The sequence below is a fragment of the Rana temporaria genome, chromosome 8 (assembly GCF_905171775.1).
Source record: "Rana temporaria chromosome 8, aRanTem1.1, whole genome shotgun sequence".
Taxonomy (NCBI): Eukaryota; Metazoa; Chordata; class Amphibia; order Anura; family Ranidae; genus Rana; species Rana temporaria.
In genome coordinates this window covers 72030351-72174529 of record NC_053496.1, presented here as the reverse complement: position 1 = coordinate 72174529, position 144179 = coordinate 72030351, and the positions used below count along the sequence as shown (strand labels likewise).

At 42.2% G+C, this 144179-nt stretch overlaps 1 protein-coding gene across 1 annotated transcript; it reads right to left on the bottom strand.

The window, feature by feature from the left end:
- Positions 1-60604: 60604 nt before the first annotated feature.
- On the bottom strand, positions 60605-142187 carry TMEM26 (transmembrane protein 26). The gene is made up of 6 exons (XM_040362000.1): positions 141795-142187; positions 88313-88391; positions 82062-82127; positions 79444-79655; positions 63816-63892; positions 60605-61514 (listed from the first exon to the last, which is right to left on the bottom strand). Exons 1-6 carry the CDS (start codon positions 141983-141985, stop codon positions 61093-61095), a joined length of 1047 nt encoding a protein of 348 aa, XP_040217934.1. The 5' UTR covers positions 141986-142187; the 3' UTR covers positions 60605-61092.
- Positions 142188-144179: the final 1992 nt, after the last annotated feature.

Genomic DNA, 144179 nt, shown 5'->3' with positions numbered 1-144179 from the left:
TCTGTCTTTTGTGCTGTCTTCATTCGATATATGGAATAAAGGATTTAGCATCTCTACAGTGTGGTGAGCAACCTATCTTCATATTACTGTATGGCGGTGGCAAGCCGGAGTGAGCACCTACCATGGGGATTGATCTATGCAAGTGACACTCACACCTGGAGTGGTATAGCCTCTGTCTGAAGGTTATGGTAAAAGTTGTATGCAAATACACATTTTGCTTCAACTTCCCTTTGTAATATCTGACAATGCTTTACAAGTTCCTTTTCATTGCTGCACTGTGTCTGGATACTACTGAGCATTTTTCAACATGGCTATGCAGTGAGTTGTCTCATATATTACAATGCAAAAATATTGTGTACACTGGCAGATATTTTCATTATGTAATTAGAGAGCCAGTTTACTTTGCATCAAAAATGTAATTGTGTAGGTGTGGGTACTGGGTTGCATGATATTAGTACCTGTTTCACTTAAGGTAACTTTTTATATATTTATTGGTCCTCTAGATAACAACATGAATTATGTGAAAATTAAATATGTGTCACTTAAATGGAATTAGCCATTAATAGGCATTTCTAATGCATACCTCCCAACTTTTTGAGATGGGAATGAGGGACACCTATTAGCAAAAGTATGAAGGCATAGAACACCCCCCCCCCCCCCGGGACACCCCCTTAAAGGAGAATTATACAAAAAAAATTGTTGAACCTATAAGTGTTTTTTTTTACCACTACTTTTCCTTTATACTGTTTTTTTGAAATTTACAAATACACGTATTTAGAAATTAGATGAAAGGTTTAGCACTTTGAAATACTCTTTGAATGATAAATAGTGCATTTTATATACAACTGTATAGATTAGACCAAAATGAGGGACAAATGGGGAGGAAATAGGGACAGAAGGACTTTCTCCCATTGATCTCCCAGGATATCGCCCACCTTTCACATGCTGAGCTAGGGAATGTCTTCAGATATCCCCCCAGGAGCATAGCAGTTGGAGATAATGCCCTTGGTAGAACGGGACTGCTGCATAATTCCAAAGATCGGGGTCGTTGACAGGCCAACAGAGGGACTTTATTCATACAGACATTTCATAAAGTTCGCTGCTGCTTTGTGTTGAAAAAAAGTAATGCATGCGGTTATTTTTTCATCGCACTGTGCCTATACTAGGGCTGGGGAAAAAAACGATTTGATTTAAAAATCGAGTTGGTAGGTCAAATCGATTCATGTTTAAAAAAAAGTTTGATTTGATTTTTTTTTCCCCCAGGACCACCGCTTTTAGATAATAAGTACGGCTGCTTAGATTAGAGCTGTTTGTAGGAATGAATGAATGCATATACTGCCATTCAAAAATTAAGAATTTGTTTAGGGTCCTCAAGGGTCTCTTGAAGTGTTTTTAACGTTAGACAGGTGAATGCGGTTGGTTGCTGATTGGTTAGTAAGTTGAGCTTGGAAATTCTGTGTGTTTTTTTGACATGCGTTCGCCCTTCCAGTTGCTCCTTGCTGTGAAGACCAGTTATAGGTAGGGACAGTGACATTTAAATTTTTTTGTTTTCTTTTGAAATGCTGTTAGAATGACCACTTAACATCAAGGTACAGTCTGCCACTATCCATCTTTCGGGTCCATTGACGCCAGATGCAGTGGGCGATGGGTGGCTATTCCAGCGCAATCCCACTACATGACAAGGTAAAATGCCCTGTTTTTAGGCGAGGCCGCAACTTCAGCCTAGTCCGCAGCGTCCGGCCTCAAGGACTAGGCCGAAGCCATGGCCTCGCCTAAAAACTCCTGCCCACAGCTCCTCAGGACCGGGGCGGTGTCCATAAAAAACAAAACTTGATTGGAATCGTAAATCGAGTTTATGAAAAAATCGCCCAGCTCTAGCCTGTACATCACCAAAATGCAGTGGTGTGGACTGTGGAGGAGACAGGGCATTTTACCTTGTCATGTAGGATTGCGCTGGAATAGCCACTCATCGCCCACTGCATCTGGCGTCAATAGACCCGCAAGATGGATAGTGGCAGACTGTACCTTGATGTTAAGTGATCATTCTAACAGCATTTCAAAAGAAAACAAAGAAATGCAAAAAAATATCACTGCCCCTACCTATAACTGGTCTTCACAGCAAGGAGCAACTGAAAGGGCGAGCGCATGTCAAAAAACACACAGAATTTCCAAGCTCAACTTACCAACCAATCAGCAACCAACTGCATCCACCTGTCTAACGTTAAAAACACTTCAAGAGACCCTTGAGGTCCCTAAACAAATTCTTCATTTTTGAAAGGCAGTATATGCATTCATTAATTCCTACAAACAGCTCTAATCTAAGCAGCCGTACTTATTATCTAAAAGATGATATAAAATATCTAAGTGAAAGTGCAGTGCACTGTACACACTAATCTAATAATAAAAGCAACCCCCTAAACTAATCTAAAAATGTATATCAAATAACATATGCATAAAACATGTGCAAACATATATATCATATATCAAAATCAATCATGAATATTTCAATTTTCATAGCTGCATAAAACATGGGCAACAAATTAACAAGATGTGCAGAAATATATATCAAACTCAGTCACATATTGTAATTCCCACTCACTGTAATGGAAAACCAATAGTCCATGGAAGAGTTTTACCACTTCAATATGATGATCCAAAGTAGTGTCAGAAGAATAAATATTACAGATCCCACTTGTGATAATAACATGTTTAGATGTAATCTACGATGCAAGCCACTAAGCCGTGCTCTCTCACCTCTCTCACCTGCTATATAACATTGACCACCTTACTTGGAATGTTCAAACAACACTTTGGGTTACAGAAACCATCTACAACTCTCCCTCAAGCCTGGTACACATGATCAGATTTTCCTGCGGACAAATCGTTGGACTTTTGTCCGAAGGACGTTGGCCATGAACTTGTCTTGCATACAAACAGCAAAGAATTGTCGGCCAACAAATATGAAACAACGTGGTTTTTCAGCTCTTTAGTGCCACCCTTTAAAAAAAAAAAATAAAGCATGCTATTCAACATTTGTTTTTGCAAATTCCGACAACAATTGTCCGATGGAGCATACAAACGGTTGGATTATCCGACAACATCCTGCCATCACACAATTCCCGTCGTAAAATCCGATCGTGTGTACAGGCCTTTAGAGGTCAACAAATTCTACTATCATATCCCATAGGCATATGAATATTATTAATTCAAAAGGGGGTTTGAGAAACAGAAGAGGCTTTCATGTTGTGAATTTTGTTCATTTATTGGGAATGTTTTAGGCCAGACTTTCTCAACCTTTATTGGCAGAACTTCTGCTAAAACCCCTTCATTGGGCAGTGGAAAAAATGTACCTCAGATTGGTGGTCTGTGGAAGGAATGCCCTCATAGTGGTGGTTAGTGATGGCCCCGAACAAACCCGTTGTGCACCAGAACTTCCGAAATTTGAAAAAGTCTTCAAACTTTATTGAAGTCTATGGGACCCGAACTTGAAAAAAATCCCCATTTTGAAGACTTCTATGCAAGTTATTGGCCAAAAAAATGTATGGGGTACTGCCCTGGGGGACAGTACTTCCAAAAAATGTATGGGGTACTGTCCTGGGGGACAGTACTTCCAAAAAATGTGATGATGTCATAACAGACTCCACCCTATGCATTTTATCACAACTGACATCATCCAGGACATAGACCATGCCTCAGTTGATACCAGTTGTGATGAAGCCACAAAAGAATAACAATCTGTCTGCACCTAAAGGTGAACGCTGACTAAACCAATCTGGCTGCACCCATAGTAATGCCTAATACACACTATGGGCCAGATCCACGTACCTTGTCGCATCTATACGTCCGGCATAGCGTATCTCAGATACACTACGCCGCCGTAACTTACAGCGTATTTTCCGTATCCTGAAAGAATTTGTGCCGTAAGTTACGGCGGCGTAGTGTAACTGTGTCGGTGTAAGGGCGCGCAATTCAAATGGATGAGATGGGGGCGTGTTTTATGTTAATACGTCTTGACCCAACGTAAATGACGTTTTTTTTAACGGCGCATGCGCCGTCCGTGGGGGTATCCCAGTGCGCATGCTCCTAATTAACCTGCAACAAGCCTATGCTTTCGACGTGAACGTCATTCTACGCAAAGCCCTATTCGCGAACGACTTACGCAAAAAAACGTAAAATTTTCAAAATTCGAGGCGGGAACGACTTCCATACTTAACATTGAGTACGCCTCATATAGCAGGGGTAACTTTACACCGGAAAAAGCCTTACGGAAACAACGTAAAAAAATGCGGCGGCCGGACATACGTTTGTGGATTGGCGTATCTAGCTAATTTGCATACTCAACGCGGAAATCGACGGAAGCGCCACCTAGCGGCCAGCGTTAATATGCACCTTAGATCCGACGGCGTACTAAGACGTACGCCAGTCGGATCTAGCCCAGCTTCAGGCGTATCTTGTTTTGTGGATACAAAACAAAGATACGCCGGAGCAAACTAGAAGTTACGCGGCGTATCAATAGATACGCCGTCGTAACGTCTTCGTGGATCTGGCCCTATCAGTATTTTTTTTGTTCAACCTAGCGGGCTGAACGAAAAAAAAAACTGAGGAGCTCAGGAGCAGCATGCTGTACTAACTATCTGATGCTAGTACAGAGAGCTCAGTGCTGATGAACACTGGCGCTGATCGGATGCTGGTTTTCCAGCATGTCTGTTCAACAGGCATGTTGTCAGACAACCTGGTGTACACACGGGCCGAATGCCAGCTGGTTTTTGTTGAACCGGCTGATACCGGCCAATATCCAGCCATATGTACCAGGCTTAACCCAAAGAAAATAATCTGTCTGCACCATTAGGAAAGCACTAAATGTAGCAATTTGGCTGCATCTCTATGAGAGCACTGAGTTTGGCCACACCAGTTGGAATGCGCTGAATCTGTTTGAACCTAAAGACTTACTAAAGCCCTAATAATAACCAATGTATTGTTTTAAAATGATCTGCGGCTGCAATTACAGGAACAAAAAAGACTGTTAACTGTTCTCACACTTGAGAATCTGCCCCAGACAGAAATAGCTATTTTGGATGGACAAATCCTTTAATCCATTGTAACTTTGAATTAATTTAAGGATTCAAATTGTATTGATGTACTTGGAACTGATGCAATAAAATAATCGAGATATCTACTGTATGTCCTATTTAAAAAAAGAAAACCAAGCAGGGTTATATACTGCCATCTAGTGACTTTACATGATCAAGTTCAAGTTAAATTGAGCAATAGTAGCTAAACTTTTTTACATTAAAAGTTAAAGCACATAACTTTTGGCCCAGGAATATCTGATGACCCTTAATGATTATTTATTTTTTCTTTAATAGCACAAATTTCTTCAGATCTTCAGATTGAGAGTACCGAGCAGACCAAGTAAGCCTGTGCACAAACAGCGTGTGTCTCCTAGATGATATGTTATAAATCACACATTTAAATGTAAAAGACACGCTTGGTTTACCATCACTTCTAATTATTTTAAACTATATTTTGTTTAAAAGGGAATATTTTAAAATGAACTTACCAAGCCTTACCAAATATTTCAAAAAGGTTTACCAACTAGTTCCCCTTTCCCCATACAACCATTCGCCAACTACTGTAATTACAATAATAGAAAAAAAATAACTCATATACAGAGCTTTGAAAAAGTATTCATACCCCTTGACATTTTCCACATTCTGTCATGTTATAGCCAAAAACGTAAATGTATTTTATTGGGATTTTCTGTGATAGACCAACACAAAGTGGCACATAATTATGAAGTGGAAGGAAAATGATAAATGATTTTTAACCACTTGCCGCCCGCCAATGACAGATTGACGGCGGCAAAGTGGTTGTAGAATCCTGACCGGACGTCATATGACGTCCTCAGGATTCTAAGCCGCTGCGCGCCCCCGGGGGCGCGCATCGCGGCGATCGTTGTTGCGGGGTGTCAGTCTGACACCCCGCAACACTGATCTCGGTAAAGAGTCTCTCACGGAGACTCTTTACCACGTGATCAGCCGTGTCGAATCACGGCTGATCACGATGTAAACAGGAAGAGCCGTTGACGGCTCTTCCTCACTCGCGTCTGACAGACGCGAGTAGATGAGAGCCGAACGGCTGCTCTCCTGACAGGGGGGGTTCGCGCTGATTGTTTATCAGCGAAGCCCCCCCTCGGATCGCCACATGGACCACCAGGGAAGCCCACCCTGGACCACCAGGGAAGGACAGATCCAAAAAAAAAGGCTAAAAAAAAATAAAAAAAAAGGCTGTAAAAAAAAAAAAAAAAGGGCAGATCAAAAAAAAAAAAGGCTAGGAAAAAAAAAAGGCTGTAAAAAAAAAAGCATAAAAAAAAAAAATGATGCCAATCAGTGCCCACAAATGGGCACTGACTGGCAACATAGGTTAATCAGTGCCGCCCCAGTGTCCATCAGTGCCACCCTACAGTGTCCATCAGTGCCACCCCACAGTGCCCATCCATGCCCAGTGCCCACCTATTAGTGCCCATCTGTGCCACCCATAAGTAGCCACCAGTGCCACCCATAAGTGCCGCCCATGAGTGCCCATCTGTGCCGCCTATGAGTGCCCAGTGCCGCCTGTGTGTGCCCATCAGTGCCGCCTATCTGTGCCCATCAGTGCCGCCTATGTGTGCCCATCAGTGCCACCTATGTGTGCCCATCAGTGCCGCCTATGTGTGCCCATCAGTGCCGCATACAAGCGCCGCCAATCAGTGCCACCTCATCTGTGCCCGTCAGTACTACCTCATTGATGTCCATCAGTGCCATCTCATCGGTGCCCATCAGTGCCGCCATATCAGTGCCCGTAATTAAAAGAGAAAACTTACTTATTTACAAAAAATTTAACAGAAAAAAAAAACGTTTTTTTTTCAAAATTTTCAGTCTTTTTTTAGTTGTTGCGCAAAAAAAAAAAATCGCAGAGGTGATCAAATACCACCAAAAGAAAGCTCTATTTGTGGGAAAAAAAGGACGCCAATTTTGTTTGGGTACAGTGTAGCATGACCGCGCAATTGCCATTCAAAGTGCGACAGTGCTGAAAGCTGAAAATTGGCTTGGGCAGGAAGGTGTATACGTGCCCTGTATGGAAGTGGTTAATATACTTTCCAAATACATTTGTGAAAGGTATTCAGCTTCCCTGAGTCAATACTTTGTAGAATCACCTTTCACTGCAATTACAGCTGCAAGTCTTTTTGGGGATGTCTCTACCAGCTTTGCAGAACTAGAGAGTGACATGTATGCCCATTCTTCTTTGCAAAATAGCTCAAGTTCTGCCAGATTGAGTGGAGAGCGTCTGTGAACAGCAATTTTCAAGTCTTGCCACAGATTGTCAATTGGATTTAGGTCTGGACTTTGACTGGGCCATTCTAGCACATACATATGCTTTGATATAAACCGTTCCATTGTAGTTCTGACTGTATGTTAATGATCGTTGTCCTGCTGGAAGGTGAACATCTTCCCCAGTCTCTAGTCTTTTGCAGACTCTAAAGCCCTGTACACAAGATCAGTCCATCCGATGAGAACGGACTGAAGGACCGTTTCATCGGTTAACCGATGAAGCTGACTGATGGTCTGATGTGCCTACACACCATCAGTTAGAAAAACGATCGAGTCCAACGCGGTGACGAAAAACACAACGACGTGCTAAGAAAAATGAAGTTCAATGCTTCCAAGCATGCGTCGACTTGATTCTGAGCATGCACAGGTTTTTAACCGATGCTTTTGCATACTAAGAGCCGGTTCACACTGGGGCGATCCGACTTCCAGCGCGACTTCCAGAGGCGATTCCAACACGACTTGAATGTGAACCACAGGGCGATCTGGGGAGATTTACAACACGACTTGAAGTCGTCTCCAGGACAGGAGACATTCCAGTGGCCAATAAAACAACCATCAGCTCTGGGAGAGGGAGGGGGAGGGAGGGGTTTGCCTGAGAAATGTATGTTATCTTCCTAGAAAGTAGCTTCAGTTAAGACAGTGATCCGACTTCTGAGGCGACTTCCATTGAAATCAATGGGTACAAATCGCCTACAAGTCGGATTGAAGTAGTACAGGAACCTTTTCTGAAGTCGGATCGCCTTGAGTCGTGTGTATTAACACCGCTCCCATTCACTTCCATTGTTTTTCTCTACAGCGCGACTTGGGACAACTTGAGGCGACATGAAGTCGGATCGCAAGTCGCCCCAGTGTGAACCGGCTCTAACCGTCGGTTTTGACCCATCGGTTAGGCATCCATCGGTTCAATTTTGGAGCAAGTTCTATTTTTTTAGACCGAAGGATAACTGACCGATGGGGCCCACACACGGTTGGTTTGGACCAATGAAACGGTCCTTCAGTCCGTTTTCATCAGTTTAGACTGATCGTGTGTACAAGGTCTAACAGATTTTCTTCTAAGATTGCCCTGTATTTGGCCCAATCTCCCTTTCCATCAACCCTGACCAGCTTCCCTGTCCCTGCTGAAGAAAAAAATCCACACATCATGATGCTGTCACCACCATGTTTCACTGTGTGAGTGGTGTGTTCAGGGTGATGTGCAGTGTTAGTTTTTCGTCACACATAGTATTTTACTTTAATGACGAAAAGTTACATTTTGGTCTCATCTGACCAGAGCACCTTCTTCGCAAACTGAAAACAAAACTTCTTATGGTTATCTTTCAACAATAGCTTTCTTCTTGACACTTTTCCATAAAGACCAGATTTGTGGAGTGCTCAACTACTAGTTGTCCTGTGGACAGATTCCTCCACCTGAGCTGTGGATCTTTGCAGCTCCTCAAGAATTACCATGGGCCTCTTGACTGCTTCTCTGATTAATATAGGTTTATATAGTTTGTATAATAATAATAATAATAATAATAATAATAATAATATAGATTATAGGTTTGCAGTTGTGGCATACTCTTTCCATTTTTGAATGATGGATTGAACAGTGCTCCATGAGATGTTCAAAGCTTGGGATATTTTTTTTATAACCTAACCTGCTTTAAACTTCTCCACAACATTATCCCTGACCTGTCTGGTGTGTTCCTTGACCTTCATGATGCTGTTTGTTCACTAAGGTTCTCTAACAAACCTCTGAGGGCTTTACTGAATAGCTGTCATATAACTAAGGTTAAATTGCACACAGCTGGACTCTGTTAACTAATTAGGTGACTTCTGAAGGCAATTAGTTCCACTAGATTTTAGTTAGGGGTATCAGAGTAAAGGGGGCGGAATACAAACTTTTCACATATTTATTTGTAAAAAAAATTGAAAACCATTTATCATTTTCTTTCCACTTCACAATTATGCCACTTTGTATTGGTCTATAACAAAAAATCCCAATAAAATACATTTAAGTTTTTGCTTGTAACATGACATTTGAATGAATGTATGTATGAGTACTTGTATGAATACTTGTATGTATGAATACTTTTTCAAGGCACTGTAACAGAACTAGATCCCTGTCATGTTTTCTCATAATTTCTGGACTTAGTGACACAGCAGGAAGTATAGACTTCTTTTTAACAGGGAGGATAACACTAATCTGACAGAGGTACTCTCTGTTCTGCTAATAAAACATCTTCCTTAAAACTAAAAACTTAACCCTTTTGAATTGTTTCTTTTTTTATTTTGCTGTCCTGATGCCACAACAGGAAGTCAAAGGAAATCTATCAAAAAAAAAAAGAAAAAAAAAAAGCAATTGGCTTTATTAGGAAAAAACCTCCAGTCAAAAGGAATGTTCATGGCATCATCTACAAAAACAACAAGAACTCATAACCAAACAAAACAAAACAGCACAACTGGCACATTGGTCTGTTAACTGGTTATATGAAAAAATTGGTAAAGGGTGACAATGTCATATTTCGAAAGTCTAAAATACTACAAGCCAAAAAACAGAATCGTATGCTAACTGTGAAGCATGGTGGGAGGATCAGTGAGCTGCTATGCTTCCTTTGGGTTTAGAGAGCTTGTAGCCATTGAAGGGCCAAAGAAATCCATATTCAAGACAATTCTGCCACCAAAATACATGGTGTATATGTGTGTGATTTAAAACGTTGAATTATGTTATATGTAGATCAGGAGACAGATCAGGCTGAGCAGGCGGATCTGTGTGCGGAGTGCGCCAGTGTGAAAGACAATATTTAGGTAGGAGGAATTCTTCAAAACTGCCATTTAAACAGGTGTCACTGGTGGAAAACGTGCCCTTATCGCCTGATAAAGTGATAACTATGAAAATTTAGATCTCCCAACAGTTTTTGCCACAAAGATAACTAGAGATGCCAATTCTCTCCAGTGGGGTCACAGAAAGCATTAAAAACAGAAACAAAATTTTAGGCTTTAGATAAATATTTTACCTATTTTTTGTCACTGATATTATATATTTTTTTCAAATGTATTAATTGCCTTAATTTTCTGCCTAACCATTGCCCTAAAAAGGTACAATTGTAAAAATTGTCCTTGGAGTAGACTGTATACTGCGCATGCGCATCGCCGTTCGGCTCCTTTCGCCAATCGTGACGCGGCTTACACGACGGGGGGAGCTCGTTTTTGGGCAAAACGTCAATCACACACATGTGAGGAATGCCCACTCCCGTGGGACTCGCAACCCGGATGCACGGGTGAATATGCTGTACTAAGGTATGTACAGCATGAAAAAAATAATAAGAGCCTTAATCGTATTGTAATGTGGGGGGGCAGTGGAATAAGAAAAAGTCGTTTTTAGGGTGAACCACCCCTTTAAGAGGGGCCAGATTGTGGCAAGTGGGGGTAGAAAATGTCCTGGTCCCAGTATCAGTGAGAATAAACATTACCTTAAGGTTGGTGCTCTATAGGAGGATTAGTGCCCCATCATTGGTATTAGTGGAAAGAGTAGTGCCCCATTGTTGGTGTCGGTAGGAGGAATAGTGCCCCGTCATTAGTATCAGTGTGAATAATTATGTCTCACTGTTGGTGTCAGTGGGAGGAATAGTGCCCCAAGGGTCGGATAAAGGATAGCCAAGGGACACATCTGGCTCTTGGGCCAAAGTTTGGAGACCACTGATCACAATGCATCTTCATTCTGTTCTCATAGAAAAAAAAACACTGACACCAACAATGCTTGTAGATACGGAGATGAATTAGGCCTTCTTTTAAAGCTGAACTCTAAGATTAAGAATCCTGATTTGCAGTGAGGCTTCTTCTGCAATGAAAGTGTCCAATGCTAATTTATGCCTAGGGTGCCAGTAAGAAAGACATGTATCTACCTAATCCCTTGCTCCAAGATGCATAAAAAGCACTTAATGCTTGTAATGTTTGGGTAGCTCCACCGCAACAGAAGATTTTTATTTTCTTCAGAATGCAGCTTTAGAGTGCTTTTACTGATTGTTTGGAATACATAAATACTTCAGTGTGCATGGCCTGGGCACAGGTTCACTTTAATGGGAGCATTTGACAGATCTGCAGCACACCTGCTCTGCTAAATATTCTTCTCTAGGTCGGGTTCAGTGCAGGAAAAGCGCTAACCAGCTGCATAGGCAAATATAGGTATCAGGTACTAATGTATGGATCAATATGAAGCTGATCCGGCACTTAGGATCAAGTTATTTATGTGTACAATTTGGGGGTAAATTTACTGCTTCCATTGTTCTCATTGACAAAGATGTTCCTACTTGTTGGAAAATCCCTAAGCAACCTACTTAATTAAAGTAATGAACTACTTGCTCTTTGATTTCTTTAGCTGAATTGTTTGAGCACAATGACAGGTCCTCGTGAGACTGAGGATGTGCGAATGTCGCCTGTTGTTGTCAGGGAAACCTATTCCTCATCTACTGTGAGCTATACACATTAGTATGATTGGTCTTACAATCATGCATCTTTTGTGATTTGCAGAATTATGTTAACATTTGCAATATCAAATCTGGAAGGTGTTCTATTTTCTGCAGTAGAAGTGTGCCAAGATCATCCACTGCAGTCACCTGCAGACATAAAGACAGCCGTATTGTTGTTAAAGGCAGTTAAAAGAGAAGTATGGAATTATTTTTTATTTTAGAATCATACTTATCTAGATGGATGCAGCATTGGTCTCATGCTGCATCTGTCCCTCGCCGGCTCTAAGGCTGAGAACTGAGTAATCAAACACCACCGATTGCTTGGTTCTCACATATCCCTGAGCAGAGCCAGTGACTATCAGTCCCTGGCCCTCTGCTCAGCCCCCCACCCTCACAGGAGCGCTGGGCTGTGAATGGGGTAGGAGTGGCCAGCTCAGGCTCTCAGCGGCTCGCAGAGAGCCTGAGCCGGGTGCCGGTCCAGGCATGTGGGCTGGTTCCAACCATATTGTCGCAATCTTTCCTGAGCTGTGATGTCTGCCGACAGCGAGCTTCAGCCAGCTGTCGGCTGGAAATGTGTCTCACTCCCAGGTGTACAGAACAAACTGCACTCCTGTGATCCACAGGAAAAGTACAGCCAAATGAGCTTTGGCTGTACTTCTCCTTTAAAGTAGATGTAAACTCGAACTACACAACATTATGTGCTTCCCTGCATCCAATTCGCATGACAGGCAAGTGTGACCGGCTGTAAATGAAGCCAGTTCATACAGGTCCAGATTGCAGAAGGGTCCTGTTCGTCTTTGGGTCCAGTTCAGGTGCGAATTCAGGCAAAAATTCACACCTGAATCGCACCCGAACCAGTGAACAGGAACGCACCGGACCTCATGCTGTGAGCTGCGGCCGCACATATGCGAACCCGGCCTAAAGGGTAACTCCACTTTCATGAAAAAATATAACAAAAAAAAATGGATATAATATGGACAATGGCAAAACAATTTGTAATGTAATGCTATTAAAAATTACTTTTCTTTTTCAATCTGTTGTGCGGTAAAATTCAATGCAATAGGGCAACCTAGACGTGTTCTGTACACAGTTGGTGCATAGAACTTTCCCAGAAATATTATTTCCTGCTTGTGTGATTGGCTCACTGATTTTTTCCAGAAGTCTGCACCAAGATATACCGTATTTATCGGCGTATACCGCGCACTATTTTGCCCTGAAAATCAGGGCAAAATCGTGGGTGCGCGATATACGCCGATACCCGCTTTCCCGCCATGAGTTTGAATACTGCGCCCGCATATAGCGAGCGCAGTACACTCGTGAATCTTCGGCCAGTCTCGGCGCCTCTCGTACTGACGTCCTGACGTCATGAGCGTACAGGACGTCAGTGCGAGAGGCGCCCGAGCCTGCCCGAAAATTCACGAGTGTACTGCGCTCGCTATATGCGGGCGCAGTATTCAAAGTCGTGGCGGGAAACGAGCGGGAGGACGCCGCCGAAGGACGCCGGACCCGCCGAAGATGGACACCGGACCCGCCGAAGATGGACACCGGACCCGCCGAAGATGGACGCCCGACCCGCCGAAGACGGACGCCGGACCCGCCGAAGAGGACACCCGAAGCCACAGAAGGACGCCGGACCCGACGAGGCCGCAGATGGACGCCGCGCAAGACATCAAAACTGTACGTACAAAAAAACAAAAAATCTTTTTTTCCCACAGGATTGGGGGCCACTTTGGGGGTGCGCGGTATACGCCAGAGCGCGTTATACCGCGATAAATACGGTAAGTCACATTTTTGGCATCCTCTGCAATAGGAATTATATTTTGGGGGAGATACTCCCTAAGGGTTAATTATTATGTGAGACATACCATATCATCATAGGTGTGCGCAGCCTATTGCATTAGGGTGTGCACCCTTAAGCTCAAAAACACATGCGTGTGTATGTGTCTACATATACATGACCCTGGCACATCGATCTCCCTGCCGGCATAGTGAAAGAGAAGAGTATAAACACTTCTCTTATAGCAGAGCCAGTAAGAGGGAGATCTTTCCCATGTTCCTGCTGCTACACAGAGTGATAACACTAATGTGCATGGGGTGATTAGGGTGTGCCTGGGCACACTTGGCACACCCTGTGCGCACGCCTATGCATATCATGCATTTTATGAATGGCATAGAAATGCAGGCTACGGTGTGAAGTCAAGCCTATAGTGGTATCCACTCTCTGCTATAAATATTTTCCTTAGTCTCAATCCAGAGCAAAGCAGAGAGATCATACATCCTGCTTACATATTCATTATTCTGCATTAGGGTACTTTATACATGAAAGTGGAAAATATTTTTCTCCTTGCGATATCATTTTGCTGATTACGATGCATCTATGCATATTTTACTGTACTATAAGTATATACTAAGTTTTGTTTAAGGAGCAAAAAAGCTAAATTATGCATAAACAATGCACATCATGCTAATTTGATGTGTACATTAGCCTGTACTGGTAGTTCTATTCTCCATTGTTGCTTGTGCTGGATGTTTTCTTTAGTAATTGGTTTGATTCATTTAGAATGTCTTACTTGCAGGCTGTGACGATTTATCCTGGGAATTCAGAAACAATGAATGTAAATGTTCTTTTGATTGATTATCCCGACTGGTTATGCCAAGAACGCCATCCGCAATTTATCTATGTGAAGAGATATATTGCCTGAAACCACTTTTAAGATTTGAGCTGACATTCCCTGTTTTCAGCAGTTTCAGAAAATAAACCATGTCAAGCGAGTTCTTTTATGTCTCATAGCTGAGCATTTTGTCAAGGTCACAGAATTTGCATTTTGGCTAAATCTGTTTGTTTTAAGATAATCATCTGTTTTGAAGCTTGGAAATAAGCTTATTGAACAAGTATCACAGAGTTTAAAAATTGAATAAATATCTGGGAATTAAAAAAATATTAAATTTAGTGCACACAGCACATTATTTCTTTTAGGCAAAACAATAATATTTGGTGTACAAAAATATTAGCTTGATTTCCGCAACTCACTTTCACATATATTGCAAATGGACTTTCACTGGTCACTTAACACAGTGTGACCACTAGGTGGCACTCATTTATTGCTTTCTATGAATACTACAATTTTTTTTTAGGTTATACAGAAAATTGGAATGACACTTATTATTATTTCCTGTAGTTTTAGAAGTACACAAATCAAGCAACCTATTTTTTTATATTTTTTTTAGCTTTGCTGCAGGAAGTTACTGAAATTGTAAATTTTTCTTATGTTTATTCACTTTATTTATTATTTGAGCAACCTTCTCCCCTCCACTTTATGAATGTCTACTGCATACGTGTGGGGGTCTCCCAGTATCTTTATTTCATCACTTGGGGACTCTGTAATTATAGGAAATCTACCCTGAAAGAATTGCTGTCTCTGATTTTGATATTTTGAGTTACTTATCTGAAGCAACCATTCAATTAGAGAAGTCAGAATTAGTGATCTGCGTGTTTTCTGCAAGTCAGTAACTCAGTATGGCTGATTTAGTGAATGGTACAGCATGTTAAATTTTAAACAGAATTTTCACTTTGCAAGAGAATTTTCACTTCTTAGCTCACTGAATGAGCTAGAGTTGTACTGACTGCTATCATCCATTTATGTGCAAGCAAAATAAACGAAAAAATATATATATATACATATATATATATATATATATATATATATATATATATATATATATTTTTTTTTTTTTTTTTTTTTTTCCTTGCATGTAATTGGTTATTCCTTTCAAAGTATAGTTTTACTACATTAACTAAGGTAAGTGAAAATTACCTTGCAAAGTGAACTTTATTTTGAAAAGAGAGTATGCTACATGGTGACGCAGTCACACCGTCCTGAGGGCATAGGGTCAGTGTGACAGCCAGGCAGACAGCATTTTCAGAAGAGGGTCAGCATTGACTGCTTTCATGACAGGTTTCCTTTACTGTATGCCACTTCCAGACACACATTGCTAAAATTATTTTAAGGCCACCAGAGATATAGAAGAGCCCGATATCTGTAAAAGTCACACCAGCGTCTTAAAAGGGGGTCCTATTTATTGTTAAATGTTAAAAAAATGTTATAAAAACCATAAATTGTCTGGCAGATAGAAATCAGAGAAACAAAATTAATAAATTGCCAGTGAAGCGGATCTTTAAATATGTAATGCATACTTACATTGGTCCAGCTTATCATATCTCATACTGTATCTGACGGAAATGCTGAAAATCGAGGTAGTAGTCGCTGCTAGTTCAATGATAGCCACCATTTCTTTAGGTCTTGTGCACACTGACCACAAGGGTCACACATTCGTCACTGTCACTATTCAAAGAACGCCTTGTGTTTTTTTTTTTTTGTTTAGGTGAATACAAGGCATTTGATTGGATGAAGTGGAGATCATCCCTCCTCTTCTTTTCATTCAATCAGAGAATGCTTTGCATTCACTGAAAAAAAAGGTGCCCTAAATAGGTCTGCGCAGCTTACAGTATAGCATAAGGCCCTGTACACACGATAGAACATGTCCGATGAAAACGGTCCTCGGACTGTTTTCATCTGACATGTCCGTTGGGAGATTTTGGTCTGATGGCTGTACACACCATCAAACCGAAATCCCAGCGGACAGACAGCGAGGTGACATGGCAGTGACGTTGACGCCGCCACGTCACCAAACCAGGAACTAAAATACTTCCACGCATGCGTCGAATCCATTCGACGCATGCGGGAGATTTCTGTCAGCTGGTTAGGTGTACTAACCAGCAGACATGTCGGACGGACGGGTTTCCAGCAGACAAGTTTTAAAGCATGCTTTAAAACTTTTGTCTGCTGGAAACCTGTCTGCAGCCATCAGGAATTATGGGGCCCCTTACACAGCTTCAGGCATGGGCCCCGTGGAGCAGAGAACCGGGGGGGGGGTGCTGCCGCGAATTGAGAAGCGGGGGGGCCCTTTACAAGAAAAAGAAGAAATAAAGAAAAATATATATAAAAAAAGGGGGGTCGGGGCCTTTAATAATAAAAAAAAAAAGAAACCTCTGGGCCCTTTAATAAAAATAAAGAAAAAAAATATATAAAAGAAAAAAAATAAACATTTGGGCCCTTTATTAAAAAATAAATAAATAAATATATATAAACAAAAATAAATATTTATAAAAAATAAAAAAAGAGGCTTTGCCACATAGGGCCCTGGGGACCTCTGAGCCCTTTAATAAAAAATATATATATATATATATATATATATATATGGGGACCTCTGGGCCCTTTAATAATAATAATAAAAAAAAAAAAAAAATATATATATATATATATATATATATATATATATAAAATAAAATAAAAATTTATAAAAAAAAATAAAAATTTATAAAAAAAGGGGGGGGGGGTTGTAATCCAGGGCCCTGGGGATCTCCGGGCCCACCGTACCCCTAAAAAAAATGGCCCTTTAATAAAAAAATAAAATAAAAATATATTAGAATTTTTTTTTTTTTTTTATAAAAAAATAAATAACAAAAAGGGGAGTTGCCATCTGGGGCCCTGTGGGCCTCCGGGCCCCTTACAGGTGTACTGCTTGTACCCCCCTGATGGCGGCCCTGCTAGGCTGTACACACGGTCGGATCTGTCCGCTGAAACTGGTCTGCGGACCAGTTTCAGCAGACATGTTCGGTCGTGTATACAAGGCCTCAGGGTGTGCACCTTAAATTTCAAACACATACGCGTGCATGTGTGTGTGTGTGTGTGTCTACATACATATGACTCTTTGCCATCTCCCCGCTGGCTCACAGAGCAATAATGCTAATGCACATGGGGTAATTAGGGTGTGTCCAGGCACATTCAGCACACCCTGTGAACACACCTATGGTGCCTTATGAAAGGTGGCAGTGTTAAGTGAGCAACCCCCATGTTCTTAGTGCAGTGGGGCAGCCTCTTGCACAAAACAGCAGGACGTAGAGGATTGCGGCCATTACCATGGTTGGTGATTTTCAGCTTCCCCATTGGCCCATCAAATATATGATATACATATTTACATTGCGCAAAGCTGGACTAATGCAAATAATTCTAGGTGTTCAGCTTTAATATGTTTATTCAACTCTAGTTAATGGATGTACACTGTAGCATCACGTAAAAAAAAAAAATAGACTCAATCATCTCACCCGTTAACATACACAAGCAGTCAATTACCATAAACCAACATCCTTTGTAGTGACTCTTTGATGGTCTCTTTTTTTCTATACAAAATGGGACAATCACTCAAGAGTCAAAACAAACATATAAAAAATAATATCACAATAAATATTCACAACATGAACCATACTGTGGAGGTGTATAAGCTAATTTTTGGAAAAGAAAATTTTTCTTTCCTATTTTTATAATTTCTTCTCATTTTGTGTTTGTTTTTTCTATTTTTCTTTTTCTCTCTTCTTTTTTTTTTGTATATAATATTTTTTTCTCTTTTCCACAATTTCTCCCTAATTTCTCCCTAATTTTTCATTACATAAACACTAACCAATATTTACCAATACATGACCAATAAATTTACCAATAATGACCTTGTCACTTTCCATTTTTTATAAAACACATCCAAGCTTGCTTAAGACCTCTTTCACACGCTAAAAATAGCACCTGCAAAGCGTCCTGAAAGAGCGGCTCCATTCACTCCAGTGTGAAAGCCCGAGGGAATGGTGTGCTAGCAGGACGGTAAAAAAAGTCCTGTTAGCATCTTTGAGGCGCTGTAAGATCAATGGGCAGCACCGCCGAACCGCCGGCAAAGCTGCAGGGGTTAAAAGTGCCCCACTAGCCGTCGAATAGCACCACGAAAACGACGCCCCCACCACCCCAGTCTGAAAGAGACTTAAGTCTTGGTGTCACAAATGCTCCATACCTGGGACTGGTCCTTTTTTGCTTTTAGAGCCCATTCGTACTTACTGCTAAAACATGCATTACCACAATATCAACCCAATGCATTGTAAAGTAGACCTCCATGCACCGTAGCCAAACACAATGCATATACCATGCATTGTGGTACTTTTTTTTTCATCCCCTGCTGCATTCACATACATAATAAATGCACTGCCTTAATGCAATTCACATTAACATGAGTCATATTGTTAACACAAATGCATTAACACAGTTCAATGGAACACTTAGGTGCAAATGGGCTCCCACTTCTTTAATCCTGCTTTTGCTTTGTAATTTGACCTAGCATTCTGCTAACTGTCTCTATTTTACTTGCCATTTATAAATTAATAATCAAGATGGGCCTTACAGATAAATGTGTCTCATATAAAACTGTTTGTATGATCCCAGAGAAACCAATACAATCCAGGTCTCCACTGGAAAATAAACTTTGTAGGACAAACGTATAAATCAGATTGGCTGGTATAGGGCCATACAGGTATTTCGTATTTGAGATCTGTGGGTGGCTGAAGAGCACAGGGGGGGGGGGGCGGAGACCACAGAGGGGTCAGAGAGCACTGGGAGGTGCTGGAGAGCACGGGGGCCAGGAGAGTACAGGGGGAGCAATGAGCACAGGTAGGGCCTAAGAGTAGTGGGAGAACCTGGAGAGCATGGGGGCATAAGAGCACAGGGGAGTTGGGGATCACTTTGGGGAGTTGGAGATCACTTGGGGGGGCCCGGTGAGCACTGGGGGAGCCCAGAGAGCACAGGGGGGGCCTGAGAGCACAGGGGGGCCTGAGAGCATGGTAGGAGCCTGAGAGCACAGGGGGAGCCTGAGAGCATGAGTGGGCCTGAGAGCACAGGGGGCCTGAGAGCACAGGGGGAGCCTGAGAGCACAGCGGGGGCCTGAGAGCAGTGGGGGAGCCTGAGAGCACAGGGGGGCCTGAGAGCATGGTGGGAGCCTGAGAGCACAGGGGCGTGCCTGAGAGCATGAGTGGGCCTGAGAGCGCAGGGGGCCTGAGAGCACAGGGGGAGCCTGAGAGCACAGCGGGGGCCTGAGAGCATGGTGGGAGCCTGAGAGCACAGGGAGCCTGAGAGCAGGGGGGGCTGAGAGCATGGTGGGAGCCTTAGAGCACAGGTGGGAGACTGAGAGCACAGGGGGGGTGGTCTGAGAGCACAGGGGGGAGCCTGATAGCATGGGGGGAGCCTGAGAACATGGGGGCCTGAGAGCACTGGGAGAGGCAGGAGAGTATGGGGCTGGAGAGCATGGGGGGAGTTGGGGATCACTGGGGGGATCCGGAGAGCACTTGGGGAGCCTAAGAGTGGGGGGAGGGGGGCACCTGAGAGCATGGTGGGAGCCTGAGAGCACTAGGGGAACCCAAAGAGCACTTGGAGAGCCTGAGGGTGGGGGGAGGGGGCAGAAGCTAGATAGGAGGAGTGGCTGCATACACAGTAGAAGAATCCATCTCTTTATTTTTCTCCTACAGCCTCGGAATGCCTACGGGAGGGAGAGAAAGAGAAGCAGACATTCAGAGGCTGTAGGAGAAAAATAAAAAGATGGATTTGTCTACTGTGTATGCAGCCACTCCTCCTATCCAGCTTCTTTCTATTGCCTTGTCCTCACAAGGACATGCGGCCCGGTGGCGCGTGCCCAGTGTGCCCTATGGGTTGATGTCATATGAATATGATTTTGATATGAGACATTTTCTATAATATGTTTAAGCAGCTACGATTATGTTCTTAATACCAGAGGTTTTTCATATAATTAGGCAATCTGTTCTAAGCATCGCAAATACACATCTTTTTTCGAACATGTTCAATTTTTGTCATACAGATTGATCTACAGGAACACTGAGATTAATTTGAATACCAGCAGTTATTTACAGGCACCATGTTACTTTAGGCACTTCCTAACCAAGGTTATTTTCATTATAGGAAGGCCATTTGCAAAGTAAAATACAGTACATGCATTATAGTAAAAATGAAGGACTATACAAGGTGTACTGATAATGTGCAAAAAATATTTTAAAAACTTACCAAAGAACTGGTCTATACCCACAGGGGCTGCCCGGCCAAATATGAAAAGATATGGGACAAGTGGCTGAGCTCATCCCTAACCTGTTCCTAGAAACATAAGAATACTGATTACTGCATGCCATGCTCCTCCATACTGTATGGCCCACTTTATTTAATTTTTCCCTTTTTTTTTTTTTATTATTATTTTTTCTCTTTGCATTCTATTACCACCTGATGCTTACTGTACCCGAACGCTTTTTTGTATACCATGTAAATTGTTGTCTTGCTCAATAAAAACTTCTTTGATGTAAAAAAAAAAAACTTACCAAAGACACAGCAGCTATTGGCAGAAGTATTCAGCTGATCATGTGACCTATGCAGTATTATGGCTCATATCACTGAAGATGGAGGTGAATAGATAAAGATTTTTTTATTATAATTATTTCAATACCTTTTATGGCAGTACTGGTGACATTAGTGTATATAGAGCAAACATTATAAATGGAGCAAAGATTGGATACTTCGATAGTGTCAAAATGAAATGTTATGGCTCAATTTGATTTAAAAAAAAATGTTTAATAAGAAACATGTGCACTTACTATATAATATGACCTTTTACAGACAATAAAAATATCATCCATCCTACTGAAAGATAATATTGTAAACATATTTGGTGCCATGAATCAAACGTTTTTCATTTACTATGACCTTTTATTGTAAAATGTATATTCTTTGTTCACATAGATGATATGTTCTTTGATGGTGGAATAGTCATGGGTAACTGCTTTTTGAGTCCATTGTGATCTATGGAATAAAAATACTTTATTTCCAGCTATTGCATGCTGTCTTCCAAAATGTTAAGCATTAGTTTATCAACCAAATTAAGGGGCAAGGGGCAGACACAATAAGTTCTGGCTTTCTGCTATTACTTTTATTCCCACTAAAAACCTCTTCTGCGAACTTCTCAGATTCTGGTTTCACTTTTTTTTTACTAATTCCAGCCATACAATATTATAAATAACTGATCAAGTATTTGATTACTCCAAACGATCTTTGGAATACTATGGATTGTCATTACAAAGAAAAGGTTGATTTTTTTTCCCCCAAAAGAGGATATTTTTTTGTAAACATTATGTTTTTTTTGATTGAACTATATGTTTAGTCCAGTAGACTTCCAAGAAATACTTTTATTTCATTAAAATTAATGTTCTATTAAATCATAGTACCTGGGGTTAGAAGCTCATTGATTTCTTTGCAGAAGTGAGCCTGATTTTGTACTCTCCAGCGATAGTAAATAAACCCCATTGTGTACTTAAATGTGGGGTATGCCTGTAGAAATATGGTATGCTATTTACTGTGGTAGGAAAATAGGAGGGGATGTTCACATCCCTAATGTGATCAATTTACAAAGAAAAAATACTCTAGTGGGACTTTGAAGGGCATAGACTCCAAAAAGGGGGAAATAATAGTATATAAAAAATCAATATTTTTTATTTATAAATGTTAAGAATCAGAAAATACAAATGCAAACAAAAAAAAGAGTACATTGGAATGTGGCTATAATAGTACACAATGGTTACACAACCAACAATCACAGATCTCTGTCAATAGTATGTGTCAAGTAATATCCAATGTGCTTCGAGGGATTGCATTGCTCCTCTTCTTCAAGGGTGAGTGGTTATGGTTATAACATCCCATGGATATAGACTCATATTCTTAGCATCCACATCAATTAAAAACACTAGGGGATTTGCAGCCACATGTTCCCAAGAGTCGAAAAAGAAGTGAGGAGTAGGGAAGACCAATTTCACCCCCCCCCCCCACAGGGGGCACAAGGCCTAACCATAGAATGAACACCACACCATATGCCAGGGACTAGTGAATTTGGGCCTAGACTATAGTGGATAGATTAGCTACCTTCAGAACACCAGAAGATGGAAAATGTGGAAAATACTTTCATTCGAAAGCTTGAAGTATCTCGTTCAGGAGGCAGGAAGATAGATCAAATTATATTTTCCAACATACACTGTATTCTAGAGGTCAATGGAATCCTGCAGTAAACAGGAATAACCTTTTCCAGTCTGGTGTAGCATATCGATCTGGGTGCTCTGGAGGGTGCCAAGTAGTACATTTACATGTATGGTCTGCATAAAGGGGCCAGATTTGTCAAATTTGGGACATAGCCACCTATTGTTTCCCTGTTCTACAAGAGATGATCAGTGGCTAATAAGGGCCTCTCACTGGACAAATGTAAGCAGGTGCACATAGCTAGTCTGCCACTAGGTGGCTCTGTCCCAGAATAGTGTGTGGCGACAGAGAATAGTGTAATAAGTGCGCAAACCCTATTGTTATACATTCATAAGTGACATTATGTTTCAAACAATATCAGTGACAAAAACATAATGAGTCAAATTAAATAAAAACAATTAATTTCAATCGAAATTTGAATCGATTTAAATACGAATAAACAAAACTAATTCCAAAAAATAAGTAAATAGATTAACCACTTCAGCCCTGGAAGGATTTACCTTCTTAATGACCAGACCATTTTTTGTTATACGGCACTGTGTCGCTTTAAGACCCCTTTCACACTGAGGTGATTTTCCGTTTTATTTTTTGGCTAAAAATAGCACCTGTAAAGCGCCTTAAAATCTCCTTCCCTGCAGCCCCAGTGTGAGAGCCAGAGTGCTTTCACACTGGGGCGGTTTATTCATCAGTTTAGGCCAATTTGTATTATTCTACATATTTTTGGTAAAATCCCAATAAGCGAATATTGATTGGTTTGCGCAAAAGTTATCGCATCAACAAAATAGGGGATAGGTTTAGAAACCTTTAATTTTTCTTATTGTTTTTACTGGTAATGGCGGCGATCTGCGATTTTTAGTGGGACTGCACATTGCGGCTGACTGTCCCTAAGTGACACTTTTTGGGGACCAGTGACACCAATACGGTGATCAGTGCTAAAGAAACGCACTGATCAATGTGTAAATCACACTGGCAGGGAAGGTGTTAACACTAGGGGGTGATCAAGGGGTTAACTGTGTTCCCTGGGTGTGTTCTAACTGTGTGGGGGATGGGCTCACTGGAACAACACAAAGATTGTGGTTCCTGATCACTAGGAGCAGCAGATCTTCATGTTCTGCCTCTCTGGACCGCGATCACGCGCCCACAATATCTCATGCACGATACTACGTACAGGTACGTTGTTTCGCACAGCCGGGCCGCCTTTCCACAGTATATGTGCGGTGGGCGGTCCAGAAGTGGTTAAAGGAATTTAACTAAACAAATTTATTTAAATAACAAATCAAAATGAAACAAAACACATTTTTTCGTTATGCACATGTGTAGTATACTTTAACTTTATTATATGTTATTTCTTTCAGCAAGATTCACTTTTTTGCTGACTGCCTCTGAGCTGGTTTCAGCTTTGTAGTTAGTAATTCTAAGGTTGCAACTTCACTTATTGTTTGGCTGTGAGCTCTGTGGGCCGACTTGGCATTTATCGGAACCAAGGAACTGAAAATCACAGTCATTCGATTCAGAATACGAGCAACAACAAGCAGCTAAATGCTTTAGAAATCAAGGCAGTCAGGTGTATACATTAAACATTCTTGAAATAGAGCCATTCAGGTCCATGTTTCAGTATAAAATGTTCTTGAGTGACTGGAGCGCACATTTAACCTATGCCCAGGTCTCTCAAATACTTTTTGACTTAAAAGTTTGGGACCCAGGCCATTCGCTGAATTGCCTTTAGTCAACCAGTTCTGCTTAGTTAAAAATATCCCAAAGCAGATTTTTTTTCAAAGAAAGTAAAACGTTGGTTTCCAGAATAGAAAGACACTTTGGTGTCTTTGCAACATTATATTTTTTCAGCATGAACCAACAAAGGATAGAAAAGATGAATGGGACAATGGATCCCCCATTGATTTCAATCAAAACACAACTTTGATAAGGCAAAGAAATACATTGGTCTAAGTAATCAAGAGTCGCCATGGAACGCTAGCTCCGCAGCCCTATGCAATTTATTCTACAGGCACAGAAGCTTTATAATATCCCAAGACTATCTAGAGATTCATATGATTGATGCGTGAAAGCTTTCATTTTTTAAATAGGTCTGTTTGAGATATTTTTATAATAATTGGAACATGTTCTTTGTAGATTAGAGAATTATGTCTTAAGTAATGTCACCTATTGAAACATTGTAAAAATTGTCCCCAACTGCTTTCCTTTTGAGTATGTGGAGATTACTTTATTACATTTTTGTTGGCAGTGATCTGTGCATGAACTGTCTGACACGGTGGAGCCTAATCACTCTTTTTCATAAATATTCATAAATCTCATTCAATATTTTGTTAGCAATCCTTTGTGGAATATTTGCTGTAGATGGATGTGTTTATGTCTTTTTTATAAAAGGTTCTTTTGTTATTTGAACCTGTTAAAATTGGTAATAGCTCCTGCATTCCCTAAATAATGTCTGTTGTTTAGGGATTGCATTTCAATGGCAAAATGAAGAGCATTTTTGAAGAAGTATACCATTATTGTATATTGTGATATGTCAGCAATTTATTTATGTAGACCTGAAAGGTTACTAAAATAATCCTTATAAGAAAATCTATCAAATTGTCAGCTAGCAAAAAAAATTCTTTCAGATCTTGGTTTCACTTTGTTAATAAGGCCTTGACCAAAATTCAGGCTCCGAGCCAAGCTTTGCTCCCCTCCTTCCCATAGCCTTACTGGCCACTGAGATAATTTTGTTAACTGTAATGCCGCGTACACACGATCGGAAATTCCAACAAGAAAACTGTGGATTTTTTCTGGGGGAACGTTGGCTCAAACATGTCTTGCATACACAGTCACACAAATCTTGTCGGAAATTCCAACCATCAAGAACGCGGTGACGTACAAGACATACGACCAGCCGAGATCAATGAAGTTTAATAGGCAATTCGGCTCTTCTGCTTGATTCTGAGCATGCATGTTTTTTTGCGCGTCGGAATTGCATACAGACAAGTGGATTTTTTGTCTGTACAAATAGAAAACCTGCTCTCAATCTTGTGTTGGGGGAAATTCTGACAGCAAAAGTCCGATGGAGCATACACACGGTCGGAATTTCTGACCAAAAGTTCACATCGGACTTTTCTTGTCAGAATTTCCGATCGTGTGTACGCGGCATTAGGGATATTGCAAGTCTAAACTCAGTCCGAGAATTTAGATCATAGATACACAGTTAGTTGGTTGTGGTCGGTAAAATCAGAATAGGTATTGCATTGAGTAGGTTTCTCTGGCTAGAAAAGGTAATAGCAGACATCTTGTGGTCATGGTCAGGGCTTTAAAATGTTCTCTATAAAGGAAAAGTGGACTCATCGTTAAGGCATTGTGCACACTAGGGGCTAGATTAACGTAGATCAGCGCATTTTTACGGCGGTGTAGCGTATCGTATTTACGCTACGCCGCATTAAATGTCAGAGAGGCAAGTGCTGTATTCACAAAGCACTTGCCTCCTAACTTATGGCAGCGTAGCGTAAATGGAGCCGGCGTAAGCGCGCTAATTCAAATGAGGATGAGGGGGGCGTGTTTTATTTAAATGATTGGTGACCCAACGTGATTGACGGTTTTTACGAACGGCGCATGCGCCGTCCGTGTACATATCCCAGTGTGCATTGCTCCAAAGTACGCCACAAGGACGTATTGGTTTAGACATGAACGTAAATTACGTCCAGCCCCATTCACGGACGACTTACGCAAACGACATAAAATTTTTTAAATTTGGACGCGGGAACGACGGCCATACTTAACATTGACTACGCCACCTAGGGGGCAGCTTTATCTTTACGAGGCGTAACTCTTACGAAAATGGCGTATCTTTACTGCGACGGGCAAGCGTACGTTCGTGAATCGTGAATTTTGGGATTTGAAGAACAAGGACCAAACAGCCATTGTACATGTAGCCTATAGCAGATGCAAAGGCGTTCAACCAAACGGAGTACAGGTATTGTATTCACTAATGATGCTCTAACTATTTACATAAAAAAAATATGTAAAATGCCTGGAAAGTAAACGTTTCAAGACCGATTACATGCCCACTACCTCTTTCTGTTTTGTACTTTTGAAGACAAGGGCTGACAGCAAAGTGATACTGCAGCAGATCATCACTTTTGCTGTTGTAATGATGCAGCCTGATTGGTTGACAGCATGGTGTCCTAACAAAGCTGCTGATATTTAGGCAGAGGACATGCACTGGTCAGGTAGGAGTACAGGACATGGCAACCTTTCCCTCTATTAGTGTTGGGGGACTAGGGATGAGCTTTGAGTTCGAGTCAAACTCATGTTCGACTCAAACATTGCCTGTTCGCCTGTTCGGCGAACAACGAACAATTTGGGGTGTTTGCGGCAAATTCGAAAAGCCGCGGAACACCCTGTTAAAGTCTATGGGAGAAATCTAAAGTGCTAATTTTAAAGGCTAATATGCAAGTTATTGTCCTAAAAGGTGTTTGGGGACCTGAGTCCTGCCCCAGGGGACATGTATCAATGCAAAAAAAGTTTTAAAAACATCAGTTTTTTCCGGGAGAAGTGAATTTAATAATGCTTAATGTGAAACAATAAAAGTGAAATATTCCTTTAAATTTCATACCTGGGGGGGGGGGTGTAAAGTATGCCTGTGAAATAGCGCATGTTTCCCGTACTTAGAACTGTCTCTGCACAAAGTGTCATTTCTGAAGGAAAAAAAGTCATTTAAAACTGACTAGCGGCTATAATGAATTGTCGGCCCCCGGGAATTCAGAGAATTCATTCATAAAAAAAAAAGAATGGGGTCCCCCCAAATTCAATTACCAGGCCCTTCAGGTCTGGTATGGATATTAAGGGGAACCTCGCCGTCAATTAAAAAAAAAAGGCGTGGAGTTCCCCCAAAAATCCACACCAGACCCCTTATCCGAGCATGCAACCTGGCCGGCCGCAGAAAAGAGGGGGGAACAAGAGAGCGCCCCCCTCCAGAACCGTACCAGGCCACATGCCCTCAACATGGGGAGGATGTCCCCATGTTAATGGGGACAAGGGCCTCATCCCCGCAACCCTTGCCCGGTGTGATCAAGTGATCTTCTGATTTCCACTTCAGGCTACACAGCATATGCTTGCCTAGAATATGTCAATTGATAACAGGCTTTCATCTGAGATCTGATGTAGAGATTGGGATTTTTTTTCTTTTTTCTTTAAACGCTTTGGCCTGGAAGGCAATAAGGAAAAAAGAAGAAATACGTTAAATATTTAGGAAGCTTTCCTGCACTAGAGAGGAGGAGCAGCTTAAGCACTTATATCATGTACACCAGCAGGAATAGGAGAAAACCCGAAAATGTAAGTCATCCTCTGTGACCTAAATGAGGTGACACCAAGGGCTCAACATATAAACACTTGGACTCTATAACCCTCAGAGAGCTCACAGCTACTTCCAGTACTCCTTACAAGTCAATGGCAGGGGATCTACTCGGTAATACATGTTTACATAAGCTGCTCTCTTCCTGTCAGGAGCCCTTGGCAGCTTACTGATTTGTCTGCTGTAAATTAGGGTGCATATTTATTGCTGAAAAATCTTTTTGAACAAAATAAAGCAATTATTTTTATTTCAGGCAGAGAGAAAGTTGTGTTAATTTGAGCATGAAAATATTTTTCACAAAAAGTTAAAAGTAAATTTACAAAACTTTTTTTTTTTTCATTTTGGACAGAGTGGGGACGGTTAAAACTGCTGTCAGTTTTGTTTCCATCTGTCCTCCTTAACTCAACAGGAAGTGATAGGATATCTTTCAAATGGAAGGAAAATCCCCTTTTAGTTGTCACAGGGACAAGCATGTTTTTACAGGCACCCAGCTCCCACTTCCTCCCCTGGTGCTGCGGCGCCAGAAGGAAGATCACCTCTCCCCCTCCCTCCCTGCAATCTTCTAGGACACGTCACAGGTCCCAGAAGATTGCCAGGCCATTCACAGCGAGTAGCGCGGCTCGTGCATGTGCAGTGCGTGCCCGGATGTAAAGCCACTTCCAGGCACCCACAGTTAGAATGTCGGCATCTCTGAGAGGAGGGGGAGAGGAGCGAGGCTTCCTGCACCCGCATCGCTGGACCGTGGGACAGGTGAGTGTCTGATTATTAAAAGTCAGCAGCTACACTTTTTGTAGCTGCTGACTTTTAAATCAGTGGAACACCGCTTTAAGGTCTACCCTCCTTCTTCTTGGTCCAAGCATATACAGAGGTTTAGTCATATTTTGTACTGCTTGGGCCAAGAAGAAAGGGGGAAGACCTTGGAAACATGCCCTGAACTCTAAGGCCCCATACACACGAGAAAATGTATCCGCGGATACGGTCCAGCGGACCGTTTCCACGGATAAATCCTCTCCAAGATTTCCGCAGATTTCTATGCGATGGAGTGTACTCACCATCGCATTGAAATCCGCGCGGAAATCCTCTGGCGATGACGTGTCGTGCCGTCGCCGCGATTATGACGCGGCGACGGGCGCGACGCTGTCATATAAGGAATTCCACGCATGCGTCAAATCATTACGACGCGTGCGGGGAATCCCTTTGGACGGATGGATCCGGTGAGTCTGTACAGACGAGCGGATCACTCCGTTGGGATGGACTTCAGCAGATGGATTTGTTGTGCATGTCAGCAAATATCCGATCTGCTGGAATCCATCCCAGGGGAGATTTATCCGCGGAAAAAGATCCGCTGGCATGTACACACCATAGAATCTATCCGCTGAAACCCATTTGCTGGGATTTATCTGCGGATGGATTCTATGGTGTGTACGGGGCCTTAGTGAAAAAAAGTATCTCACGTACAGTACTCGACTATTTGGGAAAACATAAAGAGTTTCTTTGTGTGTCGGTCTGTGTCTAGCTTGATGAGCTCAGCCCATTCATGGTTGGGAGACAATTTCTGAGAAATGACATAGCACTGACATCAAGGAAATAGCTATTCAGAAATTCCCTACATCCCCCAACTCAAATGGACTTCAACCTTAAAGGCCAGCCCCAAAAATATTCAGATTTCTGAGATGGAATAAGGTTAACTGAGGGAAAAGCAAAACAGTAATTCATTTATTACAGGTATATAGTGCCATCAATTTACACAGCATTTTACATACTGTATATATTATACATTAACATCAGTCCCTGCACTCAAGGAGCTTACAATCTAAGGTCCCTAACTCACATTCATACATACACACACCAATTTAGACAGCAGCCAATTAACCTACCAGCATGTCTTTGGAGTGTGGGAGGAAACTGGAGTACCCATGCAAACTCCAGGCAGGTAGTACCATGGTTGGGATTTGAACAGATGACCCTAGTGCTGCTAGGTGGGAGTGCTAACCACTTTGCCACTGTGAAATTACAAACTGCATGTGAAATTTCATGCAATAAGCACTAATCAATATAGTCACATATTACAAAGAACAAAGGATAGATGTCACTAGGCCTTAATAAACTGTTTGGTGATAATGTGCTACATTACATTAACCACTTAAGGACCAGCCCATGTACATATACGTCCACAATATGGCACGTACAGGCACATGGGCGTATGGGTACGTCCTCGCCTATTAGCGGGTGGGGGGTCCGATCGGGACCCCCCCCGCTACATGCGGAGGTCGGGTCCGCTCGGGGAGCGATCCGGGACCACGGCGCGGCTATTTGTTTATAGCCGCTCCGTCGCGATCGCTCCCCGGAGCTGAAGAACGAGGAGAGCCGTGTGTAAACACGGCTTCCCCGTCCTTCACTATGGCGGCGCATCGATCGCGTCATTCCCTTTATAGGGAAGACACGATCGATGACGTCATTCCTACAGCCACACCCCCAAACAGTTGTAAACACATACTAGGTGCACCCTAACTCCTACAGCGCCCCCTGTGGTTAACTCCCAAACTGCAACTGTCATTTTCACAATAAAGAATGCAATTTAAATGCATTTTTTGCTGTGAAAATGACAATGGTCCCAAAAATGTGTCAAAATTGTCCGAAGTGTCCGCCATAATGTCGCAGTCACGAAAAAAATTGCTGATCGCCGCCATTAGTAGTAAAAAAAAATAAAAAAATAAAAATGCAATAAAACTATCCCCTATTTTGTAAACACTATAAATTTTGCGCAAACCAATCGATAAACGCTTATTGCGATTTTTTTTACTAAAAATAGGTAGAAGAATACGTATCGGCCTAAACTGAGGAAAAAAAATGTTTTTATATATGTTTTTGGGGGATATTTATTACAGCAAAAAGTAAAAAATATTGCTTTTTTTTCAAAATTGTCGCTCTATTTTTGTTTATAGCGCAAAAACTAAAAACCGCAGATGTGATCAAATACCACCAAAAGAAAGCTCTATTTGTGGGGAAAAAAGGACGCCAATTTTGTTTGGGAGCCACGTCGCACGACCGCGCAATTGTCTGTTAAAGCGACGCAGTCCCGAACTGTAAAAACCCCTTGGGTCTTTAGGCTGCATATTGGTCCGGGGCTTAAGTGGTTAACAGTATAATCCTACCACTGTCTAACTTTTTTGGGGGTTCTACTTTTGATAGGTACCCGCTCCCACTTCTGCTCTGAATGTCTTATGCCCCCTCCTGCCTGCAACCTTCTGGGACATGTCACAGATAAGTGTCTGTTTATTCAAAGACAGCAGCTACAGTTTTTGGAAACCTAGCTGAAGCTCCTCTTTAAATTTAGCCAGGGAAAGGCATGGTCCATATATTTATATTTTTTAAATAATTTTTCCAAATCAAATTAGTGTGTACATATATAATCAAGGTAGATTACGGTATGGTATGATAGAACAACAGCTACCTAAAGGGAAAAAGTCTTTCACATTTTTTGCTATGCTCTACATTGTTAGTTCTGTGCATTACATACATCCTTTTGGGATTTTGTGAAGCAATGTAATTTCCTGTACATAAACCAGTAAAGATTCTTTCTTACTTCATTTGGAGGTTAAAACCACAAAAACCCAAAAGCAGACTAAATTCATTTTAGGAATTAATTAACATCAAAGCATATTTATACTTAACTAAGGCTGTAATATACTCTTGTTTTATAAGAGCGTTGGATAAAGCCTTTCTCTTTTAATAGCTAATTTCAGCTGGTTATAAAACTGCCGGAAACATAAAGTAGCTTATATACTAAAGGAGTCATTTTCACCCTAACCCAAACATTCTGGTGGGAAATTTCTGTTTACTGAAATACCTTAGACCCTGATTGGGAATTGGATTTGAGCATAATTCCATAATCCATTTATGGTAGAATGCCTTACCTGATATGGTCACCCATTTTATGACTGCTAAATAGATAAATAAATAATAATAAAAAAAAAATAACAGGGTATACAGACGCTTTACGTAAACAATGGGGTTTATTTAATATCGCTGGAGAATGCAAAATCAGGCTCACTTCTGCAAAGAAACCAATGAGCTTCCAGGTTTTATTTCCAGGCTTAATTGAACAAACTGGTGTTAGAAGCTCATTGGTTTCTATGCAGAAGTGAGCCGATTTAGTTTACTAAATAAACCCCATTGTGTACTTAAAAGTGGGGTATGCCTGTACTCACCCTCTCCTCCTTATTGCTCCTACAAAAATATATATTTTATATCAAAAGAGCTGTTACCACTAAAATGTCACATCACAAACAAAATAGACTAGTGAAGTGCTTAAATTACTAAACAGAAAAACAATAACACATGTCAAAGACACGTGCATTTACATATACTATGCCTCCATCCGAAACATAAAAAAATAGCAAAAGATGAAGGGCCAGATTCACAGAAAAAGTACGCCGGAGTATCTGCTGATATTCCGGCGTACTTTCAAATTTGCCGCGCCTTATCTTTATTTGGAATTCTCAAACAAAGATACGATGGCATTTGGCTAAGATCCGACAGGCGTACGGCTTCGTATGCCTTCGGATCTTAGGATGCAATACTTCGGCGCCCGCTGGGTGGAGTTTGCGTCGTTTACCGTGTCGGGTATGCTAATTAGCTGTTTACGGCGATCCACGAAGGTTATCGCGTTCGTCGCATTCTCTTACGTCGTCGCTAGTCGGCTTTTCCCATCGTAAAGTTGCGATTGCTATTTAGGTGGTGTAAAATTAGACAGCCCATGTTAAAGTATGGCCATCGTTCCCGCGTCGAATTTAAATTTTTTTTTTGCGTAAGTCGTCCGGGAATACGAAAGTACGTAACGAACGTCACCGTTCAAAACGTTACGTCGGGGCGACGTCATTTCGCGCAAAGCATGGCGGGAAATTTCAAAACGGAGCATGTGCAGTATGTTCGGCGTGGGGACGCGCCTAATTTAAATGATACACGCCCCATTTGAATTAGGCGGGCTTGCGCCGGACGGTTTCACGCTACGCCGCCGCAAGTTTACAGGCAAGTGCTTTGTGAATCAAGCACGTACGCTGAAAACTTGTGGCGGTGTAAGGTAAACGGGATACGTTACGTTGCCGTAAAAGTACATGAATCTGGCCCGAAGTGTCCAAAATATCCAAAATATCCTCAACAATATTCACAACACATGAAGTCCAGAAAGTAGGTTATATGGTTTACAATGGCATAGTTCATACCAGTGCAGTCAGTTCCAGGGCATTCAAGTCCCAGAAAAAAAGGTAGAATGTGCTGCATTTTACTGCACTGGACTGTACTGGAACATGGCAAAAAACACACTAGAATGCACTGGAATGCATCAAAAACACACCGGACCCCAGTACAAAACACAAAAGAAGGAAAAAGAAGCAAAAAAGCATGTGGAATGCTTCCGGAAAAGCATCAAAAACGCACTGGAATGCATTAAAAAATATGCTTTAAATGTGCATGCAGACATGCATCCAGAACAGATCTGGAGTGCGTTTTTGTGGTGTGAACCAGCCCTAAAACAGTAACTTAATTTTGTGGGAAAAAAATGGCAAATAAAAAAATATTAATATAGGGCCAGATTCACAGTGAGAGTACGCCGGCGTATCTACTGTTACGCCGGCGTACTTTCAAATTTGCCACGTCGTATCTTTATTTTGAATTCTCAAACAAAGATATGTACGCCTTCGGTTCTTAGGATGCAATACTTCGGTGCCCGCTGGGTGGAGTTTGCGTCGTTTTCTGTGTCGGGTATGCTAATTAGCTGTTTACGGCGATCCACAAAGCTACGCGCGCTCGTCGCATTCTCTTACGTTGGTTTTTCCCGTCGTAAAGTTACGCATGCTATTTCAATGGCTTATATTTAGACTAGCCATGTTAAAGTATGGCCGTCGTTCCCGCGTTGAATTTTGAAATTTTTTTTTGCGTAAGTCGTACGGGAATAGGAAAGGACGTAACGCACGTCGCGGTTCAAAAAATTACGTCGGTGCGACGTCATTTCGCGCAAAGCACGGCCGGAAATTACAAAACGGAGCATGCGCAGTACGTTCGGAGCGGGAACGCGCCTAATTTAAATGATACACGCCCCATTTGAATTAGGCGGGCTTGTGAATCAAGCACTTGCGCTGAAAACTTGCGGCGGTGTAATGTAAATGGGATACGTTACGCCGCCGGAGTTCTACGTGAATCTGGCCCATGGTGTATACTATTACAACACAAGTCATATCGTATTGAACGTTGTTAAAAATTACCTTTCCTTTTCAAACTGTAGCCGCTGTCATTTTATGTAAAATGCAATATGGCAATATGGCAGAATGCCCCCAGAAATATAATTTCCTGCTTGATTGGCTCACTGATTTTCCCTGCACTAAAATATAAGTCACATTTCAGTCATCCCCTGTAACAAAAATTGAATTTTTGGTGAGATACTTCCAATAAGAAATCACGTCTAAAGCCGCATACACACGATCAGTCCATCCAATGAGAACGGTCTGATGGACCGTTTTCATCGGTTAACCGATGAAGCTAACTGATGGTCCGTCGTGCCTACACCCCATCGGTTAAAAAAAAAACGATCGTGTTAGAACGCGGTAACGTAAAACACAACGACGTGCTGAAAAAAACGAAGTTCAATGCTTCCAAGCATGCGTCGACTTGATTCTGAGCATGCGTGGATTTTTAACCGATGGTTGCGCCTACTAACGATCGGTTTTGACCTATTGGTTAGGAATCCATCGGTTAAATTTAAAGGAAGTTGGTTTAATAACCTATGGGGCCCACACACGATCGGTTTTGACTAGGGTTGTCCCGATACCACTTTTTTAAGACCGAGTACAAGTACCGATACTTTTTTTCAAGTACTCGCCGATACCGAATACCGATACTTTTTTTTAAATATGTCCCCCCACATATGCAGCCATGTCCCCCCACATATGCAGCCATGTCCCCCCACATATGCAGCCATGTCCCCCCACATATGCAGACATGTCCCCCACATATGCAGCCATGTCCCACACATATGCAGCCATGTCCCCCCTATATGCAGCCATGTCCCCCCATACCTAGATGCCGCCGCCGCATGGGTTAAACAGCGTGCGGGGAACATCACAGCTTTCATTTGAATAGCTGTAGTATTCCCCGCTGCGCCGCGTATAGACACTCCCCCTTGCTCGGGATTGGGGGAGTGTCTATACGCGGCGCGGCGGGAAATACTATAGCTATTCAAATGAAAGCTGTGATATTCCCCGCACGCTGTTTAACCCATGCGGCGGCGTTGCGGTATGCGACGGGGTCGGCGGCGGGGGGGTATTTGCGGGAGAACAAGTATCGGTCCCGATACCGATACTGGTATCGGTATCGGGACAGCCCTAGTTTTGACCGATGAAAACGGTCCATCAGACCATTGTCCTCTGTTTAAACTATCGTGTGTACGAGGCCTAAAGGGTTGCAAACTCTTTTTTCATTTTTCTCATCAGAGCCTTGCAAGTGCAGCAGCTGATTGATAACTATGAAACCTGTCTCATTAGATTAAGACCGGCCAGACACAATTCGAATGTCTCGGCCAGTTCAGCCAGAATCAACTAAGATTCGAATAGTTAATGGCCAGGCTGAATGTACCAAGTTGATCAATCAATTCATATGGGTACACCCAGCCTGCCAGATTCTCTTGCGCTTCCCCAGCCCATGGAAGCAGACAATTTCTAGGCAGGAGGGATTCCCATGACAGCACTGCCTGTGCTGATGAGGGAATCGTGCGAATTCCTTCGGGTTGCAGGAAAGAAATTTGCACCGTGTATGAACTTTTCACATGGACACAGACAAACAAATAGCTATTTCTTCAGAATATCAAAAGAGAGAAGTCTGCAACAAAGTTTGTAAAAATCCTTGTAATGTACAGAGGGAAAAAAAAATTTCTCAACAAAAGTGGAGTTACTCTTTAAACTATTGTGTGTCAACACAGTATTGCATAGAAAGCTCCTTAGTCTTTAATGTGCCTTGCAACATTTATTTCATTTATATGTCCTTCACCACTACCACCATGCTCTGATGAATGTGCCCTCACTTTGAATGTTGGACCTCACTATTCAAGAAACAGTAGGTCACACAGTGCTTGATTCCAATAAAAAACGCCCTCCGGGTACTTCTCTTATGGATGCTATAAACCAATATTCCCCTGACCAATGTCCTCTCCAGTGCATTCAAAGGTTAAAAAAAAGCTCCACAGTGTGAATTTATTTAATGACCTTTGTTAAAAGAATAAGAATGCACTAACAAGCTTAGATAAAACAAGCTGCAACAAAATGCAAAGGCAAAACCTTTGAGAAAGTCCGGTAGGGACACAATGAATCAGGTGGGTGGAACAGTGTGACATTGTCACATTGGCAGTCCTGAGGTTTCATCTTGGAATTCCTAGCTAGCTAGCTTTTACACATGGATTGAGATTGTGTTGCACTGATGTGGCATGGATGTGGTACAGATGTGCACTGATGTGTCATGGATGTGGCATGGATGAGTACTGATGCGCCGTGAATGTGGCACAGATGAGCACTGATGTGGCATGTATGTGGCATTGATGAGCACTGATGTGGCATGGATGAGCACTGATGTGGCATGGATGTGGCACAGATGAGCACTAATTTGGCATGGATGAGCATTGATGTGGCACGTATGAGCACTGATGTGGCATGGATGTGGCACAGATAAGCACTGATGTGGCATGAATGTGGCATAGATGAGCACCAACGTGGCATTGATGTTGCATGGATGAGCACTGATGTGGCATGGATGTGGCATGAATAAGTACTGATGTGGCATGAATGTGGCACGAATGAGCAGTGATGTGGCATTGATGTGGCTCAGATGAGCACTGATGTAGCATGGATGAGCACTGATGTGCCATGGATGAGGCACTGATGATCACTGATGTGGCACATATGAGCACTGATGTGGCACATATGAGGCACTAATGTAGCATGGATAAGGCACAATTGAGCACAGATGTGGCATGGATGAGCACTGATGTAGCATGGATAGGCACTGATGTAGCATGGATGGGCATGGATTAGCACTAATGTGGCATGGTGAGCATGAATAAGGCATGGGTGGGCACGGATGAGCCATGGATGAGCATGAATGAGCCATGGATGGGCATGAATGGACATGAATGAGCCATGGATGAGTGAGTAAGTGAATAACTTGTATAGCGCTGCAAATGCGAACTGAATTGCCTCAAGGCGCTTATTTCCATCCAGTGTTGTCCTTATCCTTCAGAAGAGATGAGTCTTAAGTTTTTTCCTGAATGCCGGATGGTTTTACTTCCATGCGGATGTTTGTGGGCAGAGCGTTGCATAGCCGTGGTCCTTGGACTGCAAATCTTCGTTCTCCCTTTGATTTGTAGTGGTACTTGGGGATGTGGAGGAGGTTTTGGTTAGTTGATCGGAGAATGCGATTAGGGGTGTAATGCTTTTTTTTCTCACACAAGTATTGAGAAGTGTTTCCTTGTGTGCACTTGTGGGTAAGACAGAGGGTCTTGAATGTGATCCTATCCTTTACGGTTAGCCAATAAAGAGTCCTCAGTGACGAGATGATGGATTCCCATGTTTTTTTCCCCCTTTCCAGTCTGGCTGCCGTGTTCTGGACGACTTGTAGACGCAAAATCTGATATTTAGGTAGGCCAATATAGAGGGAGTTTGCATAGTTGAGTCGGGAATTGATGATAGTTCCAACTACTGCTGCTATGTCTTCTTTTGGAATGAAGGGGATGAGTCTACGCAGCAGCCAGAGGAGATGGTGAGATCCGCTGACTACTGATCCTATTTGTGCATCCATCGACATTTCAGAGTCAAAGATGACTCTGAGACTTTTGATTTGGTGCTTGGGGTGATCATCTGTCCAAGGATGGTGGGTGGTGTCCATGAAATCTCAGCTTTTGTCTTTTGGTTTGCTTGGAGGAGAAGAAGTTCTGTCTTGGATCCATTGAGTTTGAGGGATCTCTCAGTCATCCAATCATCGATCAATGCGAGGCATTTTTCTAGACCGTTATATTGGTCTCTTTTCCCAGTGATGTGAAAGTAGAGTTGAGTGTCGTAGGCATATGAGTGGTAGCACAGGTCCTGTTTACTGATGATTTTGAAGAGTGGGCAGGGGTAGATGTTGAAGAGCATGGATGACAGGGGTGATCCTTGAGGGACTCCGCAAGAAATCGCATGAGTTTCAGAGGAGAAGGCTTCTAGTTTTACTGTCTAGGAAAGATTTTCTAGGAAGGATGTGAACCATGGTAGATCTTCATCTGTAACTCCTGCTACTTCTTTGAGGCGAATGAGTAGAGTTTTGTGGTCTACAGTGTCGAAAGCTCCACTGAGATCCAGCAGCACCAGGAGACATGATTCTTTGTTATCTGCTGCTTCGAGGGCATCATCCCATATTTTGAGAAGTGCTGTTTCAGTGCCATGGCCTGGGCGGAAACCTGATTGAAGTGGGTCCAAGAGTTTGTGTGTGTCCAAATAGAGTTGTAGCTGTTGTACTGCAGCTTTCTCCATAATCTTGGAGATGGTGTTCAGGCTTGTTATCGGTCTGCGGTGATTTGGGTCTTTAGGGTCGAGGTTAGGTTTCTTTAGAAGGGGGTTGATTATGCCTTGCTTGAGGGAGATTGGAACCATACCTTCTTTGAATGATTGGTTTACGAGATGTGTTATGTTGGGTGCCAAGATACCGGTACATTCTTTTAGGAGTTTTGTCGAAATGGTGTAATTTGGTGATGTACTGTCTCGAAGGCTTTTGATGATGTTTTTGGTAGTGTTGATGGTGATCGGGATCAGCACAAAATTAGTTGGTTGTATGATGTTTGTATTGACTTCCTCTTCTTGCTGTGGCTGAGTGAGGTTGGTTGTTTTTTTCTGTTGAATTACTTCCCAAATGTTTTCAATTTTGTCGATAAAAAAATCCGAAAGCTCATTACAGAATTCTTGAGTTTCATTTGCTGGAGGTTCTAGGCAGGTGGGGTTAATAGTCTGAGTGACTAATTTGAAGAGTTCACGGGGACGGTTTATGGCTTTTGATATGGTGTTTGAGAAATGTGCTTTTTTTGCTTTGAATATTGCTTTATGGTATTTATTAGTGAGTGCTTTGTAGTTTGTGCGGTTTTCCATTGTGGGATTTCTTCTCCATGCTCCTTCAGCTCTTCTGCGTTCTTGCTTCAGTAAAGTAAGAGTGTCATTGAACCAGCCTGAATTGTTTTTGATAGTGTGATTTTGAAGAGTACAGAGTGTAGTTTCTTCTGAGATCTTATCCAGTGTGTTGTTATTGAGTGTTTCGGTTTTTGGGCGGTGATGTTGGTGGTGATTTTGAATTCTAGCATGGTGGTCTATCCATGGTAAAGGCATGTTGTTCAGTGTATTGATGTCCATATTTTGTTTGAAGATGACATCCAGACTGTGCCCCGAACCATGCATGGAGGTATTTATCAATTGCTGCAGACCTAGTGCTTCCAGTTGTTTGATGCAGGAGGTGGCGATGGGGTCCTGGGTGCAATTAGCCCAGAGGTTGAAGTCCCCAAGTAAGAGAACATTTTTGGTTTTCAGGGTGTGTGTCGAGATGAATTCGGTGAGGGGTGTGAGGAGATTTGTCTTTGGTCCTGGTGGTCTGTAGCATAGTAGTATGTGGATGGTGTCCTGGGGAGTTGCTTGAAGCTGTAGAGTGAGAGTCTCCATGAAAGGCAATGAGTTCTGTAGAGTTGGTTTGGTGAGAGAGAGGTGGGATTTGAAGATCACTGCTAGGCCTCCACCTCTTTGTCCAATTCTATGCTCGGTTAGGATGGAGTAGTTCTCAGGCACCAATTCTGTTAGGATGGTGTTACAGTCAGGTGTTAGCCAGCTTTCCGTGATAAAGAGGCAATCTGTGTTGTTTTGAGTGATGAAGTCGTGGATTTCTTGTCTGTGTTTGACTGCCGATCTGGTGTTGATCAGGGCGCATGTTAAGTGTTGTAGTTGAAGTGGTGCCTTCTTGTTTTTGCTAGTTGATTGTTGATTCCTTCTTAGGAGTTGTTCTTTCTGTAGTATTTTTTGGGTGGAGGTTTGTAGTGTTGAGGCTATAATCCTAAAATTTTGGAGGGTGTCCGCTGAATATTTAACCACTTGACAACTGGGCACTTAAACCCACTTAATAACCAGACCAATTTTCAGCTTTCGGTGCTCTCACATTTTGAATGACAATAACTCAGTCATACAACACTGTAACCAAATGAAATTTGTGTCCTTTTTTCCCCACAAATAGAGCGTTCTTTTGGTGGTATTTGATCACCTCTGCGGTTTTTATTTTTTTCGCTATAAATGAAAAAAGAACGAAAATTTTGTAAAAAAATGAATTTTTCTTCATTTCTATTATAAAATTTTGCAAAAAATGAATTTTTCTTCATAAATTTGGCCTAAAATGTATACTGCTACATATCTTTGGTTAAAAAAAAAAATTGGATATTATTTAGTCTGGGTGAAAGTTATAAGGTCTACAAGCTATGGTACCAATTACTGAAAATTGATCAATTTGATCACATCTGATGTACTGACAGCCTCTCTCATTTCTTGAGACCCTAACATGCCAGAAAAGTACAAATACCCCCTAAATGACCCCTTTTTGGAAAGAAGACATTCCAAGGTATTTAGAAAGAGGCATGGTGAGTTTTTTGAAGTTGTCATTTTTTCCCAGGATTCTTTGCAAAATCAAGGTTTTTTTTATTTTTATTTTTTTTCCACAAAAGTTTCATATTAGCAGGTTATTTCTCACACACAGCATATGCATACCACAAATTACACCCCAAAACACATTCTGCTATTCCTCCCGAGTATGGCGATACCACATGTGTGAGACTTTTACACAGCGTGGCCACATACAGAGGCCCGGCATGCAGGGAGCACCATCAGGCGTTCTGGAGCACCCAGACCAGTTCTGACATTTCTCTCCTACATGTAAAAATCATCATTTATTTGCTAGAAAATTACATAGAACCCCAAAACATTATATATGCTTTTTTAGCAAAGACCCTAGAGAATACAATGGCGGTCGTTGCAACTTTTTATCGCGCATGGTATTTGCACAGCAATTTTTCGAAGTTTTGTGCTTTTTAAAAAAAAAAACATTAAAGTTAGCCCAATGTTTTTGCATAATATGAAAGATGAAGTTACGCCGAGTAAATAGATACCCAACATGTCACCCTTCAATATTGCACACGCTTGTGGAATGGCGCCAAACTTCGCTACTTAAAAATCCCCATAGGTGACGTTTTAAATGTTTTTACTGGTTACATGTTTTTAGTTACAGAGGAGGTCTGGGGCCAAAATGATTGCTCTCGCTCTAACGTTCGCAGCGATACCCCACATGTGTGGTTTGAACACCGTTTTCATATGTGGGCGGGACTTACGTACACATTCGCTTCTGTATACGAGCACGCGGGAACAGGGGCGCTTTAAATATTTATTTTTTATTTTTATTGTTCATTTTACTTTATTTATTTTAGTTTGACACGTTTTTCCCCAAAAATAAATGTTTTGATCACTTTTATTCCAATTACAAGGAATGGAAACATCCCTTGTAATAGGAATATAGCATGACAGGTCCTCTTTACAGTGAGATATGGGGTCAATAAGACCCCACATCTCACCTCTAGGCTGGGAAGCCTGAAAAAAAACAAGAAAAAAAACGATCCTGGCTTCGATCGCAGCGGTGAGTCAGAAGAAGCACCGGAGGGCGAAGGGAGTGGGGACGTCCCTTTTTGCCTCCCGTAAGAACGATCAAGAGGCGGAACAGCCGCCATGATCGTTCTTATGGTGTAGAGAATCGCCGGCTGAAAAAAATGATATCTGAATGATGCCTGTAGCTGCAGGCATCATTTAGATATCCCTGCACAAAGTCAAGGACCTCATATGACGTGGGCGGGAAGTGGTTAAAACACATTTTTTCCCCCAGAGTATTTTCTGGGTATTGCAAAGTATTGGCCGGGGTATTGCAAAGTATTGGTGCGGGGGTATTGCAGAGTATTGGTGCGGGGGTATTGCAGAGTATTGGTGCGGGGGTATTGCAGAGTATTGGTGCGGGGGTATTGCAGAGTATTGTGTGGGGGGTATTGCAGAGTATTGTGTGGGGGGTATTGCAGAGTATTGTGTGGGGGGTATTGCAGAGTATTGTGTGGGGGGTATTGCAGAGTATTGTGTGGGGGGTATTGCAGAGTATGGTGCGGGGGTATTGCAGAGTATTGTGTGGGGGGTATTGCAGAGTATTGTGTGGGGGGTATTGCAGAGTATTGTGCGGGGGTATTGCAGAGTATTGTGCGGGGGGTATTGCAGAGTATTGCGCGGGGGGTATTGCAGAGTATTGTGTGGGGGGTATTGCAGAGTATGGTGCGGGGGTATTGCAGAGTATTGTGTGGGGGGTATTGCAGAGTATTGTGCGGGGGGTATTGCAGAGTATTGTGCGGGGGGTATTGCAGAGTATTGCGCGGGGGGTATTGCAGAGTATTGTGCGGGGGTACTGCAGAGTATTGCGCAAGGGGTACTGCAGAGTACTGGCAGGGGGTACTGCAGAGTATTGCGCGGGGGTATTGCAGAGTATTGCGCGGGGGTATTGCAGAGTATTGCGCGGGGGTATTGCAGAGTATCGCGCAAGGGGTACTGCAGAGTATTGCGCGGGGGTATTGCAGAGTATTGCGCGGGGGTATTGCAGAGTATTGCGCGGGGGTATTGCAGAGTATTGCGCGGGGGTAATTGCAGAGTATTGTGTGGGGGTATTGCAGAGTATTGAGCGGGGGTATTGCAGAGTATTGCGCGGGGGTATTGCAGAGTATTGCGCGGGGGTATTGCAGAGTATTGCGCGGGGGTATTGCAGAGTATTGCACGGGGGTTTTGCAGAGTATTGCGCGGGGGTTTTGCAGAGTATTGCGCGGGGGTTTTGCAGAGTATTGCGCAGGGGTTTTGCAGAGTATTGCGCAGGGGGTATTGCAGAGTAATTGCGCAGGGAAGGCAGAGCATTGCAGAGTATTGCGCAGGGAAGGCAGAGTATTGCAGGGGTTAATGCAGGGATGGCTGAGCAGGGATGGATGGATCTGTGACTGCAATAGTCACAGATCCATCCCACACTGCTGCTGCCATCCGCGCTCTCCTCTCACACTGTACCGATCGGTACAGCGAGAGGAGGGAGGAACCGGCGTCATCAAATGACGCCGGTTTTTTTACCTGTGATCGCGCCGTCATTGGATGGCGCGATCACATGGTAAAAGACCGCTGTTGTCGGTCAGTTACCGTGATCTGTGTAGCGCCGGGTCTCATAGACCCGGCCCGCACAGAATTTTCTGTGTGCGCGCCCGAGGCGGCGCGCATTACTGCTTCTGCTGGGCGCCGTTTCAGAACGGCGACCCCCAGTTAAGCAACCACCTTGCCGCCGTTTTTGGACGGCGGCTGGTGGTTAACTGGTTAAAGTTGCACATGATGGGAAAAAAGTTGCTGTTGATGAGATGCTGCGATGATAATACAGCTGAGGCGGCGATTGAGGATGACAAGGTGATGCTGATCCTGAGGATGCAGCAGATAGGGTGGTAATGATGACGATGATGATAGTGATGCGAAAGGTAATGGTGGCCATAAGTGAAGGTGATGGACCCAATTGATCTAAAAAAGCCGCCTACCTGTTGATCCAGAGGATGGGCATGAATGAGCATGAATTAGCCATGGATGGACATGAATGAGCCAAGGATGAGCATGTATAAGCATGGATGGGCACGATATGAAGCTCGGATGAGCCATGGATGGGCACAGATCAGCGCTGTGAGCACTTCAGATCCAGCCCACGAGCGCTGTTGCACCCGCTCCCTCCTCTCACACTGTACCGTTCTGTGTGAGAAAAGGGGAGGAGCAGTCATGGCCCGGTCGGCAAGTGGTTAAGACATTATTTTTTTACATTTTGAAGGGTGTATTTTTTTAACAAAGGTGCCTGTGTTTTTTTTTACTATTTACACTTTTTATAAATAATTTACAAGGGGTACTTACTCAAATAGACGGTAGGGCCTGATAGCTGGGGCCCTCTTATTCTAAAAGGAGATTCCAGACTCAAAGTCCCCCCGAAGACCCCCCAAATCCCTTTTGGTGGACAGGTTGTGGGGATGAGTCATTGAATCCATTAAGTATAAGGTACCTTGCAAGGAGGAAGGCTTTACTGTCCCTTTGCATGGTACTCTCTCAATGTTGAAACATGTGGCCTGGTATGATTCAGGAGGGGGGGGGCACATTGTCATTCATCATTTACTCCCCACAGACAATGCAGCTCAGTGTCAACTTATTTGTATTTAAACATGGGTGAACAATAAGAAATTTACAGCTATGTTTAAAGGGGTTGTAAAGGTTCATTTTTTATTTTCTAAGTAGGTTCCTTTAAGCCAGTGCATTGTTGGTTCACTAACCTTTTCCTTCGATTTCCCTTCTAAATGTTTTTTTTCTTTGTCTGAATTCCTCACTTCCTGTTTCTCCTAGTAAGCTTGCCCCCATCATCCGAGCCGTTCTGGCTGGGGTTTAGTCAGCCAGAACAGCTTACTGAGGAGGAACAGGAAGTGAGAAATTCAGACAAAGAAAACAAAGAAAAAAAAACATTTTTGAAGGGAAATTAAAGAAAAAGGTAAGTGAACCAACAATGCACTAGCTTAAAGTGGAGTTCCACCCATAAATATAACATTACATCAGTAGTTTTAAAAAAATGTCATTAGTCCTTTATGAATTTTTTTTTTTTTTAGATGCCTTCAAAGTGTTGTTGCTAGGCAGAATAGTTAATCTTCCCACTTCCTGCACCTAGGTGCTTAATGCACCGCACAGACTCCTGGGAATGTAGTGGGTGTAACTTTCCAGGAGTCTGTGCACTTCCCAGTCTCAAAGAATCATGTGACTTGGACAGCACAGGTGCTGAAACCTGATCTGACACTGCTTGTGCAGCACTGAGCATGTGCGAGATCTGGAAGGCAGAAATCCAGGAAGTCATACAGTCTGGCTTCATGATGCCCACACTTAAGATGGCCCCAGTCAATTTCTATTTTATAAAGTGTCTAAATGCTGTAACAACCTAACAAAACAGACTTTAGTTTACAGACTAACTTTACTAGAATACATTAAGCTTGTGTATTACAGGGGTATTTATATTTAAAAAGTGAAATTGTGGCCGGAACTCCGCTTTAAAGGAACCTATTTAGAAAATAAAAAACAAACCTTTACAACCCCTTTAAGGCAGATTAAAGGAGATTCAGGCAGGTTAAAGGAGATTGTCTCATTTCCACCCCATTGACATATTTTTGCACCAAGGCACTGAAATAAATCCATATTACACTGTAATCTCTCTCTATCCATTGCTGGAGTTTTTAGTGTCTCTCAAAATCTTAACACAACCATTATATGTTGAATAATATTCCAATGTAGTAAGTGCTGGTATATAATGAGAAAACATATGTATTTCACTCTAAGTGTGCTATTTGACACGTTTGGCTATAAGATGTTAACTATTTTTATGAAGGTGTGAGGCAAAGTACAAATTAAAGACAGGCAAATGTTGCTTTACAAAACAGTTTTGTTGAAGCATATGGATATACTTAAACATCAGCTTGAGTCTTTTGGCCAAAGCCAAGTGTACAAAGTCATCCTATTGGCTGGAATAATGCCGATCATAGTTAAGGTTATGATCTGGCAGAAAAAAGTCCCCAAGGCATTTTCCATATATACTTTTTTTTCTAGATCACATTATGGTGTGAACGTAATATAGTATTTTTCCAACTTTTGTCCAAGTGCTAACAGCTGTTACATATATTTGGCACATACGTCTTAACAAAATTCCACAATGCAAACTTTCTGAACATAGCTGCATTGACTACAGGTGCTAAGTCCTCAAAACAGAGGGCTTCTTTTCAAATGTAAACATTAATTAAAATCCATAATCCTGTTACATATAAGTATGACATTACTGGTTTCAGTCTTTCTAACAGGTTTTTAATAGCAATTTTATCTGTAAGCAATGCAATGTGAATAGTTTGCCTGATTTTAGTCAATTTATAAAATGAGAATTGATGTGCTTATACCAGTAAATGTATGTAATGTTCATTTTATTTTCATAAATCATATCAAAGGCGAAACAGAAGGTTTCCTTTTGAATGTGTTGCTGGCAGAATATATAGAACAGAGAGAAAGAGAAGGGGGAGTTATTTGTACTATTGTTATCCAGTAAAACAAGCTCTAGATGTGACAGTTTTTCACAATCAATCTATCAACAATTTAAGCATTGCCTATAATCTTTATGTGCATAGTTTGCCATCTTCTTTGTTTCATTTTAGCGGTGCTACTAAAGAAGGAATGAGAGAATAAGGTTTGTATAAATGTCATTGATCATCTCATAAGGAGATCCCTGACCCCAAGGCTACTAATTAAGGAAAATCAAAGAAGGAAGGATGTAGGAAGGGTGTTGTTTTAATACATCCCTTGTTAAAATGACCGATGACTATAGGAACTAATAGTCGAATGTGTTTCATTTTTTCTTCAGGCATGAATAAAAAATGGACTGGATCAGTGTCCTCAGAAATAGTGCAGTGTGATCTAGTCTTTAATAGAGATGGGGGAAAAATAACACTTAACAATACAAAGATCAAGATCATACAGCATATAAAATGCTTAAATGTGCATCCTCACAGGGTGACACTGACTGTGGATGCATTGGTATGCATGTGCCAACATCCCGATATATTTGAAATGAACACTAATTTAGGCTAGGAGATTGGACTTTAACGGCACACAAGTAGTTAATGTAAAAATCTAAGGGTTTTTATTATAGAGATTTATATAAAAGTACATAAAAAAAGAATAACAGTATAGTAATTATTGGTATATGGCCCAGAGAAATGCTATATCTTTTCCAAAAAATTACAATAGTGTAAATATACTCAGATTGCAGGAGATACATATCCAACAAACGATGATAATTAAACAGTATGTATATGAAGTGTATAGCCTTAATCATGGGTATGCAGAATATTTTTCTTGCTCTGCTCTACATATTTCGCGTAACGAAATGCTTCTTCATGGTCATAAAAAAAGACAGCTGGGTATTAAACAAAGCACAGTCTGCTGGTAAGCAAGAAAGGAGGATTCCTTCCAGGTGTATTTATCTCTATATGCCAAAGATTGCACACTGATATAAATCTGGTGCGTGGGCTGGGCAGGGATAATCTGTCCAAAAATTAGCCCAAAGAAGGTAACGTAGCCATGTTTTTAAGATCTGGAAAGTTGGCGTAGTGGAGTGTCCTGTGGGGAGCCTCTCCTGTGTGCTAGCAGCATATGAAATTGGTTTGGTTGTTTGGGTGTTCTGGCGAACACCGAACAATATGCTGAGTTTGAGGAAAATTCGAAAGCCGCGGAACCCTGTTAAAGTCTAAGGGAAATTTGGCGCATGTTTCCCCTTAATATCCATACCAAACCTGATGGGCCTGGTATGAAATGTGGGGGGGCCCCACGCAATGTTTTATAAATTTTGGTTCGGGGTTCCCCTTAATAGTCATACCAGACCCAAAGGGCCTGGTAATGGACTGGGGGGGGGACAATTCCGTTTTTTTCAATGACTTTTATCTGTATTGCCAGGACCCGACATTTCATTATAGCCGCGAGTAGTTTTAAATAACTTTTTTTCCTTTAGAAATGTCATTTTGTGCAGGGACTGTTCTAAACACGGGGAAATGCGCTTCTTTACAGGCATACTATAGACACCACGCATAGTTGTATACAAAATGCACTTTTTATCTTTCAAAAAGTGTTTCCCAGTGTTAAACCTTTCATCCAATTTCTAAATGGCTGCATTTGTAAATTTTAAAAGCCAATATAAAGGAATAGTAGTGGTAAAAAAAATCCCTTGTGGATTTATTAACCTTTTTTTGGGGTTAATTCTCCTTTAACCACTTCAGCCCCGGAAGAATTTACCCCCGTCCTGACCAGAGCATTTTTTGCGATTCGGCACTGCGTCGCTTTAGCTGACAATTGCACGTGCGACGTTATACCCAAACAAAATTTACATCCTTTTTTTCCCACAAATAGAGCTTTCTTTTGGTGGTATTTGATCACCTCTGCACTATTAATAAAAAAAGAGGGTCAATATTGAAAAAAAAAAAAAAGCAATATATTTAACTTTTTGCTATAATACATATAGCCCAAAAAAAATTCATGGCATATTTATTAATAATTTTTTTTTTTACTAGTAATGGCGATGATTTGCGATTTTTATCGGTACTGCGACATTATGGAGGACACATCCCTGTCATATCGCTAGGCAGAACAGGGAAATGCCTTGTTTACATAGGCAACTCCCCGTTCTTCCTCTCATCACTGCAATCGTGGGCCGCCAATGAACATCGAGTTGGCGGGACCAGCGGGCACATTCTCGAGGTGCCCGCTAGGTGGCAAATTTAAAGGGACGTACAGGTACGCCCATTTGCCTGCCCGTGCCATTCTGCCGACGTATATCGGTGTGCGTCGGTCGGGAAGCGGTTAAGGGGGTGTGGCAGGAGGCATGTCCTATGCCTACATACGTTTGCTAGTAGGTGACCCTCATTCCCATTTCAAAATGTTGGGAGGCATAGATTTGTGTGTATACACAAACAGACGTAGCTTCAGCCAGCCTGTCGCTGGCTGTACACGTCTGTACAATCCACCTGTAGCTCCTGGGTAGAGAAATGCGCCTGAATGCTCACTATACAGCCCTATTGTGGCCATGTGCAAAAGGCCATGTGCAAAAGGCCTCAGATACATGTTAGATACATAACACAAATGCCTATTTACATATGCCCTAACTGTATGTATGATTCCATTAAACTGACAGGGAGGGCCCATGAACCTGAAAATAGCCTGAAGCCCAAGGTATAATGAGGGGAATTTATCAAACCAGGAGCACTCAGAATCTGAAGCAGCTGGGCACGACAACCAATCAGCTTCTATCTTTAATTTTCAAACCTGAAGTTAACAATCTGAAAATAGAAGCTGATTGATTATTATGCACAGCTGCTTCAGATCCTGTTCGCTTAAAGCGGAACTTCACCCAAAAGAAGAAATTCTGCTCTTCCTCCCCTCCTCCTCCTTTACATTTGGCTTTTTTTTTTAAGGCAGCTCTTCGACTTCTAGGCAGATTGCCGTGACAATCCTAGAGGAAGTCGACCCCCTCCTCTTTCCCCTGCAGCCTTCTGGGAAACATCACAGGTCCCAGAAGACTGCGGGACCAATCACAAAGCCCAGAACCCCTCGTGCATGCACAGTTGGAAGCCAGGTGTGAGGCTGCAAGGCTTTGCTCTCGGCTTCCCTTAGTCAAGATGACGGCGCCTGCACCTCAGGCCAATATAAGAATCGGCTCAGGTAAGGACAGCACTGGGTCAAGGGGCAGGTAAGTGTCCTTATCTTAAAATTCAGCAGCTACAGTATTTGTAGCTGCTGACTTATTTTTTTTGGGGGGGGTGGGGGGGAGACTGGAGCTCCCCTTTAAGTTCTCCCCCATGAATCCAACACCGGATACAACAATGAAGATGACCAGATAGAAATCAGCTCTCATAGTCGGTTATAGAAAACTGCTGAAACCAACTTCTTTTACTGTAACATCATTTCATTGCTTTTTTTAAAATGTTGTTAAACAATCATTCAGTGTTACCTAATATGTAAAATAACCAGTGTAAAGTTTGGACACTACAGAAAGATCAATAATCAGTGAAGGGGTTAATCTTCAGTGAAAAAAACTGACAGTACCGCAGTCATAGGGGTACACATGGAGACATAATTCTCAGCTTCAGAGACCAGAATAAACACATAATAGAACATTCCAAATCACAAAGAACACTGAGAGTCTTGCTCAGTCTGTGTAATGACCTACACAGTTCTAAAGTGACAGTAGTTAAAATGCGTTAATTAAATGGATAATTTCAGCAAATTAGCCTATTGTAGGCTTTGTATCGCAGCTTTTCTCCTCTTTTATACAAGTTTCATAATGAAACAATGTCTGAAATTAAGCACTAAGGACAGAACAATTATATTCATTCTACTGTTAACATCTTAAATCCTCGCCAATACTTTTTTTTCTACCTCCCAAGTTGAATATTTAACTGCTGAATTTTGAGGATATCTGGCTAATGTAAAATGTGGATGCATTCAGACCAGACCTTACATGGATATATATTATCTTTGGGACAATAATGAATAGTCTGTTTGCAATTTTTATTGTTTATAGATGGTATATGTATTTATAACAATTGTATGCTGAATTTCCTACTTAAGGAGCACAGCACATTGGATGTGTCTGCCTTTCTCTATATACAGTGGGCCAGATTCTCAAAGGCGTTACGACGGCGCAACACCATTAGCGCCGTCGTAACACCTCATCTGGCCCCGGGTATCTATGCGACTGATTCTCAGAATCAGTTGCGCATAGGTACCCATTAGATCTGACATGCGTAAGGCTGTTACGCTGTCAGATCTTAAATGTATTTTTTTTTCCCGCCGCTAGGTGTCGCATCGTCGCTTTTCCCCGTCGTCTATGCAAATGAGGTAAGTACGGCGATTCCCGAACATACGCGAGGTCGACGCAGCGAATTAACGTCGTTTGCGTAGCGTACCCGACGCGTAAGGTTGCCCCTGCTAATTAGCAGGCGCAACCAATGTTAACGATGGCCGTAGTTCCCGCGTCGAATTCAATAAAAATTACGTCGTTTGCGTAAGATGTCCGTGAATGGCGCTGGACGCCATTTACGTATACATCTAGGCAAATGACGTCGGGGCGACGTCATTTAGCGCAATGCACGTCGGGTAATTTACCCGACGGAGCATGCGCAGTACGCTCGGCGCGGGAGCACGCCTAATTTAAATGGTGCCCGCCCCATTTGAATTGGGCGGGCTTGCGACGAGCAATCTAACGCTACACCGCCGCAAGTTTACAGGTAAGTGTTCTGAGAATCAGGATGTAAACCTGTAGACCTGCGGCGGTGTAACGTAGATCTCATATATTCCGCTGCCCAGGAGCAGCGCGAATGTATGAGAATCTGGCCCTTTATGTGTAGTGGTACCCCCATAGGGGGCTGCTGGTAGATGTGGTCCATCTCTCACCCTGCACAATCAGGCACACAGTTCTCAGACACTCTTAGGCCCCGTACACACGAGGGGATCTCCACTGAAAACGGTCCGCCGGACCGTTTCCAGCGGAGATTCCTCCTCCGGATTTCGATCCGATGGCATCAAAATCCACGCGGAATACATCCGCGGTGACATGTCGCGCTGTCGCCGCGACGATGACTCGGCGACGTGTGCGACGCTGGAAGGTAAGTACTTCCACGCATGCGTCGAATCATTACGACGCATGTGAGAGAGGGGAGCGGACGGATTGATCCGGTGAGTCTGTACAGACGACCGGATCAATCTGCTGGACACGATTCAAGCGGATAGATTTCTTAGCATGCTAAGAAATTTCTATCCGCTTGAAATCGATCGGCCGGAGGAATCTCCGCGGATAAATATCCGCTAGGCCGTACAGACGACCGGAATTGTCCGCTGGAACTGATCCGCGGATCAATCCCAGCGGATAGATCCGGTCGTGTGTACGAGGCCTAAGGCAGAAAACCAGTCCTTGCACTTTGTTTTTTTTTGTGTTATTGGGGGGGGGGGTATTCAACTTGGATGGGGTAAAGGTAATTATGGGATGCCCACTTGATTGAAGAAAAGCTGAAGACTTGAGACTGAACTATATACACTCTCTGTATATACACCTTCTCACTTCCATCTCCAGCACATCACTTGTTTACTGCCTATTTCAGAGCAGCTAGCACTGTAGTTTAGGCCTGACACTGGTTTAGCCAAGCCTAAGTAAATTTCCTTTGCAGGCAAGGACCGTGGACCCCTTTGGTGTAGCAAAAATGGTGGTAGTCCTAGTGCTAGATGTCCATGTGGCTACTAATACCAGAACCACATCTTCAGGCCCTGCCAGCCCCTCTGGCTGCAGCTGGCCTTTTCCAGTGCCCGTGCCACCACAGTCCACTCCACTGGCTCTGCACTCATCCCAAACTGCACTCTCCCAGCCCTCTCAGGCGTGTCTTCCAGTTCTTCAAACTGTGTAAACACTCACCAGCTGCCTCTGTGGAACTCATGGAGACTTTCCTGGCAGTGTTCTCTTGCTGTCCTCTCTTGCTCCTCCTGTGCCTCCTGGTCAGGACACCTCTGTGGGTTGTAAGAGGGTTCAGTCTGCACCCGATCCCAGGCCCAAGGTCATCCCCCCAGACCGGGGAGCTCCCTCAAAGGCCACTGACAGCGTAACACTCCATCTCCATCTTCCATCCGATCACAACTCCTCCCAAGCTAGGCTGACCCCGAGTATTTAAGGGCAACTGACCCCTGCCAATCCAACTTGGGGATTGGAGAGGGCCCTCAGAATACTCCAGGCAGCTCCATCTCTCTTCCTTTCCAGAAGATTCTAGCATGTTCTGGAAGCAGAGGTGAGGTCTCTGTGATGCTGCCAGTGAGTCATCCAGCTCTTCCTGGCTTTCTGCCAGCCCAGAATTAACTACAAGCCAAGCCAGCTTAAATTTAAAAAAAGATATCTGTACACACCTAGCAAAACTAGAGGGTGCTACATATAAATGGAAAAGTATGAAAAGGTTTCCAATGAAAAAATATATATTTTTTAGCTCAGGTTACACCCTTTATGAAATACAACATGCTCTCTAGTTGGCTTGTACTCTGCACATTTTTTCTTTTTTTTTTTCGGTAGATTTATTACTGTCTGGCCCACATTGTGGACCCTTTTCTTCACTTTCTGTGCCAGGTGGAACCCGTAATTTAAAATGGTTCTAAAGGCAGAAGTTTTTTTATCTTAATGCATTCTATGCATTTTAATGCTCTCCCTTCTGATTGGCTGAGACACAGCAGTGGGTGCAATTGGCTCCCGCTGCTGTCAATCAAATTCTATGTTCACCAGAGCCAGTCTGTGAGCATGAGTTGAGGGACCCCGGACCAGGAGTCAGCTACAGCCAAATCCATCCTCACCACTAGAGGCTCTGTGAAAACCTGCTGGCTCTTATATTCTGCTCACTGGGGAATCTCACGCTCTAGCTCCCTGTTTGGTCCGTGTCAGTGTTCAGGTGGAACTGCTTTCCTCAACCACCCAGAGCTCCATCCGCAGCAGTCAGCCAAAGGGACCACAACCTTAGCGGTGTGCTCCTAACCCCATTGGTGTGCATCTGTCACCTGGCCTCAGGTGACCTGACATGTCCCCTGTAGTAGTTGCCAATTTTTATTAGAAACATTTGGTTTTTAAGGTGATACTGGGTAGGCATCCCAATCAATATAAACTTTGTGGGCAATGTCAAGGCATGCCCTCTATCCTTGTAGATACTGTCCTTGGCAGTTGCCTTTAATGCACCATTTATACAAGCTCTTCAGAATTCTGCACGTTAAAATTTCAGCAGATTCTAATTAATTTAATTTAATTTCCAAAAATGTCAGTTGTATGCTGTGGATTATAGCCCTGAAACTGCATTTAACCGACTTTACATTTTCTGGACTCAGCATATCATTTTATTATATCATCTTAGCCCATTTATTACATGTATTTTCCCACAGTTATTTCATAATATACTGAGGCCAACATAGTCATCACAGACTATGTAGGAGTGTTTACTTAAATTTAGTTTTACTCATTGTTTGAACTTGTAAGCATCTTGTGAACAGGAAGTTATTCAGACAGTACTCGGGAAGTGCAAAAAAGGAAAATGCTTTCCCAGTGGAGTTTAAAACAATTAGCAACTTGTTTTAAGAGCATCTCCTTAAAGTAGTCAGTGATAAGGAAATACTTTCATGGCCAGTTCATAAGGTAGAAATAGAATATCTATTCATAGTGTATACTGTAAATAATGAAAATAATACTTTATTTTAACTGACAGATAGACATGTGTGGTTTGTTTCGTTATGAATCAAAATTTGTACAAAAAGATTTGGCATGGGGTTCCCCTAAAAATCTATACCAGACCTTAAGGGAATGGTATGGCATGGGGGGGGGGCACGCTGTTTTTATTTTTAGGTTTGTAATGCCGTCAGGTGTTTGTTTATCTCACTGACAGCAGATGAGTCATGGTTGTTGAGGATGCAGTAGAAACCCGGGGGCCACATATTTGTGAATTTCCCCTTGTGCTGGGAGCGTGTCGTACAGCACGCTCCCAGCACAGAGACCATGGGTTTACAAGAGTCCCAGGCCCATTCTATTAATCGGAATCCTAAGCATCCTGTTCTGGGTCACCTGAACGTTGTGATAGCCTCTGATTGGCTATCACAGTGATTAATAACTGTGAAGCCCGCTACCTGTCTTCTGTCTCTGTGTCAGGGCTGGGCTTAGCCCTCCCTTCTCAGAGCTTAGGTTGCTCAGCTATCAGTTAATTGCCAGTACTCATCATTCCACAGTGACTCACCTGGTAATCATATCCTGCTTGTTAACATGCCCTACTGGCTATTTAAGCTGTATGGATTAGATCTCCTGTGCCTTCGCCTTGGTCAACATATCTAGAGACTTTCTGCTGTGTTCCTGTTGAAGACTTGCCTGGCTGACGTCCCTTTTAGTTCCTGAACCTGTCTGCTGCTCTGACTACGCTGATCTCTGGCTCCCAGATTTTCTGGCTTGTTCTGACTACCCGATTTGGTTACCGAAACCTGGCTATGTTTTAAATACGTTTGCTATTTGTACCATTTTTATCACTATATTAATGGTTTGATTTTTACTGCATTTTCTGTCTCTGTCTGATTCATGGTTCCTGACCCTCTGTGAATTGACAAGAGAGAGACATTGGGGGTTATTTACAAAAGGCAAATCCACTTTGCACTACAAGTGCAAAGTGCACTTGAAATTGCACTGAAAGTGCACTTGGAAGTGCAGTCGCTGTAAATCTGAGGGGTAGATCTGAAATGAGATGAAGCTCTGCTGATTTTATTGTCCAATCATGTGAAGCTAAAATGCTGTTTTTTATTTTCCTTGCATGTCCCCCTCAGATCTACAGTGACTGCACTTTTAGTGCAATTTCAAGTGCACTTTGCACATGTAGTTTGCACTTGTAGTGCAAAGTGGATTTGCCTTTTGTAAATAACCCCCACTGTATCACTCTGTCCTCACAGAGATAAACAAAAGTGTGTGTATGATTTATTTTTTATAATAATAAAAAAGAAAAAAAAAAAACCTAGATTAACCACTTGGGATCCGCGCTTTGGACAAAAGACATCCACAGCGCGGCTCTCAAGTGCCGAGTGGATGTCTTTGGACATCCTGTTGTTGTCATTCCCCGTGCGCGCCGCTGGGGGCGCGCAGCGGGGAAACAACGTGCCCGGCGCATCACTCGGGAGCCGATGCATTGCCAGGAAGGCCGCGGTGTCCGCCAGGTACCCGCGATCGGCGGTGACAGCAGGGACGTGGAGCTCTGGAAGAAATATACAAAGCACATCAAGATTCAAGCACAAGACGCTTGTATTTAGACACTATGAGGTCTGTTCATTTTACAAGTGTAGCGCCCTGAAGAACAGGCGCTGCTTTAAATTTAATGGGGGTCTGAGCTGTTATTTGGCTCAGATCAGAATGATTGAGGGCAATTTAGCCTCTGTTCCAGCCATGGCTGTGTTGGGAGTATCCACCATTGATCGCCTGGGGGTGTTGTTACCACCCCAGGCCAAGGGTGGCAGCAGCCAGGCCATGGTGTTTTGAGTGTCCCCCTCAGCAGCGAATCAGTGGGAGTGGTCGCCCCGCTGTGCATGCTGGGGAGGGGTACTTAAGGGACAGACGCCAATTGGTGTGGGGTCTGTTGTTTGTCCGCGCCTTGTGGCCCGCCTGGCCAGGGGTGCACGTTGTGAATCCTGGCTCCGGGACCACGTTGGTCCAGGTCTGCGGCTTTGTTAGCTTGGCCCAGTTGTCTGGCTGGGGCCTGTACTGCAGAGGTGATCCTGTGCTGTCCGTCCTGTGGGAGGAAGCCACTTGATGAAGGAAGCCAGGGGAGGACCTGTCCCGTGAGGACCATGCAAGAGGCTGGTACCTTGGGGGAAGGCCTGAAAACTTCACTTGAGGATGTACCGTACACCGAGAGGCCTGACAGTGTCACCTGTCGGATCTAAAAGTTCTAGTGAAACAAAGCTAAAGAGATCCGGGTGCTGAATCCTGTGGCAGAGGATTCCTGACCGAAACATCTCACCTACAAAGGAAGGTCTGTGTCAGAGACTGTACTTTATTCCGTGCGCCATCCCGGCTGCTAGGCCAGTGAGAGGGACCTATCCGGGTGAGCAATACCCATTCTGGCTAGAGTGGCGACGAGAACTGTTTGCTGGAAACAGGGGAGTTTCCTTACTTTTGACTGTGCACCTGAACCTACCTACCCTTCCACCCATCATCCTTCTTTTCTACTAAAGTTCTCACAAATAAACCCAAAGAGAAAAGAGGTATATTGTGTGTGGACATTGAAGTTCTTCGGACTCTCCTTTCACCCTGGACAGTGAGAATATAGAAGTAACGTGCCACCCAAAATATAACCAGCAGCTCTTGCAGGGGTAGTGCTACACAAGGAAAATGTTTACTTTGCAAGGGAATTTTCTATTAACTTAACCTCCCTGGCGGTATGATTCTGTCTGGAATTACGTACCAAAAGCGGTACATTTATTTTGCAAGGAAATTTGGCGTTTTATACTGTAGGCCTGTAATTTTTAGAAATAACTCACTTAAATCTGACCAAGCAAGAGTCTTGTAGGCATCCCGGTTATGATTTTTTTTTTAAAACAAAATTATAAATTATAATATAATAAATAATTATAAATAGTTATAACAAATAATAATATAATTATAATAAAAATTATTCAATAATGTAATCAACTCAAAATCACTGAAATTTGCTCAGTTGTCGCTGTCATTATTTTATTTTTTTTATGACGAATTTCCCCACAAATCGCTATCGCACATTTCTGCAAGTGATTATAATTTATTATCGCTGTTTTCTAGCTGATCTAAAACCATTTTTGACATAAAGGGACACTTTTGGACAATCTACAGTTTTTAGGCAGAAATGACATTTTTTATTTTTATAAAAGTACATGTAAGGCACTGGGCAGACCACTAGGGACAAGGGGGTGTGTATTTTTTACATACAGTACTGTAATCTATAAGATTACAGTATACTGTATGTAAAGTGTTTGTTTACTTTTTTGAATTTGGCCCCGTTTCCGCTCCCGTGCGTCGTAACGTCGCAGGGAACGGAGATCGGCGGCACACGGGGAGACTGTGAATCGAGCGAGGAGGTCCTGCTCGCTCACACAGTGGGGTGGCATCGCTGGATCCAGGGACAAGGTGAGTAATTTGCCTGTGGATCCAGCGAAAGGTAAGCCGCGCCGCTGCACGTCCACCCCGAGCGTGACTCGGGGATACCGATTTTAGCATTGAAAACCAACCCCGAGTCACGCTCGGGTTTACCGCCAGGTAGGTTAAGTAAGTGAAATGGTTGTTGCTCTTGGTTGGGTGATGGAAGTCAGCAGAGCTAAGAAAAGGGACAATTCCTTGCAAAGCAAACTATTTGCCTTTAGTAAACTAACTCCCTGTTTAAACCAGACTTCAGCTTTAAACAGTTGTGGACAATGTGAGTGCTACATATGAGAACCTAATTTGGTAATAAACCCAAAACCAAAAATGTACTATATTGCAGCTTACCAATCATTAGTGGTGGTGGATGGATTTGTTTTCTTTTTCTAGGCTTTTTTTCTTCTGTTTTTACCTGGTGATCTGGGCAGTAATAAACCTCCTGTGTTACAGTGTCCCTACTCTAGATCAGTGGGCACAGAGGCACCTTTGGACAGCAGCATTGTTAATCTGCAGGGATGGACTAGAGATTTAAATACATAAACAATTTGAAGCTAAATGGCAGCCACAATTTACAGTATAAACAGTAACAACACACATTTTTCTTTTGGAATAAAGGACATCATCATAAACAAAGGCTGATCATTGTATGCACCCCTGTCAGTGGTAAATGGTTTGTCTCAAACCTGTAACTGATACATCTGGAAGAGAGCTTGTTAAAAAAACAAAACAAAAAAAACAGACGTATGGCAGGATCTCCAGGTCAAAATAAAGGAAAAAAAGCCCCAAAAAAGAATACAAATTCAGCCATTACATCTAACAATTAGTAAGCTGCAATATAATAAATGTTTGCCCCATTCCCGCTCCCACTCCCTTGAACTTGATGGCAATTCCTTGCTGTCAAACCAACAGCTAGTGACAGCGTCTGCTTGATGTGAAAGAGGCTTTGGGGGGGAAATAGGAGAAATAGTTTGTCACTTCATGCATCATGAAGTCTGTCTGTGCACAATATTTCACCCCATTTTGTTTTTCATGGTGATTTGGTTTGGTTCACCTTTCACTTTACTTATTTTCTAACCAATAACACACATACAAAATAAAATAAGACATATATATATATATATATATATATATATATATATATATATATATATATATATATATATATATATATGTGTCTTATTTAATTATTTATTATTTTTTTTTGTACTTTATTTACTTAAAAAAACGTGCACAATTGCAAAAAAAAAAACACGTTTTATTTCATGTGTAAATAACTTTGCAATGCTTTGTACCAAAATCATATTTTAGTGTAAAAAAAACAGGACAAATTATAGAATAACATTTATACTTTGTATCTACAGTAACACTATTTTATACACTAACACTGATCAAAACAGAGAAAGTGGATTTTTTGCCGTTATGTTGCTTTTTTGTATATGGATTGCCAAAAAACAAAAACAGATTGAAAACACAATATCACCAAAAGTAAGCCTTGTTTGTCATAAGGTTTTTCAACAGTTAGGATGACTCAAGATATTATATTATAGCATATTTGTCTATGGCTTCTGATAATTTAAGAATTGGAAGACATATTTATTAATTGGTAAAGTATATCTGAACCCAAGAAGCAGAATTTAATTTATTGTGGCTTCCCAGTTTATAGACGTAGTTGCAAAATTAATTTTCTTTTTAAACAACATTTCCCTATATTTTCACCAGGTGATTCTGCCTGTAAAGCACTTTTTGTCCTAAGGTGACAATGCTCACTCACTGTCCTGTATCTATGGAGGAACAGTGTTGCCCCCTACAATAAAAAGTGTGTTAGGAGTAAGGAACATTTACCCCTCCCCTCACAGATAAGGCTGGAAACAACACTAACTGAAACTGATAACAGTTAGTAAAGGCAGAGAACACATAAAGTTATCAGCTCACTGGATTGTTGGTAGAATCAATAGGTATTTTTTGTACTTATTAAAAAATAAAACACAATAGTTTTAATGGAATATTTAAAGTGGATGTAATCCCTCTCCTATACCCAGTAAAGTGAACAACATATCTGCTGTCTTCGGCTTTATATACTCTTTAGAATTCTAACATCGTGTTAGAATTTTTCCTTACTCATTCAGCAGTAGGTGTGGATTCTTGGCTTACACTGTGTGACAGCTGATTGGAGGAAAGGCACACACCCCCACTCCACATAGACAGAGAAACAAATATACTTTCAGAGCTGTACTGTGACAAGATAAGCTCTCTGCTAATCTATTTATAGCACCAAACCCCCTGACACAAATTTTAGGCTGCTTTTATCTCCCGTCTAGGAAAACTTGTCAGAAGTTATCATGCTGAAAACAGGAGCAAAACAGCAGAAAGACACAGGACTTTGGGCTTTAGAGAGAGAAGTAAACACTACAGATATATGTACCCAAGTCAAATTTCATAAATCAGGTTTACATCTACCTTAACAGATCAAAAGGGAGCAATTAAAAGAAGTTCATTATTAGAGTTTACATTAATTTGTGTTATCTCGATTGTCCAATGTTTGGTAACATTAGTTAACACTAATAAGGAATATTATCTAGAAAGCTGAATTTTAGTTTATTTTTGTACAATAAACAATAATATTGTATTCTGATAAATAAATGTGGATAATATATATATATTCTTAGCATTCAGTACCTACTGTACATTATAATCCTTCTTTAATTTCAAACTTTCCTTACTCATATGCAGACCCAACTATCCAGAAAACTTGACAGGGGTGGGAAAAACTATGTGCCAGTGGTGCTTGGGCAACCAGTTTTTATGTTTAAACCATAAATATGATAATTGTTGCAAGCACCCATGGCATTAATAAAATCTGCCCCAAACCCTGCCATTTTATTTTTGCTGGACAACTTGGTTTAAGTGTGGAATAACACAAAAAAGGCATGATGAATTAAAAAGCAATTTACACATTGTGCTATCATTACATGTACTAACCACATATTTTTATCAGAATAAAATACTGTATTTTTTGCGATAGTGGTCTTTTTCATTTCCCATTAGAAGACAACTTATCACATTCTTCCCTGACATAGACAAAACATCACAAACTAAAGTTCACATTTTTATTTCCAAAATATTCTGACCACACAGTGAGTTCATAGGAACAAAATGTTTACTCAAGAGAACATCAGTGGGTTTTGGTTTGTATTTTCTTTAAATATCTTTATCTAACAGTACGTATTTATTACAGTAAATGCCATGTATGAACAGAATTCATGAGCATGCTCCATCATAAAAGGTAAGTAGTGAAGAAATTAGAAGACAAATTTCTAAGGCATTACCAGCACACCAAAGGGGTCGTCAAAAGATTTTTTTTTAAATGAAATGACAGGTTGAATGCATGATTTCACATAAAAAGTCTTTGCAAATGAAGACATTAGCATGACGTCACATTATAGAAATGTTGAAAACCCCTTTAAAATGCTGGAGATTTTAGTTGATGTACCAACAGAGCTATCACTCATTAATGAGAGTGTTTCATGTGCAGTGTACACTTTACAAGAATTCAGAAGATGCACACAAAATGCATACAAACTTTACAACTGTCCTTCTGGTTCATCAAGAGTAATAGCTGTACTGTTGTTCTCGGTGCTCCTTGTTTCAATATCAACACTGCTGATTACTTCTTCTTGATTATCGGTGGATTCACACGCACAGCAGCTGTCCTCAATTCTAGCTTTTTTGTCATTATTTTCAAAAGAAGACTGGAAGTCTATTAACAATACTATAAGACGATAAAGCTGTAACATGACAACCAGGGCATTTTTGGCAGCAAAAAACACCAGCATTTGGTTAACCACACCAAAATAGGCCATTAGGATGATACGGCATATGAGAAAAGGACCATCTTGAATGAGTAGAGTTATTCCAATGTTCCAAAGGTCTGCACTGTATCTACAGAACAGTAAACAAAGGCGCCTCTTGGAGGATGATCCTTGGTGGCATCCAATATTTTGTACTATAAATAAAAGAAAAATAGACCCAAATTAGAAAATAACAGAATAATGCTAGATAAACAGATGAACATCTACCAATATTACCTCACGACTAATATGATTTAACAATTTGCTACCAGCAACCGGCACACCTTTCCCTTTAATAGGCTAGGAATCCCAAACTACATCAAAAAGTGAATCACAGACAGTTGTTATAGTTACCAGAAGTAGTATAGTTTACCTTAAAAATCTTTACTCCATATTTGTCAAAAATAACAACTAGCACCCCTGCCCTCCAACTCTTGTTAAGCCCTGGTTCACACTGGGTACGATTTGGAACGATTTGAGATGCAATTTGACATGTCAAATTGCATCTCAAATCGGCGGCAATTGTTGGCAATGGCACTGTCCTAATCAGAGCGACGCCGCATCTGCGATTTCAAAAAGTAGTTCCTGTACTACTTTTTGCGATTTCGGGCCGCGATTTACATTAAATTGCGGCCGAAATCGCGGCAAATCACGGCAAAATCGTGGCAAAATCGCAGCCGCGAAATCGCGCATTTTACCGCAATTTTGAATTCGCAGCAGTGTGAACCTAGGCTTAAGGATTCAAATCTTAACTGTGACAAGGAGTTAGTATTTTCTCCCTGTCTTATTTCTTCTGGGTGTTTCCTCCCACATTCTAAAGATATACTGGCAGGCTAAATGACTTGGCCCTAAAGTGTCCTTTCAGTGTGTTTAAAAATTCGTTATTCAAAAGTGAAGAACAATCCAAGATGTAAATATGTATAGCAAATTACAGGCATGCAGAACAGTACATTATGAGGTACCATTACAGAGTAAGGCATAACTAACACAAATATACCCATCTTTTCTCTTTAGTTACCTTTTTTTTCCTTTAAAAAGGAAATCCCATCTTCCCATGTTCACATAGAGTCAATTTAAACAGTACTTTAAATTGACTCTAAACAATATCCTTATTCTCCAAAAATAATTTATATATGTCGACATGAAATTGACACTTACAGTCATTTTCTGCCTCCTTGTAATGTCCTCTGTAAACTCCCAAACCTCTCCAATTTGCGCTCACTTCCATTTGTTTGGAATTCATAGTGCATTTCAGTTGCAGTCATGTACATTGCTCTGTGCACACAACAAATCCCATAGTCAATAGTCTCCAATCAATCTCAAGTGCGATCAAAGTGTGAGTGGGTGAATACAGTGGGGCCATGGATAATGAACCTAGCCACCCCTTAATAGGAAGTAAATCACAGCAGCAAAAAAAAAAATATCTGGGAATTTGGAGGAGGCTGGCAGAAGCAGTTGGTACTTTTCTGAGTTTAGACTATATACTTTACTTTATCATTGATTTTTTTCTACACCGGAGTTTAGTTTCAAGTTAGGTTAGTCCTGGGCCTCAGGTGGAGATGTAGGCTCCAGTGAGGTTGCTCCTGCTCCTTACATATATAACTATAAATATAAATGTAGTGACACTTTGCCAGCTCTGTAAATGCAGAAAGTACTGCCCATTTTACAGGGCAGAGGGGATCATCTGTTTTGTTGTAAGTTTTAGGGGTCTGCATATTAGTGAAAACATGGCAGGGTGGAATAAAATGTATGGACATTTTTTTAGAGCAGGCCTGGTTACATGACTTGTTAACCACGTAAAGTGGATGTAAACCCCCCAAAAAAAAAAAATTAATGTCATAATGTAGAGTATACGATTTACTATCATCTGTGCCCAGTCTTGCCACACAGTTAATCCAGAAATCTTCTTTAATTGTTCAGTGAAATAAAACAGACTTACAGAGAAAAACCTTAGTCCGTTCCGCCCCCTTGCTGTGAGTGACAGGTTATTTACATATCTCATGCACTAGCCTGGAGACAAGCATTTTTAATTCCACCCCCACTCCTTTTCTGAAGTCATGTGGTTACTTTTCTGGATTTTGACTGGATGTTAGTGATCATAGCAGAATTTAGTGTAAGGAATACATAGGAGAAAATGCATGTTGACAAGGGGAGTGTAGAGCAGGGCGGGGAGTCTACTGACAGATTGATGACTATCAGTCATCATTCTGTGCTTAGAGCAGACCCGAGAACTGAGCAATCAGCAGTTATTTGATCGCTCAATTCTCAGTGTAGACTCAGTGGGGGACAGCTGCAGCATTGGATCGATGCTGCAGCCATCTAGGTGAGTATAAATGTTTTTATTTTTTTTTTAATCCCACACTTCTTTTTTACTTCAAAAGAATAAACAGATATACTGTAGCAGTAAATAATTTCATTAGGATCTATTTAAAATGCTTCTTGCTAATAGTACTCACCAGCCAGATCAAGTGGGAACTGTAACATGCTCCATGTCCATATAGCAAGGATTGAGTAAATCAATATGATGTTTTCTCTGGAAATGAAGCACACATCATTGAAATATGTCAATTTTAATATATCAGAGCATTGAAAATAATTGCTTTAGGTATTAAAGACAAACACAAATATTAAACATTGGAGTTGGTTTACTATAAGAGAATTTTTACATATCGAAGTGAAAGTTAACTTATCATGACTGGGTATTCAAAGTGTACACAGGTTCATCTTATGCATTAAGAATAGTTCATACTTATGCGGCTCAGGAAACGCATGCTAATGGCATGTCTTTCGTGACCCATAGGCAAAATGCTCTTTAGAATTAATGGCATCCCCACCTATTGAAAAATACAGCAACCCTTCGGGTGCTTTAAATCACATGATGCCACAGCACCACGTGGTTACATTTGATTGTGGTTTTAAAAAAGGGTTGAGGACTTTTCCCCCCATGTTTCCCACAGGTACAACTGCCCAATCAAATGAATAAGCTGCTGTGGCCCCACAAACTCACCTGCACAGAAACGCAAAAATGTGAGCCTAGGCTTTGTTTGTTTTGCCTTTAGTAATTCAACCCCAGTCAATATCTTCTGAAAAAGGTAACTCTATTTCATTTTACCTCCAGATCAGATATTAAAGTAAGAATGTGTGTCACAAAAAAATGGATGGACTGTGTGCTGTGGAGGTTAGAAGATGCTTATGTTTTTTTTTATTTTTGTATTATTTCAAATTTTGGAGTTATGTTGTAATTTGCATATTAAAATGGATTTGCAAAAGTGACAAAGTCACCACTTTGTAATGTATAAAAGTACAGGATGCCTTCCACAACAGGGAAACACTTGTTAATGCTGTGTATATTAACCTGCTCTGTCTCACTCAACCACTGCACTCATGGCAGCATTACAGACTCCTAAACCTTAAAGGTCACTTCCCAATGATTTAATGCAGGTCTGCGCGAGACACAGACCTGTTTTTAGTACAAAAAACAATGAAAGACATTCTAAGCTCAAGCTGCTCTTCTGCTACTAAGAAAAAAAAATATGATTGGATTAATTTATAGCAATCCTTGGTGCTATACAAAATAAGATTGTTTTAATTCTCAAAAGATTGGAGATTGGATTGAGCATTCTATATTTAAAGTAGAAAGCCCCGTTAAGACCCCTTTCACACTGAGGTGCTTTGCAATCACTATAACACTAAAAATAGCACCTGCAAAGCGCCCTGAAAGAGCCGCTCTATTCACTCCAGTGTGAAAGCCCGAGGGCTTTCACACTGGAGCGGTGCGCTGCCAGGACGCTAAAAAAGTCCTACTAGCAGCATCTTTGGATCGGTGAAGGAGCGGTGTGTATACCACTCCTCCACCGCTCCTGCCCATTGAAATGAATGGGCTGCAGTGGCGCTTTGCGGGTGGTTTTAACCCTTTTTTGCCACTAGCGGGGGTTAAAAGCACCCCGCTAGCGGCCAAATACCCCCGCAAATACAACGGTAAAGCGCCGTTAAAAATATTGGCGCTTTACCGCTGATGCCCCAGTATGAAAGGGGCCTAAAGGGAATCTATATGTTTTTGACCATTGAGATACAATTGCGCTCAAAAGTTTGCATACTCAGGCAGAAATCGTGAACTTTTGGCATTGCTATTTAAACTTTATTTATGACTGATCATGCCAAAAAACTGTCTTTTATTTAAGAATAGTGGGCCAGATTCACAAAAGACATACAACGGCGTATCTCCTGATACGCCGTCGTATCTCTGTGATCCGCCCGTCCTAACTATGCGACTGATTCATAGAATCAGTTACGCATAGATAGCCCTAAGATCCGTCGGATCTTAGGATGCAATTCTAGGCCGGCCGCTAGGTGGCGAGGCCATTGTGGTCGGCGTAGAATATGCAAATTACTAGTTACGGCGATTCACGAACGTCCGCGATGCCCGTCGATCTAAATTTACGTTGTTTCCGTCGAGATAGGCGTCGACAAATAAACCTGGAAGCTGAAGCCGAGTTCTGAATTCCAAATTCCAAGCTCTGATTTCCAAATTCTGAGTTCCAAACTCCAAGTTCTGAATTTCAAATTCCAAGTTACAAGTTCCAAATTTCAAGTTCTGAATTTCAAATCCCAAATTTAGTGTTCCGAACCTTAAAATTCTGAGCTTGGAATTCCAAATTCTGAGTTCCTAACTACAAAATCTGTGTTTCAAATCCCAAATTCAGAATTCCAAATTCTGAGATTAACCTTTAAATACATTAAGGGCATGAATATGGTTCAGGGGGGCAATATTGTCAATATGAAGCCAAGACAAAGAACACAAGAGGCATGCTTTTAAACTAGCAGGAGGAAAAAGTAGTTGATTCTTGGAATAGACTTCCAGCAGAGGTAACGAGACAGTCAACAGTAAGTAGATTCAAACATGTTTTGGGACATGTTTGGGAGTTCTGAATTTTGAATTCCAAATTCTGAGTTTAGAATTCTAAACTCTGAGGTCCATAATCTAAATTTCTAGTTCCAAATTTCCAATTTTAAGTTCCTAATTCCAAATTTTGAGTTCCGAATTCCGAGTTCCAAGTTCTGAATTCCAAAATCCAAGTTCGAAATACTAAAGTCCTGATTTTTAAATTCTGAGTTCCTCATTCCTAAATTCTGAGTTTCAAATTCCAAGATCCGAATGATTACATTTCAAGTTCCAAATGATTAAATTCCAAGTTCTAGGGGCGTGGCTTGGACTCCACCGAGATGGCGGTGTGACTCCTGAGCTCCGGCTAACGGCGGACTAACAGAGCGGCTCACAGCGCACAGAGGCTTCTATTGCAGCCCCAAGGACACCCTCACTGCTGCGACAGCTCGGCGGAATGACGAGGAAGCGGCAGGCCGAGCACCGGCCGAAAAAGCTTACAGACTTTTTCTTCTCATCGCCGCTGCCTCGTGGGCAAGATGGCGCCGGCGCTTCCTCCCTGTCTGGATCTCGCAACGGACGCTTCCAGGCCATCGCTCTGCCAGACCATCGAGACTCCCCAGAGGCTGGAGAGACATCACAAGCACCCTCACCGCCCAGCAGAAGCCCTGCAAAGTCCCGTTTCAGAGCGGACGACTCTGATGCCCAGCAATGTGAGGTAAGGTCTAACGCTGACTCACAAGAAGACACGAGGGAGCTTCCTGACTCCATCATATCTTTCCCTACACAACATCAGCCAGTCCTGGACACAACACTCAAGGACATGCTCATCTCCTTAAGGAGCACTATTCATGGGGACATGATGTCCTGCATGAGGAAATTTAGCACTGAATTATCAGTGGTGGGTGAGAGAGTGAACCACATTGAAACCAAAATGGGGGAATACGCAACTACCATCAATGATCTAGTGGATGCGCATGACACGGTTGAGGAAGAACAACTGTGGATAAAAGCCAAATTAGCAGATTTAGAGGACAGGTCACGTAGAAACCAGAAAATGTGGCCCCCTCTAATCTGCGTTCGTACGCCATGACTATGCTGACCTCCCTCATGCCTGACATCCCCGCCATAGAACTGTCCATTGATAGAATCCATCGCTTGCCCAAACCCTCCTTCATACCTGAGAATGGTCCCAGGGATGTCCTCTTTAGAATGCATTTTTACCAGTCTAAAGAAAATTGATGTCTATAACTCGCAAGGGGGAACATGGCGGCACTGAGTTTGTGCATTTACAGTTTTATGCCGATCTATCGCAGTATACCCTGCAACTTAGGAAGAACCTGAACACGGTGACCAAGGCCTTAAGAAACCATAACATCATATATAAATGGGGGTTTCCAACGAAGCTTATGGTGACCAAAGATGGCGTTTCACACGTGATCACTTCCCCCTCCAAGGGCTTCAAGCTACTCCAGAAGTGGAACATTCTCCCTGAGGACAACTCCCCATCCACGAGCTTTGACACACCCAGCAGGGTGTCCCCTGATTGGAAACAAGTCACTAAGAACCGCTGATCTGACTGAACTTTCTGTCTCATCTTTGCCTTGTGCATTTGATTTCTAGGTCCTGTTTGGACCCCGCCTTTGGAGCTTCTCCACGTTTAAGCTCCCCTGCATATGAGCAGTATTTTCTGCACCCAGGTCGTTTTGACCCTCCTTTTACAGTCCGAACTTTATTTTTTTTGGTTTATTTTATGTTTGTACTTCTTTCTTAACCACTCTTGTTTACAGGAACCGCACCTCTCAGACTCTGCGAACAGCATCTCACTCGAACATCTATCCACAAAAGACTTATGCTATACCCATCCGATCCGGATCAACATCACACGATGGACATTTTGCCTTTTTGAAATTGCCTCGAGGAGGAGGGGCCGTGAGTACACAAAGCCCCTGACAATAAAATTCTGTTACTTTGTTTGGGATGCCGGTTAAAATATTGTCAATTAATGCAAACGGTTTAAACCATCCTGTGAAGAGGGCATCGCTCTGGCGGGAAGCTGATTCCGTGCGGTGCGATGTTCTCTGTGTACAGGAGACCCACTTTCATAGTGGGGCTCCCCCCAAATGCACGTATAGATCTTTTCAGCACTACTTCTTCTCCAATATGGAAGCTAAAAAAAGAGGTGTAATGATTGCTGTCAGAGATACTGTCTCTTTCTCTCTAATAGAGGAACATTCTGACCCCTCTGGTCGCTATATAATATTGGTATGTGATATTAATGGGGTTAGATATACTCTGGTTAATGTATATGTCCCGAACAAGAGACAGATTTATTTTTTGAACAGACTCATGCGCAAGGTAGGGAAGCTCCTCCAGGGATCCCTTATCTTGTGTGGTGACCTCAATATAGTACCTGACCCCCTGCTAGACTCCACCACAAAATCCCCTGGGAAAGCCCCTACCCTGGCGAACTTTTTTAGGTCCTATGACCTGTACGATGCTTGGCGCTGTACACATGCTACCGAAAGGGATTATTCCTTTTTCTCGCATAGGCACTGTTCTTATTCAAGGATCGATCTGTTTCTATTGGACAAAAGGTTGCTTACGAGAGTAACGCACTCCAAGATTAGAACGATCACGTGGTCAGATCACGCCTCCATTCTCCTGACCCTAGGTGACAAATACCCTGACACAGCTGCATACGTATGGAGAGCCAGCTCTTCCATCATTCAAGACGTGACCACCAAAGAAACGATTAGAGAACGACTGACAGAATATTTCCAGATCAACACCCAGTCCACGGATAACCCATTCACACTCTGGAACGCCCATAAGGCCTTCATCAGAGGCGTGTTTATCCAGCTGGGTTCTAGGGCCAAGAAGCTGAGACAACTTAAACTGTCCAACCTTCTCAAAGAAATAGACTCCCTGGAAACATTGAACAAAACGAATCCCATAGCATCCACTAGCACCAAAATATCAGCCTTAAGACACGACCTCAGAATCCTTCTCCTCCGTAAATTTGAAAACAAAGATAGATGGGCAAAGATGTCCTTTTACTCGACGAACAACAAAGCAGGCAAGGCACTGGCCCGTTACATACGAGGCCAGCGTTTTAAGACCAAGATTGCCAAATTGACACACCCTATAAGTAAGAAACCAGTGTATGACCCTCAAAGCATTGCGGACGCGTTCAGCGACTATTATAGCTCCCTATACAATTTGGATCAAGATCCCTCGACCTCCCAACCGTCCCTGAACGACATAACAGGTTTTCTTTCTAAGATTCGACTGCCCTGTCTATCCCCGGAGCAGCTGGGTGACTTGAACTCTCCCTTTACACTAAGCGAACTACTACATGCTATCAAATCTCTCCCTTCTAATAAATCCCTGGGCCCGGATGGACTAATAGGAGACTATTACAAGACCTTTCAAATGACTTTAGGCCCACATTTACTAAAAGTGTTTGAATCGGCCGCTGCGTCGGCATCTTTCCCACCTGAAATGCTTGAAGCCTTGATTGTAACGCTGCCCAAACCTGGGAAGTCACCGGATGCCCCCCAAAATTTCCGACCTATCTCATTACTAAACAATGACCTTAAGATCTACGCCAAAATGATTGCCCTGCGACTAGTGGATATCTTGCCCACATTAATAGACCCTGACCAATCTGGTTTTACGAAAGGTAGGCAGGCGTCGGATGCAACTAGGCGCTTACTCAATATTACCCACATAGCACGGTCGACCCGAACGCCTTCTCTGCTCCTAGCCTTGGATGCAGAGAAGGCGTTCGACAGGGTGCACTGGACATTCCTGAAGTGCGCTCTGGAAAAATACGGCTTCGAAAAGCACGTACTGTCAGCAATTTTGGCCTTGTACACGGTCCCGTCGGCTAAGGTTTACACGTCGGGAATGCTATCTAAACCTTTTAAAATTACGAATGGCACAAGGCAGGGGTGCCCACTATCCCCCCTCATTTTTAACCTGCTAATGGAGCCGCTTGCGGTCTCCATTAGACAGTCGTCAGATATACACGGTTTCACAATAGCGGGGAAAAAACATGTCATTAGTCTGTTCACAGACGATGTTATTCTAATGCTCACTGATCCGGTCACTTCCCTGGGGAGGGTCTCCTGCTTGCTACGGGAATATGGTAAAATCTCATACTATAAAGTGAATGATGCCAAATCCTTTATTTTGGACCTGGGAGTACAAAGAGAGGATAAACTTCATATGCAAGGCACTTACCCTTATGTGTGGAATGACCACGCAATTGACTACTTGGGGATCCATCTTACTGCTTTCCCGGAACAGCTATTCCATGCCAACTATTTGCCATTAATAGATAAGGTCAAAGAAGGAACAAAAGCACTGAGTAAACATATCGTGTCATGGTCGGGCAGATTAGCCGCCTTCAAAATGCAGATACTGCCGCAAGTATTATACGTGTTTAGAACGGTTCCCATACCAGTGCCCAAGAAACTTTTTGGAGAATTACAGAGCATCTTATCGAGATTTATTTGGGTGGGCAAGAGAGCACGTAGCGCTTTCCATAAGATTCGCAAAACTAAGATGGTGGGAGGCATGGGAGTTCCCTCATTCGCGGATTACCATATAGCGGCAATTTTGACACAGGCTAAAGGCTGGTTCCCAAACCAGCCTACCCCGATATGGGGGGCCCTTGAGCAAAATCAAGTGCCTGGCAGGGACTTGGGAGCACTTTTGCTGGCAAGTCCGTTCCTTAAAGACACACACATGGATTGTGCATTACCTATAGTGGCCACTGTTAAGGCGTGGAAACATTTTACTTCAGCTGAGTTGCTTTCAACTCCGGTTGTTGACTTAGAAATTCCTATCTCCTCCTTAGCTTTAATAACACCTAATCTAAACCTGCAGAAATGGACATCGGGAGGCGTGAATTGGGTCTCTGACATTCAAGAGAGTGGTAATTTGAAATCTTTTCAGCAATTACAAACTACATTTGAGCTACCAAGTTCAGAACAATTCAGCTTCCTTAGAGTGCAGTCACTCCTCAAGAGCAAACATTATAGACCCTACAAAATCTTTTGGAAAGCAAACATTTTCTTCACATCTCAGAGCAGCAAGGAGAAAGGAATAACGCTAATTTATCACCTACTCAATAATAAATCTATTTTTGAAAAAAGTAATGCTTTACTGGCCTGGGAAAGGGATTTAGATGTCTCTTATACGGATGTACAGTGGATCAAAGCATTACATTGCACTCACTCAGCCACAAAAAGTGCCAACCTCTGGGAGCTTTACCACAAGGTATCTCAGAGGTGGTATCTAACTCCATCTAGACTTGCAAAGTTCGGTCACGGAGTGTCCCCGCTCTGCTGGAGACAATGTTCACAAGTGGGCTCACTGTTTCATATTATGTGGGAATGTGGGAAGTTGGCTAGATTTTGGAGTAGCATTTTTACCATTATACGCCAAGTTACGGGAATCTCGGTGCCCCTATCGCCTTCCCTAGCTATATTACACCTGGGCATAGAGGAGCTCCCTCCCCCTTTTAGGAAATTTATCATCCAACTTCTTTTAGCAGCCAAATTGGTAGTACTAAGACTTTGGAGATCCAGTGTGAGTCCCAAGGTAGGAGATGTGGTTAGAACCATCTCTTTACACTTTACATATGAACGAATGTTGGCTTACTCAGAAAGTAGACACGCCACATTTATCACTCACTGGCAGACGTGGATAGATTGGTATGACAATAACAAAACCTTTTACTTAGAGCAGTGAATTTTCACACACTAGGCGGCCTGGAGGAAAAGGAAAAACCCTAATCTGGACACAATTTTACTATAAACCCTTGTTCAACGGAGAGGTGCTGGTTCCTTCTTTTTCATTTTCTTTTTCTTTTGCTCTCTTTTTTGTTATTTTCACTTTTTCCGTTTAATGGTGTAATTAAACAATATAGAGCATGTGGTTACACGCTCAATAGTAATGCTTAAATCCTCCCTGGTATGGAATACACATATGCAGGGAATTTAATATTACATAATCTTCACAATTGATGCTAGAACATGTGCAGCAGGGATGACATTGGTCTGTTTCCATGGGTTGCAGCGTGTACCCAAAGGGGTGACCTATGGAAAAGTTGGACCTCAATGATATGTTATTCACCTATAGGTATGTAGTATTGCATTTCCTGTACTGTACAATTGTCTTATTACCTTGAAATGAGGATGTCTACTTTTGCTGTTCTTTTGACATCCACCTGCATTAATGTAGAAATGCATATGACATGTTTTCCATGTTTGTTCAATCTTATAAAATAATAAAAAACTATTGAAATTAAATTCCAAGTTCTGAGTTCCAAATTCCAAGTTCTAATTACTGAACTCCCAGTTCTGAATGTTAAATTCCGAGTTCCGGATACTAAACTGCGAGTTCCATAATCCACATTCTGAGCCAAATTTCAAATTCTGAGTTGTGAATTCTAAATTCTTTTTTGCGTATTCCAAAATTCTGAGTTCTAAATTCCAAGTTCTGAATACTGAAATCCGAGTTTTTTATTCTGAGTTCTGAATACTAAACTCTGAGTTTTTTAATCCAAATTCTAAGTTCGAAATTTCGAAATTTTTAGACCTGAATTCCAAATCCTGAGTTCCAAATGTCAAGCTTCAATTTTCAAATTTTCAAATTCTTTATTCCAAGTTTTGAGTTCCATATTCTGAGTTCCAAATTCCAGATTCTGAGCTTGAAATTCCAAATTCTGAGTTCCTAACTCCAAAATCTGAGTTCCAAATACCAAGTTCTAAATACCAAGTTCAGAATTCCAAGTTCTGAGTTTAACCTATAAATACATCAAGGGTGTGAATACGGTTCAGGAGGGCAATGTTTTCAATATGAAGCCAAGATCAAGAGCACAGGCATGATTTCGAACTACCAGGTGGAAAGTTCAAAATAAATCTTAAAAAGTATTTTACCGAAAGTAGTTGATGCTTGAAGTAGACTTCCAGCAGAGGTGGTGAGACAGTCAACGGTAAGTGGATTCAAACATGCTTGGGACAAACATAGATTCATACTCAAACAAAAAAGTTTTAAAAATAAAAAAATATGGGGCATAACACTTGGTCTTTTTTCTGCCATCACTCTTCAATGTTTCTATGAGTTCTGAATTCTAAATGCTTAGTTTCAAATTCCAAATTCTGAGCCAAAAATTCTAGCATTAAGGCATTTTGGCTTGTTTAAAATACTGTTCCAGGAGTTGTAGTGTTCTGGAATTAATACTTATCAACATCATATTCCTGGCAGACAATTCCTGCATAAAACTGGAGGATAGGCAGTATAGGAGTAAATGCGTGTTTTTGCACATATATGTGAAAAATTATTCTAGCTTTTGTTGGGATGTGTTGTACACACCTATACATGTATTTGTGCATACACATGTAAAACACTGTCCAGCAATGCAGATGTTTGTATTTTCTTTACTGATCTAAATTCTGAACATGTTTATGTGTTTTTATGTATAGGCACATGAAAAACAATGGGCTGCATTTATATCAGTAAAAAAAACACCTGTATGCCTAAAACTGTTCCTTCAGTATGCAAGAAGCCTTAAGCAGCAAGGCCCTCTGTCTCTCAGGTGAGGCCCGATACAGGCCAGATGATAGTAAGTAGAATTAAAGCTGTGAACGGTCCGGATACCATGTGATAGCTTGTGAAGACATGACACCTAGTAAATAATTGAATAGGATCCATTCATGACATTGTTGTTTACTATTGTGTGTGGTCTGTGATTGTTCACCAGTGATCACATGGTACCTGGGCCAATCACAGCACCCAGTACCATGTTATAGCTGTGGGTTTATCGCAGCATCCCAATAGTAAACAAAGAGTTATGAATGAAAGCCATTCATGACATTTCAAATGATTGTTGTTACAGTGATCATCATAGTGTATGAAAAATAATATCCCATGTCACCCCTACAGTGTCACTATGGTAAAAAAAAGTGAATATCATATTATTTAAATTTTATTTTTTTCTTTCTTACATACTGTCAAAAGTCAATATCTCTAATCACATCAGTCATATGATGACGCTGTATTGCTCTATTGACAGTATGTAAAAAAAATATCCCCAAAAATTGGGACAACAGATTACAACTTCAAAGAACTCACTGTGCCTCTTACCAAATACCTTGGACTGTCTACTTTCCAAAAAGGGGTCATGGGGGAGATTTGTACTATCCTGGCATGTTAGGGCCTCAGGAAATAAGATAGTCAGTCAGTAAATCAGAACTGATTAATCTTCAAATATACTATACTGTATATACCATAGTTTGTAGGCTCTATAAATTTCACAAAGACTAAGTCATTTACACTGATTTGGGTAATTTGTACCAAAGAAATGTAGCAGACTACATTTTGGCCTAAATCTATGAAGAAAAATTATTTGTTTGCAAAATTCAGAAAATTCTATTCTTTGGGGGGAAAAAACTGAAACTAAGAAAAATGTGTCTTTTATTCATAATTTTTGGTATTTTTTTCATTTATATAGTAGAGAAAGTAAAAAAAACAGTGGTGATTAAATACCACCAAAGAAAGCTCTAATTATGGGAAATATAATATAAATATTATAAATTGAATTTGGGTAAAGTGTTGCATGACCAAGCAATTGCCAGTTAAAGTAGTGTTGTGCTGAATAGCAAAAAATGGCCTGGTCATGAAGGGGGTGAAACCTTCCAGAAGTCAGGTGGTTAAAATGGTTCAACGAATACACAACACTTCAATAATTATAATAATAATAAATTGTGTGAATATTCACTTCAATTATTTCAAAATATGTTGTTTACCCTTTTCATTTGCATATGCTTGGTTATTCAAAGTGAAATGTTTTTTTTTGTCCACATAATTGGATAATTGATGTGAATATCAACACAAATTATTGTGTGAAGATTCTCTACTCTTTTAGTAAATCAGCATATTATTACCTATGATATACTGTATACGTTCTTGTCTTTATTATTGGTCTTTAAGGTGGCATTTGTGCACATCCCTACTTCAATATCAACGTTTATTTAATTTTTATTACAAATATTTTTTTTTTACTGGAAATAATAATTAAGAAATAATCCAATGATAACTGGTTTAAGAGTTTTATTTAAGTAATGCTGTTTGAGTGCTTTGCCAAATTCCAAACTGATCACGTTATCTCAGTCTTCTGGCTTTTGTATTGATTCTGTCTCAAGAACATAACACTCTTTGCACATAAACCCTGTAAGCGGATAATGAAAAACAACCTGTTTACCTAACACCAAAGAACAGATGCTATTAAACCTAAAATGTAAAAGTCATTTTTCCCCTAACATTTATCGTTATATTTAGTAAAATAAATAGGATGTCTCTAATCTCCCCATTTTAGTTTAATTTAATCAACTGTAATATCGATGACTTACTGGTAGACTGCATTTGGAATATAAAGTCTGCATTTGGATTACATTCTTTATTGTCTGGAGTAGTATTGTTGTTATGAAATATACACAGTAGCAGCGCCTTCGTCTTTGTGAATTTAATGTATTTGACTTCTCCCAAGCTATCATCCTTATATTTTTAACTTCAAAGATCGGAGCGAAAGATGAAGACAAACAGTAAGAACAGAATAGTCATTTTATTATTAAATGGACTTTTTCCACAGCAAGAAATAGGTAAACAATTTAATCTTGTGAAATCCAGTGTAAGTCTGGACAAAGAAATATTGTGGATTATTGTAAGTATTTGAAAGTTATTACTGACTTTTTGTAGGGATGGCAATCTTTTAAAACTGCATATTTTAATGGCATACAGTATATTATGTGAAGATAATTTTTTCCTGTTTCTGCAACATTTGCCATTGTTAATTCTGTGATAGAAACATAATTAGAATCTAAACATTGTTTGCTTAAAAAAGTTCCCCTCTCTGAATACCTAAAGACTTGCTCCATGATGTCTGAAAAATACTGGTTGGTTGCAAAATAATCATTTTTAAATAAAAATTAACATTTGAGGCCGCGTACACATGGTCGGTCCAAACCGATGAAAACGGCCTGAAGTCCAGTTTCATCGGTCCAAACCGACCGTGTGTATGGCCCATCGGTCCGTTGTCCTTCGGTCAAAAATTTTAGAACTTGCTTTAAAATCGAACCGATAGACCGCTGCCCGATAGGTCCAAACCGATGGTTAGTACACAAAAGCATTGGTTCAAAACCCGCGCATGCTCAGAATCAAGTCGACGCATGCTTTGAAGCATTGAACTTCGTTTTTCTCAGCACGTTGTGTGTTTTTTACGTCACCGCGTTCTGACCCGGTCGGTTTTTGAACTGATGGTGTGTACGCACATCAGGCCACTTCAGTGGTGAACCGATGAAAACGGTCCGTCGGACCGTTCTCATCGGTTTGGATCGACCGTGTGTACGCAGCCTAATTGTCCTCATTGAATATACTATATGAATATAGGTTGATGCAATATTCCCCATAAGAAAAGTGGTCCTAAGCACAAGTAGGTAGTCACTGACAGTTTGTTCACCTGTTTACTAAATTACTACAGTGTTTGTTCTGGCTTTGATACGTACCGTAATTACAAATTATGAGCTGTACTGCTCTGGGTTTAACCCTACTGAAATCAAATTAAAACCCATGCAGGACAAAGTGACAGTGTTTCTGCAGAGGGTTCCCCAACCCCCATATATGCACCTATGTTAATTTGCTGCTTCTTCTTCTGTCACAGATGGCTACACTATCCAGAGTTCCCAGGTGAGGGGGGGGATAGTGATCTGCTTCACTGTGACAGAGAAGGAGCCTAGCTACCCATTAGTAGGACCAAACACTGTCAAAAGGCAAAGAAAGGGACATAGTTTCTCCCCTTTGTTGCTGACGTTGCTCATTTCAGCTTTGACTGCGATGGAGAAAGAGGATGTGAGATTGGGAAGGTGGGGTGAGTATATGGGGGTCAGGGGAGAGATAAGAACAAGCGGTGCCACTCAGTGCAGCATTAGGTAGAAAAGTACACGTTTAATAGGGGTACACTCACATGGTAGTGGAGAATAAAGGCATTTAGATAAAAAAAACATAGTCTGCCAGGTTGGCAATGTGAGATGCCACAGACCACAGCCCTCCACACAGACTACGGGATTTTTTATCTACATGCCTTTATTCTCCACTACCATGTGAGTGTACAACTATTAAACATGTACTTTTCTACCTAATAATGCACTTAGAGTAGCGCCACTTGTTCTTATCTCTTTCTATCTACAGAGCTGCTTCTTATGCCCCGTACACACGGTCGGACCAAAACGATGAGACTGGCCCGTCGGGCCGTTTTCATCGGTTCACCTCTGAAGTGGCCGTACGGCCTGATATGTGCACACACCATCAGTCCAAAATCCGATCGGGTCAGAACGCGGTGATGTCAAACACACGACGTGCTGAATAAAACGAAGTTCAATGCTTCCAAGCATGCGTCGACTTGATTCTGAGCATGCGCAGGTTTTGAACCGATGTTTTTCTGTACTAACCATCGGTTTGGTCCGATGGGGCAGTGGTCCATCGGTTCGGTTTTGAAGCATGTTTAGAAATTTTGAACCAAAGGAAACCAGACCGATAGCCTATACACACGGTCGGTTTGGTCCGATGAAAATTAACTTCGGTTCATTCTCATCGGACCAAACCGACCGTGTGTACAGGGCCTTACTCTGACAGCTGGCTGCCCCTCCATCACAGTCTTCTTTCTTCCACTCCTCCATGATGACATCACAGAGATGGTGGATGTTAGAGGTCTTCTGCTCCTCCACCTTCCATTTGAGGATGCCCTACAGATGCTCAATAGGTTTTAGGTCCGGAGACATGCTTGGCCAGTCGATCGCCTTTACCCTCAGTTTCTTTAGCAAGGCAGTGGTCATCTTGGAGTTATTATGTTGGTATACTGCCCAGTCTCCGAAGGGAGGGGATCATGCTTTGCTTCAATACGTCACAGTACATGTTGGCATTCATTGTTCCCTCAATGAACTGTAGCTCACCAATGCTGGCAGTACTCATGCAGCCACCAGACCATGACACTCCCACCACCATGCTTGACTGTAGGCAAAACACACCTGTCTTTGTGCTCATCACCTGGTTGCCGCCACACGCTGGCAGCACTCATACGTCTATTTCCCAAAGACAACCTCTGGATATGACTCTGAGCACATGCACTCAACTTCTTTTTGGGCGACCATGGCAAGGCCTGTTCTGAGTGAAAGATGTCCTGTTAAATCACTGTATGGTCTTGGCCACCAGAGAGTTCTTTGCCATGAGTTGCCATGTTGATCTTCCAGTTACCAGTATGAGAGAGTGAGAGTAACCCACCAGCTCCCCATTCACACCTGAGACCTTGAAACACTAAGGAGTCACATGACACCGGGGAGGGAAAATGGCTAATTGGGCCCATTTTGGACATTTTCACTTAGTGTACTCTCTTTTGTGTTGAGTTATTTTCAGAGGACAGAAAATGTACACTGTTATACAAACTGTACACTCACTACTTTATATTGTAGCAAAGTGTCATTTCTTCAGTGTTGTCACATGAAAATATATATTAAAATATTTACAAAAATGTCAGGGGTTTACTCTTTACTTTTGTGATACTGTACATGAATATGTACTGATTGTTACAACATCTGTCTATGCTACCTCCCTACGATTCTGCCCTCCATAACGCTCAACAAATATATCTCCATTTATAGGGGTCAAGGGATTTTCTTTACAGAGGCACTGGGATTGATTTGCTAAAGGCAAATAAGCTGCTCACTTTGCATGGAGGTGTTTACCACAGCTTAGAAAACAGGGTGACATTTCACTTTGCAAAGAATACCCAACCACGTATAAGAAAAAAAATGTTTGCTTGCACATGATCGGTTGAGAAGTCAGCAGAGCTTCAACTCATTCAGTTCTGGGAAAATGCCCTAATTCCCCTGCAAAGTGCAGCTTCCCTTGAAAAAGTGAATATCATTTTTCATAATTTTGGGAAAAATAAAACATGTTCTATTTCTAAACACCGACGGAAAAATGTCCGATGAGGCCCACAAACGATCGAAATTTCCGATGAAAAAAGTCCATCAGACTTTTTTCATCGGAAATTCCGATCGTGTGTACGCGGCATAAGGTTGTAAATCACATTTGTATTTCATTCTGCACAATAAAAAAAATACCATACAATGTACCTTACGACAACTACTTCCATTGTCTCGCTAGTGAATTCCAAAATATCTGCAGCCGTGCCCACAAACATTAGGAGAAGTTGAGACAGCTGATCGCGGGTTATTCCTGCTCCGATTGGCAAGAACCATCTTCCAATAATCAAAAGCAAAAGAAACGTCTGATGTAATCCTAGCGTCCAGGCTGATTGACAGATTGATGAAATTAATTTATTGGCCTGTGTTTAAAAAGAAAACACTGTTTGTTGTTTCAGCACCGATTAGGGTATATATTAGGAGAAACATCATCTTTAATGCTGATCTGCAGCATTTAGTGAAATTGAAATAGTTTGTTTGGATCAGTTCAGTCCACTTAACTATTTAAACTTTACCAAAAGCTGGGAATCATCTTTAGTAAACGGGCAGACTTACTGTTTGTCTGGCTTCTACAAAGTAGAAGGTTCTGCCACTACCATTTATAATTTAACCCCAGAATGAGGAAATACATTTCAGAGATGAGAATGTTAGTAACAGGCACATAAACACATACAGCTGCAGTTATTGGTAGTGAACAGCACTTGTATTATTGCAGTATCTTCTGTGTTTTTATTATGTCCAGAAAGGCTGACAAAGGGCTTTAAAGAATGTGTTACCCCAACATTTCATATTCATGGTTTGTGACGGTTGTACTATGTACTTGTGTTAAAAAGTATCTAGTTCTCTTTGTACTTCTTCCTTTGTGTGAAGTACCTGGTGATCCTGCCAGTTACCTGCTCCTCTGTTTCAAACTGACCACACTAGGCATAGAAGCACATCCATAGCACATTTTATCCATAGGAAAAAACATAAGACTCATCTCTTCTGAAGTATCAGGACGACACTGGATGGAAATAAGCGCCTTGAGGCGATTTAGTTTGCATTTGCAGTGCTATACAAGTTATTCACTCACTCCCTCACCAGCGTAGTAAATTTTCTGGCTGTGCTGGGAGAACAGCCTGCCTGTCCTCCAATGATTAGGCTTGTGCTGACACGCTCCCCTCAACAAGCTTTGACTGGGAAGATTGTTGTACTATATATATATATATATATATATATATATATATATATATATATATATATATATATATATATATATATATAGTTAACATGCCATACCATCAGGGAGGCATGTAAGTGGCCCAAAAATGTATTCTGCTCCAAACATGCAGCCAATGTCATTAAGAACTATCTTCAGTGTAAAGAAGAACAAAGAGTCATGGAAGTAATGGTTTGGCCTCCACAGTGCCCTTATTTTAAAATCATCGAGTCTGTCTGGGATCGTTACATGAAGAGACAGAAGGATCTGAGACAGCCTACATCCACAGAAGATCTGTGGTTAGTTCTCCAAGATGTTTGGAACTTTGTTTGGTCTTTTTGCACAGTACTCTATACAGTATATGCCTTTCATTTCTATTCTTAACTGAATGGGTTGTTTTACAAGGTAAGGGTTTACATATAGAAAGTGATATTAAAGTAAAAAAAAAATTGTATTAAAATAACAAACATGTTATACTTACCTGCTCTGTGTAGTGGACTTCCACAGGGCAGCCTGGATCCTCCTCTTCTTGGGTCCCTCTTTGGCGTTCTTGGCCCCTCCCTCCTGCTGATTGCCCCCACAGCAAATAGCTTGCATTGGTAGCAGCCAAGCTGCAGCTCCGTGCGCCCATTCAGACACAGAGCTGTGGTTTGGCCCCACCCCCTCTATCTCCTTTTTGGCTCACTGACTTTGATTGACAGCAATGGAAGCCAATGGCGCCCGCTGTGTGTCTCAGCCAATGAGAAAGGAAAGACCTGGACAGCCGAGTCTCTCATGCAACATCGCTGGATCGAGATGGGATCAGGTGAGTATTAAGGGGGCAGAGGGGGGCTGCTGCACACATAAGTTTTTTTTTATCTTAATGCATAGAATTCATCAAGATAAAAAAGCTTCTGCCTTTAATTTAAGCCACCTACACATCATGCTAAAGACTCCCAGTAACACATTTCCATGTATAATAAAGTACTCACAATTTTGAGCATATGCATGTAAAATCTGCAGATACATGCTTAAAACCTGCAGCTGTGTCCTTTTGTGTGCGACTAAATGCAACACACATTTTCATATGTAGGTACAGCTGTTTTTATGGTCTTATTATTTTTAGTGCTGTGTTTAAATGCTACTTTTCCCTACTGATTCTGCTCATATTATATAGCCATATATGACATATGTTTAATCACTCCAAGCTGCCTGACCTATTGTAGGACTGGCCAACCAACATCTTGTCTTCCTGGAACCTCTCAGTGCTGACATACAAACTATTAGCCAATAGAAAAAAAAAGACATTTGAGAAAGGAGGAATGATGACACTGTATTAAGGCTAACCTTATATAATATAATATAATATAATATATATATATATATATATATATATATATATATATATATACTGCGACACAGGGTTTTCACAACTGCTATCTGGGGACTGCTAGAGAGGTATGAGAGGAGTGAGGGAGTAATAAATAGCTTACAACATCCTTTCTTCACAGGCACTGCTAGCAGTAATAGCATAGGGAATAGTAAGGGTCACTTTCCGATCTGTAAGTCATAGAAAAGAAAATAGGCCTACCTGGCTTAATATGTCACCGCTTGCTGTTCCATTAATGTCCAGCGATTTGTTACTGTTAACACATTCCTTAAAAGCAAATGCAAAAGATTAATTTGTTTTCAATCAAATACAACATTTTAGTGTTTGGTTGAGAAACTGCCTGTCTTTTTTTAGATAAAACATTTTCAAAAGTCACTATCAATAAAGCTCCAGTAAGATAATAAAATACCATTTAATCCAGCAATATATGTATTTTTATACATACCTAAACGTAGTTTTATTATAGGACTAGCATAAATACCTGGAATCAGTCCCCTATATTTCCTTAGACTCACAAGGGAGGACTGGCCTCATCATTCTGGTGCCTCATTTTCATTGTCCAGTCACGGGTAGGGGTAAATTCGTAACTAAGCTGTATTGCTTAACTGCAGTGTGGAGAAGTGAGGTCACCAATCTGGCTATACAGGGTTGTCTGGATCACACAACTGATTTAACATATGGATAAATATATTTGTTGCAGATTGAATCGGTCATGGGCTCCAGGAAGAATTAATGAGGAAACTAGGTCACGTTTCTATTAAGAGACTGATTGTAAAATTCTTCTGTTGGGCCTGGGGTTTGGGCTTCAGAAAAGATTGGGTAGGTGTGCATCCTGGCTACCTCTGTCCATGAATCCACCTGCCAGGATACCTTGCTCATTAAAAAGGACTGGGAAACTAAAAAGGAAGGGGGCTGTGCTATGGAAGTTTGGAACAAAAAAATGTATAGATGCTGGACTGAATGTGTGCGAGCACTTGGGGGGTTCAGACTGAGATAAGTCTAGGGTACAAAGGTCCACCACATGAACTAGAATACATCTGCTGGACTTTGTCTTGTTTTATACTAAAGCATCCTTTTTGTTCATCTGCCATGTGAGAACAAATGTGGGATCATTATTCCCTTAAAGAGATTGCATTGTATTATGCCTTTTTATCACAGTGGTACCATTTGGGAATACAATACATACAATACATACAGTACATCAACATTGTATTAAGCAGTCTTCCTGGAGTTCAGAATTTAATAACGTGCCTAAAATCATGCTGACAGACTTCCAGATAGCAATACAAGTTTGTTATAGCTTAGAATGTTGCAGTCTTGCAAGAGATAGAAGTCCCATAAAAGTAAAAGTTCTACCGCTTTCTTACTAGATCATTTCATAAAACCAGTGCTGTCATAGCTTTCTGACTATGGAACCATAGACAAACTCACAACAGCTCTGACTTTTACTTGTTGTAGAGCTGTAATTGTTCCATGCAGAATGCAGTGATACTCACCCATGCAACCCCTGTGCTTGGTGATTTAAAACCATGGAAGCATAGATCACATGACAGAGTACAGGGGATTTGTGGGGGAGTTTAAATGCACATCAGCCCAAAGCAGCTTCCATGAGCAACTCTGCTCTGTAGCTGTAGGATGGGACTGACCAACATCTCTTTGCTTTTTGCTTGATATCCTTTACAGAAGTAAGCTCTGATATGGGAGGCAATGTGTGTGTGTGTGTGTGTGGGGGTGGGGGGGGGGTGGTAGTAGGGGGGAGTGTGTGGGGAGGGGGGAGCAACCACTAAGCACATGGGTAAAAACGTGTGGTAGGACATGGGCAGATGCAGTTACACCACTGTGGGGATATATGCTGGTGGTTGCTGATGCTTATTTAGCCACTTTGTGTTGTACTGCTCATTACAAGAAGTGGTAAACTGCTAATCTGATAGTGGATACACTATGCTGCTAGCACATGGAAGCTGATGACTTGATAACTACCGTATATACTCGAGTATAAGCCGACCCGAATATAAGCCAAGGCACCTAATTTTACCACAAAACAATGGGAAACGTATTGACTCGAGTATAAGCCTAGGGTGTCCCTCTGCATGCCTCATTGTGCCTCACTTTGCCTCACTGTGTCCATGTGCATGCCTCTCTGTGTCAATGCCTCACTGTGCCCATGCCTCACTGTGCCCATGCCTCACTGTGCCATGCCTCACTGTGTCCATGCCTCACTGTGTCCATGACTAGACTTACGTCTAACATGGGAGTCTATGGAAGGGGTGCCCGACTTTGAAAAATTGGAGCTCCCCGGCCGTAGATCCCCCGGACAACAAACTTTGCACACCTGTAGAGGAAGAGTGGGGCTATATGTGTGCCAAGCCCAGTAGCAGGTCCCCAAAGTCCGGGAGATCAGGTGCAAAAAGGTGACTCGAATATAAGCCGAGGAGGGCAATTTCAGAACAAAAAATGTGCTGAAAAACTCGGCTTATACTTGAGTATATACAGTATTTAAAAATCATACCCCTTTACAACACATATGCCACTAAATTGTACCACTCAAAGCCAGGCTAAACACTCCAGCCACGGATGATAGATGGAGTCAGGACATGATGCAAGTAAAGCTGCATTTGGGCTGAATTTTGTTTAATGTGATTTTGTTTGTATAATTTGTCTGTATTGTCTTAATGTTGTTTCCATATAAAAGTAAAAAAAGGATCTGATTTAAAAAACTAAAAAAAAAAAACTACATTCCACTATGGCAGGCTTCAACAAACTTTACTAATTAAAGGAAAATGTGACACTCCTCCAAGCTCCTCTGCTCTGATTCATTGCACCTTGTGAAAGACATAAATGCATAGACAAAACTGATTTGTAGAGGATTTTGGTGAATGGAACTTGTTGGTGGAGTAAGTCTCTACCTGCATTTTGCCCTTTAAAACACATTTATGTTTTGCTTCACCCACAAAATACCAATTTTTTTTATATTCACCTTAGGTTCCTCATTCTTTTAAGAAACACCCTGTGCAATATTTTAACATAAATTACCTCCCTTTTTTTTCTCAGGGCTCCATTTTTCATAAATTGCCTTTTGGTACTGACCCCTGGCTAATTTGACCCAAAGCTTGATCTTAAAGTGTATTTTAATTTTTGCAATAACATTTGAGAAAAATGTTCCAATTTACACAGTGGGGCAGATTCACGTAGAAATCTGTTACGCTGCGGCGGCGTAACGTATCCCATTTACGTTACACCGCCGCAAGTTTACAGCGTAAGTGCCTGATCCACAAAGCACTTACCTGTAAACTTGCGGCGGCGTAGCGTAAATCCGCTCGGCGCAAGCCCGCCTAATTCAAATGGGGTGTGCACCATTTAAATTAGGCGCATTCCTGCGCCGAATGTACTGCGCATGCTCCGTCTGTAAAATTACCCGACGTGCATTGCGCTAAATGACGTCGCAAGGACGTCATTGGTTTCGACATTAACGTAAATGGCATCCAGCGCCATTCACGGACGAGTTACGCAAACAACGTGAAATTTAAAATTTAGACGCGGGAACGACGACCATACTTAACATTGGTTACACCACCTAGAGGGCATGCTTAGTTTTACGCGACGCATCTCTACGTACAACAACGTAAATTAAGATCGACGAGCAAAGCGGACGTTCGTGAATCGGCGTAACTAGTCATTTGCATATTCTACGCCGACCGCAATGGAATCGCCACCTAGCGGGCCGGCCTAGAATTGCAGCCTAAGATCCGACGGTGTAACACAGTTACACCTGTCGGATCTTAGGGCTATCTATGCGTAACCTGATTCTATGAATCAGGCGCATAGATACGACAATCGTATCTCAGAGATACGACGGCGTATCAGGAGATACGCCGTCGTATCTCTTTTGTGAATCTGGCCCAGTATACCTAAAAAAAATATTATTTTTCAAATATCCCATACCTTTTTATGTTTCTTAGAAGACATGGCAAACTGCATGCATTTCTGAAAAAGTTTAGGCTATGCCTGTTCTAATAGAAAGGCCAAGGATACACCGAATGTCCCCTCATTTAGATACAATACAGAGGGCTTGCTTCTAAACATTTAACCCTTTAGCTAGGAACATACTATGAGTTTTATTTCCTTCAACCCAGGGGGCTGAAGGTAAAAAAAGAACATATTGATCAGTGCTAGCAGCCATTTCCTACCAATGCTAATTGGATGTTGGTTTCCCAGCATGTTCGTTGGACATGAGACCTACTTCTGTTGGACAGGGAGCTGTACACACAGGCCGGAAAATAGCCAGTTCTTGCCAACCCGACCATATTCAGCTAATTTGCCTTTGTTAAGACAGACAGTGTTAAAACTGAGTCTACAACTGTCAGCACAGCAAAGATAGTAAGAGCAAAGATTAGAGAACTAAGTAGGATTTTTCAGTGCTGACGTTGTCAGAAAAAAGAGCACCTAAAATGGTAATTAGCAATTTAAAAAAAAATGATGCTGCAACAAATGAAACGTGTTATCTCATTTTGGGTGCAAAAGTGGAAATAGAAATACATTTTAAGTATCCTTCTTCTGACTCTCTAGTACTGCTTTTCTCTCACATTGGGCTTTCTAGAATATTTCTGCCTTGTGTGAATTTGTAAATGAATAATTCAGTACATAAGAGCTGATTTGTTCTGAGTGTAGAGAACTATAGTATTGTTTATTGTAATTTACAGGATTTGTTATCAAATGATAAACTGATATGATTGTGCCAAATCATTTTTTTTTTAGGCAAAATTAATTTACAGCTATCATTATGAAAGAAAGTTGCATAGGGTTCTTTCAGGATCTGGAATTGAAGAATAAATACACATTTCATTTTTCAGAAGTCATTTTGGAATGAATAAATACAGCTTTCAATGAGAAAACAATTCTGTCATTATTTGTTGATGTTACATGTCTTTGCCTTCCTCTGAGCTTTCCACAAAAACCTTACTATGTACTACTATTTACTACAGTGTTTCCTATAGTATATGTATTAAAGAGAGAAGCAGACAGCTAAATGCAATGTAGCAGTGAATATACGTCAGTATGTCCTTTCCTAAATGGGATATATGGAATGCTGTGTCTGGAGCACAGTGACATCACTTTACGATTCATAATCAGGCCCTGTTTCCTCCTCATGTTCAAACTGAGTTTACTGTTCCTATGCTGGCTTGTAAAGTGATGAAAGAATTTTTTCCCCAGTCATTCAGTATGTGTTTTTGAGTGCCTCAGTAAGTCATTCTAACCGCCCATGGAGATGAACCATCAACATAGACAAGAGAAATGCCTAAATGTACCTAAACTCAAAAAGTCAAGGCTTGCTGCTGTAAATTACTGTAAACTGTGCCAAAGAAGACCTGTAGAGGGAGGTTGCACTGAAGAGGGATGCTTTAATTGGTAAGTGTGTCAAACTGCACATTATGGCAAAAGCCAATCACTAATGAAACCAAACACTTTAATTCCGCTTTATGTTTTAAATAGGAAAGGATTAGAAGCCCTGTCAAATTTTTACTGCTGTCTGTGGCCTTGCTGGTGTGATTTTTCTTGTTTTCTGTACTGATGTTTACACAGGCAGAAACAAGGAATTCACTAACAGGGACACACACAACAATAGAGACCCAGAAGAGATTCAAACCTGTCTCCAAGCTAAACAGAAAAGGTTTTATTGCCTCATGTGTCCTCATGAAAGAGAACACTTTTTTTTTTTGACTTGGCGCCCATAAAGTAAGTGAAGGAACATCTCCTCAGAGATAACTTAATTTCTGCTGATACAATGTGTTGGAACACAAGTAAAAGCTGCTACTGAGTCTTTTCTGCCCATAGGCAGGGCCGATCCTGGGCAGGTGCACAGGGTGCAGCGCACCCAGGCGCCACAGAGGTGGGGGCGCTGAAGTGCCAGAGTGCTCCTCTTCCGCCTCCTCCTCCTTTTCTTCTTGTCTGTGTCCAGAGGAAGCTCTCTCCGCCGGAAACTGACAGGAGTGGATCAGAGGAGGAGAGACTGTGCCGTTGCTGTGTTTCCTGCCCAGGTCCATCTTCCCTCTCTCCCTCCTCCTGTCAGAGGAGGAGAGCGAAGCAGCAGGAGACCATAGCGGCAGTCTCTGACCATCTCCTGTATTATATCTGCATTCTCTAAACCATCTCCTGTAGTATGTCTGCAGTCTCTGACCATCTCCTGTACTATATCTGCAGTCTCTGACCATCTCTTGTACTATGTCTGCAGTCTCTGACCATGTGGGGGGCGCCAGAAATATTTCCGCACTCAGGCGTCTGTGACCCTAGGATCGACCCTGCCCATAGGCATAGACCTACAGTACAGAAGACACCTTTCATTTTCCAATAGCATGACCAGTACTGCTTGCAGGCCAATGGCTTTAATGCAGCTAGACAAACAATACTTTAGCAAATATACAATATAACATATTATTTCTGGCCATAAAACTTACCTGATGATCATGGTTTATTTCAAGAAGCCACAGAGATGGCACAATGCTTACCAAATAACAGAATATAGGAGGTGAAAACCTGTGGGAATACAAAAAGGGTTTTACATGATGAAAATATTTAATATTTTGCCATTTGGACTTTATCTAGCCCAGTATCCAATCAGTAGCTCTATATACACATAGACCTCGCCCAGGCACCACTTACCAAAGGGATGTTGTATGAAACTAAATATTACATTGGGTAATTTTAGACCACAGACCAGAGGGATGTAAAATAATTACATTATTAATGAAGTTAAAGCGAAGTTCAACCCACAAGTGGAACTTACGCTCATTTGTCTCTCCCCCCCCCTCCGGTGCCACATTTGGCACCTCTATGGATTGGGCATATTTTAATATTCTGATGTCCATAAGGACAAAGTGTATCTGCACTTATACTATATTACCAAAAGTATTGGGACACCTGTCTTTCCATTATTATTATTATTTAGGTACTTATATAGCACTGTCAATTTACGCAGCGCTTTTACATATACATTGTACATTTCCATACACATGAACTTTAATGGCATCCCAGTCTTAGTCCGTAGGGTTCAATATTGAGTTGGTCCACCCTATGCAGCTATAACAGCTTCAACTATTATGGGAAGGCTGTCCACAAGGTTTAGGAGTGTGTCTATGGGAATGTTTGACTATTCTTCCAGATGCGCATTTCATTAGTATCATACCTGAGGTGATTGAAGTTGTTCTATGTGGGCTACACTGGCAGAATCAACATTTGTGGGCATTTGCCGGAGACTAACTGAAAACGACACTATATTACCAAAAGTATTATTGGGACACCTTCCTCTACATGCACATGAACTTCGCCCACCATTTACCGCTATAACAGCTTTAACCCTTCTGGGAAAGCTGTCCACAAGGTTTAGGGGCGTGTCTATAGGAATGTTTGAAAATTCTTCCAGAAGCGCATTTGTGAGGTCAAGGCACTGATATGGATGAGAAGGCCTGGCTCATATTCTCCACTCTAATTCATCCCAAAGGTGTTTTTTTTCAGGTTGAGGTCAGTACTCAATGCAGGTCAGTCTAGTTCCTCCACCCCAAACTCGCTGATCCATGTCTTTATGGACCTTGCTTTGTGCACTGGTCCAAATCATTTGGTGGAAGGGGGATTATGGTGTGGGGTTGTTTTTCAGGGTTGGGCTTGGCTCCTTCGTTTCAGTGAAGGGAATTATTAAGGCATCAGCATATCAAGACATTTTGGACAATTTTATGCACCCAACTTTGTGGGAATAGTTTAGAGATGGCCCCCTCCCTGTTCCAACATGACTATGCACCAGTGCACAAACAAGGTCCACAAAGACATGGATGAGCAATTTTGGGGTGGAGGAACTTTACATAGACACACTCCTTAACCTTGTGGACAGCCTTCCCAAAAGAGTTGAAGCTAATATAGCTGCAAAGGGTTGGCCAACTCAAGTTCATGTGCGTGTAAAGGCAGGCGCCCAATACATTTGGTAATATAGTGTAGTTTTCAGTTAGTCTCCAGCAAATGCCCACAAATACCTGTTGATCCTGCCAGTGTAGCCCACACACAACAGATTCCTTTGATACTCGTGAATCTAGAGCAGTGTTGACACTTTCACATAGGCTGTGCCTGCTTGCACTACAATGGGATGATTAAGTGTTGCAGGGGGTGGGGCTATTAGTATTATCACTACTGATTTGCAGGGCTGTAATTTGTCATTAAGAACCTGGCCACTCCTAGTCTTGCCCACTTCTCTATGGAGTGGCATCACTGCCCCTATTGCTAAATCCCTCCCACTGTGAGCTGCAGGGCCTAGAAGGGGGGCCTGGGAGACACACATGAAAAGGGATTTGGCTCAGTCAGAGAAATACATTTTTGGTTTACTCTGAGGCTTGTGCATCAAATTGTAACTGGATTTGATAGTAGTTTATACTGTCATATAGGAGCCTTATAGGTATGTCAGTTAGGAAAATGGTTGTATCATCCTTAGAAAAACATGTTTTTGCTTTGATTACTCCATTGTAAGATTTTTTATTATGCAGCAAACAAGTTGGGCTCTGATCGAACAGAAAATAATATACCTGGATTACATGTGTAAACTGGTTTATCTACCAATTACCTTCCTGTATTTATTCTTGGCAATTTGTAAGTTTGTGTTCATGCATATTTCTCTGTCACTCTCCATACACCTCTATTTCCTAGCTGCTACCTGTGACACATCTTCCCATTTTACCATCATCCAGGCGGTGGAAAGTCATTTAGAACAGCTTACTGAACAGCTTACTGAGGAGGAACAGGAAGTGAGAAATTCAGACAAAGAAAAAAAACATTTAGAAGGGAAATCAAAGGAAAAGGTAAGTGAACCAACGATACACAAGCTTAACCACTTCCCGACGGCCGTAGGACTATTGACGGCCGCAGGGTGGTTCTACTTCTCCGGTGCGCCGTCAATTGACGTCCACCCCTTTCCGCGTTCCCCGCGCACGCTCCCGAGCGTGCAGCGGGGAACTGCTGTGCTGGCCGTGTCCCTTGGACGCAGCCAATCGAAGATCGCCGTGAACGGCCAATCGGAGTGGCCGTTTGCTAGGCGATCTGTGCGGCCAATGAGAGATGATCTCATATGTTTACATATGAGATAATTTCTCATTGCCGGCTCTCACAGACAGCGGTGCTGTCAGGGGAGAGAGGAGACCGATCTGTGTCTCTTGTACATAGAGACACAGATCAGTCACCCCCCCCAGTCACCCCCCTCCCTCCACACAGTTAGAACACTATATAGGACACACATTTAACCCCTTGCTCACCCCCAGTGTTAACCCCTTCCCTGCCAGTCACATTTATACAGTAATTAGTGCATTTTTATAGCACTGATTGCAGTATAAATGTGAATGGTGCCAAAAATGTGTCAAAAGTGTCCGATGTGTCCGATTTTGTAGGCGCTATAACTTTTGCGCAAACCAGTGCCTTATTGCGATTTTTTTTTTTTTTTTTTTACTAAAAATATGTAGAATACGTATCGGCCTAGACTAAGGATAAAAAAAAAAAAAAAAAAAAAAAAATTAGCTATTTATTATAGCAACAAGTAAAATGTATTTTTTTTCCTCAAAATTGTCGCTCTATTTTTGTTTATAGCGCAAAAAATAAAAACCGCAGAGGTGATCAAATACCACCAAAAGAAAGCTCTATTTGTGGGAAAAAAAAGAAGCCAATTTTGTTTGGGAGCCACGTCGCACGACCGCGTAATTGTCAGTTAAAGCGACGCAGTGCCGAATCGCAAAAAGTCCTCTTGCCAGGAAGGGGGTTTAAGTGCCCAGTAAGGAAGTGGTTAAAGGAACCTATTTAGAAAATAAAAAACAAACCTTTACAACCCCTTTAAGTGCCCAGTGGGCAGGTGGTTAAGCCACAATTTTTTTTCTTTGTAAATGTTAGTTGTGCTGTAGAAAGTTGTATGAATCATACTTATGCACCACTTCAAAGGAATTACAGGTATGCCTCTTGATTACCAGCAAAAATTATAAAGGGTGTTGGTATTAAGCACGCTCCAAGTTGTTATATGTATTCTTATCAAGCTAACTGTCAGCATTCTGGATTTTTTTTTAATCTAGTATTCATATTTTTTTGCTAAACAAACCTTTACTCATTCAACAATCATCCTCTTTATTATCTGTTTATTAAGGCTGGGTTTACACTATTGCGAATTGGATGTGTGTTTTTCTCAGCATCCAATTCGCATGTCAGGAGACTGTGACAGGCTCTCAATGAAGCCATTTCACACATCTCCGGAGCGGCTCCGGAGTGAATTGCACAGGAGTTCTGTGCATCTTCTGGTCTGTTTCAGGTCTGAATTCAGCCAAAAATTCGGTCCGAAATCGGATCTGAAGTGGTGAACAGGGACAAACCGGACCCCCTGCTGTGAGCCGCTCTGTTCTGCAGTTTGGACCCAGCCTTATAATAGAAATAAATGAAAAAGTAAAGGAGACAAAACATAAAAAAAAAAAATGATTAACTGAGTGAAATAATATATTCATTCTATTTTCAATGGTGTACCTATGCAGTTCATAGTGGAGCTTTTCCAAAACGTTCAGGCACTGTGCGCATTACATCATATAAACAGTAATCTCTCAAATTCAGCTATGCCAAAATACTCTACAACAAGTGCACGCTGAAACATTTTGGCTTGCATATGCAATACGAGGTACCTATGATGTTGGCTGAGTTGAATCAGTTCTTTCTTTAAGGTCTTTAATAAAAAATACTTAGATGGTTAAAAATAAAAGTGTTTTTATGTCCTTCCCTTGTAGCCAAGCATCAGCTCCCATTCCAAGTTTCCTTGTATCCTGCTGCTTAAGGTTTCTGTGCCACATGTAAAGTTTTATTAGGTCACCAGAGAAACTTTGCTGAAATCTGAGTTGATGTAAGGGAGGGTTTGAATAAAGTTAGCCTTCTAACATTGTAACTTTTTAAAAGCCAGCTAGCTTAGTAAACTATTTAGCGCTAAGTATGAATTATAATGTGTGTTAAATGTTAACAAAGCTTTTTGAAAAAATTAATAATTTTTAAGTCTATATTGTGATAAATACATGATTTTGTGTTTTTTCCCCAACTGGATTTAATTAGTAATAATCTCACACAGATGTTCTCAGTAGCTGTCCCACTGACTGTATATTGTATGATAATATAGTAACTACAGGCTGTAGAAATTCTGCTCTGAAATCCCAACATAGCTCTTACAAATGTTTTATACATTTCCTCGTACACAGCAAAGTCAGAAAAGGATAAATTGGCCTTAAAGCGGAGGTTCACCCTAAAAAACATCCATGAACCATCCCATACAGCATACTAGCGTCAGCTATAGTATGTTTTTTTTTTTTTTTTGCTGTATTTACCGTTTAATCCTTTAGTTTAGTTTCAGACTCCAGTGGGGAGTAGGCGTTCCTATGAAGAGGGGAACATGATTGACATCCGGCTATGGCGCGTCACGCGTTCTGAAAATAGCCGGAGTAGGACTTGGCTCTTCACGGCGCTATACGGTGCCTGCGCACAGACTAGGAGCTGACTGCGCAGGCGCCGTATATATCCGAGTCCTATTTCGGCTATTTTCGGAACGCGTGACGCGCCATAGCCGGACGTCAATCATGTTCCCCTCTTCATAGGAACACCTATTTCCCCGCCGGAGTCTGAAAAAAAATGAAAGGATTAAACGGTAAATACAGTGAAAAAAAAAAAAAAACATGCTATAGCTGACGCTAGTATGCTGTATGGGATGGTAGATAAAGAATTTTTTTTTTTTAGGGTGAACCCCCGCTTTAAATTAACCATTTACTTTGCCCATGAAGCATAAGGTAAAGGGGTAACTTTATTTTTCACCTCCCCAGCAGCATATATTCACTTATATTTGCTCTAGCACCACTCTGTTTAGCTACTCTGACCCAAGGAAAATATCAGTGCTATATGTCTTCCGCAATGCAGCTGTCGTCATCGTATTCAATCAGAGCAACGCAGCTTTGTCCTATCTCTTAACCGCTTTACAGCGGCGCCATGGCTCTCCTGCACAAATCGGCGTAGATGTACGGCGGCTCATGCAGGCTCAGTTGCAGACAGGTCGGGAGGACTCAATGTCCTCCAGCGGCCCGCGATTGTCTTGTACACAGGCAGAACGGGGAAATGTAAACAAGGCATTTCCTCATTCTGGCAGGAGACATGACAGGGATCTACTGTTGCCAGTGGTCAGGAACAGTGATCTATGTCATGTCCCAGTAAGCCCATCCCCTCACAGTTAGAACACTCATAGGGAACACAGTTAACCCCTTGATCGGCCACTAGTGTTAACCCCTTCCCTGCCAGTGACATTTATACAATAATCAGTGGCAATTTTTGGCTCTGATCGCTGTATAAATGTCAGTGGTCCCAAAAAAGTGTCAAAGGTGTCAGATCTGTCCGCCGCAATGTCGAAGTCTCGATAAAAATCACAGATCACTGGCATTACTAGGAAAAAAAGCCATAAAATTGCCATAAATCTATTCCCTATTTTGTAGACGCTATGGGGCAGATCCACAAAGCACTTACGCCAGCGTATCTCAAGATGCGCGGCGTAAGTGTTTTATATATATGCCAGTGTAACTATGCGTCATATCCACAAAACGAGATACGCCTGAAAATAGTCTTTTTCTGACCGACGTAATTTTTCTGCGCCGGCGCATCGTGGGCGCATATATACGCTGGACACATCATTGTTTTGCTATTCAAATATGCAAATGAGGGAGATACGGCGATCCACGAACGTACATGCGCCCGACGCGGGCTACGCGCGCCGCGCATAAGTTATACGTCCGGCCTAAAGTTACCCCTCATAAAAGCAGGGGTAACTTTGCACCAGACGTGTGCAGGTCAGCTGGAGAGCAGCTTCAGCAGCACCGTTAGGGACGAGCTGAGCATCCACCCTTGCAGGACAACAATTTGTATGCCAACATGCTAGGGGCATCCATGGTCATAGCTATACTACTGGCTTTACATGCGCATAGAAGGAGGAGGGCATGGGTGCGGATATACCGACCGCACCTAAACGTCTTTGGCATGGGGGCTTCGGAGGTGTATCGCATCTTCAGATTCAGCCCTGCTGCCATCCTGGAATTAACCAGAACCCTGAAAGATTACATCACCAGCCTGACACACCGCTCACAAGCAGTGGAGCCACTGGTCAAGGTACTGGCAACACTCCATTTCCTTGCCAGTGGCTCGTTCCAGAGTACAAGTGGAGTTGTGGCTGGGATGGCACAATCCTCCATTAGCAGATGTGTGCACCAGGTTGTCCCCGCAATCCTCAGACGCATGGCCCACCAAATCATCAGACTCACCCAGGAGCATCTGCGGGTGAAGGCAATGCATGATTTCTACAGAATTGCAGGATTCCCACGCACCGTGGGGGCCATTGATTGCACCCATGTGGCACTACGGCCCCCCCGTGACACAGAGCACATATACCGCAATCGGAAGCACTGGCATTCCATCAACGTACAGGTGATAGCCGATGCCCAATGCCTCATATGGCACGTCCGTGCCAAACACCCAGGGTCCAGCCACGACAGCTACATATTCCGTCAAAGCCCCATCCCAACAGAATTCGAACAGAACGTGTATGGGGACAGCTGGCTGGTTGGTGAGTGACATGGGAGCCAGGCATGATTGTCCTACCCCATGATGCAGACATCACGAGGGGCACATGCACGACTAACATCCTCCTGTCTTTTCCCTTCCAGGTGACGCGGCATATGCACTTGGGCCCCATCTCATGACTCCATTCCGGAATCCTGAAACCCCAGGAGAGAGAAGATACAATGATGCACACACATGTACCCATGGAGTGGTGGAACGCACCTTTGGCCTCCTGAAGTCCCGTTTCCGATGCCTGGACACGTCCGGGGGGCACTGTTGTATTCCCCAAACTTTGTGTGCCAGATCATCGGTGCATGTTGCATGCTGCACAACTTCGCCATGAGCCTGGGATGCCAAACCTCCTAGATGTGCCCATCACATCCTAACTAGACATCACAAAAAAGGTGGAGTAGGTCTTCCCCATATCCAGAACTATTATTACGCTTCCATCATGGACCAGCTTTACTACTGATGGCACCCAACTCCCGATTAGACCTGGTTCATCCTGGAGTCTTCCTCCTATCTGACAAATAATTTGGTAGACATCCTCCTACTCACTTCAGCGGGTTTGCCTCCTGGCAAACTGACTCCTTCCCCTTCAATTGCAGCCTCACTGGCTGCATGGAAAAAATTCACCAACCTCAAACCTGTCGATACCCCTCCTCGTTCCTTACCAATACCTCTCAAAGCACTAACAGTTCCTCTACCCGATATTAAAATACAACACTGGCAGAATTATGGGATTAAGACCTTACCCGATTTATGTAAGAACGGTTCCCCAAAATCCTTCAGAGATCTTCAAACTGAATATGGAATACCTGATACCGAAACTTTTACATACATGAGAATCTCATACTTCCTTAGAACTTCTAAAATCCCCTCATCGATCACCATTCCTGAACCCCTATCCAACTTCTTCACCCGTTCGGCTTATCCTAACCGTGGTGTATCCGTAATCTATTCAGCTCTCAGTGACAACTGCCCTTTCTCCAAAATCACCACCCTCTTGAAATGGGTTGAAGTACTGAATGTGAGTCCCACATCTGATATGTGGACTCGGGCCTTCAAATTCACTTACAGAGCCTCTCACTGTTCTAATCACTGGGAATCCTACCAAAAAAACATACATAGATGCTACCTAACACCATTCCGACTCTCGAAGTTCTTTCCGGGACATCCAGCTACCTGCTGGAGGTCCTGTGGAAGTACTGGGACTATAGCACACATCCTATGGTTCTGCAGATCTCTAAGCTCATACTGGAGACAGATATTCGCTTTGATCTCCTCCTTATCACATACTACAGCCACTCCGGACCCTGCCCTAGCACTATTGCATCTTGGGATAGAAAAATTTCCACCCGGATCATGGGTAGTGATAATACATCCCTTGCTTGCGGCAAAGCTAACTATCACCAAACTCTGGAAAACGTCTGAAGCCCCTTCCATTTTCAACACAATTGCGACCCTAAATCTTCAATGCGAGATGGAGAGATTAGTTGCCAGGAAAAATTGCAATATGGCAAAATTTCTTAATGAATGGTCAACTTGGTTCGCTCACCCAAAATGTACTGTAAAAATATGATGCCTTCTATAACAGAGTCAAATTGCCGATATTCTTCTTCTCTTTTTCCTAGTACTACATAACGTTAATTTGCACCCTGCTGGTGTCCCCCCCCCCTACCCCTCCTCCCTACCTCAAGTCCCACTTTACCCTCCCCTCCCTTCCCGCTGGTGCTGAACATGTTAACATTTATAACTTGTGTATTGTTGATATCTTGTAAGATCGCCTACATTACAATGGAACTGAACTACCTAATCTTTTTTTTTATGCTCCGGTTGGGACAACGGACTTGTTTGATTATTTACTTGTATACTTTGGTAATTTTTCTGAAAATACTAATAAAGAAATATTGAAATAAAATGAATTTAACGAATCCTCAAAAAAAAAACATACAGGGGCAGATCCACAAAGAGAGTACGCCGGCGTATCTAGTGATACGCCGGCATACTTTCAAATTTCCCGCGTCGTATCTTTGTTTTGAATCCTCAAAACAAGATACGACGGCATCTGGGTTAGATCCGACAGGCGTATGTCTTCGTACGCCTTCGGATCTTAGATGCAATTCTTCGGCGTCCGCTGGGTGGCGTTCCCGTCGTATTCCGCGTCGAGTATGCAAATTAGCTATTTCCGATGATCCACGAACGTACGAGCGGCTGTCACATTCTTTTACGTCGTTTCCGTTGGGCTTTTTTCGGCGTATAGTTAAAGCTGCTATTTGGTGGCGTACGCAATGTTATGTATGGCCGTCGTTCCCGCGTCGAATTTGAAAATATTTTTTTTTGTTTGCGTAAGTCGTCCGTGAATGGGGCTGGACGTAATTTACGTCCACGTCAAAACAATGACATCCTTGCAACGCCATTTAGCGCAATGCACGGCGGGAAATTTAGGGATGGCGCATGCGCAGTTTGTTCGGCGCGGGGACGCGCTTCATTTAAATCAAACACGCCCCCCTACTCACCGATTTGAATTAGGCGCCGTTACACCGCAAGAGATACACTACGCCGCCGTAACTTACAGCGCAAATTCTTTGTGGATTCAAAGCTTCCAAAAGTAAGTTACAGCAGCGTAGCGTATCTCACATACGCTGCGCCCATGCAATTGTATGTGAATCTGCCCCACAGTATATACTGTATATATTTTGAACACACTCTATAGCATCTGTCAGTAAAATATTCTAGCACGTGGGACACTATCTATCATACTAGTATACAATTATCTTAACAACATGACAGTTCTAAAACAATCAACCTAGAATATCAATGGAAAATAGCTCAAATCTGAGCAGTCTTATTGGTCTTGAATAACAATACACACACTTTTATTTTATCTATTAATATACCAATACTGTAACATACTGTATGTGCAAGCTTCTCTGCTGTGCTCAGATACAGGATAATATAATCAGTAATAAGCAAATCACAGGTTGTTTTGTCAGGCAGGTTTCAGCAATTACTGAAATGAATACACTGCAGAGAGAGGCTGTTTGCTAGAAAATAATTCAACTTCAAAATCAATTTCTAAGTCGCAACTTGAAGCTTTGTCGACTAATTGCATTTTTTTTAAAGAAATGCTATGCTTCAATAACAAAATATGTTTTTTTAGTTCCATAAAATATATAATCTGTGTTTCACAAAATAATTATGTATTCTTAACTTTAAACATTTATTTAATATTTATTTATAATTAATTATTTATAATTTTAAAACATGCCTATAGAATATAGGCTGTTCCAATTTTTTTAAATTACAGTATAAGAAGTAACAGATTTTATAGTCTTTTTGTAAAATGTATCAATTGTTTTTTTATGTTAATATCATGTCCGGGTCCCTTGCATTACAGCCAATAGAGTTTACAGTTTTTAGTTTTTTATATTTTAAAGTTGCGCTTCTGTTTGTCAAGAAGCATTTTTTGTGTTTGTTTATGAAACTTGGTTTTATTTATAAAGACGATATACTGTATATCACAACGGCTAAATCTGTGTCTGTATTGTGCATGTTCAAACCTTAATACCTTAAATAATAACATGTTATTAGATTTTTATGCCAGGAGTATATAATACATTTGGAAATTCTAGATAAATGCTTAAATAATGAAATACAATTTAACGAAACCCATAAAATTTTAGTTGACTAAAATGTACTGGAGATTTTAGTCAACTTAAATGTACTGGATATTTTAGTAGGCTAAATGTACTGGAAATTTTAGTCGACTAAAATGTACTGATGACTTTAGTCAACTAAAATACGGCTAAAAATAAAACAATTCAGATAACTAAAATATGACTAAAATTAAAATGCCATTTTATTCAAAAGACTATGACTAAAACTAAATCAAATTTTGATGTCAAAATTAACACTGGTCTTCTGGAGCTTTACATTTACCTTTCTACTAAGAACACGGTGCATTGGTGCATCACAAGAGGCACAGGGTATTGGTACATTACAAGGGGCACAGTCTGTTAGTGCTTTCCATGGACAAAATTATTCTTAACCACTTAGCAACCGGCCCATAGCCAAAGTAGGGCTACAGGGTGGTTGCTTAACTCTTCCAGAATCGGTTAATTAACGGCCTTCCAGAATCGCGCTCCCGCGCACCCCCTGGGGGCATGCACACGGGAGTGTCCGTGACCGCTGGGTCCAGATGACTCGGCGCATCACGGATCAGGGTAATTTGCCACTGATATCGGGCATTTACCGCGTGATCGCTCCATCCAATGTCCCCTCTCTGTACCGATCCGTACAGTGTGAGAGGAGAGGGGGAGAGAGCGGAGGCAGCAGCAGTGTGAGCTGGTCTGTGACAACTGCAGTCACAGATCCAGCCATCCATGATCAGCCATTCCTGCCCCATACTGTGCAATACCCTGCCCCATACTGTGCAATACCCTGCCCCATACACTGCAATACCCTGCCCCATACTGTGCAATACTCTGCCAATACTGTGCAATACTCTGCCCATACTGAGCAATACTCTGCTATACCATGCCCCATACTCTGCAATACTCCACAATACCCTGCAATACTCTGCAATACTCCACAATACTCCGCAATACCCTTCAATACCCTGCAATACTCTGCAATACTCTGCAATACCCTGCAATACCCTGAAATACTCCGCAATACTCTGCAATACTCCGCAATACCCTGCAATACTCCGCAATACCCTGCAATACTCCGCAATAAACACTTCCTACCCGCCAGCCGTCATATGTGACGTCATATATGACGTCCAACCATAGCGGCCGCCCACCCCCCTGCCGTCCTCCGTTGCTTCTAGCAACTCACCGCTACGATCGAAGCTAGGATAGTTTTTTTATTTTATTTTTTATTTCAGGCTTCCCAGCCTAGATGTAAGATGTAGGGTCTTATTGACCCCATATCTCACTGTAAAGAGGACCTGTCATGCCATATTCCTATTACAAGGGATGTTTACATTCCTTGTAATAGGAATAAAAGTGATTAACACATTTATTTTTGCAGAAAAACGTGTCAAACTAAAATAAATAAAGTAAAATGAACAATAAAATATCTATAATCGCCCCTGTCCCCGTGTGCTCGCATGCAGAAGCGAACGCAAACATAAGTCCAGCCCACATATGAAAACTGTGTTCAAACCATACATGTGAGGTATCTCTGCGAACGTTACAGCAAGAGCAATAATTTTGGCCCTAGACCTCCTCTGTAACTCAAAACATGTAACCAGTAAAAATATTTAAAGCGTCGCCTATGGGGATTTTTAAGTAGCGAAGTTTGGCGCCATTCCACGAGCGTGTTCAATTTTGAAGGGTGACATGTTGGGTATCTATTTACTCAGCGTAACTTCATCTTTCACATTATGCAAAAACATTGGGCTAACTTTACTTTTTTTGTTTTTTTTTCAAGCACAAAACTGTTTTTTTTTCCGTAAAAAACACGTTAGAAAAATTGCTGCGCAAATACAGTACGAGATAAAAAGTTGCAACGACCACCATTGTATTCTCCAAGGTCTTTGCTAAAAAAAACATATATAATGTTTTGGGGTTCAAGCAAATAAATTATGATTTTTACATGTAGGAGAGAAATGTCAGAATTGGCTTGGGTGATCCAGAACGCCCGAAGGTGCTCCCTGCATGTTGGGCCTCTGTATGTGGCCACGCTGTGTAAAAGTCTCATACATGTGGTATTGCCATACTCGGGAGTAATAGTAGAATGTGTTTTGGGGTATAATTTGTGTTATGCAAATGCTGTGTGTGAGAAATAACCTGCTAATATGACAATTGTGTGAAAAAAAAATAAAAGAAAAAAAATCTTGATTTTGCAAAGAATTGTGGGGAAAAAAATGACAGCTTCAAAAAACTCACAATGCCTCTTTCTAAATACCTTGGAATGTCTTCTTTCCAAAAAGGGGTCATTTGGGGGGTATTTGTACTTTTCTGGCATGTTAGGGCCTCAAGAAATTAGATAGGCCGTCAGTACTTCAGGTGTGATCAATTTTCAGATATTGGCATCATAGACATCTGAGAGCTGAAGGGCTGTACTCGGAAAGCCTATCTGGCTCTGATAGGCACTTCCGCTCAGCCAACCAGCTGCCGTTATTCATGTAATTGGCGCCCAAGGTCCGGTTATATGAATAGACCAGCGGCAGCTGGCAACAATAATAACATACATTCATGCAATGCAATGAATGTATGTTATTTGCGAGAGGGGGTGGTGCTGCAGCACCCTCTATAGAGGGCCACCAGAACTGCAGTTAAAGTTAAAATGACAAAATAAGCAAAATAAAAATTCTTAAAGGGCCCGTTTTTTTGTGACTATAGGAGGGGGGGGGGCGGCGCCCGGGCATCCCCTATGGACGGGCCGCCACTGATGTGAATTTAAAGTTATGCCTAGAATTAGATTTGGTCAGTTTAAATTGTTAAATTTTGGGTTTCTCCTTAAATAAAAACTGTGACCAAAAAATTATCCATTCAAACTTGTAAGTTGTGTGTCTCTTTATTTCATACTTTAATATTGCTACTTTGTGCTATCCCATGTCTGGGTCCCTTGCAAAATGCAGAGACCCCCAAGGGATAGTACAAAGGGCTATGCACTCTGTTTTCTGCTTTCCTTGCTGTTTTGCAGGTTACTATTGGTTCCTGCAGCATGTTTTCAACCCTAGCAACAAGCAAGCTGATTCTGCAGTGCACTTTCTGAGCACTTATAAAGCTTAATCACTCCTCACTCTGTCAGACACCTAAAAAAGCCTGGGCCATGATCCCTCCCATTATTTCATTATGTCACTGTTTTAGTGGGTATTAGTCATCCAGTCTAGTCTAGATGGATCTCGTTATTTGATTTTCTGTATTTAGTTATTTGGAGGCATAAGTTATGCCTAGAATAAAATTTGTCTAGTTTTGAATTGTTAAAATATTGGGGATACCCCTCAAATAAATACTGTGGTCCCCAAAAAATTACCATTCAAACTTATGTTGTGTATGTTTCTTTATTTAATTCTTTATTATTGCTCCTTTGTGCTATTCCATGTATTTTTTTCTGCTTTCCAAAGCTGGGTTTATGAACTTCATTTGTTATAGAGCATTTCCTCCAAATTTCCTCCAGCTGTACTCTAGGTATTTTTAAGCACGCCAAGCACAGTTTGAGTCTGGGTATACTAGATTTCTACAAAATAGTTACTGCCAGCAACATGTTTGGAGGAAGAAATGGGGAACAGACTTTATAAATATTCAAAATTGATCAATCAATATACCCCCCCCAAAAAAAAAAAGGAAATAGTTTATTTTAGACCTTTCCGATAGAGACACAAGACACTCATAGACATGGGATGAATGATGGACAGTCTAGCTGATTACAGTTGGATTACAAAGCAATCTTATGTGTATGGGAAAAACATGACTTCTGCAAACACTCCTTGGCCAAACAATCTTTAGGAAATAATTTTAATAGCCTCTGATGGATTTCTACAGACAAATGCTATTATTTTGTTAAGATAAGGTCCACACTGGGTATCTGCAGACTGAAATACCAAACACATGTGTAGGATCGGGCCTTTTGGGCTTCTTTAAGAGACAACAGTGAGTGATACCAGCCATTGGGAAAAATCTTTATCAAACACTGATATTTGATAAGAGGATGCAAAATCCATCACATTGGTTCCCAGCATGATCAAAAATGGGCAAGTGCTTTTATGCCTTACATTCACGGGCAAACATGTGCCTATGGCTCAGCTGCGGCATTAAAATAGTAAGTTATATTAAATGCTGTCCAGTGCTGAACATTATATGGCAGTCAGATGTTCTGACTATATCCAGTTTGTGTAACAGATACATGTTAACAATCTGTTTGTGTAGGTCAGTGTTTCTCAACCTTTTTCCAGTCGGGGCACCCTTAAAAAGTATTTTCAGTCTTGAGGCACCCCAGTCCAAGGCTTGGTTCACATTATGGTGTGTCGCAGAACACGCGCAAAATCGCGCTCATTCCTGACACACAGAATAATGCTCTGCTCGTTAGAGGTACCATTAATTCTTAATGGTACCCCCACACATTGGAAAATGTCGGGTGCTTTAGCTGCAGTGCAATTAAAAAAAAAAGAAGAAGGTTGGGGACTTGTTTCCCTGCATTTTTGTGGGTACAGAAGCCCATTGAAATGAATGGTCTGCCCTACATGCAGCTGCACAGATGTGAACCAAGGGCTTGTTAACATGTCAAAGGGGCGGTAAAACCACATGGTTGAGAAGTTTTTACCACCCCCAACTTCTCTACCTTTAGCTGCAGAGGCAGCAGCTGGGGTGTTCACATGCTGTGGTTGCAACTGGAGGTATACCGAGGGTGAATGGGGGTGCACTGCAACTACCCCGCAACTGTGTGCATTGCACGGTTGCGGTGTAGTGATGCTGCATTTATGGGCTTAAAACAGGTAGTAAAGAGGCAACATAATGCCTCTTTACGGCCTGTCAAATGCCTCTGAAAAGCGATCTGTGCATGGATTGCTTTTCAGAGAAGCAGCAGTCCTTGCTATCAAACAAGCCCTACAAAATCCATTGTCATGGTACAGGAATGGGGGGGGGGCAGGATTAAAAGTAACATACATACAGACTACAGACACAGGCTTACACATGCATACACATACATACCAGGGTTGCCAACTTTCAGTAAATTTACGAAGTTTGTAAAATCCGTACTTTTTTCATCTGTCCTTGAATGTCCATTGCGGACATGTAGGCTGCATGTCTGTAACTGACATTCATGGACAAATGCAAAAAGTATGGATTTTACAAACTCTTTGTAAATTTACTGAAAGTTGGCAAACCTGATACACACATACATACACACATACAGTCACATGTGCACACACATACAGACAGACAGTCACATGTGCACACACACACACATACACAGTCACATGTGCACACACACACAGTCACATGTGCACACACACACACACACACATACAGACAGACAGTCACATGTGCACACACACACAGTCACATGTGCACACACACACACATACAGACAGACAGTCACATGTGCACACACACACATACAGACAGACAGTCACATGTGCACACACACACACACACATACACAGTCACATGTGCACACACACACATACACAGTCACATGTGCACACACACACACACATACAGACAGACAGTCACATGTGCACACACACACACACACATACAGACAGACAGTCACATGTGCACACACACACATACAGACAGACAGTCACATGTGCACACACACACATACACAGTCACATGTGCACACACACACATACACAGTCACATGTGCACACACACACACACACATACAGACAGACAGTCACATGTGCACACACACACACACACATACAGACAGACAGTCACATGTGCACACACACACACATACAGACAGACAGTCACATGTGCACACACACACATACACAGTCACATGTGCACACACACACATACAGACAGACAGTCACATGTGCACACACACACATACACAGTCACATGTGCACACACACACATACAGACAGACAGTCACATGTGCACACACACACGCACACACACACATACAGACAGTCACATGTGCACGCACACACACACAGACAGTCACATGTGCACGCACACACATACATACAGACAGACAGTCACATGTGCACACACACACACACACACACACATACATACAGACAGTCACATGTGCACACACACACGCACACACACATACAGACAGTCACATGTGCACACACACACACAGAGACAGTCACATGTGCACACACACACAGACAAATGTATAAAGCCATTTAAAAAAAAAATAATGTAGCTTCTAGCTCAGTACCTTTTCAGATTTCTCTTTAGCCGGGTACTGCACTCTAGGGGGAAGCAGAGAGCACAGCACACTCCTCTGCACTTCACTTTCATTTTTGAAGCCGACAGAGCTTCTCACAGTTCGGCAGGAGAGCTCATTTGACAGCCTTCTCTCCACTGACCCCCGCGGCACACCTGAAAACCTCTGACGGCACACCAGTGTGCCGCGGCACACTGGTTGAGAAAGGCTGGCATAGACATCACCACAGGCTTTTCCCAGAGGATGCCTATACATACCACATACCACATGTAGCTTTGGTGCTGACGTCACCACACACTTACACTCATTAAAACAGCATACTTTACGTTTTAAGGTGTTCATCTTTACACCTTTCTGAGTACAATTGAGAATAACGTTTTTAAGAGTTTAAAGGTAATACTCTATAGTCTCTTTGCTCTTCCTTATGCCATTTGGGGTTTACTGGAACCATTACTTGTGTGTGCTGGTCACTGCCCTGATGTATTAATCTGAGGCTCTTGTGAATATGTTTGATGCTGCAGAGTCACAAAGCTGATGCTTCATCTTAAGGCTAGCTAGGCATTGTCCGGTGCACACGCGCAATTAACCTCTTATCTTTGGGGTCAAATCCTCTGCTAAGCAGGTGGAGTGTATATTTGGCTTTGCAACACTGAATCCACACTAAAAAATTAATGGCAGGGGGCATGGCCTGGAACGGCATGTGAGAGGACGTAGCTCTTACAGCTCCTGAGCCCGATCCGTTACCGATTCTCCCTCAGCCACGATACCGACCTTTTGCTGATATATGCTGCAGCCTGCCGATCCCAGGACCTCGGGGGAACCTCCGCCAGCCCTCTGCACAAGGGGAATGGTCCGGAAAGTGCTTTCTGAGCCGGGTCCCGATTTTCAAGATGGCGCCGCCGCGCTCACAGTGAAGGGGACTCCTCGAGGCGCTGACAGGATGAAGGAGCACGGTCCCAAGCCGCAAAATCCGCCAAAATCTCAGGGAAAGGAGGTCCCCAAGGACATGCTTTACTACACCCAAAAGCTGAATGGGCTGGCGGGGACTGATAATGCTGGACACTCCAAGTACAGTGACTCTGCATTGCATGGGACACAGGCACTGGCGGCCATCTTGTCTGAGCACAGTGAAGGTGAGGAGTCAGACCTGCCTGACTCTGGGACCCAGGGCATTAGTGATGCTGCTGCACCTGCAACTGCTCAACCCACGCAGGGCTGTTAATTTGGACAATGCCTCAGTGAATAATGTGAGGGAAGAATTGTTGCTGCTGCAACAGGATTTACAAAAAATGAGAGAGCGCACCACGGCCGTGGAAAGCAGGGTGAGCGAGATAGAAGACCGCATGACCCCCTATAGAACGAGAGGCCAAAGCTGCTTATCAACTGGCGAGGGAGGCCACTGACTGAAGATTTTGAGAACCGCCTCAGGAGAAATAATGTGCGTATTGTGGGTCTCCCTGATAAGGTGGAGGGCAGGGACCCCATGACCTATGTGGAGGGGTGGTTGTTGAACATATTTGGGAAGAACACGTTTTCTCCCCTTTTTGTTGTCGAGCATGCCCACCGGGTTCCGGCTTGCCCACCCCCGCCCGAATGAGTAATGCGGCTGAGCGGGCCTGTGTTAGAGCACTGGTCGGTCTGTTTGTTACATGTTACACTCTGAATATGGGTGTAACATGTAACATGTTATGAAAGGTGAAATTGTCCCTTAATGATTTAAACACTTGTTCAGAAAGTGTGCAAAAGCAAAACATTTAATGCATATCTATAGTTAGGATGTAAAATCATAAATTGATTTCCACATAGTGTTTCAATTATCTCTAGCCCATTCCTATTAATCTGAACAATCTTGAAGTTTCTAAGCTTACATTGTGAAGATCTCCACACAATTACGTCCTTGAATTCTGTGACACAAATTCAATATGATAGGCACTGCTGTGTCACAGAATTCATAGAGCCTGCCATCTGAACTACATAGGTGCTGAGAGGAGGAGTTTCAGGAGGCAGAGTCAGCACTGCTTGCAGACAGCAAGGTACCATAGGATATATAGTACTTAGAAATTTAAAGTAAATAGAGGAGGGAACGCAGAGGGAAAGCTGCAAAGCATGCTGGGAATACCAAAATTTGCGAAAAGAGATAGCCAGCAGATTAGCAGCACTCACAGTATCAATGGAGATTTTTTAAAACAAAGCTTATACTGGATTGACAGCTCAGAGTGTTAGGGTTTCAGGAACAGAGACAGTTCTGAAAATACAGAAAGAATACAGAAAGTAGTTGGCAGCACTAGGCGTGGCCAGGAGTTGATTAACAAACTACAGGCCTGTGAATCAGCAGTGACAATGCTGATAACCATACCCCCCTGAAACATTTTTTTTAATCCCACAGTAGTAGACACAACCTACATGAGAGTGGCTACTCTGCTCTGAACACAGGAGAAGTGCTGCATCATTGTCCCACTATTTTGCCGCGTACACACCATCACTTTATGTGATGAAAAAAAACGCCGTTTTTAAAAACGTCAATTTAAATGACCGTGTGTGGGAAAAAACGTCGTTTTATGTCTTGTGAAAAACGAAAAAAAAAATTGAAGCATGCTTCAAATTTTTATGTCGTTTTTCAAAACGTCGTTTTTTGTTTCACAAAAATTGACCGTGTGTAGCAAAAAACGACGTTTAAAACAACGTTTTTAAACCCGCGCATGCCCAGAAGCTAGTTATGAAGCGAGCTTTAATGGAAAAAAGTGGTGAACGTAACCTCGCTTTGCTAGAGCATTGTGAAAAAACGATGGTGTGTAGGCAACGTCGTTTTTGAAAATTGAAGTTTAAAAAACGTAGTTTTTTACTTTACAGAAAATTTCGTTTTTTTCCATCACATAAAGTGATGGTGTGTACGCGGCATTACAGGATGCTGCAGTGGACTTCACTGGCAGGATCAACAGGTATTTATTAGACTCTGCAGCAGGACTAAGAGAAAACTGTAATGCAGCGTACACATGTTTGGAAATTCCAACAAGAAAACCATGGGTTTTTTCCAACTGAATTTTGGCTCAAACTTGTGTTGCATACACACGGTCACACAAAATTCTGACCGTCAAGAATGCGGTGACGTACAACACAACAACGAGCCGGGAAAAATTAAGTTCAATGATTTCGAGCATGCGTCAAATTGATTCCAAGCATGCGTGTTTTTTTGCACGTCGGAATTGCATACAGACGATCGGAGATTCCGACAGAAAAAGTCAGATGGAGCTTACACGCGGTTGGAATTTCCGACCAAATGCTCACATCGAACTTTTCTTGACGGAAATTCCGAAAATGTGTAAGCGGGATAAGTATACATGCACCTATTTTAAAGTTAAAATACACAAGAGTCCTGGAGCGCTACAAAAAACTGTGGGTCATATAGGAAAATTGTGTATGGCAATCCATAGTTAGTGGTGGATCAAGCCCAGTGCAGCTGACAAACACTGGAACAATGTAGAATGCACAAAGAAAGACTAATGTCTAACCATGCTGGGGAAGATGGAAATCCGGTTCAGGGGGAGGGGTCCCAAAGGCTGCTAACTGGTGGTGGAAGTTAGATCTAGCCACACTTCCACCACCAGTTAGCAGCCTTTGGGACCCCTCCCCCTGGACCGGATTTCCATCTCCCCTAGCATGGTTACTTGTGGCCCCCCCCATGCTACACCAGCAAGCCCTCCGGTTGATGTTACCCCCCAAGCTCTGAGGTCGCCAGAGGTAACGTTGGTTTGTCACATATTTTACACACTATTCAAACCATCGTTTTATGCATCTGCTAATTTAACCTTGTTATAACTTCATTTGCCTATGATGAAATACATTTTCCTTACCTATTCATCCAATATGGTCTGAACTGCCTGCTCTTACAATATAACTATACTTTGGATCCAGCCTACAGAGCGCTGCACAATAGTCTTAGTTATTATAAAGTAGAATTTTAGCAGGATTTTTTATGCAGAAGAGACATGCTTTGTCACTTCTGCATTAAAGTTACTTACCTGCCTGTCCACCCCTTTACAGCTCATTGTATAAACAGAGCAATGCTGAAGCTGACTGCACTCCTGCACATGCATGAGAGTACCATCACCCTCACCTGGCCAACAAAAGAAGCCAACGATCAAGACCCAAAACGACAGAATGTCACCTCGCTGGATCCAAGGTGAATATATTTATGCTTTAAGTGATGCAGCACCTAGTTCTTTAAAGTGGGGCCATATTTCTGCTTCAATGTATGGATTTACTTTACCCAGGAAAATAAATTCAGCACCCATAATGTTTGTTTCTCTACTCCAGCATAATATGCCCTTTCATGGCACAACTTGCATATGTAATTCTGAGTTCATCATATAACTCATAGTAAATATTAATAGATACATTCAAAACAATTATTCCTTTTTTTTTCTTTAATGATTCCAATGTCTTCAACGTTTGATTTATTTGAATTACTTTTGATTTAGTAATCCCCTAGAACTTCTCCAAAAGAGCTTCCACTATTCCAGATGTGTTTGTACATTTTGCACAATCTTAAAATTCTGTTTCTAATTATTTCCCACCAGAGTGGCCTTTAACTCACATCTGCCAAACTATATAACACAGAGGCTTACAATGATTCATGTTCTTGGATGGCACAATAGATTTTCTGACTCTGTTGTGAAGTATGTATCTAGCTTCTTTGGAAGAAGTGTCACTGGTGGGAAAGCACAACTGCTGTGTTACATTATACTGTAAATGCCTTTTTGTGGTCATTTGGAATAAATACTTACAGATGGCAAGTCCTACTAACATTGTTTCTAACAGCCTTCTGTTCATGTTTCAGTAAGGTATGTACAGTATCTCACAAAAGTGAGTACACTCACATTTTTGTAAATATTTTATTATATCTTTTCATGTGACAACACAGAAGAAATTACACTTTGCTACAATGGAAAGTAGTGAGTGTACAGCTTGTATAATGCCGCGTACACACAATCGGAATTTCCGATGGAAAAAGTCAGATGGGAGGTTTCCATCGGATATTCCAACCGTGTGTATGCCCCATTGGACTTTTTCCGTTGGAAATTCCGGTCAAAAGTCAGACCGTGTGTACGCGGCATAACAGTGTAAATTTGCTGTTCCCTCAAAATAACTAAACACACAGCATTAATGTCTACACCACTAGCAACCAACGTGAGTACACCCCTAAGTGAAAATGTCCAAATTGGACCCAAAGTGTCAATATTTTGTGTGGCCACTATTATTTTCCAGCACTGCCTTAACCCTCTTGGGCATGGCGTTCACCAGGTTTCCACTGGAGTCCTCTTCCACTCCTCCATGATGACATCACGGAGCTGGTAGATGTTAGAGACCATGCGTTCCTCCATCTTCCATCTTCAATAGGGTTTAGGTCAGGAGACATGCTTGGCCAGTCCATCACCATTATCCTCAGCTTCTTTAGCAAGGCAGTGGTCATCTTGGAGGTGTGTTTAAGGTTGTTATCATGTTGGAATATTGCCCTGTTGCCCAGTCTCTGAAGGGAGGGGATCATGCTCTGCTTCAGTATGTCACAGTACATTTTGGCATTCATGGTTCCCTCAATGAACTGTAGCTACAGACCATGACACTCCCACCACCATGCTTGACTGTAGGCAAAACACACTTGTTGTTGCACTGCTCACCTGGTTCCCGCCACACATGCTTGACACCATCTGAACCAAATACGTTTATCTTGGTCTCATCAAACCACAGGACATGGTTCCAGTAATCCATGTCCTTAGTCTGCTTGTCTTCAGCAAACTGTTTGCAGGCCTTCTTCTGCGTCATCTTTAGAAGGGCGACCGCCATGCAGACCAATTTGATGTAGTGTGCGGCGCATGGTCTAAGCACTGAAAGGCTGACCCCCCACCCCTTAAACCTCTGCAGCAATGCTGGCAGCACTCATACGTCTATTTCCCAACCTCTGGATATGATGCTGAGCATGTGCACTCATCTTCTTTGGTCGACGATGGCGAGGCCAGTTCTGAGTGGAACCTGTCCTGTTAAACCACTGCATGGTCTTATCCACCGTGCTGCAGTTCAGTGGCAACAATTCTTTTTTTCAGATCCTCAGAAAGTTCTTTGCCACAAGGTGCCATTTTGAACTTCCAGTGACCAGTATTAGAGAATGAGAGCAATAACACCAAATTTAACACACCTGCTCCCCATTCACACCTGAGACTTGTAACACTTATGAGTCACATGACACTGTGAGGGAAAATGGCTAATTGGGCCCAGTTTGGACATTTTTATTTAGGGGTGTACTCACTTTTGTGGCCAGCGGTTTAGACATTAATGGTTACTTTAGATTGTAGCAAAGTGTCATTTCTTCAGTGTTGTCACATGAAAAGATATAATAAAATATTTACAAAAAATGGAGGGGTGTACTCACTTTTGTAAGATACTTTATATATATACTCACAGACCTCAGATGAAGCTGTATCTGTGGCCTTTAGGGTGCTTCTTCTTTATGGGAAGCCAATGTATAGGCAATAGTGTGTGAATAGTTCCCTTCCACAGAGTATGATGGAGTGGATGATACCAAAGGCATACGTTTTGACTTGAGGTCTGTGAGTCAATGCTGATTAAAAACAAAGGTGTAGGTATAGTGCTGTTCCTCTATCGTGAAAATGTATGGTGATAATAAAATGTGGAATGTGATATAAAGTGACACTTGCAACGAAAATTTATGTGAAGAAAATATAATGATTATTAAACTTGCCTGTGGACAGGGACTTTTAAATTAGTAATTAATTAATGTGTTTTCTCTATGCTTTTGATCCTATAAAGTGCTATGAGGGGTTTGATCCCCTGCCTGTGTGTTTGAAAAAGTGCTGGTGAACTGAATGGTGTGATACTACAATACTTAATAAATTATATATGAATTATGATCCACAGTAAACACATCAATAAAGTCCACGAACAAAACTTATTATGCTCGTCGTGATACTGATTAATAATAAAGTGATTGGTGACTTTAATAAAGTGTCCAGTGCTAATTGTCCACAAATAAAAACTGCTATATCTTCTCCTCTCAGTTAAGTGCTTGCAGTGCAGGTGATTAATCCGTGCTCTTATTCTGAATTCACTCACAGTATTTGTCACTGTGTAGCACCCTGGGAGATCGGTCCTTATTTGTGGTGTTGCCATACCTCCAAGGTTTAGTATGTAAAGAAGGGTGCCCATAGCGTATTACCGCTTAAAAAACATTTATTTTAATAAAGAAAGTGCTGAGATATACAGCACATACATTATTCAAACAACATCCAACATATATTGCTGACACAAGCTCCGAGGAAAGAAACTGTCTACGGCCTCAAACGGAAGTGACGTTAAGACGTACTGTAACCCCACCCTGAGTATATGCTATTTACTTTTTTGAAGATAATGGAGCTACTCCTGTACTCGGTACATTACACTCTCTCTGTATGTTACTTACTCTTGCCTTCTGCGCTCTGTGCAATATGCACTCCTTACCTCTGCAATCTGTGTGTTATACACTCCTGTACTGTGCGGTATGAACTACTCACCTCTGCACTCTATATCTTAAGCACTTCCGACCCCTGCACCCTGTGCAATATGCACTCATGTTTAAGGCCCATCCATTGTTAACACAATTTTGCCACTTGCACAAATCACGACATCTCACTCATTTCCTTTGGGCCCCCAAGGCTAAACCTACCTCCCCAACCCAAAGGAGAAAACATATCTTGATATGCATAGCACTGAAGAGTACACTAACAGATAGGTGGAGAGCACTGTCATGTAACCTTGTCAGTGTTATATGGCAAGTTTTCTTTTATCTACTAGCATACTCATTTTCTGGTAAAATGAATATAGCGTTGCTTGCATCAGTCCTAAACCAAGGGAAGCCCAAATCACTTTTATAAAGGACATCAACATGCCAGAGAAGATTTCATTAACCACTTCAGCCCCAGAAGATTTGGCTGCTCAATGACCACGCCATTTTTGCGATACAACACCTCGTCGCTGTAACTGACAATTGCGCGGTCGTGCAGTGCTGTACCCAAACAAAATAGAGTTTTCTTTTAGTGGTATTTGATCACCTCTGCGGTTTTGATTTTTTTGGGCTATAAACTAAAGAAGAGCAACAATTTTGAAAAAAACACAATATCTTCTACCTTTTGCTATAATAAATATCCCAATTAAAAAAAATACTGAGTTTAGGCCGATGTGTATTCTTCTACATAATTTTGCCTAAAAAAAATTTGCAGTCTACAAAATATTATATATATTTTTTGCGGCGGACAAATTGGACACTTTTGAGACATTTTTAGTACCAGTCACAATTATACAGCGATCAGTGTCATAAAAATGCACTGATTACTGTATAAATGTCACTGGCAGGGAAAAGGTTAACACTAGGGAGAAATCAAGGGGTTAACTGTGTTCCCTAGGTGTGTTCTAAATGTGGGGGGATGGGACTGACTGTGGGGAGAGAGAGACCAGTGTTCATACTTAGTATGAACACACAATCTGTCTCCTCTCCCCTGTCACGAGAATTCCTGGCATTCATGCGCATCAGCTCTGATGGCGCGCGCCCCCTAGTGGTCAAAAGGCGATGTTCAGTTCCGTCGGTTCGCCCGGGGGAGCCAACCTGCCACAGTACAACTGCGGCGGCTTGTCGGGAAGGGGTTAAAGAAGCAGGAGTATGGCCACCTTTGGGCTGCTTAGTACTTAGATACTAGTATGAAAATCATTATATTCACTAAGCATTTACAAAATATTTAACATGCTTTAGCAATTTTCATAAAGCCCTTAAAGCTCCCTATAATTCCAGTCTAGGAGTACTGAATACAAGTCTTAATACTAGTGTCGGCTGGTAAATGAGCGTTCAGCAAGCTGCTTGAAGGTTGTAAGGGAGAGCAAGGAGGAACAAGGGGCCAGATTCAGGTACATCTGCGGCGGCGTAACGTATCGCATTTACGTTACACCGCTGCAAGTTTTACGGGCAAGTGCTTGATTCACAAAGCACTTGCCTGTAAAGTTGCGGCGGCGTAGCGTAAATCCCTCCGGCGCAAGCCCGCCTAATTCAAATGATCCGGGTAGGGGGCGTGGATCATTTAAATTAGGTGCGTTCCCGCGCCGAACGTACTGCGCATGCTTCGTTTTAAAATTTCCCGCCGTGCTTTGCGCGAAATGACGTCGCACCGACATGATTTTTTGAACGTCTACGTGAGTTACGTCCTTTCCTATTCACGGACGACTTACGCAAAAAAAAATAAAAAAATTAAATTCAACGCGGGAACGACAGCCATACTTTAACATGGCAAGTCTAACTATAGGCCACAAAATAGCAGCTTTAACTATACGCCGGGAAAAGCCGTCTATCGACGACGTAAGAGAATGCGACGGCCGCGCGTACCTTCGTGGATCGACGGAAAATGCTAATTAGCATTCCCGACGCGGAAAACGACGCAAGCTCCACCCAGCGGGCGCCGAAGTATTGCACCTACGATCCGAAGGTGTACAAAGCCGTACGCCTGTCGGATCGAAGCCAGAAGCCGTCGTATCTTGGTTTGAGGATTCAAACTAAAGATACGACGCGGCAAATTTGAAAGTACGCCGGTGTATCATTAGATACGCCGGCGTACTTCTTCTGTGAATCTGGCCCAAGGTCTTTAATGTAATTTACCCACCCAAAGTAATTTGGTAAATTTTGGCCCACAGCTTTTTCCTGTGATACAAAGTAAAGTATTAAAAAAATCGAAGACTGGTTTTAAAAAATTACTTTATTTAAAACAAACAACTTGTCACATTTGTCAATTTGAAAGTTAATATATTTACAGGGGGTCTTTTAATGTATCCAATGCCAGTTCCCCTTTAACATTCATAAATCCAGGTTATCCAGGGGTTTAAAGCTAAAGTGTATGTATATCTTATGGATCACATTTTCTAGAGTGCAAGATTCTGGGTGACTATGGTGCTTCGAGTGCCCAAGCTGCCAATGACTTGCATCATCCATCTACTAATTTGTTGGAAAACATTGCTGTTTAAAATATTTGACCGATTCATATACTTCTCTGTCATCTGAAATTGCAGAAAAAGACTGATGATGACATATTTCAGAGATCAGATTAGTTGGGTGTTTTTTTTTTTAGATTAAATTGTAACCAAGGAGGGTATTTGGAGGTTTGGAAAAATGGAAGGTCTTGGACTACAGTAACTATACCACTAAAGTGTGTGGGTATATGTGTAGCGCTTGATTGAATATGATATATGGTGAAATGATTGTATTCAGATATATCAAAAATAATTAAACAATAAAATAACGAATAAATCATAAAAATAGTCCAGTGGAATCACACAAAAATTGCAGTTGGTGTACAAATATTAAACCAAATGGTTAAATGTCCATATATGACTGTATGTGACAAGACATCCACCACGTGTCACAACTGTGATTAAAACTCAAACGTTGAAGTGATGAGACATAAATCTGTTACAAGTGACTTCTTAAGTGCAGCAAAAGGAACCCACCACCGATGACATGTTATGACACGAAACGCGTCGGAAGGACTCCATTGCCACCTCATCTTTAATCATTACATGCGCTGTAACTTCCATTTATATGTAAGTGCAATTGCATATTAAATTTCAGAATTTTTTTACAGTATCACGCTATGTTGCCTCCTCTCTTCTTCTCTATATGCTCTTACTGTTGAAAAATATACCTGAGGCATGCTGTAAGCAATTTGAGCTAGTGCTTATTCATCACCTGGGCGAATGCAACTCTGTTGAAGAGCCATTGGTGGATTCCTTGTTTCACAAAAGAGATCCCTCTGGAATGTATATCGATCCCTAAGCCTGTTTGACTCATGAAATATACATTTCTTTGAGTTCATGATTTCTGGTAAGCCTACATCCTTATCGGTGGTGGGTCGTTTTGCTGCACTTAAGAAGTCACTTGTAACAGATTTATGTCTCATCACTTCAACGTTTGAGTTTTAATCACAGTTGTGACATGTGGTGGATGTCTTGTCATATATGGACATTTAACCATTTGGTTTAATAATTGTACACCAACTGCAATTTTTGTGCGATTCCACTGGACTATTTTTATGATTTATTCATTATTTTATTGTTTAATTATTTTTGATATATCTGAATACAATCATTTCACCATATATCATATTTAATCAAGCGCTACACATATACCCACACATTCTTTCATTTGCTTTTCTGCAATCAGCCGTAATAGCAGCTTTACTTTTGCATTACTCACCACACTATACCACTAAAGTGCAATTTTTGAGTTGGCACAGTTTTTTTTTGTAGCAGGTTTTTGTGTGTATGTCATTTACCATAAGAGGGGCATTTATTACTTTTAGTAAACCTGTCAGGAGAGCAATACATAATGTTGTGTGCCCCTGGCTCACATGTTGCTCTTCCTTAACTATCTAATTGACTTAGAACAACTATGCAGATCAGCAAAATCAGGAAAAAAACAGAACTATAGCAATAGGGTCAGAATGACAGCTAGGTTAATTAATATATTCTATCATTGTGGATGGTAGAGCTTTGTAGATCTCTAAATATAATCTTCTTAGAATCTGTATTGTTTCTTCAGCTAGGATTGTAACATACAAATATCTACTAAACCTGTCATCCGAGAATACTAAATAGCTTTGTCCTGGCCTTCTACAATTGCTAAACGTCAGTGGGGATTATGCTTGAAGAGCAGAAAGTTAATCTTCCACTGCATTATAAGCGCATACATTTTAAGGAGTAGCCACTTCCACATGACTGTTAGCATCTTTTGAAGCTGTACTGAAATTGTCTCCCTGTGAGAAACTTTTTCTTTTGGTTATGGATAGAAAGAAAAGAGAAGTGTTAGATCAGATCTGGATTTTATTTGTTGTTTCACCAGGGACCTATTGGTGAGGCCAAAGTTCATGAAATAGTTAATTGTGGACCACAATCTACAGGCTTCTCTTAGTGAGCTACAATGCTGGGAATCCACGGAGAACACCAGACAAAGGTATTGGAGAACCTGCTATAATCCACCAAGCCCTGAGGAGCCCTACCAGTTCCTAAAGCAAAGCCATCACCAAACCTAGTAACCAGCAGGAGAATCAGGAAGCAACCACACTAGTGTCCCAGATTTCTGCTCCGGCTGAAGGAATGAAAAGATGTTGTACTGGCAGTGTCACTCCTGGGTGGTTGGGAGAGTGGGCATTGTAACTAAAAATCCAAAGGTTGGTATTGATACATGGGAACGGGAGGTCCCGCTGGTGATGATCACTTCTGCCTGTGGCACCATCACCCAGGAAGTTGGGGTGGAACTGAATCTCATACGAGATATCGTAGTGGGACAGCACTGTGAGTCAAGGGCTGCCTAGATAGTGTGACCATTCTACTCCTTTTGAAGATCTAGACTCTAGAAAGTACTGTTGAGGTTGTACCAATGTCAGAAGGAATCCAGGCTATGGAGACCCCTGGGGGGAGGGATTTTCCACTTTTGGGGGTCAAGATTGGGGAGAACGTAGAAGAAACCTCCCAATTAAAGTGTAGGTCCGAGGAGGATGAGGGGAAAGGTTGATTTAATTATATGCATCCTGACCTGGAAGTACCATGTTTTGTTTTGTTTGTGCCACCCAAATGTAGAGCTCCACTTAAAAAATTCCAGAGAGCAAGTTACCATGGTTAATGGCGTATTACAAGTGTCTAAGGCCCCATACACACGATAGAATCCATCTGCTGAAAAATCCCAGCAAATGGGTTTCAGCGGATAGATCCTATGGTGTGTACACTCCAGCGGATCTGTTTCCGCGGATATTTCTCCCCTGGGATGGATTCCAGCAGATCGAATATTTGCTGACATGCTAAACAAATCTATCTGCTGGAATCCATCCCAACGGATGGATCCGCTGGTCTGTATAGACTCACCGGATCCATCCGTCCGAAGGGATCCCCCGCATGCGTCGTAATGATTCGACGCATGCGTGGAATTCCTTATATGACAGCTACGCGCACGTCGCCGCGTCATAATCGCAGCGACGGCGCGACACGTCATCGCCAGAGGATTTTGGTGCGGATTTCAATGCGATGGTGAGTACACTCCATCGCATTGGAAATCCGCTGAAATCCTTGAGAGGATTTATCCGCGGAAACGGTCCGCTGGACCGTATCCGCGGATAAATCCTCCCGTGTGTATGGGGCCTAAGTCTCAGAGATTTCCCCACTCTGCGGTCAATGGTGAGTTGCTGTACTGAGTCACTGAAGTCATGATTGAGGTGGTTGTACCACTACTGTTTCCCCAAACTTTTAGGCACACAGTATTTGACCTGGTTCACAATGACGCATTGGGAGGTCACCCGTGGGCTGAGAAAACAGAGGCACGCATAATAGAGCGGTACTACTGCCTGGGAGTTGCTACTGTGGTGAAACGGTTTTGTGGTTCATGACCCACTTATCAGTTAGCTGCTCCAGTGTCATATTTTATGAACCCCTTGATGCTTCTTGCTATTATCAAGGTATCATTTGAGTGTATTATGATGGATCTTGTGGGCTCCTTGATAAAATTGGCTTGGGGTCACCAGTATATTTTTGTGGTATTTGATTATGCAACAAGGTTATACAGAGGTGGCCCCCAAGGAAGACTCCTTGAAAGTGATCGCCAGAGAATTATTTAACATTTTCTCAAGACCTGGGTTCCCTAGAAACTTTCTGACAGACCAAGACACTCCATTTATGTCCATGGTGATGTGCAAACTATTCCAGATCAGTTGTGTAGTTCTGTCTATTAACCACAGACGAATGGCCCAGTATAAAATTTCAATAAGATCTTGAAATCTATGCGCAAGAGGGCTGTACAAAGTTATGGAAAAGGTTGGGACTGCCTACTTCCAGCTTTCACGTTTGCCATCAGAGCGGTACCTTAAGCATCTACCAGGTTTTTTCTCTTCTCCGCTTGAGTTAGTGTATGGGCAAGACCACAGAGGCTTCTTGGCTTGGTAAAAGAAACATGGGAATACAAATATTCTCCACAAAAGACAGTGTTACAGAATTAAACCCAAACGAGAAAAAGGAAAGCTAGGGTGGCACCTCTGGTAAATGAGCATTTGTAGTAAGCACAAGAAGCACAAAGAAGGGTGTACAACCGGTCCGTCAAGCTTAGACAGTTCCAGGTTGGGGGCTGGGTGGCTGTACTCATACCTACAGTAGAAAGTAAGTTCCTAGCCAGGTGGCAGGGGCCATTCAAGGTGGTAGCAAAGTTTGTCAGGGTAAATTTTAAAGTACCAGCTAAGCAAAAACTGTACCAAATCCAATTTGTTAAAGCCCTAGAAAGACTGAAAGCAGGCAGCTGCCCTGGCTTAGGTTAGTTCAGAGCCCCCAGTAGGGAAGAATGTAGTCCCAGTTGTCACAATAAACAATCATATCCAAGCCACTATTGCAGCAAGTAAAATAGTTTTTAACAGAGGAAATTTTTCAGGACTTATAGGTAGGTTGAAGTTCCTGCTGCCTGTTTACACTTCCATGTCTGGAAGCTAAGAGCTAAGTGTATTTCTGGGTTTTCAGTCTGGCAGTTTCGCTGGGTCCGGCTCACTGGCTCTGTGTGATAAAAAAGGATCAGAGGGTCCATGCTCGGGTGGAGGCTGAGCCTAAAAATTGGAAGAAGATAAGGGACGGCAGGAGTTGGATGGGGCCCAAAGATGCGGGAGATGGAATGATGCCATGCTGTCATCAGGGTCTGGAAGACCATCCAATTATAGACTTAATTTAGGCAGGCATGCTGGAGCAGCCACAAGCCTGTAGTTAGAGACTAGGGGTGCTAGGGAAATGTCACCACTTTATTCAGAACTGTTACCTGTGATTTTCATCAAGTTAATTTATTCTTTAGTAGAGCTCTGTGAATTAATACAGTGTGAAGATATAGTGGTTACCAAGGGTAACAAAGGTTTCAGACTGTCATTGCAGCGAGGGAGATGTTGTCGACACGCCTTCAGTCGCGATCCATCTACCATAGCAACAGGAGCAGATGTGCACTGCCAGGGCCCTCATCCTGTACACAGGTACAGAAGAGTAAGAGTTAAGTGAAGTGCACACTGTCAGGAACTATGAATCTGATGGAGACAGAAAATGCAGGTAAAATCACACCTTTTAATATGATGGTAAAAATGGTACAAATAGTAAACATAGTCAAAACATAGCCAGGGTACAGTAGCCAAAGCAGGTAGTCCGAACAAGCCAGTAAATCAGGAAGCCAGATCAGTGTAGTCAGAGGCAGAAGACAGGATCAGGAACCAAAATTGATATAAGCCAGGCTAGTCTTCAACAGGCACACAGCAGAGAGTCTCCAGATATGTTTGACCAAGGTGAAGGCACGAAAGAAATGAACCTGTCCATTTAAATAGCCATAACGGGCTGGCTGTAGGCTGGACTGATTAGCAGGAAATGATCACCAGCTGACAGCTGAGAAACCTGAGCACTGAGAAGGGAGGGCTGAGAGCCCAGCCCTGAACGTATCCAATCCTCAATGACCCCTCCCCCAGGTTTGAGGGGAAAATGTCTATGGAAAGAACAGAGGAGAACATGAGCATGTACGTCCAATGAAAATGGAAAGAAACTGCGCTAAAAATGCTAAACTGAGGTGAATCGGGAGGAAATAGAGGAGACGTTGCTGGAAGTGGCAGCAGAGGAGGTTGGGCATGTATGCTGGTGATCTGCAATTATCACTGGATGAGATCCATTGCTTTAAAGACCGAGTCTGTTTGAGTTGCGTGGTTGGAGTGAGATCCTTGGTTATACGCTTTTAGTGATCCCCTGTCATAAGGGATCATGGCAAGTCGGTAAGGAGCCACTTTTAGTGATTGGTGGAGGAGTCATCACCTTTTTTGGACACGTTTTCCATCAGATGTTGGATTTTGGCACAGAGCACCGGTGTTCAGAATTTATTGATTAAGCATTTATGGACTATATTTCGGATTCATTTGTTTTCAATATAAACCTTTATTAATTGTAATGTTAATTTTCAATTATAATGTCATATAAATATTGGTTTATGTTCACTGATTGGCACGAGATTGCTTTTTAATAGCAACTGATGCTTTTTAATTTTATTTGTTGACATATTAGTGATACAATACTATATGCCATCAGTCACATATTTGTATGTCACTAATTTCGTTTGTTCTGTCTGGTATTTTTAAATTGGTGACTCTCTAATTAAGTTTATGACATGGTTAGGGGGTAGCTCGATTTATTTATTTTTTCTTACTGTATGTACATCCAAGGACCCAAGAGCGTTCCTCGGACCTCACCCTTCCCAATCAACCAATCGCCCACGGAACCTACAGGAGTCTTGGATCTACTGTATCTCATACTCTTCATGGTTCTCAACCTAAACTGGGCAAGAACGTGGTACCAAGGTGGTGAGACGGTTGAACATCAAAGGTTTTAATAAGGAGACATGGAATACATTTGAAATACGCATGTTAGAAGGAAGGCCTAACGCGCAAGCCACTGAGTTGATCCTACGGAGAATACAGAAAGGCCCAATAAACTGTGGTGCCAATTTCAGTCGAAGGTTACAAGATGACAGCCAGACCCTCTCCCCAACCTGGTAGGAGGGCACAGTTAAGTGTCTGTGGTCAGCATGGAGTCTGTACCTCTCTCAGGCACATTGCTAGGACTCCTGGACCTGCATCCAAGTGGAACGAAGATCACAGAGATGCTCCTCTAACGCAGGAATTATTTGAGGAACAAAAGAATCGGGCAACATGGATGGTTGGAATCCATAATTCGCTATAAACAAGTTGTTATGGTGGTCCGAAATATAGCAACATAGAAACCACTCCAAAGCTTTGTTAGCTTGTTCTGCAGCCCCATTGGACTGCAGTTGATGCACAGAGGAGAAGGAAAGCTGAGTTCCTAACTGTGCATAAAAGGCTCACCAAAACCTGGAGACAAACTGACTACCCCTGTCCGGGATGTTAACCTTGGGTAGTCAATGTAACCAAAAGATCTCCCAAGCAAAAATGAATGCCAGTTCTTTGGATGTGGGCAACTTCTCCAGTTCATGAGAAAAAATTAAGCTTACTTTGCTTCTGTCCGTGGAAAATTCATGGGGCAGCATCTCAAAGTATAACCCAACCTGGTTGAGAAACCCTCTGCATTCAACTGGATCATCACCAAATCGCTGTGGAAGCGGACATACCTCTTATAAAGGTAATATTCTAGGCAGGTGCCTGCACAGAGACTGGAGAAGCAGCAGGGACGGCCTGCAACACGGGTTGTACTGGAACAGCCATAGTGGGAGGGTCCAGGTGAGCAGTGTGAATCAGGAGCGTCTGTTGACGCTATGGCAAACTGATCCATGTGGTGAGAGAGAGAGAGAGAGAGAGACTTGTAAAGCGCAACACATGCGAACTGAATCGCCTCTGGGCGCTGTATCCATTTCATGGGTAAGGAACCCCTTGACCTCAGAAGAGATGGGTTTTAATCTTTCTCCTGAAGGCCAAGTGGTCCGACTCCAGTCGTGGTGGTCCTGCTCATTATATCTGGAAAAAATATTACCACTAGGTGGACCGCCTGCATCTTCTGAATTCATGGCCTTCGCCTACTATTATTAACTATGTATCAGACGGACAGAAAATGCATTTAAAATCGCACCTTTTAATATAATGGTGAAAATGATACATATAGTAAATGTAGTCAAAACATACCCAGGGTACGGTAACCAAAGCAGGTAGTCAGAACAAGCCAGTAGACCAGCAAGCCAGAGATCAGTGTAGTCGGAGGCAGCAGACAGAATCAGGAACCAGAAGGGATATCAGCCAGGAAAGTATTTAACAGGCACAAAGCAGAGAGTCTCCAGTTATGTTTGACCAAGGCGAAGGCACAGAAGAAATTAAACATATAGTTTAAATAGCCAGAAGGGGTTGGCTGTAGACTAGACTGACGAGCAGAAAATGATCGATCACCAGGTGAGCCGCTGTTAAACGATGAGCTGGCAATTAATCGACAGCTGAGCAACCTGTGTACTGAGAAGGGAGGGCTGAGAGCCCAGCCCTCACACACACATAGAGTCAGTGCTAAGTACACAGCTGTACCCAAGAAATCAAGAAGTCAGTCATGGTCAAGTGAAATGGTGAGACAGAGGAGGCTTTTTGGGAGCTTAAAGTGGTTGTTAATCAACTCAGTGTTGTTGCTAACATCCCCTCTTTTATAATAAATGTTATGCCCCACTGTAGATGTGTTAACAAATCCACCAATAAATACCTTATTTTAAAGTAATGATTGGTGGTCACATGTCTCTCTCCTCTCCAGGTCTTACAGCAAAGTGGGTGGAGCCAAGAAACCCGCACTGACGTCAGCCGGGAGGAGGAGAGGAAAGGAGGAGAGAGACAACCAGTCACGTGACTGCCGAGCGGCGCTATAAAATAAGGTATTTATCAGCTATTTTTTTTAGAAAACACATAGAGTGGGGCACAGCTTTTATTATAATAACAACAATAAGTTATGATACCAGCAGGAGGGGAGGGGGGGCACTGGTACGAGCTGACAGGCAGGGAGGGGTGGGGGAAGGAGGACATAGGAGCACAGAGGAGAGCAGAGAGCAGGGCTGCAGATGATGGAGGCAAGTAAACTGACCACAGTGTCAGGGATCAGCAGCCATGAAACACTGTGGTCAGTTTACAGACAGGAGGGTATATCCAGGCAGGATCAGAGAGGGATTTCAGGTCATACTGGGGGGCCAAATGACACAGCACAAGCACTGTGCTGTATAACATGCTTTAAGGGAACAGGATCCAATTTTTTCTTTTTTTAGGTTAACAAACACTTTAAAACAGCTATGCCAGTATCCAGTGCTGGTTGCTCTGGATTTTTTTTAAGCATTTATTGCTCAAACAGGTGCCTTTAGTGAGAGCTTAGGGGTTGTTCTGTCCCAAGAGGTCAATAATGAGGAACAACACATAGGCCCGGATTCACATACATTGGTGCATATTTAATGCCGGCGTAGCGTATCTAATATACGATACGCCGACGTTGCGCAGAGAGGCAAGCACCGAATGAATAAAGCACTTGCCTCCCAAACTGCGCTGGGTTCCCTCGGCGTAAGCCGGTGTAGGTGGAAGTGGGCGTGAGTCATGCTAATGAGGCGTGACCCCATGCAAATGATGGACCGAGTGTCATCCAAGTACTTAAAACGAACGGCGCATGCGCCGTCCTGTAGACGTATCCCTGTGCGCATGCTCACATTCACGCCGGAACTACTCCCTAAGATACGACGGATCACTGCCTACGACGTGAACATAACCTACGCCCAGCCCTATTCACGTATTACGTAAACAACGTAAAATACGATGGCTGTGTTCCCTGGTCCATACCTTTGCATGGGTTGCGCCTCCTATATGGGGAATAACTTTACGCCGGACGTATGACTTACGCCAATCGCGTATATTATGCGCCGGGCGCAAGTACGTTCGTGAATCGGCGTATCTCCCTCATTTGCATATGTGCATAGAAAATCTATGGGAGCGGCAAATGGGCCCAGCGTAAATATGCACCCACGATACGACGGCGTAGGCAAGTTACGTCGGTCGTAGGAAGCCTATTTTTAGGCATATCTCAGATTGTGGGCACGGTGCATAAATACGACGGCGCATAGTTAAACTTACGCGGCATATCTCGAGATAGGTTGGCGTAAGTGCTTTGTGAATCCGGGCCATAATCTTTCTTAGTGGAAAGTTAACATCCACCTAGACATATTACGCTGTATTTGAGAATAACTGCCAATCAAATGGGCTCTAGAATTACTATGATATTTTCTCTTTGCCAAGAAATTTCATCTAGTAAAATACGATGGCTGTGTTCCCTGGTCCATACCTTTGCATGGGTTGCGCCTCCTATATGGGGAATAACTTTACGCCGGACGTATGACTTACGCCAATCGCGTATATTATGCGCCGGGCGCAAGTACGTTCGTGAATCGGCGTATCTCCCTCATTTGCATATGTGCATAGAAAATCTATGGGAGCGGCAAATGGGCCCAGCGTAAATATGCACCCACGATACGACGGCGTAGGCAAGTTACGTCGGTCGTAGGAAGCCTATTTTTAGGCATATCTCAGATTGTGGGCACGGTGCATAAATACGACGGCGCATAGTTAAACTTACGCGGCATATCTCGAGATACGTTGGCGTAAGTGCTTTGTGAATCCGGGCCATAATCTTTCTTAGTGGAAAGTTAACATCCACCTAGACATATTACGCTGTATTTGAGAATAACTGCCAATCAAATGGGCTCTAGAATTACTATGATATTTTCTCTTTGCCAAGAAATTTCATCTAGTAATGTACCATGCCCCACTGACCTGAATAAGACAGAACAAACACACAAATGCCAGGGTAAGCAGATGGTTCCAGGCATTACAAGAATTCAAATTCATGTTAGAACATAGGTAGGAAAATGGGGTATGGGGAGGTTATGTACAGGATGCTAGGGATGTGTCCTGGATGACAGTTTTTTCCCCCCATTGTTTGGGGGGAGGCTTGTATGCAGTTTAAGGACACTGGGGTTTTCACCTATGCAGGGTGAGGTGTTGCAGGAGTAGTCCGCGTGGAGAGGGCTGATTTACAGTGCCCTCAGGATTGCTAAGTCCTTGTTTGGGACCTGGATTTTGGAGGTATAGATGGATTTTTTTTGGGGGGGGGGGGGAGCCTGATTATAACGACTAACCCATTTGCATCAAAGTACAGAAAAGGAATAAGAAACAGCAAGCATTTGTCTGTGAGGTGGACTAGGGCAGAACAGAACTGAGTGAGCAATGTGGGCTACCTTGTGCCTGAGAAACAGTTGCTGAACTTTTGGAGACCACCTCTTTGGGACCCCTGAGGCAAATGGGAGTTTTCAAAAACACTGTTAAGGGACGAATGTGACTGGTGTTTAGCCAATCCTTTATTTTTTGTACCAACAATTTATTGACTATATTGTTTGCTGAGGATGAGCAGTTTTTCTGTTTCCCCGCTTTTGAAAACAAAAGTAATGTTTCAGTTTACCAACGTGTTTGGCTGATGAGCTTGGGCTCCAAAAGCTTACAATACATGTGAAGGAAATCAACAAAAAAATAGGTGCTAAACATCCAATGAGCGGTGCAATCCTATCAGCTATACACATACAATCAATAATAGTAAACCTAGACTAGCACACCTAATAATTACTAGCAAATGTACTCTTGTGTATGCTCCATTGGACTTTTGCTGTCGGAATTTCCGCCAACAAAAGATTGAGAGCTGGTTCTCAAATTTTCAGACGGAAAAAATTCCTATCGGAAATTCCATTCGTCTGTAGCAATTCTGATGTGCAAAATTCCGACGCATGCTGGGAAACAGTTTGAGGCATGCTCGGAAGCATTGAACCTAATTTTTTCGGCTTGTCGTAGTGTTGTACGTCACCACGTTCTTGGCTGTCGAAAGTTCAGACAACTCTTGTGTGGTCGTGTGTATGCAAGCCAAGCTTGAGCGAAATTCCGTCAGAAAAACCATCCTTTGCATTAGGTTAACGTTTTCGGGTAATGGACCCCTTCATTAGGAGATCTCTCCTGATGAAGGGACCCCTTCATCAGGAGAATGCTCCTAATGAAGGGACCTCTTCATCGGGAGATCTCTCCTGATAAAGGGGTCCATGACCTTGAAATACTAAAATAATAAACCCCTTTTCTCCCTTCTCTGTGCTGAATTGTGCTCTGTGCTCTGTGCTGAATTGTTAAGGTAAACTATCTTATTACTCTGTATACTGCTGCTTTCTGTACATATACAGTATGTGTTGTAAATGCTTCGATCTGTCAGTCATCCAGATGTATTTTTGCAAACTTAAAACTACATTTGCTAGTAATTATTTGGTGTGCCAGTTGATTGTTTACTGTTATTGATTGTGATTGGCTGCTAGGCCCAAACTCTGTTACAGAACAAAAGGCGACTGATTCATAGAAACAGTTACACATAGATTTCCCTAAGATCCGACCTGCGTAAGTGTCTTACACCGTCGTATCTTAGGCTGCATATTTACACTGGCGGCTAGGCGGCGCTTCCATATATTTACGCAAGGAATATGCAAATGATCTAGATACGCCGATTCACAAACGTACGTCTGCCCGGCGCATTTTTTTACGTCGCTTACGCTAGGCTTTTTCCGGCGTAAAGTTACCCCGGCTATATGAGGGTGTATGGACATCGTTCCCGTGTCGAATTTTGAAAATTTTACTTGGTTTGCGTAAGTCGTTCGCGAATAGGGCTGTACGTAAGTTACGTTCACGTCTAAAGCATTGACGATTTGCGGCAGAATTTCTAGCATGCACACTGGGATTCTTTCACGAATGGCGCATGCGCCATTTGTAAAATACGTCAAATACGTGGGGTCACAGTGAATTTAGATAAAACACGCCCACATCATCCCCATTTGAATTAGGCGGGCTTACGCCCGGACCACATACGTTACGCCGCCGTAACTTAGGGCGCAAGTTCTTTCTGAATACGGAACTTGCGCCCTAATTTACGGCGGCGTAACGTATCTGAGATATGTTACGCCCCGCCGATAGATACTCCAATGTATCTGAATCCGTGCCAGTGTTTCTGCTCCGCATTGCTTTTTAGTGCAAGGTCCTCTTTCAAGAGAATAGGGAGATATCCTCTTGAAGGCAGACCTTGAGGTAAAAACAAGCTTATTTCATTAGGCCTCCCACCCCTATTCTACAATAATGCATAATAGCTGTAAAAGAAAAAGTTATAAAATAAACGTACCTTCCACCCACTGCGACTAGGTAACAGTTACATCTTCATATCGGCATAATCCTGGGAACAATACGTTTCTGGAATCTTGCACAGTGCGGGAGTGTCTTATTGAAAAAATCATGCAGGAAAGATTGTGACATCATCCTCTGCATTGGAGAATCTTAGTAGAAAATGTGTATATTTTCTAACTTTACTCTAACACTACTGGTTTTTTTATTAACGCAGCATTGTAGCATGGGGGTGGGAGGCCTAATGTAATAAGCAAACCTTGCTTTTAAATGAATGGTCCACTTTTAGGCAGCATCTGGAAGACATTCTGCAATACTGGCAAGTACATGAATATAACTATGTGTTACTAATTCAAACAGTATGAGTATTTCAGAGCCACAAACGTGGTTATTCTATAAAAGTGGATATATTGCCCATAGCAACCAATTAAACTCCAACTTTCCAAGTGCGAGGAGGGCAATTGACACCTAAAATGTACATTTTTTAAGCTATGAATAGTTTAGGGGAAAGGTAAACATTTCTTTCAGGTTTTTATTTCTGCCTGTATCCCCATTTAGGTGTTTTTCCCTTACTGCCTGTACCTGTTTTAGAGATTTACCATTACTTTGTGCCCTATTTAGGACAGAAAACAAACCGAGAGAGGATATAACCTTCCCCCACTCTAAAATAAAATTCTTTGGCCTGAGCTGGAATTTAACCACTTGCTTACTGGGCACATATACCCCCCTCCTGCCCAGGTGAAATTTCAGCTTTCGGCACTGCGTCGCTTTAACTAACAATTGCGCGGTTGTGCGACGTGGCTCCCAAACAAAATTGACGTCCTTTTTTCCCCACAAGTAGAGCTTTCTTTTGGTGGTATTTGATCGCCTGTGCGGTTTTTATTTTTTGTGCTATAAACAAAAAAGTGCGACAATTTTGAAAAAAATACAATATTTTTTACTTCTTGCTATAATAAATATCCCAATTTAAAAAAAAAAACACATTTTTTTTCTCAGTTTAGGACGATACGTATTCTTCGACATATTTTTGGTAAAAAAAAAAAAAAATCGCAATAAGCGACTGGTTTGCGCAAAAGTTATAGCGCTTACAAAATAGGGGACAGAATTATTATTTTTTATTATTTTTTTTTTTACTAGAAATGGCGGCGATCTGCGATTTTTATTGGGACTGCGACGTTATGGCGGACACATCGGACACATTTTTGGGGCCATTCACATTTATACTGCGATCAGTGTTATAAATATGCACTAATTACAGTATAAATGTGACTGGCATTGAAGGGGTTAACACTAGGGGGTGAGGAAGGGGTTAAATATGTTTCCTATATAGTGTTCTAACTGTAGGTGGAGGGGGGTGACTGGGGGGGTGACCGATCTGTGTCTCTATGTACAAGAGACACAGATCGGTCTCCTCTCCAGAGACAGCACCGCTGTCTCTGTGTAAAACGGCAATGAGAGATGATCTCATATGTTTACATATGAGATCATCTCTCATTGGCCGCACAGATCGCATCGCAAACGGCCACTCTGATTGGCCGTTCGAGGCGATCTGTAATTGGCTGTGTCCAAGGGACACGGCCAACACAGATTTTCCCCGCTGCGCGCTCTGGAGCGCGCGCGGGGACCGCCCAAAGGGGTGGACGTCAATTGACGTCCACTTGGATTTTGGGATCCGTGCTGTAGCCGTCAATTGACGGCTAGCGGATCCCAAGTAGTTAAAGTTAAAACATAATTGGTTGCCTTAGGCTAGGTTCACATCTATGCATGCACGGTTGATGCATTTTTGAGGCTTGTTTTCCAGCAAGTTCTGTGTTTTTTTCATGTGCTTTTGATGCATTTTTAATATGTTTTTGGGTTGTGTTAATTTTGCCAAGAGGACGTTTGTTGTGATGCAGGAAAATGAACCAATAACCAAACCAAATATGCATGCACGTGCGTTTTTCATGCACCTTTCCAAAAAATGTACTAGTAGAGACTGCATATATGTGAACGTGACCTATTAGAATTAACGTTAAATGTAATGTAGTGCGTTTTGAAAAATTTGCAAACAAACTGCAAAACACATTGGTGTAAGCTTAAAGGGGTTGTAAAGGTACATTTTTTTTCCTAAACAGCTTCCTTTACCTTAGTGCAGTCCTCCTTCACTTACCTCATCCTTCGATTTTGCTTTTAAATGTCCTTATTTCTTCTGAGAAATCCTCACTTCCTGTTCTTCTGTCTGTAACTCCACACAGTAATGCAAGGCTTTCTCCCTGGTGTGGAGTGTCGTGCTTGTCCCCTCCCTTGGAAGGATGAGGTAAGTGAAGGAGGACTGCACTAAGGTAAAGGAAGCTATTTAGGAAAAAATACATTTACCTTTACACCCCCTTTAAAGCGGAGGTTCACCCTAAATTTTAACTTTGGCTGTCTAAAACCACTAGCCATTGATAGTAACGATTCCGTTTTTTTTAATCGCCGTCCTTACCTTTGTCCCCGAGCCTTTTGTGAGCTGTCACTCACTTTTCCCCACGGGGGTGGGCGTGGATTTCAAAGTGAGTGAGTCCTGAGAATTCCAGGAGACGCGCTGTGCTGAAATCCTGTGATATCTCGCGGGTCACGTGACTATGCCAGCCGTTGTGATGGCAACAGTGCAGTGTTGACGGCGACGCTCGCCATCAACACTGCACATGCGCGGGATAGAGCGGTGAATGCTGGGACGTCAGTATTCACCGCATCCCGGAAGGACAAGCAGCTGGGCTTCACAGTGCCCACAGTAAAGTTGGAAACGTCCATCACGGATTTATCAAAGATCTTCTTTTCTGGTGATTAGTAAGGGAGCGGGCTAAAAGACTGGGACATATGAGAGATAACTTTTACAAGGTAAGAGCGGCAGAAGCCATTAAAAAAAAAAAACGAAAACCTGCGGAACCCCCGCTTTAAGGCAGCACCTTTTTCTTTTCCTTCTCCGGTTTTTTGAACAAATCAAAAGTATGCATTAGATTACTGAGCTTCATTGAGATTCCAAAATAACTTAGCTCACAGAATGGCACAGATGAGGTCTTTCTCTTACTGTTAAAGGTAAGCAATTAAATCACAAGCTGCCTGCTCTTAGGCAGGACTTTTACTTTTAAAAGTATAAACATGAGTACAAATTCACTTTTATCATGATTACAGTATGTGTTCATTTAAAATCCTTTTTTTTTCCAGAAAGGAACAAATCAACAATGTCTTTAAAATGCTTCTAAATGCAAAGTTTTTTTTTTAGCTTAATACATTCTATGCATTAAAGTGGCTGTAAACCAGGGGTGCCCAACCTTTTGAAGAGTGAGGGCCACTTAAAGTGTAGGTTCACCCTAAAAACGATTTTTTTTTTACATTAGAGGCAGCATAGTAAGGGCATATACTTTTGGCAGTTTTTTTTTTTCTCCGTACTTACCTTTATATTCTGATTTGGTCCAGGGCTTCTGCTATCTGATGACTCCGGGACTGGGCGTTCCTATCCCTGCCTCAGGGTTCCGATGACTGCGGGACTGGGCGTTCCTATCCTTCGGTTCGATGATTGACGGCTTGTGAAACAGGTGACCTGTCGCACAACGCGCGTCACCAGATTTCTGGAAATAGCCGAGCTGCGAGTCGGCACTATACGGTGCCTGCGCCCGCCGTGTAGAGCTGACTGCGCAGGCGCCGTATAGTCCCGACTTGCAGCTCGGCTATTTCCCGACATCTGGTGACGCGCGTTGTGCGACAGGTCACCTGTTTCACAAGCCGTCAATCATCCAACGGAAGGATAGGAACGCCCAGTCCCACAGTCATCGGAACCCGGAAGCCCTGGAGAAAAACAGAATATAAAGGTATGTACAGAGAAAAAAAAAACGCAGAATGTAAATGCCCTTACTATGCTGGCTCTAATGTGTGTAAAATGAAAAAAAATTGTTTTGGGTGAACCCCCGCTTTAAGCGACTTGGTAACCGGTCGCGGACCACAATGAACGGATAGGGTGGATGGCACGCAGAGTACCTTTCCTGCACTTTGCAATAGACTTCTATTATATTCTGCATGTTTGGTGCACTTTCAAAAAGCTCACCAAACTCGCAGGTAATAACAGAAGTCTATGGCTCAGTGCAGGTAACCCGCAGGTAAACTGCTCTGCACCTGCAGATCAGTTTTAAAGCAGCCTAGTAACCAATGCAGAACATATATGCCCATATATACACTGTGATTTTAGCAATAAACTGACTTTTAATAAGAGTATTCTTTCTATTCCAGAGCAGGTGGTAGGGGGCCACATCAGAGGACTCCGCGGGCCACATGTGGCCCCCGGGCCACTGGTTGGCACCACTGCTGTAAACCCAGATAACAAAAATTAAACTGAACATATCACAGCTCTCTGGAAAGCTCTGGTCCATGGGCGGCGGAGTTGTGACATTACTGGACACACCTCCCAGCAGGGAGTGACATGCACACACTCTTCTAGCACTATGCGCACCGCTAAGCCATTGCTATTGTGTGAGTGTACAGCGGGGATGTGGGGCCAGTGATGTCATGACTCAGCCTCCCGAGCTCCGGTTCTAAGACACACCCATGGACCGGAGATTTTAAGGCTTAGAGATGAAAGTACTGAGGTAAAAATACAGAACTTTGGATTTTTACATAACAAACTATAAAATCGTGCATGTATTGGAGAAATTATGCATATGAGGTTTACAACCACAAGTAAAACACCTTCTGGGTGCAGCCCCTCGTTGTAATTACCTGAGCACCATCTCGATACAGCGATGTGCATGAGAGCAGTAGCTCTGCTGCGTTTCTCTCTCTCTCCACATTGGCTTACGCAGCAGTGGGAGCAATTGGTTCCCCCTGCTGTCAATCACAAACAGTGAGCCAATGAGGAAAGAGTGGGGCGCGGAGCCGAGCCACGCTTTGTGTGTGTGAATAGAAAAGGTCTATTCACAGGAGCACAGCTCAGGAGTGAGCCTGCTCAACTGCCCCCATAACAAGAGGCTTGCTATTGGTGGCACTCGGAAAGGGGGAGAAGCCAGGACCACTGGCAGGGTACCCAAAAAGCAGAGGACCGTGGCTGCTCTGTCCAAAGCCATTGCACAGAGCAGGTAAGTATAACATATTTGCTATTATAAAAAGAAGTACAACCTTTAGGGTCACTTTAACCACTTGTCTACCAAGGTACGTATATAAACATAATGATATCAAGTGGTTAAATCAAAAATCATAAGACGACCTGTCACCTGCCCATGCTATCATATGCAATAAAGTTAAAGGATAAGTTCACCTTTGGGAACATGTAACCCGATTTTCCATAGTAGCTGCCTGAAAGTCCTCGTACTGACTATTTGAAAACAGCACAACCGAGAGGGACTCATACCCACAGCCTTAGTGGTTGTCAGCTTGTAGTTCTCAATGAACTACCACGGCGCTATGAAGAGCTGTAGTAGTTCATTGAGTCCTTCCTGTCAGGGAGTATCAGCTTACCTGTATGGGAAGTACGAGCAAGCAGATACAGTACATAACACTGACAATGTGCAGGAGACCTGCGTGGCATCGGTGATCTACAGATTGCTGGTGCAATGCTTTATATATATTATAAGAGAATTTATCCTTTAAGAAAAAAAAAAATATATATATATATACTCAACACAGCCCAACCTTTAATATTGTACCAAACATAGGTTAAATACTTGTTTATTTGCATTAAAATACATTTTTGTGTATTTTAACCTGAAATCATGTGTTTGATAAATAACTGCACAAATATCAAAACTGTGCAACATAAAAAATTCTAACGGCCACCATTTTAATCTCCAGGATCTTGCTTTCAGTAAATAAATACTTTTTGTGGGGGGTTTTGTCATTTTTAACCAAAAAAATGCAGATTTTAATGTGTGCTAAAGATAAAAAGGTAGCCCAAGTAGGCAATTGGTTAAACTAAATCAGTGAGGGTAAAAGTTGACAAAAAGTGTACAATCCCCAGGAAACAACGAACTGCGCATGCGTGACGTGGACGCATCCCCTTGCACCTGCTCACAACCACGTCGGAACAGCTGCCTAAACTACGCCGGATCACTGCATACGTCGTGAACGTAACCTACGCCCAGCCAGACACACGTCCAACGTAAAATACGCCAGCTTGTGTTCCCTGGTGCAGACCTTTGCATGTCTGCTGCTGGGTTACACCTCCTTCATGGGGAATAACTTTATGCCGGATGTACAACTTACACGCACTGCGTCGGGCGCACGTATGTTCGTGAATCGCCGTATTTCACTAATTTGCATATTTGAATGGCTAATCAATGGGAGCGCCACCAAGCGTCCAGCCTAAATGTGCGCCCACCCTACGCCGGCGTAGGCAAGTTACGTCGGCGGGATGAAGCCTGATACCACAGCGCACATTTGCACTTACGTCGGCGTATCTTGTTATACGCCAGCGTAAGTGCTTTGTGAATCTGGGCCTCAGTGTCTGAAGGTTTAAACCAATGTTGGGATGCAGTAGTGATTTTGTGCTATTGTTTACTTATTAACTACAGACAACTAAAGCTGTAAGTTTACAGCACCTATAGCCCAAACTGTTATCCACCTGGACAATTGTCCCCAGAACAGGTGCCTAAATTGGAAGATATATCCTCACCTATTTCAATAACAACTGTAAAATTCAGGAATTTTCCTCACATTCTGCTCTGATGACAATGGTCAGCATCACAACTAGAGAAGATGATCTCCCCAGTGGGGACAAAGGCAGCAATAAAAATCTGACAGGAGTTATTGTCTTTCCACACTTTATCGAAAACTAAAAAAAGGGTTTTGCTTTTGTGAGCAAGTCCCTTGAAACGCATTAGCCTTTCAGGCCGATATTGTTTCTCATGTAGGTGATGTTTCGAGAGTCTGATATATACACTTTAAAGAACATCTATTATTGTCAATCTGATCCTAACTTTACTAATACTACTGTAGCGCTACCCCCGCAGGAGCCGCTGATTTGTTGTTGGGATCGGCATATTAGGTTACCTTGGTGTTGTCTAGGGTGCGGATGGAAAACAGAGCAGTGAGCGAATGTCCAGACAATGAATAAAGGTTTTTTCCAATGCTTTATTTCCAGACCAACACGGCCAACATCAACATCAAGTAGGAAGAAAAGGTTGATGAAGCAAAAGAGGGAACTTTGCAGTATCAGGCCTGGATATGAACCGAGCAATCCTGCTCTCAGTAGTATAAATTGCAGGTCGTCGCCACTCTAGCCAGAGTGGGTGAAGTGCCCCCGGACAGACTCCCGTCACGAGTCTGGCAGCCGAAGTGTCACTTTAGATTGCTGAAAGGGAACAGATCTCTCTCACAGACCTGGCTCTAGGGCCTCTGCCACAGGCATATTAGGTTGGATAAGCTAGATGAATGAATCGAGCGAATCCTCCCAGTAGATTTAAGCATAGGTCACGGGATGACAGCAAAGCATACCTGTCAGCATTCCGGTCACCAGATCCCCGATTGGTTCGTTCAAGCCCTGTTGGACAACCTGCCTCCGGGTTCTCCTCAAGCCGACCCCCCAATTGAGCGGCACCCAGCCTGGGATCCTTTCAATGGAGCTGGGGACCCAGTAAGTCACTGGGGCCCCTCTCAGGAACATGGAACTCTGTGTAGAATGTGCCCTCGGTCCAAAGGGCCATCGCTGGGGTCCGGTGGATGCTCGCACCCTGAAGGTGGATGCCGCACCTGGAACATGGACCCCGCGGGAAGAAGAAGGAGGACCCCTTTTTTTGGAAAAAATGGCGTCTGCCACAGATATACCCTCCCCCAGCATGCCCAGCGAGGGAAGACCTCCTCTAATTGGCTGCTGGGGAAAAGTGGCTCTGCCAGAACCCCTCTAGCGCCACCTGTCACCCAGGGGGTGGGAAAACACCCATGGAGCGCAGACTGGCCCACAGGACAGTTCAGGAATGACAGCAGCCCAAATTTGACAAATTGTGAATAGGAGCAAAATAACTCTCCCATTCCCCACTAACTTTAGCATAGTGCCCATTCTGAAAGTAAGGGGCGCTACACTACCTAGCGGGTTACTAACCTGAAGTAAGCAAGCAGCCATCTTGACACCTAAAAAAAATCTGAACTACTGTTTTAAATAATTTTTCAGCTCCATGAAGATGGGATCAGGATCACAGCTCTGGAGCCAACATATTCAACAGTCAGTAATGACAGCTCATACATATCTAGCCTCCCAGGTTGCCACAGTGGCCCCAGGTAAGAAACCCAGATGCTTCTTATAATGATCCGAAAGGTTAACACGTTTCAAGGGATTTTCCCTCTTCCTCAGCTCTGAGGAAGTGAGCAAGTCCCTTGAAACGCATTAGCCTTTTAGGCCGATATTGTTTCTCATATAGGTGATGTTTCGAGAGTCTGATGCTGGATGTATTCTGAAAAGCTTGTACTTATATTGGTTACTTATCACTTCATTTTATCAATAAAGGATATTTGAGGATAATGCACTAGGCTGGTGCACCCTCTGTTTGTTTTTCTGGTTACAGTTTGTCCAGACTACCCCAGTCTCAAGAGGACAGCAAATCATGGCATATCCATGCAAGCCAGGATAGGAGTTTAGTATAGAGAGTTCCGTCAGATTAGGCAACCTGTCAGAATTGGTAACGAAAGTGACGTTTAGACGCCGCCATCTTGCTACACCACACACTCCACCACAGTAAATATACCCTGAGATGGGGGCAAACAGACATCATGTTACACCCATCAGAGTTTTGCATTTTACACTTTTTTTTAACAGTATATATGTGGTACATATATATGAGGTACATGTTGAATTTTAAAAGCAGCAAACTTCTGTCCGATTAGCAAGCCTGTGAGATTAGCAGGCTTGCCGCTGCTTTAATAATTCAACATGTAAACAGTCATATGGAGTTTTAAGTACTGTATTTCACTGTATAAACTCAGTACAGGCATACCATACTTTTAAGTACACAATGGGGTTTATTTACTAAAGCTGTAAAGTGCAAAATCAGGCTCACTTCTGCATAGAAGCCAATGAGCTTCCAGGTTCTATTACCAGGCTTAATTGAACAAGCTGTGGTTAGAAGCTCATTGGTTTTAATGCAGAAGCGAGCCTGATTGTGCACTTTCCAGCTTTAGTAAATAAACCCCATTGTGTACTTAAAAGTGGGGTATGCCTGTATATTGTTAAAAAAAAGTGTAAAATGCAAAACTCCGATGGGTGTAACAAGATGTCCGCTTGCCCCCTTCTTATGCCGTGTACACACCATCACTTTATGTGATGAAAAAAAACGACATTTTCTGTGAAGTAAAAAATGACGTTTTTGAAACTTCAATTTTCAAAGACGAAGTTGCATACACACCATCGTTTTTCTCACAATGTTCTAGCAAATCGAGGTTACGTTCACCACGTTTTTCCATTGAAGCTTGCTTCATAAGTAGCTTCTGGGCATGCGCGGGTGAAAAAACGTAGTTTTAAACAACGTTTTTGCTACACACGGTCAATTTCTGTGAAGTAAAAGTTGACGTTTTGAAAAACGACACATAAAATTGAAGCATGCTTCAATTTTTTTTGGTCGTTTTTTAGAAGACATAAAACGACATTTTCCCCCACACACGGTCAATTAAAGTGACGTTTTTAAAAACGTCATTTTTTTTCATCACATAAAGTGATGGTGTGTACGCGGCATTAGTCTTTACTGTCGTAGAGTGTGAGGTGTAGCAAGAAGGCGGAGACAAAATATCACTTCCATTACCAATTCTGAAGGATCGCCATATCTGACGGAACAACTGCAACATCTGAGAACCACTTTAACCCTTTCGCTGCCTGGTCTGTATGTCATACAGATCTGACAGTGGGGGGTTTCACACACACTCCGGTGGCTGCAGCCACCAGGATTGCGTGTAAAACTGACAAGCAGGCTTCTACTTGTCAGATGGATGCATTCGGGCAGCTACGCTGTCCCCCATTTGCCTCAACACACCCCTGGTACCGGTGCCTCCCCACGTGTGTGCCCCACCATGTATTCCAGACTCGCCCAGGACAGAGAGGAGGGAGAAGGGCGGACACATTTTATCTCTCCTCCCCTTCCTACTGTGACCTGTGTATGACATTACTTCCAGGTCAGCCTCTCAGTATCCCCGGCTGCCATGAAGGGATGAATTGTAAAGATATCTGCAATGCAATACATTCAGTCGAGCCCAGAGGAGACATGCAGGATATTTTAGACCCTGCATCTCTCATTAACCTCCCTGGCGGTAAAATTACTCACCTTGTCCCTGGATCCAGCGATGCCACCCCGCTGTGTGAGCGAGCGGGACCTCCTCGCTCGATTCACAGTCCCCGTGTGCCGCCGATCTCCGTTTCCTGCGACGTTACGACGCACGGGAGCGGAGAACGGCGCCAAATTCAAAAAAGTAAACAAACACTTTACATACAGTATACTGTAATCTTATAGATTACAGTACTGTATGTAAAAATACACACCCCCTTGTCCCTAGTGGTCTGCCCAGTGCCCTACATGTACTTTTATAAAAATAAAAAATGTAATTTCTGCCTAAAAACTGTAGATTGTCCAAAAGTGTCCCTTTATGTCAAAAATGGTTTTAGATCAGCTAGAAAACAGCGATAATAAATTATAATCACTTGCAGAAATGTGCGATAGCGATTTGTGGGGAAATTCGTCATAAAAAAAACTAAATAATGACAGCGACAATTCTGCAACTGAGCAAATTTCAGTGATTTTGAGTTGATTACATTATTGAATATTTTTTATTATAATTATATTATTATGTGTTATAATTATTTATAATTATTTATTATATTATAATTTATAATTTTGTTTTAAAAAAAAAATCATACCCGGGATGCCTACAAGACTCTTGCTTGGTCAGATTTAAGTGAGTTATTTCTAAAAATTACAGGCCTACAGTATAAAACGCCAAATTTCCTTGCAAAATAAATGTACCGCTTTTGGTACGTAATTCCAGACAGAATCATACCGCCAGGGAGGTTAACAAGATCCTGTAACCTTAAAAATAATCACATAAGGGACTTTTTGTTCCCTATTTGATGAAAAAAAATTAAGCAAAAAAAAAAATTAAGTTACACCCAAGCACATAAACCCCCCCCCCCAATTTGTTTTTGATGGCCTTCGCCCCCACATATATATACACCCATATAAATGCATGGGGAGCCTATGCATGAAAACATTGATTGATGTTACATTTCGCCACGCACGCTGGAGCGAGAGCAATGATTCTAGTGCAATACTTCCTCCGTAACACTAAACTGATGACCCTATTGGGGGCTTTTGAAGTGGCGCCTATAGAAAATATAGGGAAGTTTGACGCCATTTCACAAATTTAAGGTTTGACATGTTGGATATCTATTTACTTGGTGCATCCTCGTCTTTTACATTTAACCAAAAATTTTGGAGGTTTATTGTATTTGTTTATTTGCATTTTGCCCTACAATTCACTTTAGTGTGTTTTTTTACAAAAATTGTGCATTTCCTAGACCTTTGGAGTAATATCAAGTAACATAAAAAAAATTAACTACCACTATTCTATTCTCTAGGGTGTCTACTTTCATAAAATGTATAATGTTTGGGGGTTTTATGTAATGTTCAGGTCTAAAAAAATGTTTTATGTGTGCGGAAAAAAAAAATGGCCTAGGTATCGAAAGGGTTAAAGCGCAAGAGGTTGTTTGTTTGGAACATTCACATCAGTCCCTGCCCCCAAGGAGCTCACCACACAAGGTCCCTACATCACATGCATGCACACACACACACATTACATTAGTCAATTTAGACAAGAGCCAGTTGACCTACCAGCATGTCTTTTAAGTTGGAAGGAAACCCAAGCAAGCACATGTAAACTCTATGCAGATGGTGTCCTGGTTGGGAAACAAGCCAAATAACCTAGAGCAGCAAGGCGTAAGTGCTAACCACTGAGCCACCATGGTGTTGACAGTGATGGAATTAGGGCAAACTCAAACACTAATGCCCTGTACACACGATCGGTCAATCCGATGAGAACGGTCTGATGGATTTTTCCATCAGTTAACCGATGAAGCTGACTGATGGTCAGTCGTGCCTACACACCATCAGTTAAAAAAACGATTGTGTCAGAACGCGGTGACGTAAAACACAACGACGTGCTGAAAAAAACAAAGTTCAATGCTTCCAAGCAGGCGTCGACTTGATTCTGAGTATGCGTGGATTTTTAACTGATGGACGTGCCTACAAACAATCGTTTTTTTTCTATCGGTTAGGTATCCATCGGTTAATTTTAAAACAAGTTTCACATTTTTTAACCGATGGATAAATAACCGATGGGGCCCACACACGATCGGTTTGGTCTGATGAAAACGGTCCATCAGACCGTTCTCATCGGATTGACCGATCGGGTGTACGCGGCATAAGGCTGGGTTCACACTTATGTGAATTGGATGCGGGTATCTCTGTATCCAATTCACATCACAGGAGATTGTGATGGGCTCTCAATGGAGCCAGTTCACACAGCTCCCGGACATCCGCAGTCCGCACTGGAAAAGGGTCTTGTGCATCTTTGGTTCTGTTTTAGAGCCAATGCTAGTTGCAGCTAGTGTGAACCCAGCGGCCACAGCTAGTGTGAACCCAGCTACCACAGCTAGTATGAACCCAGCGGCTACAGCTAGTGTGAACCCAGCGGCCACAGCTAGTGTGAACCCAGCTGCCACAGCTAGTGTGAACCCAGCGGCTACAGCTAGTGTGAACCCAGCCTTAGCCTGGGTTCACCTATTTACAAATTGGATTGCGTTTTAAAACACATTCAATTCGCATGACATGTGAATGTGACCGGCTCCCAATAGAGCTGGTTCATACATGTCCAGGGTGGCCCAGTGCTGTTTCAAAAAGGGTCCTGTGAGTTTTTGGGTCCGGCTCTGGTGTGAATTCAGGCAAAAATGTGTAATAGAATCGCACCTAAACCGGTGAACAGGAACGCACTGGACGCCAGACTGCAAACCATAGCCGCACATATGTGAACCTGGCCTGAAAGGGTGCAAGGGGAAAATAAACACCTGTATGAAATGATTTTATAGTTTCTCCTAGCCCCTGCCCCAGAAATGTGTGAGATGGGAATATTTTATTTGGAAAATAAGTAAAGCACTGGGTAAATAATTTCCACTGCTAAATAATTATCAAAATAAGTAAATACATTTTACTGTTTGTGCTGAAAATATAAATAAAGGTTCATTTATTGTTTTAATTGGGATTTTTTTTTTTTTTTAAATATTAATTTACTGAATACTATCATTCCAAATACCGACCACATACAGTTAACAGAATACAATATTTATTATAAATATTAGTAACTTTTAGGTCACTATAGATAGTAGAGAGATAGTAGTGACTCATAAGTTGCTATGAAAAGTCACTATTGCATACAGTAAAAGATATCCACACTTTATGGTACATGCATTCATCACACTCCAGAATGGTACAGCCTAAAGTTCATCACTAAGTAATAAATTACAGATCCACTAGGATGTGATGACAAAGCACAACCAGGTATTATTTAGATGCAATCAGTGCCTGACAAGCAGAAAGTTCTGCAAGAAATGCATTAGCTCTCGTCTTAAAAAATAAATAAAAATCATACATATGTAGATGCTTACCATTTAAGCCCTCTTCCTTTCCTAAGTTTCAATGTCAGCACAGTCTCAATGCACAGTAAAAGGTTCAACAGAGCCAGCAGCCAGTACATAGGGTTACGTTTAATTTCAGTGACTCTCCAAACTCCAACTAATGAGTGAAGAAAGAAGAGAAGTCTAGTCAATACTGCACTGAGGAATACAAAAAATTCCATGGTGGTGCGTCTTGATCCTTTGTTATTCCCTGGAAATCTCAGCGCTGACGACGTTTCTCCTATTTCAGTGGAGTTTTTCGTAGTGGACAGGAAAGTTACTCCCGGGAAATGCGATGTGTATTTCTGTGCAGATGTGCAGATGCTGGTTCCTCTTCAACAAAGAAGCTTATAGCTGCATAGTAAATCGCCCCTCCTCCAGACTTCCTGAACTTCAGCTTGTAGTGACTTTATCCTGAGCTGAGTGGTATCTCAGAGCAACTCAGACAGAGAAATAATGGAATCCATCCCATCATTACCGTTATTTATTTAGTGACATTTAAAGTCTCGTAACATTTTTATTGCTTTAAGAAGAAAGCAAATTAGTTTTTTTTTTTTTTTACACTGGTTGAAAAGAATTCACTTCAATAAACAATTTAAAATTTCCCTTTAGGGGATAATATTGTGCTAATTATTAATTTATATTATATCAGCTATATTTACATAATAAAGTTACCCTAACCATATCCTTGTTCTCTAAAAATAATCCGTACACGTCCACTACTTGGCCCTGTAATCTAATTTTTTATAAAAATAATTCCTTGCTGTGTTTTTCTGCCTCCTGGTAATGTCCTCTTGAGCTCTTAAACCTCTAGTAGCCCATAGGCCTAGTACACACGAGAGGATTTATCCGCGGAAACGGTCCGGAGGACCGTTTCTGCGGATAAATCCTCTGGCGGATTTTGATCTGATGGTTGTACTAACCATCAGATCAAAATCCGCGCGGAATTCCCTCCGCGGTGACATGTCGCGCCGTCGCCGCGATGATGACGCGGCGACGTGCGCGACGCTGTAATATAAGGACTTCCACGCATGCGTCGAATCATTACGACGCATGCGAGGGAGGGAATTAGATGGATTGATCCGGTGAGTCTGTACAGATCATCGGATCAATCCGCTGGACTGGATTCCAGCGGATCGATTTCTTAGCATGCTAAGAAATTTTGATCCGCTGGAAAACCATCGGCCCAAAAAATATCCGCGGATAAATATCCGCTGGGTTGTACACACCAGCGGATCTATCCGCTGAAAGTGATCCGCGGATAAATTCCAGCAGATAGATCCTCTCGTGTGTACGGGGCCTTAGTCTTTAGTGCATCTCAGGAGATATCAGGAGAAGTTGGCTATGTCCCTACATGCAGTGGGATCATGAAGAACAAACACAGACACCCTCTTACAGGAAGTTAGATAACAGCAGCAAAAAAATAAAAATAATAATAAAACAAACAAAAAAAAAAAAGAATTTGGAATACTATTGCACAGAGCAGCCCCAAACCTTCTCTTTTGGGGTCCTCCCGCTGGCGATCTAGGTTCCTCCTTTTCTCTGAGTGCCCCCATAGCATACAGTGGGATCATAGAGAACAAACATAGCCACCCTCTTACAGGAATTTGGATAACAGTAGCCAAAAAAAGAAGTAAAGAAAAAAAAAGAAAAAAAGAAAAGAAAACAGAGTTTGGAGATTTGGAATACTATTGAACAGAGCAGCCACAAAGCTCCTCTTCTGGGGTCCCCGCTGGCTCTCCAGGCTCCTCCTTTTCTCTGAGTGCCTCCATAGCAAGCCACCTGCTACAAGGGCCCTTGTGCAGGAGCGGTGCCAAATCAGGCTGTGTACATCCAAAGACACACACACTACAGCTTTGCCCTGCCCCTTGCCACTCCATTCTCACTGGATTTGACTGATAGCAGCAGGAGCCAATGGCTCCCACTGCTCTCAGTGAAGGACATGAGTTTAGAAAGAGAGCAGAGCTAGGGGCAGCACTGGAACTGGAGTGGTGTCAGGTAGGTGTTTAGGGAGGGGGTGGCACAGACAATGGAAGGTATTTTACTTTAATGCATAGAATGCCGTAAAGGTAAAAAAAACCTCTGCCTTAAGAATTACATACTTGAATCGTTTTTTTTTTTCTTTTTAATCAGAGTTTATTGTCACTTTAAAGTGTTACTAAACCCAGGGCCCTGCATTCACTATACCTTGTCTCCTACAGTACACAAAACATGGAAATGCAATTATTTTAGTAAATATAAACAGATAAATACCTTTTTTTTATTAGCAGTTAGTCTTGTGACTTCTGTGAGTGTCTGGTTAACCTTCTGAGCGGTGTTCCCGAGTCTGACTCGGGGTGAGATTTTTTGGCTACGATCGGTAACCCCGAGTCAGAC

What these genes read in the sequence shown, in the direction of transcription:
- TMEM26 (XM_040362000.1), bottom strand. Translation starts at nt 141,985, where the DNA reads ATGGAATTTTTTGTATTCCTCAGTGCAGTATTGACTAGACTTCTCTTC. An exon ending in AAAGGAAGAGGGCTTAAATG is followed by an intron (nt 88,392 to 141,794) that starts GTAAGCATCTAC and finishes GTATTCCCACAG; the next exon opens with GTTTTCACCTCCTATATTCT. An exon ending in AAATAAACCATGATCATCAG is followed by an intron (nt 82,128 to 88,312) that starts GTAAGTTTTATG and finishes TTTGCTTTTAAG; the next exon opens with GAATGTGTTAACAGTAACAA.